Below are 144,179 nucleotides of genomic sequence, written 5' to 3' on the forward strand. Positions count from 1 at the left end.
TTAGCAAGACATTCGGTGGCGTTTATCCCTCGGATTTATTACCTCAAACAATCGGAAAGAAGAGAAGCTTTATCGTTAATACGGAGAACAGCAAAAATCCCGGACGACACTGGATAGCTCTTTTTTTCCGAAATTCGACTTGTTATTATTTTGACTCATACGGACTACCACCAAAAATCCCGAACATTATAAAGTTCATAAGACAGAATTCCAAGGAGTTGCGCTGGAATCGAAAAACGCTCCAAGGTCCGTATAGCTCTACGTGCGGATACTTTTGCTTATTTTTTCTCTACAAAATATCGAGAAACCAAGACTTAAAAATTCTTCAGCCTAATACTAAATATTTTAATGATAACTATGTATTCGCTTTTGTACGCAATAATTTTCGTTTTGGTAAAATACCACCAAATATATTCATTAAATGTAACCAATGTAGCGTTAGTTTACTCAAATAAAATTTTTTTTAAAACTTAAAAAATGCGTTTTTTAATTGAAACTATAAAACATTAGTCGCTTTGTGTGGGAATCGGGTCACCTCGAATTCTTGACTTTGAATTAGGAGGCCTATCTTTGACCTAGAATGTAAAAAAGATAGAGAGGGACAGATAAGACGCGACTTTTGATGCCGTAGGCTAAGATGGGGGACTAGCGAAAGTGAACGCGCATATTAATAAACCTAGAGTATAAACACTTTCGCTTTTTATCCGATTTTTTTTAACCCTCTTCGAATTCTTGACATTGAATTAGGAGGCCTATCTTTGACCTAGAATGTAAAAAAGATAGAGAGGGACAGATAAGGCGCGACTTTGATGCCGTAGGCTAAGATGAGGACTAGCGAAAGTGAACGCATATATTAATAAACCTAGAGTATAAATACTTTCGCTTTTATCCGATTTTTTAACCCTCTCCAAGATGAGATCTCTGCCGAATGCGACGATTTTAGAAACAAAATATTTTACTAAATATAGTCTAAACTTTGAAGAGCGCACTTACACTGGCAATCATATTGCAAATGAAAGATGGGATTCAGTTCAAATATTACAAAATTTCGACGAAGAAAATCAAATATGTTTCTTCAACAAAGGAGCATGGAGAATTTTGGACAGAAATGGTAATTATCTTTTTTTATATTTTAGTAAAAATTTTTTTTACTTGTATTTTTTTTAAAAAGTATTTTTGCTAATTTTCAGAAACAACAATATTGGACCATAATATTTATTTTGTTAAACCTATAATTAGTATCCCCTTAAATATCTCATCAGAAATAATAATAACCGTGCATAAAAAAGAAACTATTTATTATAAGGGAAAAACATATTCAAAAATAACCAACTTAAACACAACCTTTAAAAAAAACGTAGTTATTTTCCAAGAATCCTATAAAAAAATAATAATAAAAATGGGCTGCCAAAAAATAATTTTATTTGAAGACAACGAATAAAAGGTAAGTTTTTTTCAAAAAACTTTATATAAATTTTAAATAATAGATGTAAGAATATTCTGCAAGATTTTTTCGAGCCAAACAAAAGATAAATGTCTAGACATTAGGTCAATTTAAATTCTTTTAGTTTTTTAATATTTGAAATAAATTTAAGCTTTCTACGACTAACTTTTTTTATAACTTTTTAATACGCTTTTTTTTATAATTTCAATCTTAAACTTCTTACCTTCGCGGTTGTTGGCAATACATCGGTTAATCCTATCGATCGTCTCTTATATTTAAAAAACAATTGTAAGTCTAAAAGCAACAGTTGCATTTTAGACACAATGACTAGACATCTTTCTTTGTTTGACAATCTTCTTTGTTTCGAAAAAGAAGAACGACTAACGCCCTCTGCTTTTTTTTTCTTGCAGATTTTCCTTACAATCTACTTTTAATTTTTAATTTAAACTATTTATAATAAAATTTTTTTTAAAAATAAATATACAACATAATATTTATTGTTTTTTTTAGACGCATTCGGCGGAGATCTCAACAATTTTTTTTATGTAACTTTTTTTTGTATATATTTTGTTTTTTAATATAGCTTAAACTTTTTTGTATAATATTATCATTTTTTTTATTTTAACTTTTTTTATTATAACTTTTTTGGTTTTATTTATAATAAAAAGAACAAGAAAGAGAAAATTGTGTCGTTTATTTAATCGTCGTCGCGACACATATTTGTCGACAGATGGCGCCCAACCAAAACAAAAACTTACAAAAATAAAAAAATATATAAAAAATAAAAAAATAAAAATATAAAAATAAATAAAAGAAAGTTCTCTTATATAAAAAATAAAAAAATATATAAAAATAAAAAAATAAAAGTATAAAAATAAATAAAAGAAAGAGGAGGAAAAAAATATATATATCGTAAAAGTATCGATAAAAACCAAATAGCAAACGGCGCGATCCGATTAGCGACGGACGGTTCGCGCTGTTTGTTATTTTTTTAATCGGTTTCGAAATTTCGAAGGAAAAAAATAATTTAAAAAGAAAATGAAGTTTAATATTTTGCCAACAGATGGCACCTTCGAGACTTAACAATTTAATATTTTGCCAACAGATGGCATTGGCTTAACGAAAAAAATATCTTAAAGTTATATATATATAATATTAATTTTCTTAAATAAAGAAAATAATATTGATTCTCTTAAAAGAGAGAGATCGTCGTATTGTAGAAGAAATCTTAAATACATAACGAAAAGAAAAATATATTAAAGTATATATATATATATATATATAATAATATTAATTTTCTTAAATAAAGAAAATAATATTGATTCTCTTAAAGAGAGAAGAGATCGTAAAGAGAGAAACATCTTAAGACTCGTCGTATTGTAAAAAAATCTCTTAATAAAAATATCGTTTCAGACTCGGCGTATTCTAAAAACGCTCGCTCAAATTTCGCGGTGAAGTATATCCGAAGGGGCAGCAAAAATGGGCGTGGTTTTAATGTCTACGAGAGCTTTTGGAATGCAAATATTGTAGAAACGCTCGAACGATTCAACGGTTTTTGCCATTTTTAGCCCCTGGTGGACGTCTTTCCCTCGGGAGGTTGAGCGATACTACAATAAAAGTTATAAAGTCTTAAAAGTTTAACAAATTATCTCAGAGTCTCTCTCCCTAATACTACTTTCGCGTATTAATGCCTCAAGCTTTACTAAATTGTTCGTGGTACTCCTGATCCTACGAAATCTACTCTGATCTGATAAAAAGTAGTTCTTTTCCTCTAGGAGGAACATCGAACGTCCGTTTACCATTCTCTCAAAAAGTTTACAGAGACAACTCGTAAGAGAGATTGGTCTGTAATTAGAGAGATTCTTGCAGTCTTTACCTGGCTTGGGAATGGGAATAATGATTGATAGCCTCCAAGAGTCAGGGAAAATATGTTCTGTCCATATTCTGTTAAACAGATTCAAAAGATTACAAAGGGAATTGTCTGACAAGTTTTTAATCATGCTGTAGTGGATTTTATCCGGGCCTACAGCGGTATTCCCCGAGCGAGACATCGCTCTATGTAATTCGATTCTGGTGAATGGCACATTATATTCCTCATTAGATGAGGAGTGAAAGTTTAAGTACTGTTTTTCACTTTGGGCTTTATAAACCTGAAAATTCCTTGCATACATCATATTGCTGGATGAAGCCGAAAACGTCTCACCCAACAAATCAGCAATACCTTGTATATCACTGATTATTGTGCCATTATTTTCCAACATGGACAGGGAATGAGAAGCATATTTCCCATTAATTTTATGGATTTTATCCCAGACTGCTTTTGAGCTGGTGGAAGATGTTATGCTAGATACATACTTCCTCCAAGAATCCCTTTGGCTTTGCCTCCTTATTTTCCTGGCATTTGCCTTTGCTTTTTTAAAAGCAATCAAATTCTCAGCAGTGGGGTATCTTCTTAAAATCCCCCATGCTTTCTTTTGCTTTTTAAATGCTGCCTCGCAGTTCTGATCCCACCATGGTTTCGGATGCTTTGGATATCTGGTTGATGTTATCCCCATTGTTTTTTCAGCTGCCTGAATAATAGTCGATGTGACGGCTTCAACTGCATCATTGATATCAGCAGTATTGACCATTTCCTCAGTGATTTTAGCCAAAGAAGAAAATGCAGGCCAATCTGCTGTTTCAAGTTTCCAGCGTGGTGGACGGGCTGTTTCACAGCTTTCTCTGCCTCGGTATTTTAGAAATATTGGGAAGTGGTCACTAGAGAGTGGATTAGATCCAACCCCCCATGTAAATGCTGAAAACAAGTTCGGACTGGCTAATGATAAATCAATGGCAGTGAATGTTCTTGTTGGGGCATGGAAGTATGTCACTTCTCCGGTATTAAATATATACAGTTGGTGATTGCCTATAAATCTCTCAATGGCCCTGCCACGACGATTGATGTCGGGACTGCCCCACATTGGATTGTGACCATTGAAATCACCGAGTAAAAGGAATGGAGTTGGCAGCTGTTCAACCAAGGCATCCAATTCATCATCATTGACTCTGACATCTGGTGGCAAGTATATGGAACAAACTGTGACAGTAACGCCGATTGAAATTCTGACTGCCACGGCTTGCAGCTCTGTTGTTATTTGTACCGGTAAAGACGGGATGCGGTTTGAAACCAGTACAGCCACACCTCCACTGGCGCGGGTGTGGCTGTCATCATCCTTACGGTAGAGATCAAATCCTTTTAAAGAAATTCTTTTCTCCAGGTTTTAAATGTGTTTCCTGGAGTGCCACGCAGAGAGATGAGGTAGATGATGTCAGGTGTTTAATGTCAGAGAAGTTATTGCAGAAACCACGACAGTTCCATTGGATTATTTTGTAATCTAGTATGGGTTTGAGGCAGCATTCTTAGTAAAAGTATCCCTCTTTAGTTTTACAGCTGATTTTCCTTTTGGAGGTGTGGTTGGTGGTGTCACCTCCTTATTAGTTTCTTCATCAGAGAAGTCAGAAAGCTCACTCATGGACTGAGTCTCTGATCTCTTTGATTTAGAGAGGGCTGCTTTCAATTTTTGTTTATTAAGTGGGTTCTTATTTGCCTTTTTGGTTAGTTAGTTAGTTAGTTCTAGTTTTTTGGCACAAGAGCCAAACAGGCTATGCTGCGCCATGACAAATGGTAAAATTAAACAAAGCTAAATATATATATCACAAGGCGTCAATACAACACAAAAACACAAAACAAACAGAACAACACAAATATAAATATATAATAAATAAATAAATAAATAAATAAATTAGTTAACTTAAATCTCTCTATTAATATTTATAACTTTCAAAAAGTTCAGTATCTTATCAAGATTTGGCCTCTGGCCCAAAATCTCTCTCAAAGTTGCATTTCCAAAATGCTGTCTGCGACTCTGGTCAAAAGCAACACAGTTGCAAAGTATATGTTTAACACTTAAAGTACAAATGCAATACTGGCATACTGGCTGGTCATCACCCTTCAAAAGGTATTGATGAGTAAGCCGAGTATGTCCAATTCTCAGGCGAGTAAGAATGACTTCAGATCTCCTATCATACTGTTTCTTGTGTGTCCAATTTTCTATTATAGGTTTGATCTCGTAAAGTTTATTGTGGACTTGTTCGTTCCACACATTTTGCCATCTCTCTGCTAGTCGTTTTTTAACAACCAGCTTCAAGTCACCTCCTTCAATGAACATTGTATGCTGAGAAGGACTTGCTGACTTTGCAGCTGCATCAGCTGCTTCATTCCCTTTTATACCTACATGGCCTGGGACCCAACGAAATTTTACAAAAATATTACTTGCAATAAGATGGCAAAACAGTTTGTGAATTTTAATCACTATAGAGTGAGAACTAGGTTCATGTGAGATCAAAGCCTGAAGTGCACTAACTGAGTCAGTGTAAATAACACAGCGACGATGACCTTTACTAATTATATATTTTAAGGCTAGATAAATAGCCTGACACTCTGCAGTAAAAATGGAAGAATTTGATGCAATTTGTTCTGCCACGATCTCATCCTGGCAGACAAAGGCTGAGCCAACGTAATCAACCGATTTCGATCCATCAGTATAAATAGGAATTAAATTCCTGTCGTAGTGTTGAATTTCTGCAAAGTGCTGCCTATAGATGTAGTCCGGGGTGGAATCCTTAGGAAACTGCTTTAAGCTAAAGTCAACATTAATCACAGGAGTTGACCAAGGTGATATATTATCGACCTCGACCTGTGAAATGTTGCTTGTGTCCAGGTCAATCGTGCTGCTTACATTCTCCATTCTAATGTCAAATGTAGGGACACAACTTGGGCGAGCTGTAAATAATCTTTTCAGCTGAGTATCTGATACTCTACAATAAACTGAAGGTTTAGCCAGAAATTTCTGTTTAATGTAATAAAACAAAGACAACTGCTCTCTCCTGAGAGATAGTGGAGGCTCATAAGCATCCACGTACAAACTTTGAACAGGAGAAGTTCGAAATGCACCAGTGCACAAACGCAATGCTTGATGGTGGATTGGATCCAGCATCCGAAGAGTAGATTCTCGCGCAGAGCCATAAACAACACATCCATAATCCAGCTTAGAGCGAACGAGGGCTCTATATATCCTGAGCATCGAACATTTGTCTGCTCCCCAGGATGAGCAGCATAATACCTTTAAAAGGTTCAGAGATTTTAAACATCTACTCTTCAAATTGCGCAAGTGTGGCAAGAACGTCAATTTATGGTCGAACACAACACCCAAAAATTTTGCTTCATTGACCATTGGGATTTTAACCCCATTTAGGTGAATTTCAGGTTCCAGGTGCAAACCACGCCTTCGGCAAAAGTGGATGCACGAGGTCTTCTCTGCATTAAAAGTAAAACCATTGATCTTGGACCAACTGTCTATGCGATTTAGGGAGGTTTGCAGTTGTCTTTCAATAAAACTCATGTTAGTAGACTGACAGGAGATCTGAAAGTCATCCACATACAAAGAGTGTTTCACACTGGAAGGAAGACACTTAGCTATGCTATTAATTTTGATTAGGAACAGAGTCACACTCAGAATAGAACCTTGAGGAACACCCTCTTCTTGTGTGAAAGGCCTAGACAAAGTGTTGCCCATCCTGACTTGAAATCTTCGATTTTGCAAGAAGTTTTTTATAAAAATTGGCAGATTACCCCGCAGTCCAAATTCTTGCAGATCACGGAGTATTCCATATCGCCAGCAGCGATCATAAGCCTTCTCTATATCGAAAAACACAGACACTAAGTGCTGTCGTCTTACAAACGCTTCGCGTATAGATGTTTCAAGGTTTACTAGATTGTCTGTGGTACTTCTGTTCCTACGAAATCCACTCTGATGTGGTGAAAAGTAGTTCTTTTCCTCTAGGAGGAACATCAGGCGTCTGTTTACCATTCTCTCGAAAAGTTTGCAGAGACAACTAGTCAGAGAAATTGGTCTATAATTAGAGGGATTCTTGCAGTCTTTACCTGGCTTGGGAATGGGAATTATGATAGATAGCCTCCAAGAGTCTGGAAAAGTATGTTCTGTCCATATTCTGTTGAACAGATTCAGAAGGTTACTAAGGGAATTGTCTGACAGATTTTTAATCATGCTGTAATGGATTTTATCCGGACCTACAGCAGTATTCCCCGAGCGAGAGATTGCTGTACATAGTTCTATTCTGCTAAATGGCACATTATATTCCTCATTAGATGGAGAGTGGAAGTTTAGATATTGTTTTTCACTTTGGACTTTATAAGCCTGGAAATTTGTTGTATACATAATATTGCTGGATGAAGACGAAAATGTTTCACCCAACAAATCAGCAATACCTTTAATGTCACTGATTATTGTGCCATTATTTTCCAGCATGGACAGAGAGTGAGAAGCATATTTCCCATTAATTTTATGGATTTTATCCCAGACTGCTTTTGAGCTGGTGGAAGATGTTATGCTAGAAACATACTTCCTCCAGGAATCCCTTTGGCTTTGCCTCCTTATTTTTCTGGCATTTGCCTTTGCTTTTTTAAAAGCTATCAAATTCTCAGCAGTGGGGTATCTTCTGAAAATCCCCCATGCTTTCTTTTGTTTTTTAAATGCTGCCTCACAATTCTGATCCCACCATGGTTTCGGATGTTTTGGATATCTGGTTGACGTTTTCCCCATTGTTTTTTCGGCTGCCTGAATAATACTGGAAGTGACAACTTCTACTGCATCATTGATATCGGCAGTATTGACCATTTCCTCAGTGATGTTAGCCAAAGAGGAAAATGCAGGCCAATCTGCCGTTTCAAATTTCCAGCGTGGTGGACGGGCTGTTTCACAGCTTCCTCTGCCCCTATATTTTAAAAATATTGGAAAGTGGTCACTGGAAAGTGGATTAGATCCAACCTCCCATGTAAACGCTGAAAACAGATTTGGACTAGCTAATGTCAAATCAATGGCAGTAAATGTTCTTGTTGGGGCGTGGAAGTATGTCACTTCTCCAGTATTAAATAAATACAGTTGGTGATTACCTATGAATCTTTCAATGGCTCTGCCTCGACAATTGATGTCGTGACTGCCCCACATTGGATTGTGGCCATTGAGATCACCAAGTAGAATAAACGGAGTTGGCAGTTGTTCAACCAAGTCATCCAATTCATCCTCATTGACTCTGACATCTGGTGGCAAGTATATGGAACAAACTGTGACAGTTACTCCAATTGAAATTCTGACTGCCACAGCTTGCAGCTCTGTTCTTATTTGTACCGGTAAGGAAGGGATGCAATTTGAAACCAGTACAGCCACACCTCCACTGGCGCGAGTGTGGCTATCATCATCCTTACGGTAAAGATTAAATCCTTTTAAAGTAATTTTTTCTCCAGGTTTTAGATGTGTTTCCTGGAGTGCCACGCAGAGAGATGTGGTAGATGATGTCAAATGTTTAATGTCAGAGAAGTTGTTGCGGAAACCACGACAGTTCCATTGGATTATTTTATAATCCATTATGTGGTTGAGGCAGCATTCTTTGCGAGGGTATCCCTCTTTAATTTAACAGGCGGTCTCTCTTTTGGAGGTGACATTGGTTTTTTTACCTCCACATTATTCTCTTCATCAGAGATATCAGAGAACTCGCTCACAGACTGAGTCTCTGATTTTTTAGCTTTAGAGAGAGCTGCTTTCACTCTCTGTTTGTTTAATGGGTTCTTACTAGCCTTTTTTGAACCCAGGTTTCTTGTTATCACCCCTGTTTTAGGTAGGGGTGTTTTTTGTTTTTTATTGTCATTTTCTGCTGTTTCTTTTGAAGGGATCAGTAAACATTTTGCATGGCGAGTGAAAGATTCCTTTGGGGAAACAGAAATGTCTGTCTGAACTTCACATGTCTTTGTGAATTTCAGAGCAGCAGCAAATGTTTTTTGTTTCAGTGGTGCACTTGAAGTGACCATGCGACGTGCCTCTGGGTAGGGTAAGTTGTTGACTGTTTTTACACGCTGTATTTCTTTTTCTCTCTGCCATGCAGGGCATTTCCGGGAGTAAGCAGGATGGGCATCTTTACAGTTCACACAGCATGGGGTACTTTTACATTCTGTACTGTCGTGACCCTCAGTCCCACACTGTGCACATGCGCTTTTTCCTCGGCAGGATGTTTGCGAGTGTCCAAACCGCTGGCATTTGAAACAACGCAGCGGATTTGGGATATATGGACGGACTGAGCAACGTAGGTATCCTGCTGTTATAAAGGATGGCAATGTTGGTTTGTTGAAAGTAAGAATCAGGTGTTTGGTTGGTATCAACTTTCCATCTCGACGAATTGAAATGCGCCGGACAGCAACGACACCTTGATCTGAAAGACCAATCTGAATATCTGATTCGTCTTCAGACATCAGATCAATTTCAGATATCACACCACGTGATGAGTTTAAACTTCCGTGTGGTGTGACAGTGATTTCCATTTCTCCCAGGGTCTTTGTTTCTAGAAGTTTTGCAGATTGTTGTGGGGAGGATGTTTCCACCAGTAAATCACCTGATCTTAATTTCTGAATTTTTTTCAAATCTCCAATAGTCGACTGGAACAATTTTTGAATCAGAAAAGGAGAAGCTTTAGATAATGGTTTGTCACCAGTTGCGTGTACTATTAAGTACGCTGGGGTACTGGACATTTTTAAATTTTTCCGCTCTTTCGGATCTTTTATTTTTGGGGAATCCATGATTAAAAGTAAAACATTCAGCTTCTGGTGACCCCACCCACCATGGGGCCCAACAAGGGGATGCCGTCACATGGGAGACTCCCATAGACCGTCGCACCAGGGTTTCCCAGGAGCTATACCCTCACAATGCAGTCGAGAAAAGCACACCTTGTCTGACGTGTCTGCCCGGTCTGCATCGATCGGTTGACTCCAAGCCGAGGTCAACAATGACTCAACGACCAGCCGATTGACTCAAACGGAGCCTGATTTGAGCCTCCCGTTTATCCGAAGCAGGGGCCAAAGCAGTGTGTTGGGGACGGTATGTTGCCCCTCAACTACCAGGATCCCCCTTTCCGGCATACGGGCCACCACGCACGGCAAACACGTGGGTGGGCGTTCAGATCCCAGGGATGGTAAAGAAGAAATACTAAACCATCTCTGGGAGGTCCCCTCACCACGGACAGGAACCCACATCGAGGGGTTATTTGCCTTTTTAGTACCCACATTTCCAGTTATTACTCCTGTTTTGGGAATGGTTGATTTTGTCTTTACGATCTCCTTTTCTTCTGTTTTTTTAGACTGAATTAGCAAACATTTAGTGTGGCGAGTGAGAGATTCATTTGGTGAAACAGAGATATCTGTTTGAACTCCACACGAGTTTGTGGATTTCCAAACTGCAGCAAATGTCTTGTGTTTAAGCGGTGCACTTGAAGTGACCATGCGACGAGCGTCTACGTAAGATAAATTGTTGACAGTTTTCACCCGCTGAACCTCTTTCTCTCTCTGCCATGCAGGGCATTTCCGGGAGTAGGCAGGATGGGCATCTTTGCAATTCACACAGCATGGATTATTGGTACACTCGGCACTCTGGTGACCTTCAGTTCCACACTGCACATATGCTCTTTCCTCGGCAGGATGTTTGAGAATGTCCAAACCGCTGGCATTTAAAGCAGCGCAGCGAGTTTGGAACGTATGGTCGAACTGGGCAGCGCAGATATCCTGCAGTAACAAATGATGGTAATGTTGGCTTTCCAAAAGTGAGAATGAGATGTTTAGTTGGTATCAACTTGCCATCACGACGAATGGAAATGCGTCGGACAGCAGTGACACCTTGATCTGAAAGACCGATCTGGATATCTGATTCATCTTCAGACATCAGATCGATCTCAGATATCACACCACGTGACGAGTTCAAACTTGTGTGTGGTGTGATAGTGACATTTATGTCTCCTAGAGATTTAGTCTTTAAAAGCTTTGCTAATTGTTGAGGAGAGGCTGCCTCAACGAGTAAATCTCCTGACCTCAATTTTTGGATTTTTTAAGATGCCCAATGGTTGATTCAAATAATTTTTGAATCAAAAAGGGGGAACATTTAGACAGAGATGTTTCTCCCGTAGCATGAACAATAAGGTAGGCTGGTTGGTTAACGGAAGTAAAATCACTTGGTGGTGATGCTTTGGTACCTAATGTTTTAGATTGTAGTGAATCCATATTGAAAAATTAATATTCAGCTCACGGTGACCCCACCCACCATGGGGCCCAACAAGGGGATGCCGTCAACTAAGAGATTCCCATAGACCGTCACACCAGGGTTTCCCAAGAGCTATACCCTCACAATGCAGTCGAGAAGAGCACACCTTGTCTGATGTGTCCGCCCAGTCTGCATCGATCGGTTGACTCCAAGCCGAGGTCAACAATGACTCACGACCAGCCGATTGACTCAAACAGAGCCTGATTTGAGCCTCCCGTTTATCCGAAGCAGGGGCCAAAGCAGTGTGTTGGGGACGGTATGTTGCCCCTCAACTACCAGGATCCCCCTTTCCGGCATACGGGTCACAACGCACGGCAAACACGTGGGTGGGCATTCAGATCCCAGGGATGGTAAAGAAGAGTTACTAGACCATCTCTGGGAGGTCCCCTCACCACGGACAGGAACCCACAACGAGAGGCACTCCGCGATATACAAATTCAACTTCCTGACAATTACGCAATGATCGAAGCCATCCAACCGGATACGCTATTTAAATATTATCAAGGGATTACAACAATCGCGATAGCCCTTCCCGGCAAATTACGAATTTTCACTAATATTCCGCTGATTACTCCGAGCGGATCCTTTGATATGTACGAAATCGCACAGTTCCCTACTTACCCATTTCTACCCTAAACACTTTCGTGCAATTTAAGACCGTCCATCCGGTCATCGTGCTCTCGACGGACCGACAGTCTTACATGCTGTTGCAACGTCACGACCTGACCACCTGTAAAGCCGCCCACCTTCCCATGTGCTCCTTAGATAGCCCTATTCAACGCGATCCATCACAAAGCTGCAAATATGCTTTATTTAGTGGCATTGAAAATAAGATCAAAGATCTCTGCATGCGACAAATTGTCCCTCAATTCTCACCAATTTTTAAAAGAATAGATCAACGAGGTACCTGGATTTATTCCACGCCTAAGCCTCTCCTCCTCACAATTCGATGTCCAACACAACGTCACAATTTCCCTCTTATACCATCCACAAAGAAATTAAATAATACCGAAACTATTAATCTCCCGAATGCTTGTACAGGATACCTGCCTGGGATTATCCTCACGAAACACTTCCAAAGACAATCAACCCTTCAATTGGACATAGCCCAACAATTAGTTGTTCCCCAAACCAAACAAATCCTAAATCAAATCAAAATACGGTTACTTCAAACCCGTCTAAAAATCCTCAGACTCTACCCTTCAAGGTGATCACCTCCGCCGATATTAGAGAGGCCGATCGTTCCTTGACAAATGTCCGGTATGACCTCGAACATTTATTACGTATGTCAACATCTCCTCCATCAACTACCTCGGCCCCCTCGTTACTTACCATCCTGATGAGTTGCCTACTGATTGCTCTTCTTCCCATTGGCATTATATATGGTTGTCACTATTATCTACCGCACCGCCGTTGCTGTTTATCCAACTCCCGCGAACGAAATCCTAATCTGACAAATCACTTCCTCCGAGAAGTACACCTAAACAATCTAGCTGCAAACCTAGACCAAGAGCAAATTCCGCCCGCTGAAAGACCTAACGCCTCAAATTCCGCTCCGCGAAAACCCACACCTGTCGCTTTCTCCTATTAACTATTCGTATAGTCCAGTGAGTGTATACCTATGGGACCGGTTAGAGTAACCCCACACTTCCCTTTATCCATTGTTTCTCAGTAGTTCTACACTATATATACTACCCCTCACTCAACTGTCGGATATCTCACATATCCTCTTTCCCTTTCAGACCAATGGCCAGCGAACACGAAGACACCGTCACGTCCCTTGTGACCTGCTCGATTTGTTATGACCTGACCCAACCACCAGTCTATCAATGCACGAATGGGCACATAATATGCTCCAGCTGTCAACCTCGAATCAACCACTCACACCTGTCGAGAGCCATTAGGACGTATCAGGAGCCTTGTTGTGGAACAACTGGCTTCCACGTTACTATTTCCATGTTCCAATCAGTCTTACGGTTGTCCCTTTCGCACCCCCCTCTATCAGAGGGAGGAGCACCAAAAATCTTGCCATTTCAAGCCTGTGACATGTCCCTTCCCAAAATCTCGCTGCTCCTGGGAAGGAAATCGTACTACTCTTCTTCCTCACCTGCAACAACGCCACCCCCTCGCCCGTCTGTACTCGCGATCTACACTCCTTTTTATGGGAATCACCTCAAGCCAACCCGAACCTACAATGTGAACATCCATTCTCGCCTGTTATGACAATCATTTTTTAATTCGCGTCATTAGACGTCCGACGGAGATCCCTCTTTATCGAATCGAGGTTCTCCGCCTCCCCTCCCATCCTCCCGACTCTGCCTCCACTACTTCCTTTTCCTATTTTCTTGCATTCAGGCAGGGACAATATTATTTACAATAGTCCGTCCCTTCGATGCCCACCTTAAGCAATATTCCCCTTTCTACCTCCCTTTCTCCTCTCAAACTCCCCGTCGCAGTTGTCCATTCCTTCTGCAACCGCGAAAATTTTAAATTCTTCCTCCAAATTAACGCTGACTGACTAACACCTTTCAGATGGCCTCCACCGACTGGAGCGAGCCCAAGGAAATGTCTTCCCAGACCGCAGAGACAGAACGACCTAAAGTCGATTCGGCAGCCATTCGAGCTGCCCTAAACTTCGCAAAATCCCAGCGAAAAAAGAACGCAACCCCGGTCACCATCGTGTTGCCGCTGAAGCACCAATGTCGCGCAGATCTGCGGCTCGCCCTAACCGACAAGGACACTTTCACAAACATCTATTATCGAACAACTCAATCATCAGCGCCGAACCCACCAACGCACGCGACGCGAGTCCCCCTTTTCCAGGACTCCGGCTCGACTTCCAGAGTCCAAACTTGACCTCGCCGATCCCGACACAATCGCCGGACACAATCTTAACCGAATGTATTTAATTATATTTAACCAAATGTATTTAACCGAACGAATTTATATATATATTCTTATATATATTCTCGAATATTATAATAACCATTTATATGTACCATTTAAGTAGCCGTTTATGTAGCCATTCAAATCCACTGTTATTTTCATCGTATTTTATTGTTAATTTTAATAAATTACCTTTTGATATTTTATTCAAGCCTTAATTATTATATATATTCGCGATACATTCACCCGATCCCTATTAACTAGATATCGACACTCTTCCCAATCCGCGCATATCCCTCTTTTCGGGTTAGACCCAGTTTTCTGAGAAAGAGTAATAAACTCCACTTTACCTATATGTTATCATACCTCTACCTATAACAATGAACTTATTGCCATTACATATATTTTAATCTTTATTTTTGGATACCAAGACAGTATCAGCTATCAGCCACGCCAACCGAATGTCGACTTATCCAACGTTACCACCATTTGCCATTCAACCCACCAAAATCCAGCCATCTACTCCTCAATCAAAAACCAGTTATTCCTTCCTCTTAACACTTTACCAAAATTCTATCAAATATTTACCTACGATTTTTGTCAACCATCACCATCTAATATCCAGTAGTATCCCATCAACGTACAGACCCACAAACAGCCGAACAAAGGAAATAACGCACCCACGTGTTTCCTCGAACTACAACCTTTGTCTTCAACCTCCAGACAATCAACGATGTTCGTTACTACTCATCAACAGGCATCTGTCCACAGACGTCGACGAATTACCATTGTATCAATCCGATACTACCAGACAACAGAACGACCCGTTTTAACTCAGCCTATATTTTGAATATCTCATCCTATTACTGTATCGCGATCAACTCTGTACCGCTTAATAATAATGTATCTATAAATAATTACGAATTATTTCTCAGCTATCCGAGAGAAAGTAACCCTCCATAAAAGCGAACGCCCAAACAGTAAATACAATCAAACTGGTCCCGTTTAGAACCAAGTTCGATTTCGAAAGTCCGACGCAGTGTAAAAACCGAATTGAGCCGGTCTGATTTTAAATTGTCATTATTTCAAATCCCCTCGGGAGATAACGATCGAAATTTGCGATAACGATCAAGCTTTGAAGGATGTACAGTCTTCCACCGTCAAACCCGCTTCCATCCTTCTCCGGATCCCACCTGAGTCATAGAACTCAAGTCACCACCCTCCATCGCGATTGGTGATCGTTACGGAAGAGACCGAAGGTATATAAAGGGGGAGGTTATCTAAGAAAAAAAAGCTGAGGTCCAAGGGAGCGGAACGACCCGCTGACCCGAGTCCTATACAAAGGCCCTTCCAGGACGCCAGAGCCTCTGTCCACAAGCCGATCCTGCCGCCCATCGCCAGGAAAGACGCCAAAGAAACTTCAGCCCGAGCCGAAGAACATTCTCGATCATAATCAGTAACTGAGAAATATAAATCCCCTAACAATTGTAAGCTCTCTCTCTCCCGCGATTAGTAACAGAATGCGTCGCTTCGATGTAATCAATTCTCTATTCTAATAAATTTAATCTGTGTTGTCCTGTTACTATGGATATTGCCTTTTTCTTATCGACGACCCCACACTTCCTCAACTCGACCTGACAATTAATTGACCGATCCCGACAAGTTGCGATGTCGCGCAAAATTAGCCATCCTTGACAGTGGGGCGGGTCTTACCGACCTGAACGCCAAGAAAAATAAAAGGAAATACGCCTTCGTCTCCCCCTGGCGTTCCCACAATTGATTAGAATATTCCGAAGAAGAATTTACAGAAACTTATCCCTTAGAATTAAACGCCAAAATAAAAAAATATTTGTATATTCTAATTTAATATAATCGCATCACGCAGGCAATACTTCGGCTCCACTATTTCAAGTAATTCCAGTTATGAGAGAAAAAGATCAACAAATCGTTAAAATTTATAATACTCCATTATTTTTCCCTCTTCGATCGAATTATATCGAGACTATAACCGTAGATATATACACTTCAACAAGTGAAAACGTCATATTTACTTCAAGGAAAACGCTTTTAGTATTGTGTTTTCGTCAAAAAAGTATATAAAAACCGGATTCATTAAAGAATCAGTTATTTGATAAAATGAAGCTTGAACCAGAAAACTGTATTAGTTATTATCGTTCGCAGACAAGAGGATATCCCGATTCTATATTTCCGCACACCCCTTATGCTACTCTCAATGGAAAAGATAACCATACTTTAAAAGTTGGCCGATTCAACGTGGTTATGGATTTTTTTCTAATATTTTTCGCGAAGCAATACCAATATTATAACATGCTGGTCGATATATTGGAAAAAAGTGTTAAATACAGCGAAAGATATCAAATCAAATATACTCACGAAAAAATCGTAAAAAGTCTCGACTCTATCGAGAATTAATCAAGCAGGTCGAAAAATAAAAAATGACGTCATTCAAAAAATTCAAAGCGAATCGGGTAAAAAACGAAAACGCCTAAGAAAAAGCGTGAAACGAAAAAATACTAAGAAGAGGAAAGTAGTACATATTTTCTCCTAAAAAAAATAGATCCTTTCTCCTGCTTGTGTTTAAAATCCGAACTAGATTTTTTTAAAACTATTCCGACCCAGTTGGCGATTTTAAATACTACCGAGGCTATTCTACATCCCATCGCTTCGATAACCGATCAGAAATCTCCTATAGAATTTCTAATCCCGGGCTCTGGAGAAAACTTAATAGATTTGAGCAGTATTTCGATTAATGCGCAAGTTACTGTTACTAAACAAAATGGAACTTCTACTCTCGATATCGATTTAGTAACACCCGTGAATAATTTTTTGCATTCGATGTTCTCTCAATGTACTACGATATTTAACGATAAAACTGTATCTACGCACGTCAATTACCCATACCGAGCGATAATAGAAAATCTATTATTTTCCTCCGAAGAAGCGCAAAAAACCTATTTAACCAGCTCTTTCTTCTACAAAGACACCGCCGGATTTTTAAACGAAACCAACCCGATTAAAGACCCCAAGAATGAAGGATTAGTCACCAGGTTTAAGAAAAGCAGCAGAAGCCAAGTATTAGATTTATACGGACGACTTCATTTCGATTTTATTAATCAACCTAAATTATTGATAAACGGCGTAGACGTTCGAATAAAATTGGAACGTTCGAAAGACGCTTTCGCTCTAATGGCGACGGCCGATAATTATCAGATTCGATTAAAGAATATTACGTTAAAAGTAAATAGAATAGAAGTAAGTCCTAGCATCTTAATTGGAATGGAAAAAACATTAGAAAATTCTGTAATTAAAATGCCTTATCGACGAGTTAATATTAAAGTATTTACATTAAGTAAAGGGATTTTAAGTTCAAATATATCGAATGCGATAATCGGTCAAATCCCGAAAAGAATTATAATCGGATTGGTGCGAAATAACGCTTTTAATGGACAGTTCGATTTAAATCCTTTCAATTTTGAAAATTTCGACTTAAACTATATTTCTGTTATAAAAGATTCGATTTTAATCCCACCCAACCCGTTCTGTCCAGACTTTGACGCAAAATCTTACGCTCGAAGTTACGCAACATTATTCGAAGAAATAGGGGGAATTCCCTACGGAAAATTCGCTAATATATCGTACTCCGACTACGCTCAAGGATACATGTTCCACGTATTCGACCTAACTCCCGACCGCGCAGCCTCCGAAAACCATACCTCTGTGTTGACCTATGGAAATGTTAGTTTCGATTTAAAGTTCAAAAGACCTTTGCCAGAAACAGTTAACGTCATATGCTTCTTAGAATATCGTAATACAATAGAAATCGATCGATCGCGAAACATTTACGTCGACTACTAAACAACTAATGGATACGATTATGCTCTGGAAACTGGCGTTAGGTGATTCCGAAATTAGCAAGACATTCGGTGGCGTTTATCCCTCGGATTTATTACCTCAAACAATCGGAAAGAAGAGAAGCTTTATCGTTAATACGGAGAACAGCAAGAATCCCGGACGACACTGGATAGCTCTTTTTTTCCGAAATTCGACTTGTTATTATTTTGACTCATACGGACTACCGCCAAAAATCCCGAACATTATAAAGTTCATAAGACAGAATTCCAAGGAGTTGCGCTGGAATCGAAAAACGCTCCAAGGTCCGTATAGTTCTACGTGCGGATACTTTTGCTTATTTTTTCTCTACAAAATATCGAGAAACCAAGACTTAAAAATTCTTCAGCCTAATACTAAATATTTTAATGATAACTATGTATTCGCTTTTGTACGCAATAATTTTCGTTTTGGTAAAATACCACCAAATATATTCATTAAATGTAACCAATGTAGCGTTAGTTTACTCAAATAAAATTTTTTTTAAAACTTAAAAAATGCGTTTTTTAATTGAAACTATAAAACATTAGTCGCTTTGTGTGGGAATCGGGTCACCTCGAATTCTTGACTTTGAATTAGGAGGCCTATCTTTGACCTAGAATGTAAAAAGATAGAGAGGGACAGATAAGGCGCGACTTTGATGCCGTAGGCGAAGATGGGGACTAGCAAAAGTGAACGCATATATTAATAAACTTAAAGTATAAATACTTTCGCTTTTAGCCCATTTTTTAACCCTCTCCAAGATGAGATCTCCGTCGAATGTGACGATTTTAGAAACAAAATATTATACTAAATATAGCCTAAATTTTGAAGATCGTTTATATAGTGGCAACCATGTTGTAAATGAAAGATGGGATTCGATACAGATATTACAAAATTTCGACGAAGAAAATCAAGTATGTTTCTTCAACAAAGGAGCGTGGAAAATTTTAGACAGAAATGGTAATTATCTTTTTATATTTTAGTAAAATTTTTTTACTTGTATTTTTTTTAAAAAGTATTTGCTAATTTTCAGAAACAACAATATTGCACCATAATATTTATTTTGTTAAACCTATAATTAGTATTCCGTTAAATATCTCATCAGAAATAATAATAACCGTGCATAAAAAAGAAATTATTTATTATAAGGGGAAAACATATTCCAAAATAGTAAACTTAAACACAACCTTTAAAAAAAACGTAGTTATTTTCCAAGAATCCTATAAAAGAATAATAATAAAAATGGGTTGCCAAAAAGTAATTTTATTTGAAGACAACCAATAAAAGGTAAGTTCTTTTCAAAAAAACTTTATATAAATTTTAAATAATAGATGTAAGAATATTCCGCAAGATTTTTCGAGGCAAAGAAAGATGAATGTCTAGGCATTAGCTCAATTTAAATTCTTTTAGTTTTTTAATATTTGAAATAAATTTAAGCTTTCTACGACTAACTTTTTTTATAATTTTTTTAATACGCTTTTTTATAATTTCAATCTTAAACTTCTTACCTTCGCGGTTGTTGGCGATACATCGGTTAATCCTATCGATCGTCTCTTATATTTAAAAAACAATTGTAAGTCTAAAAGCAACAGTTGCATTTTAGACACAATGACTAGACATCTTTCTTTGTTTCGAAAAAGGAGAACGACTAACGCCCTCTGCTTTTTTTTTCTTGTAGATTTTCCTTACAATCTACTTTTAATTTTTAATTTAAACTATTTATAATATAAATTTTTTTAAAAATAAATATACAACATAATATTTATTGTTTTTTTTTAGGCACATTCGGCGAAGATCTCTTCATTTTTTTTACATCATTTTTGTTAATATTTTATTAATCCATTTTGTTAATCATCATTTTGTTAATATCACTGGTAGTTAATAGCTAATAAAAACAAAAGAAATTGATGTCATCGTAGTTATCGTCGTTTATTTAATCGTAGTCGCAACACATTTATTGACAGATGGCGCCAGCTTAACAAAAAAAAAACTTATAAAAATAAAAAATATATAAAAATAAAAAAAATATATAAATATAAAAATAAATAAAAGAAAGAGGAGAAAAAAATATATATATCGTAAAAGTATCGATAAAAACCAAATAGCAAATGGCGCGATCCGAATAGCGACGAACGGTTCGCGCTATTTGTTATTTTTTTAATCGGTTTCGAAATTTCGAAGGAAAATAATTTAAAGAAAAAATGAAGTTTAATATTTTGCCAACAGATGGAACCTTCGACTTAACAATTTAATATTTTGCCAGCAGATGGCAATGGCTTAACGAAAAAAATATCTTAAATATTAAAGTTATATATATAATAATATTAATTCTCTTAAATAAAACAAATATTGATTCTCTTAATAGTGATCTAAGACTCGTCGTATTGTAAAGAGAAAAAAAATCTCTTAATAAACATATCGTTTCTCTTAAGACTCAACAAGATAACAAAAATATCGGCGGCGTATTCTAAAAACGCTCGCTCACATTTTGCGGTTAAGTATATCCGAAGGGGCAACAAAAATAAGCGTGGTTTTAATGTCTACGAGAGCTTTTGGAATGCTAATATCGTAGAATTGCTCAAACGATTCAACGATTTTTGCCATTTTTAGCCCTTGGTGGACGTCTTTCCCTCGGGAGGTTGAGCGTTACTACGATAAAAGTTATGAAGTCTTAAAAGTTTAACAAATTATACAAGAGTCTCTCTCCCGAATACTACTCTTATTAGCTTTTTTTGAACTCACATTTCTGGTTACTATCCCTGCTTTAGGTAGGGGTGTTCTTTTCTTTATATTCTCCTTTACTTCTGTATCTGTAGATTGAGTTAACAAGCATCTAGCATGGCGAGTGAAAGATTCATTTGGTGAAACGGAAATTTCTGTCTGAACCGCACATGTCTTTGTGGACTTCAAAACAGAAGCAAATGTCTTTTGTTGTAATGATGCACTTTGAGTGACCATGCGCCGAGCCTCTGGGTAAGGTATGTTGTTAACTGTTTTTAGGCGTTGAATTTCTTTTTCTCTTTGCCATGCAGGGCATTTCCGAGAATAGGCAGGATGGGCATCCTGGCAGTTCACACAGTGTGGAGTACTTTTACATTCAGTACTGTTGTGGCCTTCAGTTCCACACTGTGCACATAAGCTTTTGCCTCGGCAGGAGGTCTGGGAATGTCCAAATCGCTGGCATTTGAAACAACGCAGCGGATTTGGAACATATGGTCGAACTGGGCATCGAAGATATCCCGCAGTCACGAATGATGGCAATGTCGGCTTTCCGAAAGTGAGAATAAGATGTTTAGTCGGTATCAACTTGCCATCACGACGAATGGAGATGCGTCGGACAGCAATGACACCTTGATCTGCAAGACCGATCTGGATATCTGATTCATCTTCAGACATCAGATCGATCTCCGATATCACACCACGTGATGAGTTCAAACTTGCGTGTGGTGTGATGGTGACTGTTATGTCTCCTAGATGATGTCATTTTCTAAAAGCTTTGCTGACTGTTGAGAGAAGGCTGCTTCTATCAGTAAGTCCCCTGACCTCAACTTTTGTAGTTTCTTTAAATTCCCGATAGTTGATTCAAACAACTTTTGAATTAGGAAAAGGGAACACTTGGACATAGGTTTTTCAGTAGTACTATGTACTATTAGGTAGGTTGGTTGGTTAGATGAACTGACCTCCTTTGCTGGTAATACATCAGTCCTTGTAATTTTTGATTTTGTTGAATCCATGTTTAAAAATAACTATTCAGCTCCTAGTGACCCCACCCACCATGGGGCCCAACAAGGGGATGCCGTCACATGGGAAACTCCCATAGACCGTCACACCAGGGTTTCCCAGGAGCTATACCCTCACAATGCAGTCAGAAAGAGCACATCTTGCCTGACGTGTCCGCCCGGTCTGCATCGATCGGTTGACTCCAAGCCGAGGTCAACAATGACTCAACGACCAGCTGATTGACTCAAACAGAGCCTGATTTGAGCCTCCCGTTTATCCGAAGCAGAAGCCAAAGCAGTGTGTTGGGGACGTTATTTTGCCCCTCAACTATCAGGATCCCCCTTTCCGGCATACGGGACACCACGCACGGCAAACACGTGGGTGGGCGTTCAGATCCCAGGTATGGTAAAGAAGGGTTACTAAACCATCTCTGCGAGGTCCCCTCACCACGGACAGGAACCCACACCGAGGGGGGGTAACTTTTTCAAACCATTTGTAACAAGATATTGCACAGTTCAGGGAAACCAATTTTTATAATTAGTCTATTTATTATTTCTTTAAACATTTAACAGTTAGACATAAAAATCGGTAAGATTTGACAATTATTTGCATGGTTTATATCTCATATGAGAAACAAACTTTTAGAGAGTTATAGAGTTTTCGAAATGCTATATAATTTATTTCTGAATTACGAATAATTTACTTAAAGTCAGCAAAAGTTTATTACTTCACTTACTTGCAGAAATATGTCATGTTTTAGATATATACTGATAAGTTCACCATATATATATATATACTGAAAAGTTCATTTATATAATGAATCTATCATTTTCTAAATTTTAACAGTTAGACAAAATATATTCTGGTACTATAAAATTATCCTGTAGTAAGTATTAAAATAATTTATAATAAATATCGTTTTTTCTATGTATGACTATATTTAATTGAAATACTTTTATATAAATTAGATTTCAACTCTCAAAAATTCCCAAATGGCATGCATTAAAATTAAAACGGCGTATTATAATATAGTTTTGATATAGACATTATCTTCGTTTACAATTTTCGGTAATAAACGAGGACATACCTAGAAATATAGAAAATCACGAGTTGAAATAGCAAAAGTTTGGCTTAAACATTTTTCTAGATAAAAGTAAATCTTTCGAAAATTCACAAGTTTAACATCAGTTTATGAAGGTAGTAGAATTTTAAACTATATTGACGAGTTTATAACATATGAAACTCGGATGAACCATGTTAATCCAAAAACAATTTTATAAATTTTATCAGCTATATTCTATAACTATTGTAGTAAAAAACCTGTCAATATCCTTTGAATTTAAGTATAAATAGAGCCGTAATTTTTTGTTACAATCAACAAAACTTTAATGCTATATTATTTTAAATTATTTAATTTCATAATTGAACTAAATATATTAAACTTTGCCTTAATTAAAATAATTTTATTTTAACAATAAGATTTATGATTAGTATAGCTAAAGAAATTTTGGTATTATATTATTTGAAATTGTCATGTTTTAATTTACTCTGACATTAGAATAAATTTGATAGCTAAACACAATATATTAAACTTATTGTTATAATAAATTTTATTTTAACAATAAGTTTAATATATTGTGTTTAGCTATCAAATTTATTCTAATGTCAGAGTAAATTAAAACATGACAATTTCAAATAATATAATACCAAAATTTCTTTAGCTATACTAATCATAAATCTTATTGTTAAAATAAAATTTATTATAAACTGTTCAAATAACTTACAATTCCTTCTTTTCATCTATAGAAAAATGGCCAAAGGATTCAGCGAAAAAATGCGTCGCCGACTGTACGAAGAATATGGGATAGGAGCTGATGGCTCCGACAACAAGATAACACTCCAGGTTTCTTGGATAGAGTCCGATAATGGCAAATTACAAAGAGGGTGGACATGGAGTCAGGGAAGAAAATATAGAATTATGTCAAACAACCAGTTGACAAGTGTGGCTGCATTACCACGAGCTCGAACTCATTTGAATAAATTTTTATATTATTAATCTGTATGTAGCGAATTAATACCATATTATGAATAAAATGAAACTACCATCCAATGAGTATAATCAGGGATTTATTTTCCAGAGTTTATCAGTTAAATAATTATTATTTCAAAGAAATTGTGGTTTAGTTTAAACCGCATAGTAATTCAAAGTTCAATAAGTTGGATCACACAGTATAAATTTGATTTGAAGAAAGACCATTTTGTAATATTATTATCATTATTGCTACTGTACAATTTGAGTAAAATTCTTGTAATATATCTTTTACTTTCATTTTATTATAGTAACTAAATTTTGTAAATTTTAAAAACAAGTTTCATTTCAATTCTGTTATAATATAAATTTTAAAAATCATATTTTTATAGATTTCACATTAACAATTTGGTATATTAATTAATATTCTATATGGTTAGTAAAAAAACATTTATGTATGAAATCTTTTCGTTATTTTCTTATTAAATATAAAATAATATTAATCCTAATTTTTATTTATATAAATTATAGAATGCGATGCTGATAGATTTTGAAGCAATTCAACTTATCGATTGTTGACCATTTTTGGTATCACATTTTGAAATATCAAAAATTAAATCAAGAATTAAATAATTTGTAATCTTACTGGAAAAATTAATTTTATAAACTGAAAAAATTCTATTCGACAAATTTTTATTTTAAAAATTATTTGTAATCTTAATTTAATTGACAAATTTTAATTAAATTATCGCTGCAACTTAATTTTATATTAAATCTTCCTAAAAATGTTAAAATAAAATTAATTTAATTCAAATTTGTAATTAGAAAATTAATTTTGTGATCAAAGCTTCCCAAACCACTACTACTAACCAGCTCTTTCTTCTACAAAGATACTGCAGGATTTTTAAACGAAACCAATTCGATTAAGGACGGCAAGAATGAAGGATTAGTCGCCAGGTTTAGGAAAAGCAGCAAAAGTCAAGTATTAGATTTATATGGACGACTTCATTTCGATTTTATTAATCAACCTAAATTATTGATAAACAGCATAGACGTTCAAATAAAATTGGAACATTCAAAAAACGCTTTCGCTCTAATGGCGATAGCCGATAATTATAAATTCGATTAAAGAATATTACGTCAAAAGTAAATAGAATAGAAATAAGGATTAATTTTTGGAATCTTAATTGCAATGAAAAAAACATTAAAAATTTCTGTAATTAAAATGCCTCATCGACAAGTTAATATTAAAGTATTTACATTAATTAAAGGAATTTTAAATTCAAATATTTCGAATGCAATAATCGGTTGGTTAGTTCTAGTTTTTTGGCACAAGAGCCATACAGGCTATACTGCGCCATGACAAATAATAAAATCAAACAAAGCCAAACATATATATCACAAAACGTAAATACAACACAAAAACACAAACAAGTGCAAACACAAATATAAATATATACTAAATAAACAAGTAAATAAATAAATTAGTTAAATCTCTTTATTAATATTTATAACTTTCAAAAAGTTCAGTATTTTATCAAGATTTGGCCTCTGGCCCAAAATCTCTCTAAAATTTGCATTTCCGAAATGCTGTCTGCGACTCTGGTCAAAAGCAACACAGTTGCAAAGTATATGTTTAACACAAAGTACAAATGCAATGCTGGCATACTGGCTGGTAATCACCCTTTAAAAGGTGTTGATGAGTAAGCCGAGTATGTCCAATCCTCAGACGAGTAAGAATGACGTCAGATCTCCTATCATACTGTTTGTTGTGTGTCCAATTTTCTATTATAGGCTTGATCTCGTGAAGTTTATTGTGGACTTGTTCGTTCCACACATTTTGCCATCTCTCTGCTGTTCGTTTTTTAACAACCTGCTTCAAGTCACCTCCTTCAATAAACATTCTATGCTGAGAAGGACTTGCTGACTTTGCAGCTGCGTCAGCTTCTTCATTCCCTCTTATACCTACATGGCCTGGGACCCAACAAAATTTTACAAGAATATTACTCGCAATAAGATGGCAAAACAGTTTGTGAATTTTAATCACTATAGAGTGAGAACTCGGTTCATGTGAGATCAAAGCCTGAAGTGCACTAACTGAGTCAGTGTAAATAACGCAGCAACGATGACCTTTACTAATTAGATATTTTAAGGCTAGGTAAATAGCCTGCAACTCTGCAGTAAAGATGGAAAAATTCAATGCAATCTGTTCTGCCACGATCTCATCCTGGCAGACAAAGGCTGAGCCAACGTAATCAACCGATTTCGATCCATCAGTATAAATAGAAATTAAATTCCTGTCGTGGTGTTGAATTTCTGCAAAGTGCTGCCTATAAATGTAGTCCAGGGTGGATTCCTTAGAAAACTGCTTTAAGCTAAAGTCAACATTAATCACAGGAGTTGTCCAAGGTGATAATCAATCAAATCTCAAAAAGAATTATAATCCGATTGGTATGAAATAAAGCTTTTAATAAACAGATCGATTTAAATCCTTTCAATTTTAAAAATTAACTTAAACTATATTTCTGTTATAACAGATTCGATTTTAATCCGACCTAATCCATATACCCCGGACTTTGATGCTAAAACCTACGCTCGAAGTTACACAACATTATTCGAAGAAATACGGAGAATTCCCTACGGAAAATTCGCTAATATATCGTATTCCAATTACGCTCAAGGATACATGTTCTACGTGTTCGATTTAACTCCCGACCACGCCGCATCCAAAAATCATACCTCTGTGTTGACGCATGGAAATGTTTGTTTCGATTTAAAGTTCAAAAGACCTTTGCCAAAAACAGTTAACGTCATATGCTTCTTGAAATATCGTAATACAATAGAAATCAATCGATCGCGAAACATTTACTTCGACTACTAAACAAATAATAAATACGATTACGCTCTGGAAACTGGCATTAGGTGATTCTGAAATTAGCAAGACATTCAAAGGCATCTATCCGTCGGATTTATTACCTCAAACAATCGGAAAGAAGAGAAGCTTTATCGTTAATACGGAAAACAGCAAGAATCCCGGACAACACTGGATAGCTCGTTTTTTTTCGAAATTCAATTTGTTATTATTTTGACTCATACAACCTACCTCCAAAAATCCCGAAAATTATAAAGTTCATAAGACAGAATTCCAAGGAGTTACGCTGAAATCGAAGAACCCTCCAAGGCCCATATAGCCCTACGTGCAGATACTTTTGCCTATTTTTTCTCTACAAAATATCAAGAAAAACCAAGACTTAAAAATTCTTCAGCCAAATACTAAATATTTTAATGATAACTATGTAATTGCTTTTGTACGCAATCATTTTCGTTTTGGTAAAATACCACCAAATATATTCATTAAATGTAATCAATGTAGCGTTAGTTTACTCAAATAAAATTTTTTTAAAACTTAAAAAAATGTGTTTTTTAATTGAAACTATAAAACATTAATCACTTTGTGTGGGAATCGGGTCACCTCGAATTTTTCACTTTGAATTAGGAGGCCTAACTTTGACCTAGAATGTAAAAAAGATAGAGGAAGACAGATAAGACGCGACTTTGATGTCGTAGGCTATCATAGGGAGTAGCGAAAACAATCGCATATATTAATAAACCTAGAGTATAAATACTTTCATTTTTAGCCAGTTTTTTACCAACAAGATGAGATCTCCTTCGAATGTGACAATTTTAGAAACGAAATACCTTACGAAATATTCGCTAAATTTCGAAAATCACATCTACACAGGAAATCATGTAGTAAATGAATCGTGGGATACGATCCAAATATTAAAGAACTTTGAAGAGGAAGATCGTCAAATATGTTTTTTTCATAAAAAAACATGGAAAATTATAAGGCGCAATAGTAATTATCTTTTTTATATTTTAGTAAAAAATTTTTATTTAATTACATTTTTTTTTAAAAAGTATTTTGTAATTTTTCAGAATCGTCAGATATTCCAATAGACAATATTTATTTCGTTAAATCACCAAAAACAGGAACTCTTAACATTGAATCTGAAATTAAAATTAACATATGCAAAAAAGAAACAATTTATTATAACGGAAACACCTATTGTAATTTAATTAATTTAAATACCCAATTTAAAAAAACTATTAATATTCTTTATGTAGGCCTCAAATCTATAATATTAAAAATGGGCAGTTCTATTGTACAACTTCACAGTTGAAGTTGAAGTTTATTGGCACAAGGGCCACATAGGCCAAGCTGCGCCACAACTTACGGTATATATATGTACATAAATAACAATAAAAATGAACAAAACAAAAAACAAAAAACCAATAACAAAAATATACAACAGTTAAACTGTGTATAACAACAACATGTATATGGATATAAATAAATAAATAAATAATTAAATTTCTTTATAAATATTTGTAACTTTTAGAAAGTTCAATAATTTATCAACATTTGGCCTCTGGCCCAAAATCTCTTTAAAACTTGCATTTCCAAAATGCTGCCTACGAATCCGTTCAGAGGCGATGCAATTGCTCAGTATGTGCTTAACACTTACATTACAGTTGCAATATTGACATACAGGCTGGTCATCACCCTTCAAAAGGTATTGATGAGTCAGTCGAGTATGTACACATATATTAATAAACCTAGAGTATAAATACTTTCGCTTTTACCTGATTTTTTTAACCCTCTCCAAGATGAGATCTCCGTCGAATGTGACGATTTTAGAAAGCAAATATTACACTAAATATATTTGTCCTTCAAAATTTAAACTGTATGAAGGAACTCACATGATCTCCGAATCATGGGATTCAGTCCAAATATTGCAGAATTTCAATGAAGAAAATCAAGTGTGTTTCTTCCACAAAGGAGCGTGGAGAATTTTAGACCATAATGGTAATTATCTTTTTTATATTTTAGAAAAAATTTTTTATGTAATTGGATTTTTTTTAAATGTATTTCGTAATTTTTTCAGAAACAATAATCCCCACCCATAATATCTATCACGTTAACCCGGTCATATCTATTCCGATAAATGTATCACCAGAAATTTCAATAGCAGTATTTAAAACCCAATCCATTTACCATAATGGAAAAATTTATTCACAAACAACAAATTTAAACGTTGGTTTTAAAAAAAATATAATTATACTTTTTGAAGCATACAAACGCATAATAATAAAAATGGGTCGGCGGATGATAGTACTATTTGAAGATCAATAAAAAGTAAGTTTTTTCAAAAACTTTATATAAATTTTAAGTAATAGATGTAAGAATATTCCGCAAAATTTTTCGAGGCAAAGAAAGATGAATGTCTAGGCATTAGCTCAATTTAAATTCTTTTAGTTTTTTAATATTTGAAATAAATTTAAGCTTTCTACGACTAACTTTTTTTATAATTTTTTTAATACGCTTTTTTATAATTTCAATCTTAAACTTCTTACCTTCGCGGTTGATGGCGATACATCGGTTAATCCTATCGATCGTCTCTTATATTTAAAAAACAATTGTAAGTCTAAAAGCAACAGTTGCATTTAGACACAATGACTAGGCATCTTTCTTTGTTTGACAATCTTCTTTGTTTCAAAAAAGAAGAACTACTAGCGCCCTCTGCTTTTTTTTCTTGCGGATTTTCCTTACAATCTACTTTTAACTTCTAATTTATAAACTATTTATTATGTATATTTATTTTTTAAAAATTTCTAACATAATATTTATTGATTTTTTAGGCACATTCGACGGAGATCACCATTTTTTTTATTGTTAATATCATTGTTGGTTATAATAAAAAAAGTTAACACTTTTTTTTGTTTTATTCCTACTAATAAAAAGAATTTTTTATTGTTAAAAAATGTTACACTAACAATGATATTATTATAGCCTTTTTTTTTGTTTTATTCCTACTAATAAAAAGAAAAGAAATTGATGTCATCGTGGTTGTCGTCGTTTATTTAATCGTAGTCGCGACACATATTTATCGACAGATGGCGCCGGCTTAACAAAAAAAAAACTTATAAAAAAATATATAAATATAAAAAAAATAAAAAATATATATAAAAATATGAAAATAAATAAAAGAAAGAGGAAAAAAATATATATATGTCGTAAAAGAATCGATAAAAACCAAATAGCAAATGGCACGATCCGAATAGCGACGGACGGTTTGCGCTGTTTGTTATTTTTTTAATCGCCTTTGAAATTTCAAAGGATCCAAAAAATAATTTAAAAAAAATGAAGTTTAATATTTTGCCAACAGATGGCATTGGCTTAACGAAAAGAAAAAAATATCTTAAATATTAAAGTTATATATAATATATATTATATATATATATAAAATAATATTAATTCTCTTAAATAAAGAAAAAAATTGATTCTCTTGAGAGAGATCTATATATATAGACAAAAAAAAATCTTAAAAAAAATATATAACAAAAATATCAGCTAATTATTCTACAATCGCTCGCTATTGTAAAAACGCTCGCTTACATTTCGCGGTGAAGTATATCCGAAGGGGCAACAAAAATGGGCGTGGTTTTAATGTCTACGAGAGCTTTTGGAATGCAAATATCGTAGAAACGCTCGAACGATTCAACGGTTTTTGCCATTTTTAGCCCCTGGTCGACGTCTTTCCCTCGAAATGTTGAGCGTTACTGCGATAAAAGTTATAGTCTTAAAAGTTTAACAAATTATCCCAGAGTCTCTCTCCCTTATACTACTACCATACCATAGATATTTAATACGACAAATGGGATATATAGGTTTTAATTCGGAGGATTTTGAAGTTATTAATTTTTTCCACCCTAAAATAGTGAGATAAATTAACTTTATCTGATAAAAAAACTGTTAAATATAATTTATGTAATCTATTGCAGAATCCATCGTATAAGCCTAAAAATGATGAATGAATTCAGCAAGGTCCGTATACCCCTACGTGCGGATACTTTTGCCTATTTTTTCTCTACAAAATATCGAGAAACCAAGATACTTAAAAAATACTTCAGCCTAATACTAAATATTTTAATGATAACTATGTAATAGCTTTTGTACGCAATCATTTTCGTTTTGGTAAAATACCACCAAATATATTCATTAAATGTAACCAATGTAGCGTTAGTTTACTCAATAAAATTTTTTTTAAAACTTTAAAACAAAAATGTGTTTTTTAATTGAAACTATGAAACAGTCGCTTTGTGTGGGAATCAGGTCACCTCGAATTCTTGACTTTGAATTAGGAGGCCTAACTTTAACCTAGAATGTAAAAAGACAGAGGGGGACAGATAAGACGTGACTTTTGTTGCCGTAGGCTAACATAAAGAGTGGCGAAAGCGAACGCATATATTAATATAATCTAGAGTATGAATACTTTCATTTTTAACCAATTTTTTACCAACAAGATGAGATCTCCATCAAATGAATCGACATTAGAAACAAAATATTATACGAAATATTTGTTAAATTTCGAAGATCATCTATATACCGGCAATCATGTCGTAAATGAAACGTGGGATACAACCCAAATTTTAAAATATTTTGAGGATGAAGAAAGAAGAATTTGTTTTTTCCACAAAGGAGTGTGGAGAATTTTAGATAGAGATGGTAATTATCTTTTTATATTTTAGTAAAATTTTTTTACTTGTATTTTTTTTAAAAGTATTTCCTAATTTTTCAGAAACAGTAATTCCAATCCATAACATATACCACGTGCGTCCCAGAATTTCTATAGCAATAAACATCCAATCAAAATTAACAATACAAGTTTTTAAAAAAGAATCTATTTATTTTGCTGGAAAAACATATTCAAAAATTTCGGATTTAAATGCATCGTTTCAAAAAGAAGTAATCATATTCCAAGAATGCTTTAAAAAAATAATTATTATAATGGGAGAAAGAAAAATAATTTTATTTGAAGAATAGATGGTAAGTTTTTTTCAAAAACTTTATATAAATTTTAAATAATAGATGTAAGAATATTCCGCAAAATTTTTCGAGGCGAAGAAAGATGAATGTCTAAGCATTAGCTCAATTTAAATTCTTTTAGTTATTAAATATTCAGAATAAATTTAAGCTTTCCTACGACTAACTTTTTTATAACTTTTTAATTCGCTTTTTTATAATTTCAATCTTAAATTTATTACCTTCGCGGTTCTTATAGACGCAACTGATAGCGATGCATCAAATAATCCTATCGATTGCCTCTTATATTTAAAACAATTCTAAGTCAAAAAGCAAGAGTTACATTTAGACACAATGACTAGGCATCTTTCTTTGTTTGGCAATCTTCTTTGTTTCGAAAAAAAAGAACAACTAACACCCTCTGCTTTTTTTTCTTGCGGATTTTCCTTACAATCTACTTTTAATTTCTAATTTAAACTATTTATAATAAAAATTTTTTAAAAATAAATAAAAAACAATAAATATTATGTTGTATTTTTAGATACATTTGAATGGAGATCTCATCTATTTTTTTTATTGTTAATATAGCCCTTTTTTATATAACTTTTTTGTATTTATTTTGTTTTTTAATTATTTTAATATAATCCAAACTTTTTTGTATACTATTATCATTTTTTTATTTTAACTTATTTTGTTTTCTAATTCATTATTCATAATAAACAGAACAAAAGAGAGAAAATTGTGTCGTTTATTTAATCGTCGTCGCGACACATATTTGTCAAAAGATGGCGCCGGCTTAACAAAGAAACTTATAAAATATAAAAATAAAAATATATAAATATAAAAAATAAAAATATATTAAAAATATCTAAAAATATATAAATATAAAATAAAAAAAAAATTGATTCTCTTAAGATGACTTAACAAAAAAAAATATATAGTATACTAATAAAAGAAAGATATGTATATATATATATCGTAAAAGAATTGATAAAAAGCAAATAGCAAATGGCGCGATCCGATTAGCGATGGACAGTTTGCGCTGTTTGTTATTTTTTAAAATCGCCTTCGTAATTTCGAAGGATCCAAAAAAATGTTTAATATTTTGCCAACAGATGGCACTGGCTTAACAAAAAAAATATCTTAAATATTAAAGTTATATATATATATATATATATATATTATAATATTAATTCTCTTTAATAAAGAAAAAAATTGATTCTCTTAAGAGATCTATCTATATATAAACAAAAAATCTCTTAAAAATTATATATTTAAAAAAATATCGTTTCTCTTAAGACTCGGCGAATTATTCTACAATCGCTCGTTCATCGTATTGTAAAAAATGCTCGCTCACATTTCGTGGTGAAGTATATCCGAAGGGGCAACAAAAATGGGCGTGGTTTTAATGTCTACGAGAGCTTTTGGAATGCTAATATCGTAGAATCGCTCGAACGATTCAACAGTTATTGCCATTTTTAGCCCCTGGTCGACGTCTTTCCCTCGGGATGTTGAGCGTTACTATGATAAAAGTTTAAAGTTTTAGAGATTCTGGGATAATTTGTTAAACTTTTCTCTCTAATACTACTCATAAATCATTTTACCGCTTCTTATTTCTTATTGTTATTGTGACTTAATTTAAATTTCCAGCATAGTTAAATTTGTGCACTGTCACCGTGACATTATTTGCCATCTGTATTTTCTGGAAACTTAAAGGTATCAACATGCATGGGAACACGTGGCTTAAATCAGAGTCAGATTCACTAACTTCTACATTGAGAGTATGCACTTCTACCTGGTAGTTTGCAGAGTCCTATTGGTCCTGGCCTTTGTGCCCCTTTTTTTCGACAAATGTCCCAGTTGAATAAAAATCAGCAAACTTTAAATTGCAATAATTCCAATAAATAATAAACTTCAAATTGCAAATAATAAAAACCTATTTAATAGCTTTATTAATTTGCCAAATTTTAGATGAAATTTAAACAACACTGAATTTCCTATTTTTCAAAATAAATTTTCTTGAAAAATGTGGTTGTTTTAAAATTAGACAACTATTGTGTGTGTGTATAAAGCAAAGTAAATACCCATTCTTAAAAATTAAATTTCATTTTTATTACTATATACACTACATATAATTTTAAAATATACTTATGTGAGGTGTAGTCTAAGAGACAAGGTAATTAATAAATTAATTTAAAATTAATATTAAGACCCGATTCTAAAATACCCTCCACTTGGACAGGGGATGAAAAGGCAAAAAACTGCTGATGAGTCAACTGAAGCCAGATTAAATATAAACAATTGTTACACAAGGTGTGAGACAAAAACCTAATTTTCCAACCCCTCAAACGTTGGTTGTGAGTAATAAACCTCCTAACATTCCTAAAAAGGTAATACATCCAAAAAAACGTTCAATTTGTGTTGAGTTAAGACAATCATTAGTCACAAATCGAACTTATAACACCTTACAGCACCCGATGTATTAGTCAGCTTCCGTTAAATCGAATATAGAAACGGCTGAATGTAGTTCTCAAGGCATGGACATTGATGGCAGACCCCGTACCCGTCCCTTCATATTCCTCAACAGAGAATTGTAATGAATATAAAACAATGGAAATAAGTTTAAATTATAGCAACCCCCTGTAACAAGGAAAATAATTCCCAATTGATAATAAATGATGATGATGGTGATAATAATACAAAACTAATCTTTTGCTTAATTTATCTCTAAATTTGATTCTGTTAAAAAGTATATTAATTAAAAAAATATCCATGTTCCACGAAAATAATATTTTGAGTTTGAATACTCGTCATCAAAATACACAGTGCCATCTTTCTGTTAAAATAAATAATTATATAAAATAGAAATGACTATCGATATTTATAATGTCCCACCATCTATCGCAAATATTTTGAATTATTTAAACGTATTTCGAAACTTAATAAAAATGTATTTTACTTACGAAAAAATTTGCTAACATTCTTACAAAATAACAATAAAACAATTATAATTAATTGTTTAAACATAAAATTGGCTCTATAAAGTATCTATATTAAAAACAACATTTGCATCAAAATTAATATAAATAAAAAAGGTTTTGGATATACTTTAATACAAACATATTATAATTTATTCGCTTGTTAAAAAACAAATCATTTGAAACATTTATAAAAGAATATAAAAGCTTTATAAACAAAGCAAGACAGTATCCCAGTCACGTGACACCAAACTTCCGCTACATCATCCTAGTCTGATGTCACAGTTTAAATATCCAGTTTAAAAGGACAAAAGAAAATCCAAACAAATAAATATAACTTTAAAACAAACTTAATAATACTCTAAAATGAAAAATTCATTTGTATATTTTAATTATGTTAATACAAGTAAATTTTTTAAAAAAGTTCTAATATTGCTAATAACCTGAATTTTACATTTAATTGGTAGATATTTATATTAACTAATGAACATTATATAACAAACCAAACGTATATGAAAGAACATACCTACCTATAGAATATACATACATATAAAAACGTACTTAAAATGGCTTCACTGTCAAGTCATTGTTGGATAAACAAAGAACCATTGGAAAATTTACGAAAATTAAAAGTAACATAATTTACAATAATTGTAATAAACTAATACTTTAATATAACAGAATTACTATACTATCGAATCGTACATTAATCAGACTTAAAATTTAATTAAATAAAATTGCAATTAATTAACAAATCATTAACAAGAATACGATTTTTTTAGAAATAACACGAAATATAAGCAGATAAATAATATACCAAATGAAAAGTACACATTCTTCCATATTAGAATTATTTGTTTTCATATTTTTAATACAAACATTGGATTTTATACAAATTTTTTATATAAGTACATTTCGACCAATGACCTTGAAATTCCCCCGAGCATGGCTACACAGGCTAGTGTCGGCATTGCATGAGGCGGTAAGAGTTAAAGAGTATTTTGAGACAGAGATAACATTTTCGATTTGAAAGACTATGAATTTCATACAAAGTTTCTTTGAACAAAAGAATCTATTTGATTGTGCAACGAATTAAAGGTTGACTTAAACCAGAAAAACTCAAGAACCTTAATTCCACCAGAAATTCAGTTGAAAACTTAATGATTTTTTGCCTCAGATAAATTTAGGTGAGTTTCCCAGTCAACAGTTTCCTGAATTGTGTGTAAAAACTTGGAAATCATCTAACATGTCCCACATTTAAAAGAGATTGCTTTAAACATTACCTTGAAATTAAAGTAAATCATTTAAAGAATGTTCACTTTTGCAATTTAGTTAAAAAGGGAAGACAATCTTCCTGTCTGTTCTGCTACGTTTATTGTAATCGAGAAAAGTGACCCAATTATCTAAAAGAAATGTTGACAGCTTGTGATGCAAATTCACCTCTGATTCTTGTCACATAATGGGTCTTCATTCAAGGAGACTCTTTAGATTCAACATCCTGGAAAAAAATTCTCAGTGATACTCCAAGTTCCCTTAAATTCTTCTTGCATCTCTCAAGTCGTGAATATCCTTCAGATCACTAAAAATTTATAAGACCTAAAACTCTCAATCATTCATATTCTCATCACGAATAAATAATTTATTTTAACCACACACAAAGACTCTGCCTTACTTTTTGTAGATGTTAAATGTCTTCCCGCTGCATATTCAAAAACAGGTTTTAACCTTTGATTCTGTTGACAAAGAAGTGCATGGCAAACCAACAGTTTTGATGTTACGTATTCAAGATGGAGAAATTGCAAAAAAAAATTATTACATGAGTGAAATCTGTTAACATTCTACTTGAGGCAACTGGTTAGAAAGTTAAATGTTTGGAAAGTGCTGTACTGATGGCTTGAGCACAGCATTGTGCTGTCTTGTATTGTCATCACAATTTGTCTTATTTGATCTGTGTATTATCTATAATGTTCTCCTTGCCATCGTCAAAAAATTCAACACCCACGTGTTTACCGTGTGAATACCCATATGCCAAAAATAAAAAAAAAGTTTCGGCAATTGAGAGCCAACATACCAATCACCAACACACTGCTTTAGTGAATGGAGTCTGGTTCGAGCATCCTGTTTAAGTCAATTGGCTGGTGCTTGAGTGTAAGCCAACATCACAAACGATTTAACTGATAAGTCTGACATGCACACTGTACAGAATTCTGTAAAATCCAGAATTCTCCTATAAAAATTTTTAATTAATTTCCTTTCCATTATATAATCAGTTAGCAGAAAAATCTTTAGCTGAAAAAACTTAAAACCCTCTTCGAATAACAATCAAAATACTATTGTTCCCACACAGCATGCAGCTCGACTTGCATGATACTTTATAGTTAGCACCCAAATTTCGTCACTTGTTTTGGTTTCGGGAATACCTATAACCTTTATTGCCTATAACAATCGATCACATGGCCGATTTTTCCATCACAAACCTATAAGAGATGCTTCCTTTCCCCCCCTCAGAAAGTCTATCATCACCCGTCAATGAGTCACTTTGGATTGATTTTTATCTTTGCGACTAACTTCCAATTGTATATAATTTCGATATCCAGGCACACTATCAAAGAGGTATGAAACCAACTTCTGTAAACTCTCTCTCAGCCCCTATGCAGTTTTCCACATCAATATGAATTCCAACCTGACTTCTCAACCTGCAGGGCACTACATCAGTTAATTAATTAATTGGTTGGTTGGTAATAGTTTTTTGGTACAAAAACAACACAAACCAAGCTGTGCCACAACACATGGTATAAATAAATACATAAATAAATAACAATAATAAATAAAATAAAATAGAACAAAATAAAACAAAAAAAAAAACAACATATAACCGATAACAAAAATAAGTAACAATTAAAATGTATATAGTAAAGAGGTGTTAATATAAAATAAACAAACAACTAAATCTGTTTATAAATATTCGTAACTTTTAAAAAGTTCAGTAATTTATCAACATTTGGCCTTTGGCCCAAAATCTCTTTAAAACTTGCATTTCCAAAATGCTGCCAACGAATCCTTTCAGAAGCAGTGCAATTGCTCAGTATGTGCTTAACGCTTACAGTACAATTGCAATACTGACACACAGGCTGGTCATCACCCGTCAGAAGGTATCGATAAGTCAGTCGACTGTGTCCAATTCTCAAACGAGTAAGAATGACCTCGAATCTCCTGTCATACTGTTTGTTATGTGTCCAATTTTCTATTATAGGCTTGATCTCGTGAAGTTTATTGTGGACTTGTGCGTTCCACACATTTTGCCATCTCTCTGCTACTCGTTTTTTAACAACTAGTTTCAAGTCACCTCCTTCAATAAACATTGTATGCTGAAAAGGACTTGCTGACTTTGCAGCTGCGTCAGCTTCTTCATTCCTCTTATACCTACATGGCCTGGGACCCAACTAAATTTTACAAAAATATTACTCGCAATAACATGGCAAAACAGTTTGCGAATTTTAATCACTATAGTGAGAACTAGGTTCATGTGAAATCAAAGCCTGAAGTGCACTGACGAGTCAGTGTAAATAACACAGCGATGATGACCTTTCCTAATTACATATTTTAAGGCTAGATAAATAGCCTGCAACTCTGCAGTGAAGATAAAAGAATTCAATAAAATTTGTTCTGCCACAATCTCATCCTGGCAGACAAAAGCTGAGCCAACGTAATCAACCGATTTCGATCCATCAGTATAAATATAAATTAAATTCCTGTGCTGGTGTTGAATTTCTGCAAAGTGCTGCATATAGATGCAGTCCGGGGTAAATTCCTTAAAAAACTGCTGTAAGCTAATGTCAACAGTTATCACAGGAGTTGACCAAGGTGATATATTATCGACCTCAACCAGTGAAATGTTGCTTGTGTCCAGGTCAATCGTGCTGCTTACATTCTCCATTCTAATGTCAAATGTAGGGACACAACTTAGGCGAGCTGTAAATAATCTTTTCAGCTGAGTATCTGATACTCTACAATAAACTGAAGGTTTAGCCAGAGATTTCTGTTTAATGTAATAGAACAAAGACAACTGCTCTCTCCTAAGAGATAGTGGAGGCTCATTAGCATCCACGTACAAACTTTGAACAGGAGAAGTTCGAAATGCACCAGTGCACAAACGCAATGCTTGATGGTGGATTGGATCCAGCATCCGAAGTGTAGATTCTCGCGCAGAGCCATACACGATAAATCCATAATCAAGCTTAGAGCGAATAATGGCTTTATACATTCTAAGCATTGAACATTTGTCTGCTCCCCAGAATAAGCAGCATAATACCTTTAAAAGGTTCAGAGATTAAACATCTACTCTTCAAATTGCGCAAGTGTGGCAAGAACGTCAATTTATTGTCGAACACGACACCCAAAAATTTTCCTTCGTTGACCATTAAAATTTTAACCCCATTTAAGTTAATTTCAGGGTCCAGGTGCAAACCACGCCTTCGGCAAAAGTGAATGCACGAGGTCTTCTCTGCATTAAAAGTAAAACCATTGATCTTGGACCAATTGTCTATCCGATTTAAAGAGGTTTGCAGTTGTCTCTCAATAAAACTCATATTACTAGACTGACAGGAGATCTGAAAGTCATCCACATACAAGGAGTGTTTCACACTAAAAGAAAGACACTTAGCTATGCTATTAATTTTGATTAGGAACAGAGTCACACTCAAAATAGTACCTTGAGGAACACCTTCTTCTTGTGTGTAAAGCCTAGATAAAGTGTTGCCAATCCTGACTTGGAATCTTCGATTCCGTAAAAAGTTTCTTATAAAAATTGGCAAATTACCCCGCAATCCGAATTTGTGCATATCACGGAGTATCCCGTATCGCCACCAGCAATCAGAAACCTTCTCTATATCGAAAAACACAGACACTAAGTGCTGTCGTCTAATAAACGCTTCGCGTATAGATGTTTCAAAATTTACTAAATTGTCTGTGGTACTTCTGTTCCTACGAAATCCACTCTGATGTGGTGAAAAGTAATTCTTTTCCTCTAGGAGGAACATCAGGCGTCTGTTCACCATTCTCTCGAAAAGTTTGCAGAGACAACTAGTCAGAGAAATTGGTCTATAATTAGAGGGATTCTTGCAGTCTTTACCTGGCTTGGGAATAGGAATAATAATTGATAGCCTCCAAGTGTCAGGGAAAATACATTCTGTCCATATTCTGTTAAACAGATTCAGAAGGTTACTAAGGGAATTGTCTGACAGATTTTTAATCATGCTGTAATGGATTTTATCCAAACCTACAGCAGTATTCCCCGAGCGAGAGATTGCTGTACATAGTTCTATTCTGCTGAATGGCACATTATATGCCTCATTAGATGGAGAGTGAAAGTTTAGATATTGTTTTTCAGTTTGCACTTCATAAGCCTGAAAATCCTTTGTATACATAATATTGCTAGATGAAGACGAAAATGTTTCACCCAACAAATCAGCAATACCTTTTATGTCACTGATTATTATGCCATTATTTTCCAGCATGGACAAAGAACGAGAAGCATATTTCCCGTTAATTTTATAGATATTATCCCAGACTGCTTTTGTGCTGGTGGAAGATGTTATGCTAGATACATACTTCCTCCAAGAATCCCTTTGGCTTTGCCTTCTTATTTTTCTGGCATATGCCTTTGCTTTTTTAAAAGCTATCAAATTCTCGGCAGTGGGATATCTACTGAAAATCCCCCATGCTTTCTTTTGTTTTTTAAATGCTTCCTCACAATTCTGATCCCACCATGGTTTCGGATGTTTTAAATATTTGGTTGACGTTTTCCCCATTGTTTTTTCGGCTGCCTGAATAATACTGGAAGTGACAACTTCTACTGCATCATTGATATCAGCAGTATTGACCATTTCCTCAGTGATGTTAGCCAAAGAGGAAAATGCAGGCCAATCTGCCATTTCAAATTTCCAGCGTGGTGGACGGGCTGTTTCACACCTTCCTCTGCCTCTATATTTTAAAAATATTGGAAAGAGGTCACTGGAAAGTGGATTAGATCCAACCTCCCATGTAAACGCTGAAAACAGATTTGGACTAGCTAATGTCAAATCAATGGCAGTACATGTTCTTGTTGGGGCGTGGAAGTATGTCACTTCTCCAGTATTAAATAAATATACTTGGTGATTACCTATGAATCTTTCAATGGCTCTGCCTCGACAATTGATGTCGTGACTGCCCCACATTGGATTGTGGCCATTGAAATCACCGAGTAGAATAAACGGAGTCGGCAGTTGTTCAACCAAGTCATCCAATTCATCCTCATTGACTCTGACATCTGGTGGCAAGTATATGGAACAAACTGTGACAGTTACTCCAATTCAAATTCTGACTGCCACAGCTTGCAGCTCTGTTGTTATTTGTACCGGTAAGGTAGGGATGCAGTTTAAAACCAGTACAGCCACACCTCAACTGGCGCGGGTGTGGCTATCATCATCCTTACGGTAAAGATCAAATCCTTTTAAAAAAATTTTTTCTCCAGGTTTTAGATGTGTTTCCTGGAGTGCCACGCAGAGAGATGTGGTAGGTGATGTCAAGTGTTTAACGTCAAAAAAGTTGTTGCGGAAACCACGACAGTTCCATTGGAGTATTTTATAATCCATTATGTGGTTGAGGCAGCATTCTTTGCGAGGGTATCCCTCTTTAATTTAACAGGCGGTCTCTCTTTTGGAGGTGACATTGGTTTTGTTACCTCCAAGTTATTCTCTTCATCAGAGATATCAGAGAACTCGCTCACAGACTGAGTCTCTGATTTTTTAGATTTAGAGAGAGCTGCTTTCACTGTTTAATGGGTTCTTACTAGCCTTTTTTGAACCCAGGTTTCTTGTTATGACCCCTGTTTTAGGTAGGGGTGTTTTTTGTTTTGTATTGTCATTTTCTGCTGTTTCTTTTGAAGAAATCAGTAAACATTTTGCATGGCGAGTGAGAGATTCCTTTGGGGAAACAAAAATGTCTGTCTGAACTTCACGTCCTTGTGGATTTCAGAGCAGCAGCAAATGTTTTTTGTTTCAGTGGGGCACTTGAAGTGACCATGTGACGTGCCTCTGGGTAGGGTAAGTTGACTGTTTTTACACACTGTATTTCTTTTTCTCTCTGCCATGCAGGGCATTTCCGGGAGTAAGCAGGATGGGCATCTTTACAGTTCACACAGCATGGGGTACTTTTACATTCTGTACTGTCGTGACCCTCAGTCCCACACTGTGCACATGCGCTTTTTCCTCGGCAGGATGTTTGCGAGTGTCCAAACCGCTGGCATTTGAAACAACGCAGCGGATTTGGGATATATGGACGGACTGAGCAACGTAGGTATCCTGCTGTTATAAAGGATGGCAATGTTGGTTTGCTGAAAGTAAGAATCAGGTGTTTTGTTGGTATCAACTTGCCATCTCGACGAATTGAAATGCGCCGGAGAGCAACGACTCCTTGATCTGAAAGACCAATCTGAATATCTGATTCGTCTTCAGACATCAGATCAATTTCAGATATCACACCACGTGATCAGTTTAAACTTCCGTGTGGTGTGACAGTGATTTCCATTTCTCCCAGGGTCTTTGTTTCTAGAAGTTTTGCAGATTGTTGTGAAGAGGATGTTTCCACCAGTAAATCACCTGATCTTAATTTCTGAATTTTTTTCAAATCTCCAATAGTCGACTGGAACAATTTTTGAATGAGAAAAGGAGAAGCTTTAGACAAGGGTTTGTCACCAGTTGCGTGTACTATTAAATACGCTGGGGTACTGAAAATTTTTAAATTTTTTCGCTCTTTCAAATCTTTTATTTTTGAGGAATCCATGATTAAAACTAAAACAAACATTCAGCTTCTGGTGACCCCACCCACCATGGGGCCCAACAAGAGGACGCCGTCACATGGGAGACTCCCATACACCGTTGCACCAGGGTTTCCCAGGAGCTATACCCACACAATGCAGTCAGGAAAAGCACACCTTGTCTGACGTGTCTGCCTCGATCGGTTGACTTCAAGCCGAGGTCAACAATGACTCAACAACCAGCCGATGGACTCAGAGCCTGATTTGAGCCTCCCGTTTATCCGAAGCATGGGCCAAAGCAGTGTGTTGGGGACAGTATGTTGCCCCTCAACTACCAGGATCTCCCTTTCCAGCATACGGGCCACCACGCACGGCAAACACGTGGGTGGGCGTTCAGATCCCAGGGATGGTAAAGAAGAGATACTAAACCATCTCTGGGAGGTCCCCTCACCACAGACAGGAACCCACATCGAGGGGGGCACTACATTGGGAAGTTAACCTGGTTTACCAGAACCGCCAGCAGGGCATCCACACGTCGCTCAACACGTAGATGAAATAATCGAATATAATCGTGATATATCAAAAATAGAAAGACGAGACAACATTTGGTACATCTATGAACATTCTCTATGGTCAGTAAGAAATGTTTATGTATGAAATATTTTCGTTATTTTCTTACTTAATATAAAATAATAGTAACCCTAATTTTTATTTATGTAAAATTACAGAATGCGATGTTAATATATTTTCAAGCATTTCAACTTATCGACTGTTGGCCATAAAAATATTAGACACTCCTATAGGAGCTGTAATAGACCTTTATATGAATTCTGTTAAAAAGTATCAATTATCAGCAAAAGATCAATGGCAAGTTAATTTTACTACCAAAAAAAAGCATTCATGGAGTAATAGTTTCTGATATAAGAGTTATCCATGACTTCGAAGCTTTCACAATTTGCAACGAAAATCTTGCAACACCTCACGTAGACAAATAGTATTTGTGTCTTGCTACAAACCCTTTTGAAAAGATAAAAAAAATGTAATAAATTTATTACAAAAATCTATCAAATTAAATTGGAAAGAATAATGCTTATTATATATATACCGTTGTATTACTTTTATTTTAATATTAAAAGTGAATTGTAATTTAACATATTGTTAAATACAAAGTAAAACTAAAATGTAATTAATTATAAAACAACCATTACAACTATTGTTCTGTTAAATTTAATACATTTATACATTATCAGAATACAAATTATGTCCACTCGCCATCAGAAAATTTTACTACTGTTAATCAATTCATTACTTTTGATAATTTATCACTACAAAATAAAAAAATCTGTTAAATACATCTCTTGTAAAAAATTTCCAAATTTATCATATAAAAATCATAATTTTGAGTGTTAGGAATTCATAGTAGAATATATAAAATTTTATTTATTTTATATAAAGAAGTACGATATAATTTATTACAAGGGAGGGCGAATTGAATTTAATTTTTTAAACTTAACCGAAGCAATATATAACAAAAATTCCATAATTTGACATTGAAAAGTTGGGAGTACCTAGATCCTCAAAAATTGGACAAATAAAAATTTTTATTTTATTAATGGAACTACAATTATTTAGACTTCGCACTTTTTAGGTGTCTAAGATTGGATATTTAAAAAATTATTACTACCACAAATATTTTTAAAAGAAATGTTCTTTTTGTGATATTCTATCATATGAACAATTCTTAAACAAAAAATAGCTATTTTCAAAATAAATACATTGTATAGGTATTTAATAAATAAGTAAGAAATATAATTTAGATAATTATTATATTGAACTATTTCTGTATTTTAATTTCTCTTATTGTTAAAATGTCATTTAAAGTTGTCGTGTTTTAATTTACTTTCTATATTAAAACAAATTAATTTGCATTAATAATGTTTACAATTTTATAATAAATTTAATAATACGAATAATATATTAATTAAACTTTGCTTTACTGTTACGAGAAGTTTTCTAAATATAAAAACTGAAGCAATGAATTCAATTGATCTATTCGACAAATTTTTATTTGTAACCTTAATTCAATATACTCGATAAATATTTATAATAAATATCAATTGAGAAAATAATTTAAAAACGTAATTTGAAAAAATTATTTCCATGAGTTAAAAAATCTGTTAAATATAGCTCATGTAAGAAATTTTCAAATTTATCATAAAAAAACATGATTTTGATGTCAGAATGTCATAGTAAGGGATATGAAATTTTATTTGATTAATATAAAAAGTATGATATAATTTATTACAAGGGCAAATTCAATTTAATTTTTTAAATTTAACTGAAGCAATATATAACATAAAAATTCCATCATTTAACATTGAAAAGTAGGGGGTACCTAAATCTTCGAAAATTGGCAACCCATGCCAATACCATGCCAATTTTGTTGCTCAGTGTTGTCTATGTGAAGTGTTCATTTATGTTAGTTAGTTAGTTAGTTCTAGTTTTTTGGCAAAAGAGCCATACAGGCTATGCTGCGCCATGACAAATGGTAAAATTAAACAAAGCTAAATATATATATCACAAGGCGTCAATACAACACAAAAACACAAACAAACAGAACAACACAAATATAAATATATAATAGATAAATAAATAAATAAATAAATTAGTTAACTTAAATATCTCTATTAATATTTATAACTTTCAAAAAGTTCAGTATCTTATCAAGATTTGGCCTCTGGCCCAAAATCTCTCTCAAAGTTGCATTTCCAAAATGCTGTCTGCGACTCTGGTCAAAAGCAACACAGTTGCAAAGTATATGTTTAACACTTAAAGTACAAATGCAATACTGGCATACTGGCTGGTCATCACCCTTCAAAAGGTATTTATGAGTAAGCCGAGTATGTCCAATCCTCAGACGAGTAAGAATGACTTCAGATCTCCTATCATACTGTTTCTTGTGTGTCCAATTTTCTATTATAGGTTTGATCTCGTAAAGTTTATTGTGGACTTGTTCGTTCCACACATTTTGCCATCTCTCTGCTAGTCGTTTTTTAACAACCAGCTTCAAGTCACCTCCTTCAATGAACATTGTACGCTGAGAAGGACTTGCTGACTTTGCAGCTGCATCAGCTGCTTCATTCCCTTTTATACCTACATGGCCTGGGACCCAACAAAATTTTACAAAAATATTACTTGCAATAAGATGGCAAAACAGTTTGCGAATTTTAATCACTATAGAGTGAGAACTAGGTTCATGTGAGATCAAAGCCTGAAGTGCACTAACTGAGTCAGTGTAAATAACACAGCGACGATGACCTTTACTAATTATATATTTTAAGGCTAGGTAAATAGCCTGCAACTCTGCAGTAAAGATGGAAGAATTCGATGCGATTTGTTCTGCCACGATCTCATCCTGGCAGACAAAGGCTGAGCCAACGTAATCAACCGATTTCGATCCATCAGTATAAATAGGAATTAAATTCCTGTCACAATGTTGAATTTCTGCAAAGTGCTGCCTATAGATGTAGTCTGGGGTGGATTCCTTAGGAAACTGCTTTAAGCTAAAGTCAACATTAATCACAGGAGTTGACCAAGGTGATATATTATCGACCTCGACCTGTGAAATGTTGCTTGTGTCCAGGTCAATCGTGCTGCTTACATTCTCCATTCTAATGTCAAATGTAGGGACACAACTTGGGCGAGCTGTAAATAATCTTTTCAGCTGAGTATCTGATACTCTACAATAAACTGAAGGCTTAGCCAGAGATTTCTGTTTAATGTAATAGAACAAAGACAACTGCTCTCTCCTGAGAGATAGTGGAGGCTCATAAGCATCCACGTACAAACTTTGAATAGGGGAAGTTCGAAATGCACCAGTGCACAAACGCAATGCTTGATGGTGGATTGGATCCAGCATCCGAAGAGTAGATTCTCGCGCAGAGCCATAAACAACACATCCATAATCCAGCTTAGAGCGAACGAGGGCTCTATATATCCTGAGCATCGAACATTTGTCTGCTCCCCAGGATGAGCAGCATAATACCTTTAAAAGGTTGAGAGATTTTAAACATCTACTCTTCAAATTGCGCAAGTGTGGCAAGAACGTCAATTTATGGTCGAACACAACACCCAAAAATTTTGCTTCATTGACCATTGGGATTTTAACCCCATTTAGGTGAATTTCAGGTTCCAGGTGCAAACCACGCCTTCGGCAAAAGTGGATGCACGAGGTCTTCTCTGCATTAAAAGTAAAACCATTGATCTTCGACCAATTGTCTATGCGATTTAGGGAGGTTTGCAGTTGTCTTTCAATAAAACTCATGTTAGTAGACTGACAGGAGATCTGAAAGTCATCCACATACAATGAGTGTTTAACACTGGAAGGAAGACACTTAGCTATGCTATTAATTTTGATTAGGAACAGAGTCACACTCAGAATAGAACCTTGAGGAACACCCTCTTCTTGTGTGAAAGGCCTAGACAAAGTGTTGCCCATCCTAACTTGAAATCTTCGATTTTGCAAGAAGTTTTTTATAAAAATTGGCAGATTACCCCGCAGTCCAAATTCATGCAGATCACGAAGTATTCCATATCGCCAGCAGCGATCATAAGCCTTCTCTATATCGAAAAACACAGACACTAAGTGCTGTCGTCTTACAAACGCTTCGCGTATAGACGTTTCAAGGTTTACTAGATTGTCTGTGGTACTTCTGTTCCTACGAAATCCACTCTGATGTGGTGAAAAGTAGTTCTTTTCCTCTAGGAGGAACATCAGGCGTCTGTTTACCATTCTCTCGAAAAGTTTGCACAGACAACTAGTCAAAGAAATTGGTCTGTAATTAGAGGGATTCTTGCGGTCTTTACCTGGTTTGGGTATGGGAATAATAATTGATAGCCTCCAAGAGTCAGGAAAAATATGTTCTGTCCATATTCTGTTAAATAGATTCAGAAGGTTACTAAGGGAATTGTTTGACAGATTTTTTATCATGCTGTAGTGGATTTTATCCGGACCTACAGCAGTATTCCCCGAGCGAGAGATTGCTGTACATAGTTCTATTCTGCTGAATGGCACATTATATTCCTCATTAGATGGGGAGTGGAAGTTTAGATATTGTTTTTCAGTTTGGACTTTATAAGCCTGAAAATCCCTTGTATACATAATATTGCTGGATGAAGACGAAAATGTTTCACCCAACAAATCAGCAATACCTTTTATGTCACTGATTATTGTGCCATTACTTTCCAGCATGGACAGAGAGTGAGAAGCATATTTTCCATTGATTTTATGGATTTTATCCCAGACTGCTTTTGAGCTGGTGGAAGATGTTATGCTAGAAACATACTTCCTCCAAGAATCCCTTTGGCTTTGCCTTCTTATTTTTCTGGCATTAGCCTTTGCTTTCTTAAAAGCAACCAAATTGTTAGCAGTGGGGTATCTTCTAAAAATCCCCCATGCTTTCTTTTGCTTTTTAAATGCTGCCTCGCAATTCTCATCCCACCATGGTTTCGGATGTTTTGGATATCTGGTTGACGTTTTCCCCATTGTTTTTTCAGCTGCCTGAATAATACTGGAAGTGACAACTTCTACTGCATCATTGATATCAGCAGTATTGACCATTTCCTCAGTGACGTTAGCCAAAGAGGAAAATGCAGGCCAATCTGCCGTTTCAAGTTTCCAGCGTGGTGGACGGGCTGTTTCACAGCTTTCTCTGCCTCTATATTTTAAAAATATTGGGAAGTGGTCACTGGAGAGTGGATTAGATCCAACCTCCCATGTAAACGCTGAAAACAGATTCGGGGTTGCTAATGATAGATCAATGGCAGTGAATGTTCTTGTTGGGGCGTGGAAGTATGTCACTTCTCCAGTATTAAATAAATATAGTTGGTGATTGCCTATGAATCTTTCAATGGCTCTGCCTCGACGGTTGATATCGTGACTGCCCCACATTAGATTGTGACCATTGAAATCACCAAGTAAAAGGAAAGGAGTTGGCAGCTGTTCAACCAATGAATCCAATTCATCGTCATTGACTCTGACATCTGGTGGCAAGTATATGGAACAAACTGTGACAGTGACGCCCATAGATATTCTGACTGCCACAGCTTGCAGCTCTGTTGTTATTTGTACCGGAAAAGACGAAATGCGGTTTGAAACCAGTACAGCCACACCTCCACTGGCGCGGGTGTGGCTGTCGTCATCTTTTCGGTAAAGATCGAATCCTTTTAAAGAAATTCTTTCTCCAGGTTTTAGATGTGTTTCCTGGAGTGCCACGCAGAGAGATGAGGTAGAGTATGTCAGGTGTTTAACGTCAGAGAAGTTGTTGCGGAAACCACGACAGTTCCATTGGATTATTTTATAATCCATTATGTGTTTGAGGTAGCATTCTTTGCGAGGGTATCCCTCTTTAATTTAACAGGGGGTCTCTCTTTTGGAGGTGACTTTGGTTTTGTAACCTCCGAATTAGTCTCTTCATCAGAAAAGTCAGAGAACTCACTCATAGACTGAGTCTCCGACTTTTTAGCTGATTTAGAGAGGGCAACTTTTACTTTTTGCTTGTTAAGTGGGTTTTTATTGGCCTTTTTTGAACCCACATTTCTTGTTATTACCCCTGTTTTAGGTAGGGGTGTCTTGGTCTTCTTGCTCTCCTTTTCTGGTGTTTGGGTAGATGGCAGTATTAAACATTTCGCATGGCGGGTAAAGGATTCACTTGGAGAGACAGAGATATCTGTTTGAACCGCACAAGTGTTTGTGGATTTCAAGACAGCAGCATAGGTCTTCTGCTTCAGTGGTGCACTAGAAGTGACCATGCGGCGAGCCTCTGGGTATGGTAGGTTGTTAACTGTTTTCACTCGCTGGATCTCTTTCTCTCTCTGCCATGCAGGGCATTTTCGGGAGTAGGCAGGATGCGCATCCTTGCAGTTTACACAGCATGGGGTAGTTTTACATTCGGTACTCTCGTGACCTTCAGTCCCACACTGTGCACATACGCTTTTCCCGCGACAGGATGTTTGTGAGTGTCCAAACCGCTGGCATTTGAAACAACGCAGCGGGTTTGGGATATATGGACGAACTGAGCAACGTAGGTATCCTGCTGTAATGAAGGATGGCAATGTTGGCTTGTTGAAAGTAAGTATCAAGTGTTTGGTTGGTATCAACTTGCCATCTCTACGAATGGAAATGCGCCGAACAGCAACGACACCTTGATCTGAAAGACCGATCTGAATGTCTGATTCATCTTCAGACATCAGATCAATTTCAGATATCACACCACGTGATGAGTTTAGGCTTCCGTGTGGTGTGACAGTGACTTCCATTTCTCCCAGAGTCTTTGTTTGCAAAAGTTTTGCCGATTGTTGTGGGGAAGCTGTTTCCACCAGTAAATCTCCCGATCTTAATTTTTGTATTTTTTTCAATTGTCCAATAGTTGATTCAAACAATTTTTGAATCAAGAATGGAGATGCTTTAGATAGAGGTTTTTCTCCAGTCGCATGCACTATTAAGTAAGCAGGGTGGCTGGAGGTCTGGTCTTTGGTCACTTGTTTTGTGATTTTATGATCCATATTTAAAAATATATATTCAGCTCCTAGTGACCCCACCCACCATGGGGCCCAACAAGGGGATGCCGTCACATGAGAGGATCCCATAGACCGTCACACCAGGGTTTCCCAGGAGCTATACCCTCACAATGCAGTCAAGTAGAGCACATCTTGTCTGACATGTCCGCCCAATCTGCATCGATCAGTTGACTCCAAGCCGAGGTCAACAATGACTCAACGACCAGCCGATTGACTCAAACGGAGCCTGATTTGAGCCTCCCGTTTATCCGAAGCAGGGGCCAAAGCAGTGTGTTGGGGACGTTATGTTGCCCCTCAACTACCAGGATCCCCCTTTCCGGCATACGGGACACCACGCACGGCAAACACGTGGGTGGGCGTTCAGATCCCAGGGATGGTAAAGAAGAGATACTAAACCATCTCTGGGAGGTCCCCTCACCACGGACAGGAACCCACATCGAGGGGCCGAGTATGTCCAATTCTCAGACGAGTAAGAATGACTTCAGATCTCCTATCATACTGTTTCTTGTGTGTCCAATTTTCTATTATAGGTTTGATCTCGTAAAGTTTATTGTGGACTTGTTCGTTCCACACATTTTGCCATCTCTCTGCTAGTCGTTTTTTAACAACCAGCTTCAAGTCACCTCCTTCAATAAACATTGTATGCTGAGAAGGACTTGCTGACTTTGCAGCTGCATCAGCTTCTTCATTCCCTTTTATAGCTACATGACCTAAGACCCAACAAAATTTTACAAGAATATTACTCGCAATAATATGGATAAACAGTTTGCGAATTTTAATCACTATAGAGTGAGAACTAGGTTCATGTGAGATCAAAGCCTGAAGTGCACTAACTGAGTCAGTGTAAATAACACAGCAACGATGACCTTTCCTAATTACATATTTTAAGGCTAGGTAAATAGCCTGCACCTCTGCAGTAAAGATGGAAGAATTCGATGCAATTTGTTCTGCCACGATCTCATCCTGGCAGACAAAAGGTGAGCTAACGTAATCAACCGATTTCGATCCATCAGTATAAATAGGAATTAAATTCCTGTCGTGATGTTGAATTTCTGAAAAGTGCTGCCTATAGATGTAGTCTGGGGTGGATTCCTTAGGAAACTGCTTTGAGCTAATGTCAACATTTATCGCAGGAGTTGACCAAAATGATATATTATCGACCTCGGCCTGTGAAATGTTGCTTGTGTCCAGGTCAATCGTGCTGCTTACATTCTCCATTCTAATGTCAAATGTAGGGACACAACTTGGGCGAGCTGTAAATAATCTTTTCAGCTGAGTATCTAATACTCTACAATAAACTAAAGGTTTAGCCAAAGATTTCTGTTTAATGTAATAGAACAGAGACAACTGCTCTCGCCTGAAAAATAGTTGGAGCTCATAAACATCTACGTACAAACTTAGGACAGGAGAAGTTCGAAACACACCAGTGCACAACTGCAATGCTTGATGGTGGATTGGATCCAGCATCCGAAGAGTAGATTCTCGCGCAAAGCCATACACAATACATCCATAATCAAGCTTAGAGCGAACAAGAGCTCTATATATTCTGAGCATTAAACATTTGTCTGCTCCCCAGAATGAGCAGCATAATACCTTTAAAAGGTTCAGAGATTTTAAACATCTACTCTTCAAATTGCGCAAGTGTGGTAAGAACGTCAATTTATGGTCAAACACGACACCCAAAAATTTTGCTTCGTTGACCATTGGGATTTTCACCCCATTTAGGTAAATTTCAGGGTCCAGGTGCAAACCACGCCTTTGGCAAAAGTGAATACACAAGGTCTTCTCTGCATTAAAAGTAAAACCATTGATCTTGGACCAATTGTCTATCCGATTTAAAGAGGTTTGCAGTTGTCTCTCAATAAAACTCATATTACTAGACTGACAGGAGATCTGAAAGTCTTCCACATACAAGGAGTGTTTCACACTAAAAGAAAGACACTTAGCTATGCTATTAATTTTAATTAGGAACAGAGTCACACTCAAAATAGTACCTTGAGGAACACCTTCTTCTTGTGTGTAATGCCTATATAAAGTGTTGCCAATCCTGACTTAAAATCTTCGATTCCGTAAAAAGTTTTTTATAAAAGTTGGCAAATTACCCCGCAATCCGAATTGGTGCAGATCACGAAGTATTCCATATCGCCAGCAGCGATCATAGACCTTCTCTATATCGAAAAACACAAACACTAAGTGCTGTCGTCTAACAAACGCTTCGCGTATAAATGCCTCAAGCTTTACTAAATTCTCCGTGGTACTTCTGTTCCTACGAAATCCACTCTGATGTGGTGAAAAGTAGTTCTTTTCCTCTAGGAAGAACATCAAACGTCCGTTTACCATTCTCTCAAAAAGTTTACACAGACAACTCGTAAGAGAAATTGGTCTGTAATTAGAGGGATTCTTGCAGTCTTTACCTGGCTTGGGAATGGGAATAATGATTGATAGCCTCCAAGAGTCAGGGAAAATATGTTCTGTCCATATTCTGTTAAACAGATTCAAAAGATTACAAAGGAGAATTGTCTGACAAGTTTTTAATCATGCTGTAATGGATTTTATCCAAGCCTACAGCGGTATTTCCCGAGCGAGACATCGCTCTATGTAATTCGATTCTGGTGAATGGCACATTATATTCCTCATTAGATGAGGAGTGAAAGTTTAAGTACTGTTTTTCACTTTGGGCTTTATAAACCTGAAAATTCCTTGCTTACATCCGATTGCTGGATGAAGCCGAAAACGTCTCACCCAACAAATCAGCAATACCTTGTATATCACTGATTATTGTGCCATTATTTTCCAGCATGGACAGGGAATGAAAAGCATATTTCCCATTAATTTTATGGATTTTATCCCAGACTGCTTTTGAGCTAGTGGAAGATGTTATGCTAGATACATACTTCCTCCAAGAATCCCTTTGGCTTTGCCTTCTGATTCTTCTGGCATTTGCCTTTGCTTTTTTAGAAGCAATCAAATTCTCAGCAGTGGGGTATCTTCTTAAAATCCCCCATGCTTTCTTTTGCTTTTTAAATGCTGCCTCGCAGTTCTGATCCCACCATGGTTTCGGATGCTTTGGATATCTGGTTGATGTTATCCCCATTGTTTTTTCAGCTGCCTGAATAATAGTCGATGTGACGGCTTCAACTGCATCATTGATATCAGCAGTATTGACCATTTCCTCAGTGATTTTAGCCAAAGAAGAAAATGCAGGCCAATCTGCTGTTTCAAGTTTCCAGTGTGGTGGACGGGCTGTTTCACAGCTTTCTCTGCCTCGGTATTTTAGAAATATTGGGAAATGGTAACTAGAGAGTGGATTAGATCCAACCCCCCATGTAAATGCTGAAAACAAGTTCGGACTGGCTAATGATAAATCAATGGCAGTGAATGTTCTTGTTGGGGCATGGAAGTATGTCACTTCTCCGGTATTAAATATATACAGTTGGTGATTGCCTATAAATCTCTCAATGGCCCTGCCACGATGATTGACTGCCCCACATTAGATTGTGACCATTGAAATCACCCAGTAAAAGGAATGGAGTTGGCAGCTGTTCAACCAAGGCATCCAATTCATCATCATTGACTCTGACATCTGGTGGCAAGTATATGGAACAAACTGTGACAGTAACGCCGATTGAAATTCTGACTGCCACGGCTTGCAGCTCTGTTGTTATTTGTACCGGTAAAAACGGGATGCGGTTTGAAACCAGTACAGCCACACCTCCACTGGCGCGAGTGTGGCTGTCATCATCTTTACGGTAGAGATCGAATCCTTTTAAAGAAATTCTTTCTCCAGATTTCAAATGTGTTTCCTGAAGTGCCACGCAGAGCGATAAAGTAGACGATGTCAGGTGTTTAATGTCAGAGAAGTTGTTGCGAAAACCACGACAGTTCCATTGGATTATTTTATAATCCATTATGTGTTTGAGGCAACATTCTTTGCAAAGGTATCCCTCTGTAATTTTACAGCCGATTTGCCTTTTGGAGGTGAGGCTGGTGGTGTAACCACCTTATTAGTCTTCTCATCTGAGAAGTCGAGGAACTCACTCATAGACTGAGTCTCTGATCTTTTAGATTTAGAGAGGGCCGATTTTAATTTTTGTTTGTTGAGTCGGTTCTTATTAGCTTTTTTTGAACCCACATTTCTGGTTACTATCCCTGCTTTAAGTAGGGGTGTTCTTTTCTTTATACTCTCCTTTTCTTCTGTTTCTTTGGATTGAGTTAATAAACATCTAGCATGGCAAGTGAGAGATTCATTTGGTGAAACGGAAATGTCTGTCTGAACCCCACGTGTGTTTGTGGACTTCAAAACAGCAGCAAATGTTTTCTGTTTCACTAATGCACTTACAGTGACCATGCGCCGAGCCTCTGGGTAAGGTATGTTGTTCACTGTTTTTAGGCGTTAAATTTCTTTTTCTCTTTGCCATGCAGGGCATTTCCAGGAATAGGCAGGATGGGCATCCTGGCAGTTCACACAGTGTGGAGTACTTTTACATTCAGTACTGTTGTGGCCTTCAGTTTCACACTGTGCACATAAGCTTTTGCCTCGGCAAGAGGTCTGGGAAAGTCCAAATCGCTGGCATTTGAAACAACGCAGCGGATTTGGAACGTATGGTCGAACTGGGCATCGAAGGTATCTCGCAGTAACGAATGATGGCTATGTTGGCTTTCCGAAAGTGAGAATCAGATGTTTAGTCGGTATCAGCTTGCCATCACGACGGATGGAGATGCGTCAGACAGCAGTAACACCTTGATCTGCAAGACCGATCTGGATGTCTGATTCATCTTCAGATCGACCTCAGATATCACACCACGTGACGAGTTCAAACTTGTGTGTGGTGTGATAATGACAGTTATGTCTCCTAGAGATTTAGTTTTGAAAAGCTTTGCTGACTGTTGAGGAGAGGCTGCCTCTACAAGTAAATCTCCTGACCTCAATTTTTGGATTTTTTTAAGATGCCCAATGGTTGATTCAAATAATTTTTGGATCAAAAAGGGGGAACATTTGGACAGAGATGTTTCTCCTGTAGCATGAACAATAAGGTAAGCTGGTTGGTTGGTAGAAGTAAAATCCCTTGGTGGTGATGCATTGGTGTATGGTGTTTTAGATTTTATTGAATCCATATTGAAAAATTATTATTCAGCTCCCGGTGACCCCACCCACCATGGGGCCCAACAAGGGGATGCCGTCACGTAAGAGATTCCCATAGACCGTCACACCAGGGTTTCCCAAGAGCTATACCCTCACAATGCAGTCAAGAAGAGCACATCTTGTCTGACGTGTCCGCCCAGTCTGCATTGATCAATTGATTCCAAGCCGAGGTCAACAATGACTCAACGACCAGCCGATTGACTCAAACAGAGCCTGATTTGAGCCTCCCGTTTATCCGAAGCAGGGGCCAAAGCAGTGTGTTGGGGACGGTATGTTGCCCCTCAACTACCAGGATCCCCGTTTCCGGCATACGGGTCACCACGCACGGAAAACACGTGGGTGGGCGTTCAGATCCCAGGGATGGTAAAGAAGAGTTACTAGACCATCTCTGGGAGGTCCCCTCACCACGGACAGGAACCCACATCGAGGGGATAAACTAGTTGAAAAATCATATTTAAAGAATAGACTTTGTTAAGTTGGAAGCTGTAACCAGTTTATTTACATCAAACAATGCAAAAGATTTAGTATTATAATATATCAACTTCAAAACTTTTTTCATTTGAGAAACTCCTTTTGTGTAGTTTTTCCCCCATTGTTAAACTATTTTCAGAGAAAGTGAAGAAAAAATGTCTTCAGGACTAAACTGATATAACTCAATATTGCGGATTTTCCGCACATTTCTGGTAAAGTAAACTAACTTTTGTTACCAATCCACTCTTTTAAAGAAAAACATTCCTAACCTTCCCAAAATTCATTAATGCAAACTGTAACTAATAACTAAAGCTAATTAAAACTAACTAAACACCTACTCAAACCTTTAAATAGTGCAATCAAACTTCAACATTTCGAACATTTTGATTAGATTGTTGATTGTAGGTTGAGTAGGTGTTTAGTTATATTATGCAGTCTCAGAAGAATAACTGGAACTAATAAAAATTCTTAACCTTCCCAAATTCATTAAAGCCAACTGGAACTTTCTTTGAATGGAATAACCGAAGATGATCACTAAAAGTGATCGAAAACGTTTTATGATATTAAATGTTCTGCTGAACCGTTAAAAGGTGTTGATTTATTTTAGAACTAATACTTAATGCGAAACAGAAAATCAGCATGAAATTAAGTCCGACATGTGAATTCATAAAACCTTTATTGTTCTTTTCTCTATAAACTTCATTGTATCTCCTGCACAATGACATTTTAAAATGTGCATTTGAGCAATTATTTATACAATGAAATTCTATGCAGACAGTTGGGTATGCAGCAGTTCAGAAAATTTGGCATAATTAATTTTTATGATTTTCGTATGTTTAATGGTGAATAAATCATTAAACTTGTGTTGACAATGACAATGGTTGATCATGATGATGATATGTGTAACCATTTTACACTACTTCTGCTGGAAGAAGCCGATGTATCAACTACCTGAAGTTGGCCTTTCCAGCTTCCAGACAGATGTAGATGGATTAGAACGTACTATTCACTGATTACATAGTAAAGTACAATAAAGCATCGATTATCTGAACACCAATCAACCGAAACATCAGTTAACCAAAAGCATTCCAGTGAAACTATGTTGGGACGTGTGTCATGCTGAATCGAATTGACCAACTTCAAAAATCTTCATACAATAACTGTCCCATGCTTTTCATCATGTGATATTTGTGAAAATTCTTAATGTACCAAAAGTTTCCAAACCCACTCTCTCCATCATGATAGGGTGTGTAACCACAAATACTATGTCTTACTAAACTGTGTGATGTATTGTATAGACTTTCATGCCATCTAATGTTTTAGTGTACTAAACTGCGTAGATAGAATTCAGTTGGCAAGGAGTCAGTCATTTTCTACTTCATGTTCTTAACCCTAGTCTCACATACAAAACCATATTACTGCCATCCAAAAACAGCTCAAAAACTTGTGAAGTAGGCATATCCTACTTGGTGTCACAATAAAACACCTAAAATAGTGGTGCCTGGATGTCACCTTGCAACCTTCACAGATTAATGGTAAAATAAACCATTAAACTTAAGTTCATAATGACAATGATTGATCAAGATGATACATGTAACCATTTTAAGCTACTTCTGCTGGAAGAAGCTGATGTATCAACTACCTGAAGTTGGCCTTTCCAGCTTCCAGACAGATGTAGATGAATTCAGATATAGTAGTCAATGATTACATAGTGAAGTACTGGCTCAAATGCAAAGGTGCTAAATAGTTTGTTCAAGATTTCAGAAAGTATGTATACACTGAAGGATTTAGTCCTCAACAAGTTTTTAATTGTGATGAGACAAGCCCAAAAGTACCTTCATCACAAGAGGAAAATGAGCTGCATGGACACAAGCCAATGAATGACAGGTTAACACTTATGCTATGTAGTAATGACTGCAAATCAAACCACTACTGGAGTACCATTCAGAAAACCCAAAGTTTTTAAGAAAAATAATGTCAAAAAATAATCTAAATGTGATGGTAGAGATAAAACAGTAAGGCTTGGGTTACAAGAGTTTTTCTTGGAGTGGATCCATGCAGTATTTGCCCCAAGGGTGAAAGCTTATTTAGAAAGCCTTAATTTACCTGTGAAGATCCTCTTGGTTTTGATCAATGCTCCTCCTCATCCTCCAAATTTGCAGGACCTTTTGAAGGAGAAGGATCTTAACTTTATTCACATTAAATATCTAACAACCCCTCTAATCCAGCCAACAGATCAGCAGGTCAATGCCTACTTTAAAAAACTGTACACTAAAGGTCTGTTTCAAAGGTACTTTGAAGTAATGTCAGGTAGCAAACTTATATTAAGAGAATTTTGGAAAGATCATTTCAATATTCTCTATTGTGTGAGAATTATTGATAAGATATGGAAAAAAGTGTTATCCAAGGTAATGATCTTGGCCTGGAAAAAACTATGGCCAGAATGTGTGCCACAAACAGACATTCAAGGTTTTGAATCAAAACCTGTTGTTGAAGAAATTGTGTGTGAGAAGGTCAATGACTTTGAATGTTGATTGTGAGAATGTTGAAGAATTGGTTACGGAGCATGCAAGGAAACTCACCATAGAAGAACTGTTGGAGCTTCATGAAGACCGAGAAACTGAAATGATGGAGATGATTTCATCCGGAGAGGAAGAGTCAAGAGTCAAGAGATTTCATCTTTCCACTATTTTGAGTAATTCTAGAAACTGCGCAGTAACCAATATTTTGAGCATACAGGACGTGCCTCCCTATCTATAATAAACTACTCTAATAAAATCATTAAAATATTACTGACGTTAGTGCTTCTTCTCTTTTCAATCTTATGTATCTTTCCTGACTTTGTAGATTCTTCTGCACTTGTTGCAGTTCTTTTCCTCGACTTTGTCGATTCTACTATGGTTGTGGACGTTTTTTTCTTTGTCTTTGTAGTCAAATTTGTTGTTGTCTTTTCCTTTTTATTCTCTGTTTTCTTTCTTTTAATATTAGAAACAGGTGCAGAGGGAACACTCAGGTTCCAGGCATTTTTGTGTTTTTCCAGTCCCTGGATATATCAAGTGTTTTACAAAAATTTGAAACCTTTCTCCAGGTTTTTTAGCAGGCCAATTCATGAATTTTTTTACATAAACAAATACACGTATGAGTCAGATAGATCATTCATGTAATGCTTTGACAGGTCTTTTTTATTTTTTAAATATCCCCATAACCATTCAATGTTCCGAGTACGATTGCCTGTTTTGAAATTTACAAAATTTTTTGATTGGTTAACTGTTCTATGTTCAATATTTAATCCTTCAATGTTATCTATGTGATTACATCCCTTCCATTCATCGGTTATTATTATACTACGAGAATTTACAAATTTAGATACTACCCAATTTAAGGTAGATTCAGATCTATCATTCACTTGACAAACCAAGCAATTTTTGTCCTCCCTGCACATTTCTCCTACGACCCATTTCGTAGATTTCAATATACAACCTTTTTTGTACTTGCGTTTGCATATTACTGTTTCATCTACTTCAACGGTTTTGTTAGGACCGCCCATTTTAAATGGTGTCGTGTTATTCAAGACTATAAGCATCACTAAACGTATCTGATTTGACTAATCGATGCAAGCCTTTCTAGATATACCTGCCACAATTGCCAAATTTGTTGCTGTACATTCCGGACAAAGACAGTGCCAAATGAACAACAGAAGTCCACACCAAGAATTTTTACCGAGTTTGTGTTAAAATGTTCCATCGTTAGCAGAATACTTAGTTCTACAATTGGTACATCTTAGAAAAGAAGATGTTACTTCGATAGTATAATTTACATGTTTTCGCACATAAAATGCATACTGATTCAATTTGTTGTATTCCTAACTTTACAGTAAATTTAAAGGCATTATCAATATCTGGTTCCAAACCCAATTCCAAATATTCGGATTCCATTAACTGATAGAATTTGTGAGTGGTACAACCTGACCAAAATTTGTCGGAATTTAGGTCTAAAGAACTCATTATCACAATATAATAAACAAGCTAAAAATATTAAAAAGTAACAACAATTATAATATTTAAAAAATAAAAAAAAAATAAATTTAGTTTTAAGTAAAATATATTTACCTAAATATCTTTTTAGCATAAAAATATTATAGAAATAGCTAACACAGATTGCACTACACATGGAACGACATGAAGTTACAACTGTTAATTTACATAATTCCACGATAAACATCCATCTACTACGTTATATCTAATGATTTGCATATTCATGCACAATCAGATTTTATGTCATCTTCAACAAATTTACATATTTTGTCACATTTATTATCAGATAGCTCCTTCTATCAACATTTCCACATAACACTCTTATTCGAGATTGCCGGAAGTTCCGCTATTTTGGAACCATAAGTAACATTAACCCTAAATTTAAATAAATTACATATGATTGATCAGGAATCCCCAAGTTAAAACTGCTAGTTGTGAGTAAGTCCAAAAAACCTTGTGCCCTCAAGTGTTAAAATATTGACGCTACCAGTTATGTACATGTACCAAAGCCGTGCCTGGGTGACAAGTTTTTCTGGATTGGTACAAGAAGAGCTTTGTCCCGCAAGTTAAAGATGAGCTAAGAAAAAAAAACTGCCAGTGAAAGATCTCCTCTTGTTAGACAATGCTCCAGGACATCCTCATAAGGACAAATTAAAAATCAAAACTGCCAATGGATATATTGAGGCAATGTATGTACTTACCGAAAAATACTACGGCATTGATTTAGCCCATGGATCAAAACATTATCAAAACACACAACAAAAAGCAATTCCTTATGGATATTGTCAGTCAACCGAATGCTGACATCACATCAATTTTGAAAAAGTTTAATATTAAAGATGCAATTATCAATGCTGTGTTTGCCTGGCAGCAAAACAAACCTACTACATTGATTAAATCATGGAAAAATATTTGGCCCGGTAACCCACTCTTTCCAATAGAAGTTGACAAAAAATCCGACGTCCAATCTATGCAAAGTGTACTAGATGCTGCCCTTCAAATTTGCAACGAAGTGAATAATTCATCAGAATCAAGTAAAACTTTACGAAGGTGGATATTAGATGACAATCTCAATGCTGACTTAACAGATGAAGAAATAGTTCAGGAAATGACAGAATCTGATAAAGACCTGACCCAGGAAGCACAGGAGGAAAATCTTTCACCGTCAACTGTAAATGATGCTGTGTTGGCTGCAAACACTTTGATGTGTTGGTGCGAGGAGAGAGCATATGGCTGAGAAAATTTTGATGTTAAAGCAGATACAAGAACAAGCAATGACAGACTGTCTAAACAAGAAAAAGCAAAGACAATCGAAGATTTCTTCAAAGTGTGAGTACGGTATGTACATATTTATATATGTACAAAATTAATATACCTACGTTGTGGCATTTACTTATAATGTTTATAATAGGTACTGTATTGTTTATGCCTATACATACTGTATGTACTGTACATTTATTGGCTTCCATATTTCTTTTAATAAACATGTTTTAGTTAAACAAAATGGGTTTTTCATTTCCATATTAACCTAAGCAGCATTTTACTCATAAAATGTAGGAATATTGTAGGCTACTGTTAGCAAAACAATGCCAAATATGTAATCACTTTCAGTAATCCGGACACTTTTGGTAATCCAACACCCGTTTGGTCCCATACCTGTCGGATTATCAAGGGACAACTGTAGTTTGTAGTTACAGTAGTTCAGCAAGTCTCCATATTCGTATTTCCAGTGACCTCTTGGCCTCTTCAGTATTTGGAATAGAAAAAATTGTGTTACACTCATCACTTTCTTTTACTTCCTTCTCTTCATCTTCCTCCATTGTTTTTCTTCTAAAGCAATTACAAAAATCACAAAATTTCTTCATCTGTAAGGACTACCTTTGTAGCAAGATCATTGTCAAAGCTGCAAATGCAACAAAGTAAAAAAGGGAGAAGAACTCTAGGTTAATCAGGAATGTGAGTCATTGGATATGTTAATGTCAGTAACTAATACAGCACTGTACTTCCTATCAACAAGTTTTCTAGGAAAAAAAGCAGCACATGGTTTACTAGGTGTTTTGGAGTTCACTGGAGACAGTTCACTGTAATCAAGGTCTCTCAGAGGTGCAGAATAATTTGGTTCAATGTAACCAATTTTCTATTATAACTGTATTCAGTTTATCCAATAAAAAGTTATTTCTACACAGGTTCTACTCAAATGTGTTTTAAATTTCATGATTTTTCCAGACTTCCTCTGAACAACTTTTGACAAATTCCCTGACCCTCACATCCTTCACAGCAGAGTTTCTCAACATCTAACAAATCGTCGCCTCCTTCAATAAAATAGTTACATCATATCGCCCCCTTCACTTCAAAAAAAATTTTGTTGAGTTTATTAGTTTATTTGATAATTATATACTTTGTAAACAAACATTTATTTACTCAGAATATGTATTAGATTTTAATATAATTAACAAATCAAAAAACATAAGTGTTAACAAATTTCACAAATATAATAAAATCTAACTTTTTATTGAATATAAAATGTTCAAGTATACAGAAAAATTTAATTATTATACCTTTGTGTCCTTTTTTAACTTAATTGAAAATTTATTTTGTATACTAGTACTTTCTATATATTAACAGGACTTCTTATACTGGAAAATATGGATGCAGATATTTTCCAGTATAATAAGTCCTGTTAATATATAGAAAGTACTAGTATACAAAATAAATTTTAAATTAAAATACAGTCAAATCTGTTTTTATGCAGTGGATAGGGACCGCATAAAAAAGTCTCACATAGAAAATAACTCAAAACCGTACGAAATAAAATTTATTGACAACAGATGTCAGCACTTGACTGCATCGTCTGGTCTATCGCCTGTTTTACATATTTTTGTCCAGGTGGTGTTTTGTTGACTTAAAAAGTAAATTATTTCATTTTTCGCATATTCGTGCAATAATATTACTATAATAAGTTCATTTATGCTATAATAAGTTTATTTAGCTATAATAAGTCAACGTGAGACATGACAAATCGCATGAGACTAGTCGCCAACTATACCGCACAAATAAAAAAAAAATCGCATTAAAAAAAATCGCACAAAAAAGACCGCATACAAACAGGTTTGACTGTACAGAAAAATTATTGTAGTGTGAACCTTCAGGCTGACCAAGTTGAGCCAATTTGTTTATCTTTGGTTCAAAATTTGTCAAAAGTAATCGCAAATTACCTTTTTGTATTAATTGTAACTAATTTCTTTGTTTGGACGGTACAAAGAGGGTTAAAAGTGGAAGGAAGAAGGATCATAGGAATGCTATTTGTTTAATTATTGTACAATAAAATGAATAAAACATCTAATTATTCTTAATATAATGTTTTACTATATCGTACCCAGAAAATTGTTTTTTGTCCCCAAAATATAAATTGTTACTAATCGCCCCCAACATAGAAAAATTTCCCACTTGGGGGCGTTATCGCCCCCATTGAGAGAAACTGTCTTACAGTATGGTCAGTACAGTCTTACAAAAAACATTTGACTTACTATGCACATACACTATTGATTCTCCTACTTTTTAGTTAATTACTTTTTCCTAGTTAACAGTTATATTTTTTATAAATCACTGAATTATTAAAGTAGTTTAACCTGTTATTACTCCATAACCATAAATTTTCATGACTGAAAAAAGAAAAATGCCATTTTTTATTATTCACTAACAAATCCTATATAATCCATGATCAAAAATAGATACTTACTAAATTTATTCATTAATATATTTCTTTAACTTCATAAAATGTTAATAAACTAAAAAAGAAAATTGTTTTGTTATGCAATCAAAATTATTAAAATTAAAAATAATAATTTTAATTGAAATGGTATACAGTAGAGCGTCGGTAAGTGGAACCAATTGGGGACTGGGGTCCTTCCAGTTAATGATTTGTTCCAGTTTCCGACTTTGTACAAAAAAATACATTAACCTGTCCGATGTTCAAATTTTTCTCCGTTGCGTATCGCTTCCTGTTGAATTTTTCTCCGTCGCGTGTCACTTCGTGTTGAATTTTCGTCGTTTTTAAGCCTAACGAAAATTTTTATAATAATCATCGAGGCTATCGTATCGTTAACAATTATTTCTGCATTTTGTACAAACAAAATAAATATATTAAAGAATATAAAAAACATGAAAATTATACTTTAGAAGTAAATTTAGTATCAAAAACATTCGATTCAGCACGACACAGTCCGACTGTAAATGGTTCCACTTTCCGGCCATTCCACTTACCAACGTTCCACTTAACAACGCTCTACTGTATTTATTTTTTTTCTTTATCAGTTCATTAACACCTGCCCCCATAGATTGTGTCTGTAAATGATAATTGTGAAGGACTTGGAAGGTTAACATTGATAAAAATTTATTGAATTTTTATTATTAACAGTATTACAGAATTCTCTCTCATATTCATAAACACTGCATAATTAATAAAGCTATTTTAAAATCTGAAAGTGTTTCAAACTTTAAAAATGACAATCGACATTGCTGTATGTTATATTTGGAACTTAGTTTGATACCTTGGAGTTTTGCAATGCTCTTCCAGTCGCATTTTACAATAATTTCTCACAATCAATATTAGATTTTAAATTAATCTCCACTATCAGTAAAAGAAACAACTGTCTATAATAGTCGCCTAAACATTAAACAAAATAAAAAATACACAGTGATCAGAATTTGTGTATTATAGTGGAACTTCGTTAACTTGAACTAAAATAACTCAAAGTCAGATTTATTCTAAATCATTTTCTTTTCCCCCGTTGTCTAGCACGAGGATTTACTTGTTAAATCTGGTTAACTCAACCTTGCGCAACTGTTTAACTCAAGAGGGGTTTTGACACAGTATTTTCGTAAACTTTACAGAATTTTAATTTAAATAAAATAATTGATGTTTGTCTATCAAACTAATCAGAAACATTCTGTAAAGCACAGAAAATAAACATTGTGTCATGTAAGGCAGAATGGGAATGGCAACTTCAGTTATCAGTTACGTTTACACATCAGTGTCAGCTCTCCCATAAAGTTTAGAAATTTTTGTTTTATTTGATTGCTGGTGGATTTCTCTGATTAGCTGCCATATTACACAGGAAAATTTCTGATTAATTAATCTTTTGAAATTATTATAGTATTTGTAAGATATGTGTAGAGCAGTAAATGAAAATATACGACCACCTATTTTACCCTGGGTCAAAAGACATTAGAAAACAAAAGGGTTGTCATCATGAGAAACTGACTTATGAAGAAAGGAGTTTTCACAATCACACCAAATATTTATATATTATTTGATTAAACGAGAAAGAAAAAAATCTTGGTCCAGTGACAGAGGCAGACAAACAGCCAACTCTAACATTGAAATTGAAAAAATTGAATAATTTACACACACTGCCATACGTACGTACATGTCTGTATACATATACATACACACACATTTTTACAATTGTTATACAATATATACACTTGATTCCATGTAATTTGGCCACCGGTTAATTGGGACAGTCATTTTTTCAGCCAAATCTCAAAAAACAGAAACCAAACTAATAAATTAATACATAATTTGAACACTTAATTTGGACAATAGGAGAAAACAAATTTGGCAATTTTTTATATATTTTAGGAATTTTTCAAAAATATGTCAACGCAACATACGCTAATATTTGGCAACATTAGCATGATGTGAATCAGTAATCTATCATCCTGAGTCTGGCAAGTATCTGCTTAAGAGTCTAAAGTTACTGTAGTATTGTACCCAGCAATATTAACCCCTTTCTGTCCGCAATCGAACTCAGTTCGATCGGCTTACATAGCGTTACACCGAAAATGGGTTTTTGGACCCTCGGGAGAAAAAAAAATTTTTTTTTGATTTTTCGGATGTTTTTTCAGTCCCCAAATTTTTTGAAAAATTTTTACCCGCGCGAAAAAATTTTATTGCGATTTTAATTAACCCTTAATGAGGGGCAATTAACACTTAATTGTTTTTTTATGGGATTTTTTTATGAACTTTATTCATCCTTCTAAAGTTCTAGCGCACCGATTTTACTTCGGTAAAGTTATTTAAAGCTATTTTCTGATGTAAAAAACAACATCCAATAGTTTTTTAATTTTTTTAATTAATAGATTTTTTTATAATTACGTGTAATTAAGTCGGGGGGGTCGGAAATTTCAATTAAAATCGTAATTAAAAAAAAAAATTTTGAAATATCCCTCCATCTAGTATTCACCCTACTTTTTACCCTTCTCCACCCGAGAGTTTCATGAGAATGTCCCGCGAAACACGACACCAGCTGTTCTCAAGGTCATCCAGCTGTGTAAACAATGACTCATCAGTGTCAAGTTTCGCGCTAAGGCGAGAAAAAGGAAATTGTACTTCGAAGCTTTTTCTTCAAAATTAACACATTTCTTTCGTTTTTTTTTCATTTTTATTATTTTTAATATAATTAATTATGTTTAATTACATAATTTAAAAAAAAAGTAGGAAAGAAGGGTATTAATTTACAGCAGGAATGGCCAACAGAAGGCCTATGGGACACTTGCGGCCCACGGAGCTAGATCAAAAATATTCATAAATCTTAACTTTATTGTAAATATCACCAAAAGAACATCACATCATGAGTAGTTCATATCATATATTTTTAAATTATAGCTAAGAGAAATTTGAAATAGTTTGGCTTTGGAAAAATTCATTGGTTTTGAGCTATTTTAAATATCCTGCATTTTCGGAAAAATTCATAAATTTTAGCTATTTTAAATATCCTAATATTTGACACTCAAGATTACTTAGTTTTTTTCTGACACTAGGTGGTGATACAATTTAATATGAGACTTCAACTTCCAATATACATGTTCTGTGGTCTTCTGTGTCTTCGGGAAGTTTGCAATGCTATCAGGCTCATACTCTTAACTACTTTGTCAAGCTGGACTGAAAGTTCTGTGTTATTCTGTAGTTTCATTCTATATTGCCACTGTGTCTGGAGAGATTTTGTGATCAACATTAAAATACATATTTATCATATTTATAGTAAGAGTTCAAACTATACTTTAACCAAGTATCCTGTCTACCATATCAATTCTATAGGTAAATAAATCCTGAAATGTTTTATTTATGAAATTTAAATTAATAAATTATTATTAATTAGTATTACCTGTGGTGTTTTATTTTTTTTGGTTAAAAAAGATGACCTACCATGGCATCAACTAGTAAAGACATTGGATGGTTGGTTGGTTGCTGTTTTTTGGCACAAAGGCCAACCTGCACCACAACATATCATGAATTTCTATATATAAATTAAGCAAGACATATATATCTATATTATAAAATAACAACAAAAAATATACAGCAATAAAAATGAACAAACAATAATATATATAAAACAAACATAAATAAATAGTTAAATCTCTTTGTACGTATTAATGACTTCCTGAGAAGTCCAGTAAGTTCTCAAGATTTGCCCTTTGGCCCAACACCACTGTCAGACTTGAATTTCCAAAATACTGTCTACGCCTCACCTCGAAGACAGAGCAATCACACAGTATGTGTTTTACACTTAGAAAACAGTTGCAATACTCACATACTTGCTTGTCATCACCCTTCAGAAGGTATTGATGAGTCAATTGAGTATGTCCAATTCTCAAACAGGTAAGGATCTCCTATCATACTGTTTATTGTGTCAAATTTTCTATCATAGGTTTGATCTCGTGTAGTTTATTGTGAATTTGCTCATTCCATTCATTTTACCATCTCTCTGCTAGTCGTTTTATGACAACTAGCTTCAAATTGCCTCCTTCAATACACATTGTATGCTGTGAAGGACTAGCTGCCTTTGCAGCTGCATCAGCTTCTTCATTCCCTCTGATACCAACATAGCCTGGGACCCAACAAAATTTTACAGAGAAATTACTCACACGAAGATGGCACAGCAGTTTATGGATTTTAATCACTATAGAGTGAGATATTGGACCAAAGAGAAGAATCACAGAGGAATTAAGTTTTCAAGGTAGGTGGTCTATAAACTGGACTATAAACTATTTTTTTTGTGGAAATTAAAACAAAGCCCATAAACTTGATGTGTGTCGAATCTGTTTCTGTTTTGGAAGAGTATAACATCAAACAACACTACAAGACTAAACATGCAAATAAGTTTGATAAGTACAAAGGGCAATTATGACAAGACCAAGTAAATGACTTAATAAAAATGTCTGCACAACAAAAGATATTTAGTAGAGCTGGTTCAGAGTCAACATGCTATGTAAAAGCTACTTATGCAGTAGCCATGGATACTAGCAAAAAAATTGAAGCCATATTCAGATGGTGAAATAGTTAAGGAATGCCAAATTTATTTATAATCTTTAATCGTTTATAGCCTGATTATTTACGGCAGTTGATGATGTAATGAGTTAAGGAATGCTTGAAGAGTATTGTTGAAATTCTGTGTCCAGAAAAGAAGAAGGATTTTTCAAAAATAAGTCTGTCTCGTCAAACTATTACTAGGCGTGTGGACAACATTGGAATGCATATTGAAGATAATTTGAAAAGTCGAGCATCCGAGTTTATCTTTTATGCTCTAGCATTGGATGAAAGCACAGATATGGCAGATACTACCCAACTGGCAATTTTTATCAGGGGTGTTAATATCCATTTTAAAAAAAACAGAAGAATCAGTAGCAATGTATCCACTTAAGGACACTACTAAGTGACGAGATTTGTTAGAGGCAGGTACATCAACATGGAATCACTTTTTGTCACAACTTAACTTATCAGGCTTAACAACTGATCGTGCTCCAGAAATGATTGGGAAACACAAAGGTTTAGTAAAATCAATTGAAAATGAGGCCTCCAAAGTCAGTAATACTTCAATGCTATATTTTCATTGCACTATTTATCAGGAAAATTTATGTTCAAAGTCCCTCAAAATGGACCATGTCATGAAAGGGGTCATCAAAATAGTGAGCTTCATTAAGTCGAACAGGTTGAATCACCGTCAGTTTCAAAAATTTCTATAGTCTTTGGACTCAGATTATAATGACGCATGACATTACACTTTATGCAGAAGTAAGATGGCCGACCTGTGCCAAAATGTTGAAAAGTGTTTGATTTGCAGCAAGAAATACAATCATTCTTTACATGCAAGTCAAAAAGTATCCCAGAGTTTGAAGACAGAGTGGGTTTGGGTTTGCAACTTTGCATTTCTGGTCGATATAACTAGCCACCTAAATGACATTAACATGTTAACTGCGACCTGTAATATGATATTTTCCGTTTTTTCAGGCCACAATAAAAAATTTTATATTTAATATTTCTATTATCTATTTCTTCCTTCAAAATTTCTCATTTGTTGGCAAAACAAAAACCATTTTTAGAAAGTGAACTAATTCAGGAAGCATTTCTTCGAGAAAATTTATTTGTAGGATTTTCTAATAATGAAAAAATTATTTCAGCAATACAAAATTTACTGTTATCAAACAATACTAGTACAAGAAGAATTCAAGAGATTTCAAGAGATTTACAAAGTCAGTTGAGAAATGATTTGAAGAATGTGATGAGTCAACAGATATATCATATACACACCAACTGGCAGTAATAAGAATGGTATTCAGTAATTTTAGTGTGAAATAACTATTAAAGTTACTAACAATAAACGTACTACACCTTTTAAGTATCCAGTAGGAAGTTTTTATTAGATCAAAAACATTTTCGGCTGCGTTAATCAGCCTTCGTCAGTTAACGAATATCAAAACGAACAAAATTCGAAATTACAAAAAAAATGGCGTTCGAAATTTACAAAAAACCACGCTTGCACATTGACGGGTTTAAGCCCCGTTTTCCGTATCAAAACGTGATGCTATTCGACAAGAGACTTCCAGGCCGATGATAGGCCGTCTGCATCCCGGTGGTTGATGCAAAGCGTAGATAAGTGCGCCTTATGTATTTCCATTATCTACGCTTTGCATCAACCACCGGGATGCAGACGGCCTATCATCGGCCTGGAAGTCTCTTGTCGAATAGCATCACGTTTTGATACGGAAAACGGGGCTTAAACCCGTCAATGTGCAAGCGTGGTTTTTTGTAAATTTCGAACGCCATTTTTTTTGTAATTTCGAATTTTGTTCGTTTTGATATTCGTTAACTGACGAAGGCTGATTAACGCAGCCAAAAACGTTTTTGATCTAATAAAAACTTCCTACTGGATACTTAAAAGGTGTAGTACGTTTGTTTTACAGTCCAGTAAACAAACATCCCTGCAAACCCTCCCAATTTAATTCAAGATGGCACCTAATGCTTCCTTCTAGTGCCAAATTCATTTGTAATTTAGAATTATTTATTCCAAATTTAGCCAGATGACACACCGGCAACTGCTGTAAGTTATTTATTTATAATATCTTTAAAAATTACTTAACAGAAATTAATATGCCTTTACATAAGTTATCAGCAATAATTACTGATCGTGCACCAGTAATGGTGGGCTGCAATAATGGATTCATTTCCCATTGCAAGAAAGATGAATCTTTTCCAAACTTTCATTATTATCACTGCATCATACATCAAGAATCATTGTGAGCCAAAATATCCTTTGAACATGTTAGGAATGTTATTGTTAAAATAATTAACATAATTCAAGTAAATCCTTTATTACACAGATTGTTTAATGCCCTTGTAGAAAAGGACAAATCTTCCCAAGCTGACTTTATCAGCTTGGGAAGATTCAGATATAAGATGGTTAAGTAAAGCACTTGGTTGATTTTCTGATTTTTTGGGAGGGAAAAAATTATTTTAAAAAGTCAAATGTTTGGACAATTACATAACCTACAATGGTCGATGGACTTGGCTTTTTTTTAACTGACATACGTCAAAAATTGAACAGTTTAAACCTGGATCTCCAGGGAAAAAATAAACATTTAGCTGAAATGATTAACTCTATAATAGCATTCAAGGCCAAAATACAGTTTTGGATAGTCAAAAAAATTCTCTTGTATACTTTCCAAGCACGAAAAAAGTAACTGGTGAAAATTTTGACCTAACATTATTACTCATCTTCAAAAATTTTTTGGAACAGTTTGAAAGTAGATTCCAGCAATTTACCATTATCAAACCCGTGGCTACAATTTTTGTGAATCCTTTTACTACACAAGTAGAAATTACTGAAACTGCTAAATCCGTAATAGAACTTCAAGAAGAAACATTGATAATCAAAGAAGAGATTTTAGATTTTCAAAATGACATCATATTAAAATCTAATGATACAAAAACCTTTGGAATTCAGTTGATCATTAAAAGTATAACATTTTGAAAAAAAAAAGTGCTTTGGTTTCACATATTTGTGCAATCTTCATTTTGCACCAAGAATATTATAAAATCAAAAACCAGATCTCAACTTACTAATATATAATGTGTTATAGTACATATATGTTGCAAAATGCATGTTATAATAAACAGAAATGCACATACGGCCCCCTTTCAACGTTTATGCAGCCCTCTGAAGGTTCAGGCCAAATCCCTTCTTTCAGGTGTGTCTATAGATTACTCGCTCCGTTGCGATATGGGTTGTTACCTTAACATAGGAATGGTTTGTTTCGCTGCATTAAGTGTATGGAGAACCTTTTCCACTTCATTGGACATCAAAATTATTACTTACGCTCCTTTTAAGCTGATATTGGCACTTTTGGGCTTGAAAGACTTGGCTTTAACCAATAAAAGTAACCAAGAATCTGACGCCTGGGAAAATTGCTGCCAAAACCATGCCAACTCGAGCTCTTTCATCGAAGTGAGCTGGTAAACAAATGAACTAAGTTCTAATTTTTATGTTGATTGACTATTTAATGAAACCATTAATGTTTTATCTGAAACATTTAGCCATAAAATTTTTCCTGCAAAACTCACTTCACTAGGTACTAGGCAAAAAAAATTGTATCAAATTGGACCAATTTTTTTTATCTGTTAGCTAGATAAGTTTTTCCTCTCCCAAAAAGTTCAAAGTTTCAAGTATAGAACTTTTTCTCTTTCACAAAGCCATTAGTAGCCAACTGTTTTATGACTTCCCGAGGTGAGAAACGAGAGCAGTTGAAGTTCGTCTATTTCTAGCCAGCACACTTTCTGGTTTAGATATCGAATATTTTAAGTCTAATACATAATATTATAACGATTGTTAAAAGAATCAAATTGAATACATGATGTTAGAATGTCATTGTCAGTGTTATCAGGAAGTTTCTATTTTGGCAGGAAATTTTCAATTTTATGCTTCATAAAACTTGCTTATTCGTCTAAATAGCATCAAATAACAAAAGTAAGTGAAAATAGTGCTGTAAAACCATGAAAATAACAATATTTTAGCATTTGTTTACATTCTAGATTCTAATTGGTATAGTCGAAGAGGGTCGTGGAGTCAGAGTCATGGTGGAACAATATATCAACTCTAACTCCCACATTTTAAATTTAGTTTATTTTTTTATTTAGATGAAAATTTATTATATATTTATTAAATTTTTAAAATCTTTTTGTATTTTTATACAAAAGGCATCAATTCAATTTATTAAATAGGTAGTGTTCTTTGTAGTATTTGTATTTAGTAGTTAAATTATTTTGACCCAATTGAATTTGAATATTTTTGAATCATTCCATCATCCCTGCTCTAAATAAGCTCTATTTTTCTGAATGAGCCAGACTAATTGATTAGAGTATATATTTTATATATTTTCATATAAAATATATACTATAATTGATCAGAGTATATACTTTCTGAACAAGGGGCTAAAGTAACTAGATCTCACACTTTTTACTTGGATCACCTCTTCTGAAAGGGTGAAATTGAAGTGCAAATGCTGTCAATATAATATAATATAATTATATATATATATATAATATGTGGTATGATTTAAAAGTTCGGGGAATGCAGTAATCTATGACAACAAAAGCATGTATTTGAAGTTACAGTGTATAAAATGGATTCTACCAAACCATCTCTACGTGTTCAGATTAATTTCACTCATGTCATGTGATTAAACCGCAAGCGCTGCTGTTTTTTCCGGAGATAGTTACCTTTGTTCCGCGACGTAATCAAAGTGGAGTTTCAAGAAAAACCTCCAACATTAAATTTTGTCAGCATTTAAGTGAAACACCTACGGAGACTTTAAAATTGCTAAGAAAGGTGTACAGTGATTCTACCATGGCAAAGTCAAAATATGTTGGAGGTTGTTCTTGAAACGCCACTTTTATTACGTCGCAGAACAAAGGTAACCATCTCCGGAAAAAACAGCAGCACTTGCGGTTTAATCACATGACATGAGTGAAATTAATCTGAACACGTAGAGATGGTTTGGTAGAATCCATTTCATACGCTGTAACTTCAAATACATGCTTTTGTTGTCATAAATTACTGCAGTCCCCAAACTTTTAAATTGTACCACGTGTATATTTGTAGAATTTTATTGCCCCCTTTCTCTTAATAAATTTGTTAAAAATTAAATTTTTTATACAAATAAATAGTAATGTAAGTTAAATATTAAAATACTAACTATAAAAGTATTTGGGTAAATGCCCCAGACTCGTTTCAGAATAGGGTACCCCCTCCCGATGAGCACCTCTGTCCGCCATATAATGACTAGGTATTTAATTTTGCAGGAGTCCAAGTCTAGTTTTTTTTTTACTGACTCTGCAGCCCTGGATACTTCATGAGAAATTTAAATCAATCTTTTCTGAAAAGACACTAATTCATCAACCTAATGTCATTCAAACTAGAAAAAAAACCAATCAGAGTTCAAAAAGGAATGTACAAAAGCTATAACAACCAATTATGGACAACAATGTCTCTCCATAGACTAAAATTAGAAAATTTTTTCATGGCAAGATTTTTAATTATTACATTGGACCAATAAAATTAATAGTTGGAATAGAACCATACAACTAATAGGAAGTTGACTGCACTAAAACGTTTTTGATTTAATAATTACAGTAGAGAGTCGATTATCCGAATCAATCGGGAACTGGAGTTGTTCGGAAAATCGATTTTTCGGATAACCGATCATGTACGAAAAAATACATTATTAATATAGTATATTAGTATATCCCAATAATAATATATTAATATAGCCCATGTTGAAAGTTTTCTCCATTACATGTCACTACACGTTGAATTTTCGTCGATGTTAAGCCTAACAAAAATTTTTATAATAATAATCATGGCTATTGTATCGTTAAAAATTATTTCTTTATTTTTGTACAAACAATATAAATATATTGAAAAATCTAAAGTATAATTTTTTTGTTTTTATAAGTTAATCTAGTATCAAAAATGTTCAAATTCAGCACGACACACGTCCCGACACAGTTGACTGGAAAGCTTTCGGTTAACCGACGTTTCGATCGATCGGCATTCGGATAATCTACACTCTACTGTATTTCAAACCACGTCAAACCATATTCTTCCCCTGATTGTCAACACTGCCTGTGACTAAAGTAATTAGACTCCTTATGTCAACAGAGGATTGTGAAATGGTATGGCCCCTGGTCAGTAAACTTAATCCTAACCTGGCCCTTCTTCAAAAATGGTTGTGCTTCCCTGTAATAAAAGACAATGTTTAATTTCTTCTTTCTAAATCCAATTTGCTCCCACCACTATTTTTTGCAGTCTCAAATGCACCTGCACAACAAAAAGTTTGGAAACCCCTGCTTTAGACGGTCAGCATAAGATTCTTAACTTTACAGAACACCACATCTTAAAATAAAGACTAAAAAAAACACAAAGTGGAAGAAAAATGCCATCCACTGGTAGATTTTAAGAACTTCATTTTATGTAATTTGGAAATATTTATGAAGGTTAAATTGCAAAATATATATGATTCTAATTTTGCAATTAAAAACTGATGAATTGATAAGTAGAAGGTATAGTACATGATTTACACCAACATACAGAATTTTCAGTTTATATATAGTTTCGATATACCCTTCAGTAAAATGGAATAAAATAGAAAATAGTTTAAAGACTTTAGAAGTAAAAGTATGGTTGACAGATTTAATGTTTAGATAAAAACTGTACTTGTAGCAATACATTCTACAATATTTACTTAAATCTATATTCTAACAGAAATTTTTAAAATATTCTTTGTATAAATTTCTTTACTTTTCATTTTGTGGAGTTAATTTACCAAATGAGCGAGTCATTTGTATTTCGAAAATTACTTTATGACAAAGGTAGACAGTTTATCACTATCTTTAATGCAACAATATAAATTGTTGCATTAAAAACTTACTTAACTAAACATAAGTATTTGAACTGCATTATTGCAATACTTTACTCATGAGTTTGAGTTAGACATTGGCTTTTGAAAAAGTTAATTCATTCTTCCATAACAAAAAGAAATTTGTCATTTAGTGGTGTTATGCCTAATTCTTAATAAAATTTACTCTAACTATAAAACAATTAACTATAAATCACATGCTTTAGCACTAAAATTTAAATATTCAAAAACTGGAGTTAATCAATCTGGCCTGCAAACAGCTCAAATAACCTTTTGCAAATATCACCAGCCACAATTACTCACAAAAGCTGAATCAATCATTCATATACACATACATTAATGTTAATGTATTCATGTTGCTTTACTAGACAATGTGCCCCATCTCGTGCATAGGGAACTTAATAGCCATTCCATACATTCACTAATTGTAATAAGATATAATACACAAAATTTCAAATATAAATAAATTATGTCTATTTAAAGTTTCTTTACTACATAAAAGAAATATTTGGAAGAAATATTAAACATTTCACATGTTATATTCATTAAATTCTTAACCTTTTTAATTAAAATTCAAACTTGAAACATGATATCAATACTTTCAATTTTTTATTGCAGTTTATGAATTAAAAACCTATAAATTTAATTATTATTATGAAAAAAAAATGGTTAGACAGAAGCAAATCTATTCAGTGTAAAAAAAATTTAAGTACAACCAACCATTTAGAAGTTATAAACAGTTTTGTACTTGCATATATTTGTTCCAATTAACAAAAAATACATTTACTTTTGTTTGTATTAACAAAATAAGTTACTTTGATTCACCATATGTTCCATCTATGATAAACATTTACAAATGATACCCTTAATGCAAAGAAAAACAAGCGCACAGGAACAAATGATTCAGGAAAACACTCCCAAACTGTTTACTGGTGGGAGCATTCAACAAAAATCACTTAAAATTCCCTAAATCATTTAAATAGTGACATACAACCCATGGCCCACTGCATCCTAAATTTTTTTAGGTATATTTTCAATTATTTGTAAAAAGGGACTGGCGGAAATTACAATTTAATAAAGCAAAAATTGCATTACAAATACTAGTTGTATCTTCCTTCCTCGCCATGTCCAATCACCTGGAAAAATCATTCTCCACTGCAAAGATGACCTTTCTTCGTAGGCTAAAACTCTGCACAAATATGTAAAACAATCTAAAATGTCCACAGGTGACAATCCCAACACAATTAAATGTTATATTTTTAATTGTGTTGGGACTGAACTTTTTAAAAGCATTTTGAACTTTTGAAAAGCGTATATTTACATAAAGTACCTTTGAGGCCTGTTGAATATACCTAAATTTCTAATTTGGCCCATTAGGAAAAAAGGTTGGACAACCCTGATTTAAACAGTAAAAACAATATTCAGTACAGAAATATAATTATTATATATTGTAAAATTTTAACAATTATAAAGCATCATAATTGAAATAATAAAAATTTACTGAAAAATGTAGTTCTCCCTGTGCTTGCATTGATATCAACTTAAATAATAAAGCCAACCACTGCTGTATACATTGAACTATATAACAGCTATACTAATAATAAATTACCAAACAATTTGACTCTAGAGGAAGATGATAGACGCCATCTCGTAATAAATTTATTAATTACAATTTTAATTAAATAATTTAGATTAAACTGGAAGAAAAGAATCAGCCCAGGGTGGGACTCGAACGGCAACTGCCACTTTCTGTGCGGATGCATCGCCAATTACACTACCCGGACCATCTCGTCTTCCAATATATATAAGATCAATTTAAATATTTCTCCCTAAATATTGGCTGTCCTGTACTATAATCGAAACTAAAGTGGTAGTTGAAACATAAAACTAGCATTAAGTAATTTATGGAAATTCCGTATTAATGATTTATATAATTCATAAAATTTACTTAACATTTCAAGCAAGAATTATTTTTTCTTAAAAAACTAAGAATTGTAAAGAGAAAATATCATTTCATATTCAATATGCAACTTTATAATAGAATTAATGCATCATGAAGATTCCCATTCAAATAATTATACCTATAAACACTCATTAAGCCCGACAATATTTACCGTATTTTACGGACTATAAGATGCACCCGAATTTTGGAGGCAATTTTTCGAAGAAAAAAGTGTGTCTTATAGTCCGTAAAATACGGTAATCCATTACATCACCGACTGCCGTAAATAATCGAGCTATAAACAATTAAAGATTATACCTCAAGTGCAAATTTCATTTATAATCTTTAATCGTTTATAGCCCGATTATTTACAGCAGTTGGTGATGTAATGGATTAATTATATCTAGCTTTATTGCAGAACATTTAGAAGACATATTTCAACATTTTAGTTTTATACTATAAATATACACACTCCTCTACTCAAATCTGACTGTAAATCTAAAACAGTGGTCCTCGACCGAGGTCCACAGAAAACAAAACACCGAATTGGGAGTTCACAGTGATATTTTAGTGGTCTATAGGGTAATTCTACTTCAAAACAATTGTTTTATGGTTAATGTTACCCTTGGCGGCAAGATGGCGACGGGGAAATTTTTCCCTACATTCTAGATGGCGACGGGAAAAATTATTTTTCCCTGCGTTCGACGTAGCGGCCGCGTTTCCTGTAACCTCAAAACGACGTTCGCGTTTGTGACGTGAGAGAGAGGGAGCTCTTTGGAAATGTTGTGACGTAATGTGTTGATGCCGAGATCGTCAAATTATGCAAATTTCGTTTGCAGGGAGTGTAGAAGACAGTGGTGTGTTGCATGTTCAGTGTTGGCCTCGATTTTTTTTTCACAATATCTGTTCTTTCCGAATTGCTAAAAAGGTAATTTATTTTTTACGAGTAAAAACAAAAAAAAATTGCATTCTTTTCGCGCGTGTTTTGTTAGAATTGTTTTTTAATTTTTAGTAAATTCAGTAATATATTTTTTTCTAGGCGGTTACTAATTTCGTGCACATCGTGGGCGACGTCGATTTGAGTTCGAAGGAATTCTGGACCAAATGTACTACCAGGAAGTTTTATAAAATGATGAAAACAGATTATTCAGAATTGGGATTGAACCCGGCAATCGATAATGCATTCAAATTTGCAGTCAAATTAGGTATACAACAGATAGAGTCGACGTGTTCTACATGCGATAAGACATGCAAATTATATTACAGAAGTGAAAGAAATGAATGTCTTCTTAGATGCAGTTCGTGTGCAGTTAAATATTCAGTGTACAAAGGGACTTTTAAAAGCAAATGTGGTCGTCTGTCCTGGGGATGTATCTTGTATCTGTTCATGTACAAGAAGTTCATGGACTGGCCTGAAAAAACTCCCGGAGAAAGATTTCACATTTTCATCAAACATCTGGCTATGATTTATCCCGGGACAGGAAAAAGTCCGAAATGGGTAGAACCCAAGACAGTTCCGTCTGCACCCGTTCAAAACGTCGACAAGAAGAAATCAAAGAAGGGTTGTGATAAGGAAACATCAACCTCCGCGAGTGATAAAAGAAGAAATAAGAAGTCATCGACAGTAGCAGCTGGCGCAAAACCAGGGGGGAAAAAAGATCTATAAGAAACGAAGATCAAAGTTCCAAAGTCGGGAAGAAATGTAAAAAAGGGAAATAACAGACAATCAATGTGAGTAAAAAAATTCTTTTTTCTATTAAAATAGGGTTTACAGTAGCTTATTATAGTATAGGAGTTGCTCGGTCACGTTATTACGAAACAGTGCGAAACGCGCACTGTCTCCATAGAAGACGAAGATGGCGACCGGAAACGCAACCGCCACATCGAACGCAGGGGAAAAAAAATTTTCCCCGTCGCCGTCTAGAATGTAGGGAAAATTTCCCCGTTGCCATCTTGCCACCAAGGGTAACATTAACCTGTTTTACTGAGAATTAAATTTCTACAGTATATATATTGTCAATTTCTTTACTCGTTTCTTGCATAAGGGTTAATATATTTTTGTTACAGAGCCCACACAAAATTAAAATTAAGTTAATTATTTCTTAAAAAATGCAAATATTAAATGTGTTTGTGACAATTGTATTAAATTATTGGCAAGCGCCAAATCCAACAGAAGGCGCTCAAAATGGCTGCCGAAACAGGTAAGGAGCCGACAGGAAACATTGTCTTGTAGAAGGTGAAGCCATTTTGGATGCTGGACACATTGTATTTTGTGGATTAAACTCTAACAACAACACTAAACATAGTTTTATTTATCATAATAGTTATGTTTTTATATTGAAACATGGTGTATACTGCTTAAAATATTTAAACACTTCTCACCTGTTACACATTAACAGGTGAGAAGTGTTTTAATTCTACACACGATAAGAATTATTATTTAAAAATAAAATAAAAGACTATCGTGTGTAGAATTAAAACACTTCTCACCTGTTAACGTGTAACAGGTGAGAAGTGTTTAAATATTTTAAGCAGTATACACAATGTTCCAATATAAAAACATAACTATTATGATAAATAAAACTATGTTCAGTGTTGTTGTTAGAGTTTAATCCACAAAATACAATGTGTCCAATATCCAAAACGGCTTCACCTTCTACAAGACAACGTTTCTTGTTGCCGATACAGTCTAGAATTTGACATAAATTCAATGTATTTAATAAATATATAAAAATATAAATACGACTATACAAAGATAAAACTTGCTTCTGTCTTTCAGAAGCAAGTTTTATCTTTGTATAGTCGTATTTATATTTTTATATATTTATTAAATGTAAATAACGCCGGCCATGTACTTTTTATTAATTATTTACTTTATAAATTCAATGATTTGTTCTCCATTTGGTCATCGCAGTAGTCGTCGCCGATGGAAACTGAATCTTGCTCAGGCATTGAACAAACACATGGTCGGTTCCTTACCTGTTCCGGCCACAGAGTAAAGAAATACATATATCCAGAGTGGTAGCTGGCGCTAGTGTCGTGAAGCTGATTTGGAACAGGAAAGGTGGCGCCATATTCGGGGCAGAAGCGAAAGTTCTCTACTTTCGAATAATTGTGTAAATTCTGTACGTATAATTTAGTTTCTACGATAAAATGGTTAATAGCTGTTGTGCGATTAATTGTACTAACCGCAATACTAGAGGATGTGGTCTTACTTTTCACCGGTAAGTGAATATATATATTTTTAATTACTATACGTGTACGATAGCCTATACATACCGTGTTCTGAAATTTTGTCTTACATTATTTTAAATTATGCTTCCTATGTAGATTTCCTTCTGAGCCGACATTAAAAAGAAAATGGATTCTTGCCACAAAAAGAGCTAAATGGCAACCAACTAGGTGGTCTGTTCTTTGTTCGGCTCATTTTAGCAGTGATTCTTATTATTTATCATCAACTACACACAAGATCCTAAAAAAGAATGCTGTTCCCTCAATATTTGAATTTCCAGATCATCTGAAAAAGGTAACATTTCTGTAAAAATACTGACTTATATTCAAGCATTAACTATAATGTTACAAAGTAAAAGACATCGATTATAAATGATATATCTTTGTCTATTGGACGTTAGAAAAATGAAAGCAGACCGGTCCTTATAACAGGTAGGCCTAATGACAATGAACAAAATACTTGTAACATAGTTATTGGACCGTCAAGTTCGCCCTCTTCAAACACTGCCGTCGATGCTACAAATCCAGGTTAGTCTAGTAACCAGTCTAAGTAACTTCTGTTCTCTAAACTGATTACTCATTTATCATACTTTATTTTTTTTATCAAAGTGTTAGTGGACCACACTTACACTATAACTGAATCTGCAAGAAAAATAAAAAAAACAATTGCTTCAACAAGTGGAAATAAATTTAGCACTTCGGAGAAAATTAAAAACACTACAACAATGCAAAAGACGAAAAAACAGTAAAATAGAATCCTTGAAGGAAGCCATACAAGGTGAATTGTTGCAAGCAATTTTCATTTTTAATTACTTTTTTATTGACTTTGACTTTCTCTTTTTGTTTTGTTGTAGAATTAAAGAAAAACAATTACATTGCCGAAGCAGGACTGGGGTTGCTGGAAGAATGTTCAGATGGCACTCCATTTCAATTAATGCATGCTGTGCAACTTCGGCTTACGAAAAATTCAGTAGGTGCATATCCAGCAGCTTTACGGAAGTTTGCACTTACGCTTAACTATTTATCACCCAGTGGTTACAACTATGTTAGAAGCAGCTTGGGCTTTGCTCTGCCTCATCCTCGTACAATTCGTTCGTGGTATTCAGGCATTTCTGCTTCACCTGGATTTACCGAGGAAGCTTTTGTTGCTCTACGCTCTGTCTGCAGATAAACCAAGTTTATGCTGTTTAATAATGGATGAAATGGCTATTAGACAGCATGAATATTTTGATGGTCATTGTTATCATGGTTATGTTGACATAGGAACTGGAATTTGTATGACAGGAGAACTTGCAAAAGATGTTTTAGTTTTCATGCTGGTTGCTTTGAATGGTTCTTGGAAGATTCCATGTGCATATTTTTTTATTGCTGGTTTATCAGCAGAAGAGCGTAAAGGCTTGCTGGTACAGTGCCTACAATTGCATGATGTCAATGTAAAGGTAGTGGGAATTACTTTTGATGGTACAAGCACAAATTTTTCCACTGCTAGAGTTCTGGGTGCAAAAATATCACCTGGTCATATTATAGAACCTTGGTTTCCTCACCCCACAGACAGCACTTTGATAAAAGTATTTCCTGATGCATGTCATATGATTAAACTTTTAAGAAATATGCTTGCAGAAAAAAAGGCATTGGTTTTAACTTCTGGCAAGGTATTCTGCACTTGTTTGTTTGTTGCACAGTTAAATAAATGTAAGAGCTACATTCAACTACATTGCATTTTTTAGGTTGTCAAATGGGAGTATATTGAGGCTCTTCAGCAGCTGCAAAGTTCTGAGAGTTTGCACTTGGGAAACAAGCTTACAAAGGCCCACATTAACTTCCAACAAATGAAAATGAAAGTTTATCTCGCAACTCAAATATTTAGTGCTTCAGTAGCAAATGCTTTGCAAACTTGCTTAGATTTGCAGTTGCCACAGTTTGCGAAATGTGAAGCGACTATCGAGTTTGTTCGTGATATAGATAGGTATATAAATTTGCTTGTTAATGTAAAAATCTTGTTGTGTATAAAAAGTTTTTAATTTAAAATTTTGTTTCAGGCTCTTTGATATCCTTAATAGTAAAAATCCATTTGCTAGGAACTTTAAGGCACCTTTGCGAGTTTCAAATCAGCATTTGTGGTGGCCCTTTCTGACCAAAATGGAAGATGGACTCCAGCAGCTCACATTTCAGACTGGACAGTTGATCATAAAGTCAGCACGACATACATCATTGACAGGTTTTATTTACCTAATCAAGGCTGTAAAAGCTATATTTAAAGAGCTAATAGCATCGCCTTTACCTTTGTTGAAGTATGAAACAGATATTCATTGTTTTTATTTATTATTACATAATTTTTGATCTGCATGTTTATTATTTTTTTCAGTTATCTTCTTACATACAAGTTGTCACAAGATCATATTGAATTGTTTTTTGGTATGATCAGAGCAAAAGGTGGATGGAACAACAATCCCACAACAATCCAGTTCACTGCAGCATACAAGCGTTTGCTTACCCAAATGCAATTTAAAACGAGTGAAAAGACAAATGCAACTCCTCAGGACAAAACAACAATTCTCACTGTGGCATCAACAAGTTCTGGGTCACAAACATTCTCACACCAACAAGATAGTTCTTGGGCATGATTTCAAAACATGGGAAATGGAAAAGCCTCTTGAAGATGCCATAGCAGTGGATGCAGCACTTCAAGATCATAGATACCATCTAAGTTCAGTAGGAGTGCATTTAACAGAATTCTCAATGAATGCTGTTGAATATATGGCTGGATTTGTGGTCAAGAGTCTTTTAAAGGGTATTTCTTGTATAAACTGCAAAAATGCCTTGTTTAGTCCTGCAAATACTGCATTAAGGCCTTTAGTGAAACTAAAAGATAATGGAGCTTTAATACATGCTAACAGTGATGTTATTGATGTTTGTAAACAAACAGAAAAGGAGATTCGTTATTTAATGCTAAGTAATGAAAACTGGAAACTCCAAAAAAATGTTTTGGCAAGTATTGTTCAATCAGTGATTATGCACTATACAAATGTAAATATATTTGAAAGTGTAAAAGATCATGCTACTGACATTTTGGACAATCATGTATACAAACTCATTGCGACTGTGGCTAAAACATATTCTAAAATCAAATTGCATCACGAAAATAAGAAGTTTATCGTGGATATGAGAAGTAGTAGTAGTCGTAAAACTTTGTCAAAGTTAATATTGTTTATGAATCAGTGAAAAACTGCTTCACGAACCAATACTAATTTTGACAGTAATGTCAGAAAAATGGAGAAGCATATCCAAATAGCTTAATATTTTTTATGTTGTAGCATATTTTTGTTTGTACAATAACTGAATCTCAAATATAGTAATAATAAATTAATGTTCTTTTGTGCTAGCATTTTGTGTTTTAAATGTTTTTGCAGCGTTGATCTTTAAATAAAAATATATTAAATTTACAATATTAACTGTTTTAAAACTTTATTTAAAATTTTAGAATGTATTCAAAAGGTTTAAAAAAAGAATAAAATTGATTTTAAGTAATTTGCCTAATAAAACATTAAAAGTCTCGTTGACTGCCGACTACCAAACACCGACTCCTCCTTTCTGCCCTGAACATGGCCGAACGCACTTCCATCTGGTGGACACACGTCGCGTAAGAGAAAGTAAGCCGCCGCTGCCGCCCTGTGGTTCCGGCAGACATCTTGAGCGCCCTCTGTCGGATTTGGCGCTTGCCAATTGGCAGATAAATATTTCAAAGTTCTTATTAAATCATGTGACAAAAAAAATAATGAATCATCTGAAAGTTTTCCCAGAACTAAAAATGCTAAATTAAAGATTTCACATATGTAATAACTATATTGCACGGCTACTTAAGGTAACATTAACCCATTTTTTATATATACCAATCGATTCTGCGTGCGAAATGACGTTAGAATACGCCTAAATATTCCCATTAATAAGACTAAGGCCGTTTTATGGGATGGGAAACGTTCGCTTCGGTCTAACCCAGAAGCCATTTTACAGACAACGACAAAGTCGTAAACAACAAAATGGCGACTGCAGTTTCTCTTTGATCTACTTTATACTGCAAAATTAATTTCGATATTTAAGTTTAATACTTACATTCAGGTCAAATCCTCTTCAGAAGACATTAATTGCTTAAGTAACCATTTAAGAAGTGTTTCTCCGACCGATTCGCGTCTTTTCTTAGACGATAAACAACACAGACTGTCACAAGAACACTACCACCTTTTCCTCTCTTGACTGCTCTTATGACGTGTTCTTCTGTAAATCCGGTCTCGACCAATCAGCGAGAACAAAATTGGACACGTCTACAAGTACGTTGGGAAGAAGTAGAAATGAATCATGGTAATTGGCTGCAGATGTCACGTGACTTTTATACTTTTATAATTGCATTTAATTGCATTGCAGTAGTTTACGCATATTTATTATGATCTCAAATGTACGTATCTAAGAAATTAACGTATTATTAACTATTAGAACCACGAGGAGACGACATGACATCGACGTCACCTATTCAGATCAAACTCTCGTCGTTCGTTGGGCAAGAGTTACGCTGATTGGTCAAACTCGATGAGGATAGTTTATAATTAGGGTTGCCAACTGGAGAAAACTTTGAACACTTGTAATTATTTCTGTAAATAAACTATTATTTGTTTTAAAATATATATTATATAAGGCTACCTCATACAGCAGGTTTAGCCACTTCCTGCCACATACCGGATATACGTCATCCGTGGTCGACGACTGCTTCGCAACAGTTAGCGAGGAAAGAAAATTTTAGAATTTCACTACTTTTTGTTACTTTGTTGAGAGTTTTTAGACTCTAAATCTAGACTATTAAACATAATGATGTCGATAATTATATTGATAAAAATTGTGCGGAGGTAACAAAAGTGTTCCTAGCAGTGGTATAGCGTGGGTGTCAGCCGCTCGGAGCAGAGGAAAATTCGACGCCCCTTTATTTAGGTATCTCAATTTAAAATACTAAAATATACAGTAATTCTAAAGAACTTTTCGGCAAGAACAATCATCATTATTGTATATTGTACAGGCGTATTGTGAAACTTTGCCGCTCCCTAAAAGTGCCTCCCGAAGCACTTTTGGCGGGCCACTCCTGCCGCCCAAGGTCTGTACAAGAAGGTCAAGACACGCGTGACCTACTTCTTGAGCCGGGGGTACCATTTTGGGGTATTTTGAGTCGCACGTTTTAAGCAAACTTGTACGAGCAGTCAGTTTTATACGACATTAATTAAAAGAAAATTGCATAAATCCAGTGATTTCCAGTCAAAATTATAATAATAATTTCGGATGATTACGCAACCCCAATTTTATGCAACTTTTCGATCAAATAGTTTAAAAGAAACAATCATCCGCATCATTCGCTGTCGTGAATGAAACTAATTAAATAGGTGCTAAAACTGATGCAATTACGTATATAAGCACTTCGTAAAGTAATGCAATAACATAAGTTATCCAAAATTTTATTTTAAAGCATTTACCAATACAATATTAATGCATTAAAAAATAAATACTGGACTAACGTTTAATTAATCAACATTTTTTACTTTACAAAGGCTTAAACGTCATATTTTCCTAATTATATAAAATTTAATCAAAAAGGATAATATTAAACACAATTTGATGATATTTTTAACAGAGCTTATCTGAGATATAACTTCTTTCTCTGTAAACACACAAGATACAAATATAATAAAACACCATTTTCGAAAGTCAGCAGAATTACGCATAAATGAGCTTTTGCTTTCATACAGTTTTTTTTACATTTAAAGTACTGTTCATATCTCTGGCAAAAATATGTAATCTCACTGACAGAAAAGTCGAAATTAACAGTTCAAACTGAGATTCTTCGAAATGAAGCTGAACAACAAATAATTTAATGTGAGCTCACGTATACATCTATAAAGCTATAAAGACAGTACCTATAGAAAAATACATAATATACACTATCCTCACATAGTTTAGAATGTTCAGTTGGCTGCCACTTATCCCGTCTGCAGTTCTGCACCCATTTCGCTTTCCTCTGCTTATCTGCAGGAAATCTAAACGATCGAAGGTCGGTAGACTTACTTTTACAATTAGGTGCCACCAAGGGCGTCGCCAGCCGATGGGCCAGGAGGGGGCAAGATGATATAAATTGATAGAGGATATGAATTGTATGTAGGTAAAATAAAAACGATTCATAAATTTTAAGAAGCTTAAGAAGATTATTTTAATTAAAACATAATCTTCTTGGGTTTTTGGTGAATTTTTCTACTACTTTATTATTAAAATCCTTTATGTTCTCATTGATTATCTTTCTATGGACACTCATCATTGCAAGACCATTGAGACCATATAAACATATATGTTAACTTTGTAAGCCTTAGTTAATTATTTATTAACATTTGAATGTATATGTTAAATTTTGGGGAAATTTTTATAAGTATCTGAAAAATTCTAACTATTTAAAAAAAAAATATGAAATAATTAGTGATGATAAAAGTTATTTTTATTATAGAAAAGATATGTCACTTCATGATTTAAAAAAATTATATTTATTACAAATGCATGGCATCGTTTTTACATTCAACATAAACACGCATAGGTGTGCGTTTCAGGTCGCATCGCGCGGGAATTATAAATCGGGCAATAAATGACTTAGCATTTAAATAATTTTTTTCGCATGTCTAGGGAGGGGCAACTGCCCCTCTGCCCCCCTCTGGCGACGCCCTTGGGTGCCACAGACTAACCCATTGTTTAACGTTTTAAGTATGTATATACGTAATAATAGTTTACTCACGCAGGAACCACGTGTGGTGATCTCTATCGATATGCCCCAACATGGCTGCTGCCGCACAGAATCACGGGAGCGTGTCCTGACCTTCTTATACAGACCTTGCTGCCGCCCCCACTACGCTACGCCACTGGTTCCTAGAACCGTTTTTGTTGTTGTCTTTACACTTCGTTCTGTAGAAATTACAGGATATGATTACAGATAAAACATATTTACTACTAAAATACTTTGAAATTTTGAGAATTGTTTTTACGTGTATAAAAATAGTATCTGTACGACGAAATGACGACTACAAATAATAAACTGGCCGATAACACTTTTAAAATAACTCGAGATGTAAAAAATAAGTATTGTTTATTATTAATTAATATAACTTTCTAAGAAATATGCATATTTACGTAAAATATATCGAAATGCAAAATATAAAAATGTTTATAGGCCTATATAGGCCTAGTGTAAATTTATTGTAGTGTTATTTATTTGTATAATAATTTTTATGTAAGAAATGTTAATACTACTTTGTTCTACTTCATAATATTATGTCTTGAATAGATTTATTTGGGGAAAAAAAAAAAAAAACATAGCTAAATTTTATTATTATCATTTTTAGATGCCAGGAACAATATGTGCCGTTAAAACTTGTAATAACAGCTATTATAAAACAAAATTGTTAAACAGGAAAGTTAGTTTAATAAAGTAAAATTACATTATAGATGGACACTAGCCCTGTCTTCACTGCTTGCCATGTCCAATCACCAGGAACAACTATTTCCATTGCCTTTCTATTCCATTCTAACCGAGAAATACAGTATTATATTTTTAATTGTGTTGGGATTGTCACCTGCGGACATTTTAACTGTTTTACATATTTGTGCAGAGGCATATCCTCTAAAGCAGTGGTTCTTAACCTGGGGTGCGTGCATCCTCAGGGGTGCGAGAGAGCATTTCCAGGGGTGCATGATAAATTTCAAAAATTAAAAAAAAAATAACTAATGCGTATGGAAATGGAATTTGAAAAACTAGACTTAGAACAGTTCTGGTGTAAACAGTTAGAAGCATATCCACAACTGGCAAAAGCAGCACTAGAGACACTTTTACCATTTGCCACCACCTACCATTGTGAAATGGGATTTTCAGCACTTTTTCACATCAGAACAAAAGCCAGAAATTGCTTAAATGCATTGATGACTTACGCGTGGTTCTTTCAAAAAAAAAAAAAACAAAGAGCCACGTTTTAATAGAATTATTATGAATAAACAACAACAACCTAGCCATTAAAATTTAAATATCGCTTTTTATGTCATATAGTAATATATATTGTAAATAAACACGGCATTTGTTTATGCAATAAATGTTTTTTCTTAAATAAAATATATACACACATTTTTTAAGGGGGTGCAAGTGCTTATTTTCAGATTCAAGGGGGGTGCTAACCACTGCTCTAAAGAAAGGTTGTCTCTACAACGGAATTAGTTGTCCCAGGTGATTGGACATGGCAAGCAGTGAAGATAGGGCTAATATCCATCTGTAATGTAATTTTACTTTATTAAATTGTAATTCTGCCAGTTCTTTTTACAAAGGAAAGTCAGTTATTACGCGTTTGAGTAAATAATATCGTTTACTGTAGATGAGTATTAAAAATTAAAAAATAGACCAATATAAAGACAAACTGTGCCTTACATCTTTTCTTGCCCCCTTCGCCACGTGGTGGGTCCGACTTGGTGGAGAGGAGTTGCGTAAATCTGAGTGTATAACCGAGGGTAGGAGATTTATTGAAGGGCGTGTTTCGGGGAGAAGTTAGAACGGAAGCGGACAGAAGGGATGCGTTCTTTAATAGCGGTCGCTCTGCGTCTCCGCTACTACGGGAGTGCGCTGCTGTTTGTAGGCATTTAGGAACGACGGTGAAAGAAAGATGGCAGAGCTCGCACTATCTATAGTATCGTGATGGAGGAACCTATAATTCTAAAATATGATGTTTTAAAGGCAAAAGAATGGTCCCAATTGTAAAATTTAACCATAAAATGGATTATTTGTTGAAAGAGCATTAAAAATAGTCACGAAAAAATTAGAATGCCTGCTACCATTCGAAAAAAATTCGTAAAGACACTTACATCACCGTGTGCACTAACTCGCGCTTTCACAATTTCTAAATTTTCATTCATAAAACCACATAATGGACCCGGAAACGAAACTATTTGAGCCATGGAGGACGCCATGTTGCTTTCCACCGTAAACTACTGCTACAAGCGGCCGTGCATGTGTCATTGTTATAATGCGCAAGTGCGAGTACGAACTCTTAACATAACAATAAAATTTTATTTATTTTGTATTTGTTTTACTTTTTTAAAAGCTTCTTTGCCTAAATTCTGGTCCACCGTAATGTTACGCGTGATCAAAGTGGCCCGCGAGACAATTTGGGTTGCCCAGGCCTGGTCTAGTCCCTATTGAGATAAATGGATTCTCTCTTCTAAGCATCTGCTCTATCAAGCACGCTTGTTATCAATTTATCCCATCGAAGAAATCGCTAAAGTTCTCCGTACTTTATATAATCTCACAAAACAATTGTTTTTAATAATTTATTAACTTTAACACTACATAAAGTGTGCTAGTGAAAAATAGTGTTTGAGATGAAATAGTTTTGTATTGTTGACATGACAAATTACATTTATGACACTCATATTGACTCTACATATTTTACATAATTGACATAATATTCTCACTATCAAAAATTAGAATATGAATGAATATTTACTTATGATCTAAGACACATCCCCTTTGTTTATATAGGACTAAAACATCGCTGACATGTGTCTTTTAAACTCCAATTCATCACTAATCACTGTCAATGTCAATATCTAATAATACCGTCTGAAACTCTTGTCATCCAACATATACCTATTTTATTTGTCAACTTCACTCATTATCCTCTAACTACCTCTAAATTATTATGTGTCTTTAAATATGGTAAATATGTTGTCTAAATACTTCGAATTTTCTCTTTTTACTTTAACAGCCTATATTTGAAATCCAAGAACTGAATCTACTGACTTTTAATCCCCCTTTCTAACCTGTTCCTAACTTTTATGGCTCAACTTTAAACTTTCTCTATTTCATTAATAAACACAATATAAATTGTGAATAACTTATATCATAGCTTTTTTCTCACTGCAAACTAGAACGATTCACCTAATATTAATACTGTAATAATAATAATAAAAAAATATAGACTTAACCTTGATAAAAGTCCAAAGCCACCCTAAATCCTAAATCTCTTTTTCGTAACACCTTAAATCTATCCTATCTTATCACGTGGTTTAACATTTTTATACATTTCCATAATTAAATGTATCTAATTCTCATCGACTCTTTTTATTCCTGATTCAAAGTTTCGGGAATCTCTAAGGCATCCCATATTAATAATAGCGAGGTTGAGGCCGAAGTTTTAAACGCGAAACGTGTACGTCGGACATCCTGTCGGCCCTTTCCTGTAAGCCTAGAAGTTTGACAATGGTGTTTGGAAAGTCGGTGGAATCGTGCTCGACATTCCAAACGCCATTGTCAAACTTCTAGGCTTACAGGAAAGGGCGCTGAACGTCCGACGTATACGTTTTCGCGTTTAAAACTTCGGCCTCAACCTCGCTAATGTCTATACAGGATTTACGTTTCCTTATCCTTGAGAAAGACGCCCAAAAATATTTTAAAATGAACATAAATTCTAGACTTTAATAAAAATATTAACGCCACTTACGAACAAATAATGTTCGAAACCGAATTAAAATAGTATTTATAAGCAGTCCTTTAAAAACAGACAAAAGCAATATATGTGTTAAAAACTAGAAAGTTTCATGTATTAAAAGATTTTCGAATGTTTACAGCTGACTTTCTCCCATATGCTCAAGCCAAACGTACACCGTAAAGCGATTGAACCGCTCGAAGTGGCGGAAATATTTATTACGCCACTATCGCAGCATTAGAGCTATTGGCAGCAGAAGGACCCGTAGATCAGTGGCGTGCCGTTATTGGAAGCGATAAAAGCGCCGCTTCCACCTTCCAATGACCTTCCCTTGTATTTTATAAAATATAAATTTTCATATTTTAACGTACTTTGAATTAATTAAAATTAATATTTTATTATAACTGCATTATGTATCTTTTACAAATTTCTATACTACATGTAAAAAAAACGATAAGATTGCTATTATATATTCGAATAATTCGGTGGCGGAAGGAATGTCGAAACCGGGTCAGTTTCTAATCAGCCAGATTATATAGGCATTGTCACATGCGGTTTACAGTGCACCAACCTCACCCGGTTTAGCTGGTAGAAGCGACACACGCATAAAAACTCCTACTTTATATCCCGGAGCGGTTGTGGGCTGTTAGCCACCTGCCTGTCAACTTCCAAGCAGCCAGATTATAGGAATTGGCACATTCGCATTACAGAGCACCAACGTCACGGTTAGCTGGTAGAAGCGACACACGCGTAAAGAGTCCGACTTTATATCCCGGAGCGGTTGTGGGCTGTTAGCCGCCTGCTAGATATTCGGCCACCCTCGCCCGATTATGTGAATCATGAGCAGACTAGATCAACGGCAGACAATCCCCGGCCCGCGGGCCAGCTACGGCTGGCGAAAAGTTTCTATCCGGCCCGCGAGATCTTTAATAGATTATTAAATTGGAAAAATAACAGTTATTTTTTCCAATTCTTTGTAATTTTCGAAAACGATAAGAGAAATAAATGTAGTAATTAACTTTTTATTTATTTATTTCATATTTGCAGACTAAAAGAATTACGAGTCACAAGAAAGCGTCAATTGACTACTACGGCCAGCGGAAAAAACGTAAAATTTATTCTGGCCCATGTTATAAAAACGGTTGCTCACCCTAGACTAGATTTATAACTTAACCCAACCGATAGGAGTTTACTGGCATGTTTTTAGAATAGTTCTGTATAGTTGACAGGAGTTTAAAAAAAAAAATCCATTAAAATATTTGATATATTTATTCTGCGTTTATTCTGCTCTCCCATCTTATATTACTTACGGATTTCGATGTTAAACCGGTGATATTACGATTTAGTATGTCCCATCTGTAAGGGGATGCAGAAAAAACGTGTACAATTCTAGTACAGTGTTAAAAATTAACTGTTACTTTGGCAGCATCATCTACAACCAAATATAATGAATGAGACGTACAATGGTACAAAAAAAGCTTTAGAATTTATTTTCCTTAAATTTACGATTTATGTATCGTTGTCATAAAAATTTGTCTTTCCACTTTTTCCCAAGACTACAGATATTCAGGTACAAAGTAACCGGTTTCAACTTATTTCTACTTAAGTAGTAGTTAAATAATTAAGCGATTAGGGAATTAGAAACATATATAAAACCCTGATGAAAGAGCCGAAATTTTACTTAAACAGAAGCTTAACCGAACCAATCTCTTGCCGAGTACAGTGGGGTCTGATCTCTTCGTAATATTAGATGTAATAAAGACAGAAATTTTTCCAGTTCAATGAGAGTGACCGAAAAGTTGTAAATTTTGGAAATTTCCGTGAACACTCGATCCTAAAACGAATTAGTTAGAAAACGAACGACGGACAATCTGTTAAGTTTAACATATTTAGATTTTTACGGCTACGGTGAGAAACGTTTAAAATCTACAACAACCCTGTCGCGTCCTTTGATATATACTAGTGACGCGACAAAAGAGGCATTTGACATTGACCGGTATCGCACCCTCGGGATTTGGCACGCACACACCTACCTGGACCGTCTCTGATTTCATTTATTAGCCACTCGTAGGGAGCTATTTCACTAACTTGTAAGTGGATTGTTTTAAGATTTAAAAAGTAAAGAATATTTTGTTATTTTTATGTACGTTTCTTCACAAAGTTATATTTAATTATAAGTTTCATTAAAAGTATATTCATACAATTGAAGAATTTTTTGTACTAGGTATGCATATTCATCACACATTTTGTTTTACCAAGTAAGTTTTTCTGATAATTTTAATTTTAGCCCTTATATCGTGGTTAGTGATTCAAAAATTTATTTTAAAAAAGTTTTGGCTGAAGACCATATAATGAAAAAGAAAACATTATTAAAAGAGAAAGACCAATGCCTAAATTAAATATAAGTACGTCAACAAAAAAATTTCGACATTTTGACGATAAAATTTATGACGAATGACGATTCTTTCGTAAAATTGGAGCAATTTGGAAATCAAAGCGGAATAGAATTTAACATTGGTAGACAATATAAAATAAATATTGAAAATTATAACGAGATAATCACGATTAATAGATATATCTAAATTAATAGATGTTATATGGTATTTCTCAAAGCGAGAATTGGCATTTAGAGGGCGTAGGGAATTTATTGAATCTAATAACGGAGGTAATTATATTGAACTTTTTTATTTATTAAGTACGTCGGATAATCTATTAAAAATGCGTTTAAAGAAGTATACGGGTTTTACTGGCTTATCGAACAAACGAATACGAACGGGCCCTGACCCGCAATTACTTGATTGCCCCTGTAAGTCGGCTTCTTACAGAAACACGGCTTCCCTATCATCAAATGTCACGGCACGCCACTGCCGTAGATCTATCGACTGTGGTCAGACTAGTAAAAATTGGGAGATTTTCAATGAAAATGTATACCTTTTATACAGAATAATTTATTTCTTAAACATATATTTACTTTGAGATCGTGTTTCGGAAAGCTTTTTTATCTTTTAGTACTGTTGTATACATCTACTGACAAGATCCTTTTGAATTTAATTAAATTATCAATTGACTATTTATTAATTTCACAGAATATCTGTTTTCTGTTTTACGTCCAGAACACGTTCATTAGAAATTAAACTCTTTTTATAAAAGCATTAGAACTTTGAATACTTGAGAAAAAGGATAATATTTAACTAAGTTTGGCAATGGTTTACTACAATTCAAAATGTTTACCCATTTTTCTGGAACACTTAAATTTTTCATTAAACTTGTTTTTTTTTTTTTTTTTTTTTTAACCATAACAATCTCGTTGTATAGATTATCCATATTAATGTTATATTGTAAATTCAAGGCTTTTACCTCGAATTTCTACATTTTTACCCATTTACGAAAGGTGCCATTTTAATTTTATCGTAATATACGGTAAGACTCCGCTTAACGCGGGGTGTGCGTTAGACCACAAAGCGCTAAACGAAACAGCGTCATTTTAACAGAGTAAATAGGGAACGGGGCACACGCGAGCAAAAATAACCAAATTTTACTTTAATTTTAAGTTATTTTTATATTAATTTACATAATCGTATATGTTAGATAACACATAAACATATGCAAACAGAAATGTAAAGTTCGTTTTTTGTGATGAAAGTCCTGGCCAGTGGCGTAGCGTGGGTGTCGGCCGCCCGGGGCGGAGGAAAATTTCGCCGCCCCCTTATTTAGGTATTTTTACAAGATATTATTATTTATTGTGAAATTTTGCCGCCCCCTATAAGTGCCGCCCGGGGCGGGCCGCTCCTGCCGCCCCCACTACGCTATGCCACTGGTCCTGGCTCTCCTGAAATTCTTGTTTTTTCGCGATAAAGTTGCATAGTTTAATTTTTCGTTCTTTTTTCTTTTCTGAAGAATATGTCGGTAGCTGAAGATCACATCTAAAACACCCCGTTTTACTTTTGCAGTCCTTTCAAAATCTGGATCACTCGCTGCAGTTTGATCAACGATTTCGGTTATCGTTACAGTAGACTCTTTTATAGCACGGATTCGTATAACACGGAACGTATCTACCGTGTTATAGGGGGGTCTTCTGTAACAAACTTTTACTAAGGAAATCTGTTGAAAAATCCTTTGGGTTTTTTGTTTTCAGAATCTCTATATTCCAATTCCACACGAATTTCTTGTTATGCCAGTTTTCGACGGTCGTCGTTGGTAAAGCTCTCACCAGGAACCTGCTGTAACTCCTTAATATCTGCTCGTCTAGTCATGCTGTATCGATTAGGTTGACAATTAGTCAATCTAACGATACAGCGATAGGTTCTTCTGGTTGAAAATTCTTGGATATCTTCAGCGATAACCTCTACCACAAGTGATGAATTTTTAGAATAAATATAAATGCATGAACATTTATCAGTTAATTCTTGCCAAGCGAAGTCGATATTGCCGTGATGTTATATTTTTTCCAAAGTTGCACCAAACAAACATAGATTTAAGGAAAGTACAGCGCTCCGACGAATTGACACCTTTTGCTGATTGGTTTGTGTTTCGGAATAATCAATGAAATGCCGCGATAATTTCTATCAGCGTCAATTTTGAACTTTTTTAGGTTTCGAGCAGACCGCGTTATATCAAATCAGCGTTAAGCGGGGTTTTACTGTATCAGGGAATTTATTTTAAAAATAAAATGTTTGCTCGTTGATTTATTACATATGTATGGTCCACACTAGAGCATCTAGATATCAGAGTAGCGACACACGAGTCATCGTGTTCTGTCAAATGTAATCACGTGGTCTATGGGTTTACATTAAAAAATGACAATTTTTTTAGTTTCAATCGTCATTTCTTAATGTAAACCCATAGACCACGTGATGACATTCGACAGAACATGGCGGCGATCACTCGTGTATCGCTACTCTGATATCTAGGTACTCTAGTCCACATTACACTTAGGCCTACGTATATTTTATTTTTAATAATTACGTTTTTACAAATTTTTAAAATAATATTTTAAATATTATTAAAAATATTTTGCGGGACTTTTACGTGTTTTCTCGTGTTGCAAGATTTTGTTGTAAGTTTCGAAAACGCATGGCAATCGTGCACAATGCGGGATAGTTGACAGATCTAGTTATAATGGTGCAATACTCAAAATTACAAGAAAAAAAATTGAATTTAAAATTGTAAATTTCTTAAAACCTATAGAATAAACAAAATTGCCATTATTCATGAACAATTTTTTAAATAAAAACGACATTTTTATTATTATTCTTTCCGTTTGCTCTTTGGAAGCACAACTTTGTGGATAATACTAAGTAATTGTCATAGAAGCATGCGAAACAGTAAACATTTCTACAGTGTGCGTATTAAATAAATGCAGCATTTTTATAATAAGAATATTTATACATATTTAAGTAACGTTTAACAACATTTCTCTCATCAACTGATTTGGAGGAAAATCACTCGTACCCTATCACATTTGAAAATATTGGACCGTAATGCTTTTTCGTACCGCCTTTGTGTTAGGGTTAATCATATTCGTCATTGTAAACCGCGCTTTAGTTAGGCGCTATCCGTCCATTTGTTTTGCACGCCCGACCATCGAAAGACCGTCTGTTTGTAACTTGAAACGTAACCTGGTCGGTCGTTTATACACGTATATACAAAAGGTAAATTGTTTACAAACTAAGTCTTTGTTCATTGTCTAATAATTGTACACCTTTCTTGTCGATTGTTCACGTTGGGTAGATGCTTTTTGTGTAAGATCCAAGTCGAACATACGTGAGATAATAAACGTTCTCGTTAATTTTATCCCGCCTTTTGATTCGTTCACGGTCAAAGAAATCACCACACTTTGCAACTTTCGAAATTGACAAACCCTTTGCTGCAATTAGATCTCGATTTTGATAAATGCTTTTACGATATGTAAAAGCATCTTTTGAATGTAATTCTACAACATTCTTTTGCAGTGATTCTTCTGTAGAACAAATTTCTATGTTAAGAGATATCAAAGCATCTTTCCATTCTTTAGCGAACGAAGATAAAATTATAGACGCATTTAGGTTAAAGAATGTTTTCGTTGGCAGAATGAGTACAGTACAAGAATATACAGAAAGTGTTTCGTTTTTAATTGGTTTAGACATTCAATTGTTAGAAGCTTAAGAAGACTTAACCTTTTTTCAAGTCTATTCTTTTTATCCTTTTCACAGTCCAACACATAAGTAACAACAAATTGTCTTGAAGATATAACAATCTTTATCAAAACAACAATAATAGATTATTAAAAAAATTTACACAAAGTTAAAAATGATCATACGCCGACCTTTTATTTTAGGATTCGGCGCTCTTACCGTAAAACAATGATAAAAATATTAACAATTTTTTAGTGTTTAGTACAAGTCGAATCCTACAATGAAAGGTCGACGTCGAGATCATTTTTAATAGCGTTTATTGGTCAATTCTATTGAAGTTGCTTTTTTTGCTTCAAGTCGCCTACTGTTTACAGTAGTGTAGCGGGAGGGTGCAAGGGGGTGTATCATGCACCGGACACCACTCGCAGAGGGGCGCCCAAATGGTCTCCAAGACAAACTATATGTGTTTCTGGAGGGGGAAGAGGGGCGCCAATAAAGTGTCGGACGCCAGTTATGCTCCGGGCGCCAGTTATGTTCGCTATGCCACTGACTGTTTAGTCACTGAATGAAATGAAAAAAATCGAAAGGACTTGAACATTGTTGGTATTGTCTTGATTTTCGAATTGTGGAAATATTTTTTCAATCGTGGGCTTGTGTATAAAAAACAGAATTCATAAAAAACTGTAAAAAAATTATAAGGTGTGAAATATGAATACGTGTAAGAATAAATCATTGAAAGTACGATATCAGAACGTATAGTTGAACTAAGAGTATAAATTTCCATATTCAAATAAATATAACAATATTTTTCGATAACTGATTGAATTAACGTGAAATAGTTATGAAGAAAATATTAAAATATAACATACCGGTATATAATAACAAAATGACGTCAGTGGTGTAACTGTATTGATTTAAGTACTTTGCATTATCTGACGTATTATCGATCTTTAAGAGAAATGTGCTGACGTCAACTATTTTATAATTTCCTCCTTAATATCACATCACCCAAATCTGCGGTTTGTTCTACGTGAAAATTATCATCTCTCGTGTACAAAAGATATCAAACAGATATTCCAGTCATTTATAAACAGTGGTTTTCTGTATTTCCATTTGTTTTTTGATAATATCTACGAATAATGGAAGAATTTTTTTATAAAATTAGTAGTTTACAAAAGCTATTAATTAAACCTTAAACAAAGTACAGAAAATAATCAACAAAAGTGAATACTAGCAGTGTGAGACTTGTTATTTAATTCGTAGAAATGCAATCATTTTCTAATACTTGTATAGCAAGAGATCTTCATCCTTTGCTGTCTGTCACGGAAGTTTACTGTTTGGATATATTGGAGCCTTGCAAATGTCGAAAAAACAGAACTGGTCGCACACAGAGATGTCTTACGTTTTATTCAAATTTACTCGAAATATTTTTGTGGTTGTCAGCAATTATGTATCCTTCAATGTTAGTTAGTTCTGAAGTTATTTGCATCCAGACATTTCTGGCATTCGGAAATGATGCGTTTTATTTTAAAATAATATCCTCGTGTACCGCTTTGTATACCGCATTACAATTCAGCGTTTTGAAAAGAAGAAAGATCAACATTCATCACTTAATGAGGAATTACAGTGCTGAAGAATTCTTCGATAAAAACAACCCTTATCTTATGCAATATTTTACGATGTTTGTCTTCACGATCATGTCTTTCTTTGCTTTACTTGTGTTCGAAGCACATTCTGCCTTCGAGATAAAAAAGTGCGATTATAGAATAAATCTGATCTGCTTTATCAGTAGGCAGACTTGGATAAACTTTGTTTTATTGCACATATTTTGCTTGCTGTCATTCCTCATTATATTTCTAATAATTATAGGGAAAAAGTTGATAACGGTCTCTCAACAATTACAATTTAGAAGTAATGCAACACAATGCATTGTACAAAACATGATGGAGGAACTTTTGAATATTTGGGAAATTTTTGAAATTATAAACGAAAGATGGAATATTCTTATTCCTCTAATATACACATTTTTCATATACGAAACTTGCTTCTTTATATATCTTGTCCTCTTCGTAAAGCTGGGTACAACTCTTCGTCTAGTTCTGACAGTGCCAGCAATAGTGTTATTAGCTAGTACTTTATCAGTGGCTTGGGCCATGTCGATTATCACATCAATTGTAAGTATTGTTTCAATGCTTAGTGTACAAACGATAACTTAATTAACTACTAGCAAAAATGTAAAATATTTTCAGCTGTACGACAATTTCATCAGTATTGGGATACATTCTCGTTCTTCCTTCACACCTGAATTTAAATTCAAAGTATTGTATTTGTTCTTTTTTTAATTTTATGATATATTCGAACTAAGTATATTGACAATTGTCTCATTGTAGATCATTTGCTTTATGAAGAGGTTTGGAGGAAGACCTTTTGGAATATCCGTGGCAGGATTTTTTTACATGAAGAAAACCTTCTTGATAAGGGTTATTATACAATAATTATTGTTGTAACAATCTTTTGTTTAGTGTATTGCATATTTAGGCATGACTAAATTAGAGTATAATTAAAATATATTCGAAATATATTGTTTTAACATTTTTCTTGTCATATTTCACTGCTTTGTAATTTTTTTCAGGCTTCGAGCTTCCTTTATTCAGTGTTTTCTTCTCTGATTCAACTGACGGGTGTTCTCAGCACCAAAAGATGCTCTTCAAAAGTTAATGAAGATTCTGCTGTTAGGAACCAAACGATTTTTTAAATATTTTGACAAGCCTAAACAGTTTCTGCTCTCAGTTGTGATTAAGTTTATGCTGTTGATATACTCATATATATATTACACAAAGTGAAAATTTATAATGAGAAACTAATCAAAACACACAATTAAATAATTATTTTCAATTATTTCTTTCATATTATTCAAAACAACAGGATCTGATTTGTTACATACGTGTCTGTTACAATACAATATTTGTAATGATGTATTAAGCACTGTAAGATAAGAAACAGAAAAGATCCAACGTGCATTATTTAAATTACTAATAAAGCAACGAGAATCTTAAATAGCAAATAGCAAAGCTAATGATACAGTAAAACCTGTTAAAAACGGAAATTTGCTTATATTGGAAGTGTTCTTTGTAACGCAGAGATTTTCTGTGTTTAAAAAATCTTGTCAAACATGAATAAATATTTGGGACATTGTGAGTTCCGTTTAAACAGGTTTATTGTAAATGAATCGTACGTTGTCGAGGGTTCTAAATAGTACTGTTTTGCTTGCTTAGACAGCGGCTTGTTTGAAAGATATTTTAAAAATTCTTATATGAAACTAACTTATTTCAGGAGCGTTTTAATAGGTTATACCAGTGTTTTTCAACCGGGGTGCCGTGGCGCCACGATTGGGGTGTCGCAAAGTTTAGGATCTTTAGCCATTTTCATGGAAATTTACCTAAGTATAGTTCAAGATTTGTCCTTCCTACTCATTGTCAGTATTTCGACAAAATTCAATGGACTTAAATTTTGAATTTAAACACGTAGAAACACTATTTTTGCATCAAAATGCTACTTCAAACTGTCAATTTTAAAAATTTTTTTTTCCCGGGGAGAAAGACCCCTCCCCGGACCCCTCCCCAGCGTTGTGCGTAATATTCGTTTTTGCAAAAATTCATCTACCCCCATTAGCCTCCCCTTATCCAGATTCTGGATCCGCCGCCGGTCAAGGGTGCCACTCAATGAAAATAATTGAAAAACACTGGGTTATACCCTTATATTTGGGTTTGAAAAAAATAACTTTAGATTATTTCCTAAGAAAAGTTATGTATAACGATACGTATATCATAACCTATTGTAGTAAAATATTAATTATATTTATTCCTTTTCTTAACAATAAAGAATACAAGATACTTAAGCTTCTCTTCCTACTTAAAACATTCCATTAAAATTTTATTATCAATTTAATTTTGAAATTCTGAGAGCTGATGGAATTATATAAGGCTTTTATCTGAGATTACACTTCGTTGCTTAGCAATTAATGTAAGATATCAATTATAAACACACGGTAGGCATTCACGGAAAGAATAACTCATGCATATTATACTTAATTAGTAATTTGAATACTTGTTTGATTTAAAAATGATATTTTTATGGCAAATTCTTGAGACTTACATATACAAGATATTTAAGTAATATTAATAACTGAAGTAGTGGAATCACGAAATTCCCTCTTGTAAAACAAAACATACCTTTAAAATATTTTTCGCTGATTTAAACATAAAATGTCAATTATGCGAAGTAAGGATTTTGAAATTAAGCAGTAACATACTTTCTACAAAGCTTGATCAAGCAATTATTATCGGTTATAGTAAATCAATGGTATACTAAAATACACTCTTCTCTAACTGCACTCAACTAATACCCATACCTCGACACATAAACCTGTAAACATGCAGCCTTTTTATTCACTTTTTTAACGTTTTTTGTTCCCGAGGAAGGCCATTCAAACTGGCCGAAAACGTTAAAAAAAAAGTGAATAAAAAGGCTGCATGTTTAAAAATTTTTGTGTCTAGGTGTGGGTGTACTAAAATAATAGAAAAGCACGTAAATTTGCTAACCTATTCTAGAGTAATTGCAACTAAAATCAATTTATTAATTTAATCTAATCTAATTTCGAAAGTTTGTATCTTTTTTTTTTTTAACTCTTTCCGCCCTGTGGGCACTAAGAGGGCCTCTTTTAGTAGGCCCATTATGGGTTCGGCCAGGCCCACAATGGGGCGACCGGGTGGTGAGGGACGGGGCCCGACATATCCGAACGGACCACCCCCCGAAAAATTCCTGGGGATTATTCGACCCGCTCGGATTCGATCCCGGGTCCCCCAGAGCGGTAGGCTGCCACCTTTACCGCTCGGCCATCCGGCCAAGTTTGTATCTTATTGATTGTTTAGTGAAGAGTTGTATTCAGCTACAAGAAAATAACAAGATATATTAAGAAACAAGTATTGGGAAATGAATACACGTAAACTAATAAAGAACAAGTCTCACTCCGCTAATTTTTATCTTTATTAATTATTTGATATAATTGGTCCAGGGTTTAATTAATAGGTGTTTTAAAAGCCTAATTTGCTAATATTAATTCCATTATCTATTGACGTTATGAGAAAATCAAACGGAAATACGGAAAACCATTGTTTATTAATTATTGAACTATCCATTTGAATTCTTTTTTCTATGTGCAATAGTAGATAATGATTTCGATATAGAAATTCGCAAAAATTAGGGTAGATGTGGCTGGAATAAGGAAAGATCAAAATGGTTCACGTCAGCACACTTTTGTTGAATATTCATAATTCTTCACTAATTCTTTTCCATGGGCTGACGAGACGTAGCCATAGCGCCTCTGTTGAGAAAATTCACAATATTACGCATTTTTAATTTCTTTCATATACTTTTCTTTGTTTCAAAATTCCCACCAACGGTCGAGTGAATAATATCACTGAACGCTGGTTATTGGTCACGGGTTCGATTCCTGCTAACAGGCTGGTTATGTGAAGTTTTCCGGGTTTTCTTCACCTTTGTAACACCTAAATACGGGCCAGTTTCCCATGAAACATCTAAGAAGTATTTCCTCCTGGCAGATCGTTGACATAATACAAATGATCAAGTTTGTTTCGAAATAGTACAAACACTAGAAGAGCGTAAAGAATATTTGGTACAAAGATCTTTAACGGTCCACCTAGCTTTATAACTGCTTATAATTTCGTTCTTACTTTCTAAAGTTACTGATTTACGTTGTTTTTTGTTTTTTACATTAACAACGGTCTCGTGTCTTCTTATATTGAAAGAAGACGAGATCGTTCTTATGTCTTCTGTTATGTTGGAAGAATACACGAAATACTCGAAAGCACAAAAATAATAAAAAGGAATTTATACACAGGTTACAAACAAATAATAAAGTATCTGCTCTTAACGATGACTCTTTAAGAGTACGGTAATTCACTATCTCACACCTATTGCAATGTTTAAGTAATACCATCTTCCCGAAGCGGCAATGAGTCATATCGCATAACTGAGAACTCGTGAGAAGAAAATAATTTATATTTCTAAATTTTAAAAAGTTGTTTTTTTTCTTTCGCTACTTTTTACAAATTACCGAGCATTTGCTACACGAACAGATATGTAATACGGAATTTCTCATCAATACAATCGAAAAATATTTACAGTTGCGAAGGTAATTTTTAACACTAACCGAAAACTCTTTATTAATTATCTAAAATCTGCCATTACCAACATTTTTTATTAAATTGATTCTCTTGAACCCTTTCAATTGCCTTCATTTATTACTATCTCAGCATATTTTGGAGGTTTCAATATTCGAGACAGAAAATTCTTCAATACGTGAATGAGTTGATGTGTAATATGGATTACCACACAAACACCAACTGCATAACACCAGTGCTTTGCCCTTCCTGTTCACCTAATTTTGCCCCTCAGGCATTTTTGTTCCCTAGGATGATAGAGACCTCCAAAAGAAAAGATTTTCCAATGTGCAGGAGACAGAAGCACTAGGAGATATCAAAATTGATGAATTCGAAAACTTTTCGGAGCCAGTGAGATAGTGTCATTGCATCAAAGATATTTCATAAATAAATTCGTGTTTTTTCGGTTCCACTCGTACAAATTATTACGGTTACGATTAATTTTATATAGTTGATTGCCCGTTAAATTTAGTAGAAAGAAATATTTTTGTGGTTCAGTTAAATTAATTATATGCAATTTTATTGTTTAGTAAATTAAATAAATCGAATTTTAATATCTTCCATCTCAGATTTATTTCAACCACTTGTGATATTGTATGTCTAGACGAAGATATTGATGGATTTTATGTTTAATATACCTAAAGGAATATTACAATAATATGAAGAATGAGATTGCAATAAAACTGAAATGTTTGCTACGGAAATGGAATGTCTTTCATATATCTTATTATAATTTGGTATGTCCATTTGGTAATTGCTCTGAAATGTATATAGAATAACTACAAGGTACTTACTGTATATGACAATCAATAAATCGACTAATATTTGAAGCTGATTTCAAGAAACTAATTGTAAAACGTGAAGACATATGAACTCCGAAAACGTTTAATTTCGATTTCAAACCCTTTGGAAATGTAAATAATAATCGTAAAATCTGAATTTTAAACAACTAATTAATTATTATTATATCACATTAAATGCTACAACAATTTTTAGAATTGTAAGTGTCGGGATCCACAAAATTTCAATTATTTTGGTGACACCTTGGGTTATTCATGACGATAATAATTGTATATGAAATTACGTTAATTGGTTACAAAGAAATATTCTAGTAAACTTTCATGATTTTGTAAAATATGGAAAATAGAGGACGAAGCGGTTCTCCATCTCGGAACATACTTATCTGCATATCAATGCGTTATGCCGTGAATGCACCTGTAATCGATAGTATTAAGTGCAAAGTACTTTGTTCGTGCATTTATGGATCAGAAATCAAATTGTAGTCTTATACCCACTAGTGGCCGAGTGTACAAAACCACCGAACACTAAGTTCGCGCCTTGCAAACGGGTGGCCACTCGAGTTTTCCGGGTTTTCTTCACGTTTGTAACATCTAAATAGAAAACAATTTGTCATAGAAAGTCCTCCCGGAAGATCCTTCCTCGACACATCGCCCACGTGTCCCGTTGCGGTATACAAATAAACCAAATCATGGGTTTTTAATTATTCAAAACATATTTAACGTAACTGTACACATTTTTACTATTACTAGTTTATTATTTATTAAAGACGATTCAATCCTTAGAAAATCCAGATAAATTTGTAGTAAAACATTTAAGTTAAAATTTACTTAATTGCTACGAAAACAATTCAAATTTCATAAATTAAAAATATATATATTTAAACTGCACGTTTATTGTGTAACTCTACACACAAACATACCGTAATTTCGCGCAAATAATAGCGTGCGCTTACACGTGTCACCTTGTTTTCTCTTACAGTAACATGTTCTTATACAAAAATATTAATTATAATCAGGAATTAAATGACTGTTTTGGTTTCGTTTATCTCTCTGGTAAAGAATTTTACATTAAAATTATATATAACGTGTTTTTATTAATTCAGGTAAACTGCAATTATTGTTTCAAATATTTGATTTGTATGTCGCGTGTTTTGTATTGGCAAAGGGCACTTTCCATAATGAATTACGTGAAATTTATGAAAGTCATTTCATTTCTACTGCGGCTGATCGCCCATGCATTGCTTCGCTTTAGCCAAACAATACAACCCAATCCATTTCTAAAGACAACATTCAGTTATAATGAAATTTTATAATATAGATGAAGAGTAAATGAAATTATTTGAAGATTAACTACTTTCATTTACTTACTGTCTTATAAATATATCAAGTGTCGAAGCAATATGGTTACACTGATTGTTCTCTTATTGAGACTGCGCTATTTGTCCTATTGCTATTGGAAATGCAGTGTATCAGAAGCTAAAGTTCGATATAAAACATCAGACGCGCTTCAAAGTTATCCTCGAAAGAAGTAATTAATATTAAAATTATTATAAATGTTTAATAACTGCATGTGTTTTGCTTTTACTAAAATGCAATATTACGTGTTATGGAATACAATTGTAAGATATTGTTATTGTTTGGTACATTGTATAGCCTAAAATAACACTATACGATGTCATAGATTAATTAATCGTTTTCGGATAGAAGCTTAAATATTCGCTAAAAATAACTTATTTAAATTGGATGACGTCAGTGCTGATATTTATTAATTGAATTCGTTTTCCTCACCTTTGTAAATGATGATGCCTTCATTTGTGAAGAATATGTTTACGTCACTCAGTTTGAATGCCATTTAGCAAATTAACTCCACTCGATTCTCCACCTCCAGCTGTTCTATATCGACAAATTGAAAACTATTTTGTCCCATTGGTGAAGCTGCTGATAGAAAATTGCTTTCGATGTTAAGCAATTTTCTGGATTTATTCTCATATTTTAAACAGTTCGGGAAACTGGATAGATATTTGAAAAAAAGTATAAGACCTATAACTGTAATAATAATAAGTAAATATACCTAACTATCTTCTCCAAGAATATCTGGCAATTATTTAAGCATCATGCAACCGTTATCTGATTCTTGTTTAGCTAGAAAACTACAACCATTTCTTTCTATTCCGGAGGTTTTCGGTTTGAAGATTTTCGAAACATGCAAATGTACCAAGAAAATAATTGCTCGAACTGACAAATTGTTTTCCTTTTATGTAAATGTACTGGAAATGTTCTTGTGGGTGGCAGTTTCAATTGTTACAGGACTGTTACTGACTTCTGAATGTGTTTGTAATCAGTTGACTCTGTTCTTTGAACATAATGCATTTTACATCGAATTTACTTTATGGTCAACTTCCTTGTACATAGCTCTTCAGTTTAGCATTTTAAAAAAGAAACAGATTAGACATTCACTCAATGAAAGCATCGAAGAAAGAGGAAGAATTTTTTGATAGAACACGACCGTATGTGTTACTGTTTTTTTCTCTGTGTGCTATTATTGTTGCCTGTGTTTTATCAGTGCACCTTTTCATGAGTTATTACGCTTTCCGTAACAGAAAATATGATTACAGAATAACTTTAGTTTGCTTTGTCGCTCTGCAAACGTGGACTATTTACGCCCTTTCTCACTTGGTTTGCTTATTTGTATTGTCTGCATATTTATTCGTTATTATAAGTAAAAGATTGATAAATATTTCTCAAAGGTTACAATTTTCAAATTTTGCAACAAGCTCTTTTGCTCAAGAAATAATGATGAAAAATTTCAAAATTTGGAGAGTAATTGAAGAGGGAAACGATAAATTACAGATGCTGATCCCTCTTACTTATATCTTTTTTATGTACGAGACTTGCTTTTATACGTATATTGCTCTATTCGTGCAGATCGATAAAATATTTCGTATAACTTTCTCAGCAACTGCAATATTTCTACTGATTGCAACGTTACTAGGGTCTTGGGCATTGTCGTTTTGCACATCACTCGTAAGAACGTTTTTTTATTAACTGATATTGTAAGTGTCATTTTTAAAATTACAAATTGGTATCTTTCAGATCTATAATAATTTCATCTCAATTGGGAAATTTTACTCTTCTGCACTCTCGCCGAAATTTAAATTTAAAGTATTATTTATTATTATTCTTTTTAATTGTTTGATGTATTTTATGTAATGGATCTCATAAACGATTGATTTCAGATTATTTGTTTTATGAAGAGATTCGGAGGGAGACCTTTTGGTATATCCATGGCAGGATTTTTTTATATAAAGAAAGACTTTCTGATAAAGGTAAATGTATAGAAAAATATTTAAATAGTATATTGTGCAATTAGTTTATAGTATAGGCGATTATGGCATAAATGGAAGTTTGGCACACGAGAAGAGCGAGTGGGCCAATTTTCATAAATGCCATAATCGCTAATTATAAACGAATTGTCATACAGTATTTTGTGGTTAGACTATCCTATAACACTATACTTAGGAACTCAAAATCATGTATAAACATACTGTTATAAAGCCGTGCCACAAAAAATTTTATGGCACGGGTGCCAAAAACACTGTTTATACATGATTTTGAGCTCCATAAGTATAGCGTTATAGTTGTAGTCAACCAGAAACTTTATTATATATTAATATCCGTTATTTAAATATTTAGCCAAGTGTTATAAAATTGATATTGTGTCAAAAGTACTGTATCGATGTGTGAAAACAACGAGCTATTTCTTTGTTCGAAAATGCAAATATCCTGAAATTTGAAAGTAATAACATTTATAGTATTTAACAGGTTCTTGTCTGAATGAATGTTGATGAATGAATCTCAAACACTGTGTAGAAGAAATAACACAGACTTACTGAGAACATCAAAATGACGCTTCTATCACCTGAATGCAAGTTTATCACTGGTATGCATTTCGGTACAAAAGACTCTAATCACACAGACATGAGTACATAATTATCTCATATAGAACTACATTAAATGATAGACTTTTTATTATAAACTGCTTTGAGATAATTTATTATGAATTATTGCAGCCAATGTCTGATCACAATAAATTCTTAATTAATGTGCATTTCGTTTTGGTGAAGATTTATAACAGATAACTATATATTCATGTATGACTGACGAGGATCTTTTGTCCCGAAATGCATACCATTCTGATGATAGAAGTGTCATTTCGATGTCCTCAGTAGCATTCGGCAAGTCTCTGTTATCTCTACCACACAGTGTTTAAGATTCATTCATCAACATTTATTAACCTAAAATAAGATAAATAAAAAATAAAATCAATACAATATTTTCAAAATTACTTCGTCTTATATTTCGTTGTATTTACATTTCAATCTACTTACATTTGATCAGTTGTTTACTTCTTTTTTGTATTAAAATAAATTTTCGTGAAATATTTTAATGAATACACTTTATATTTTTCTTTCTTATTTGTGTATTTGAAAGCTTTTGAATTATTTGTAGATGGCGAGTGGCATTTACTCTGTTTTCTCATCACTGATTGAACTAACGGGAGTTCTAGACAAGAAGAGATGCTCTTCACAAAACAGTGACAATCTTGCAGTTACAAATGGAACAATTTTCTACAGCAGTGCCAGAAAGAACAGCAGTTTTCTGTAGCAAACGACGATCGAGGTGATGAGCGCAAAACAAAACGACAAACATACATTGGCAGTATCGATCGATTTTCAAGGGGCATTCAACCACGCGTGGTGTTCGGCTATCCTCTCGGCACTAAAAGACACAAATTGCCCTAAAAATATCTACAGGCTCTATAAGAGTTTTCTTATGGAAAGAAAGGCAAGCATAATGCTCGGCTCCAAAGTCATTACGAGAGATATAGACAGAGGGTGCCTACAGGGCTCTAGGTCTGGGCCAATACTGTGACTTGCACAATGTAATGATATTTTCAAACTCCAAGAAAACTCCTTAGTGGACACTACAATCGATATATTAGGATTTGCTGACGATACGATGATACTGATGTCACACAAAAACCAAGAAGTTTTACAGATTCAGATGAACAAACTTCTAATAATCGTAAACTTATGGGCAGAAAAGAAAAAAACTGATAATCAACCCAGCTAAATGCGCAAGTATACTTTTCATACGGCATCACCCTCTTAAAAAGAAACCAGCAATTGAACTGCCTGGGCATAGGATTAAACATAACTCAGACATCAAATACTTAAGTCTGAAGATTGACGAGACTTTAACATGGAAATCACACGTTAGCCACATCCACAACAAGGCAGTTACGATGGCTCACTCCCTATGCTGCGTCTCCCGGAACACGTGGGGAATAAATTCTAAGACTAGCCAGACAATCTATAAATGTGCAATCAAACCGGCCATTACTTATGGGGCGGAGATCTGGGGAGAAGCCGCCAACAAGCAAAACATTAAGAAACGCCTTAACTCTATCCAACGAATGAGTTTAATATCAATAGCTAAAGCATACAGAACAAGCCCAACGAACGCATTGCAAGTAATTTCAAACATTCTACCACTAGGCCTAAAAGTTTTAAAAATATATTGGAAATACCAACTTTTAGGTCAAAGGGCAAACAGCATTCAAACTCCCATTGTCCATGCTTCTATGGAGGAACCTATAAAAGACATCCAGAACTACGGCCTGGACGCATAGCAAAAGGCTAACATAATTCACCCTGCTGAACCAAACCCGGAAATTACCGAGGCACCAGCAATAAATGACAAAACGTACAATGTGTTTACTGACGGGTCGAAATTTGCCGAGAGCGTTGGGTGCACATTAGTAGTTAATAACACTTCTGGAAAACCAGGCCTGCTTCAAGCTAGGAATGCAATGCTCAAACAACCAAGCCGAAAGTTTGGCTATTTTGGAGGCGTTGCAATATATCAGAGACAAGCCGATGTTCAGAAATAAGACAATACGCATCAACAGCAATAACAAAACGGCCCTAGCCCAAATCAGGAAACTACGCACAAAGTTAACTATAGTTCAAGAAACTATCAACCTTCTGATGCTCCTTAGAGGAAAAGAGATAAAAATCCTCTTAAACTGGGTCAAAAGGCATTCTGGAATAACTGGAAACGAACGAGCCGACCTACTTGCAAAAAAGGCGGCTAAGGCGGACATAGCCATCTCTCTCAACACCCTTCCATCGAGCATGTTCAAGATCCAACTAGACAACATCATGGCTCGACTCTGGCAACAGATGTGGGAAGCAGAAAAAACAAGCAGACTTGCCTTCGAATTTTTTCCAAGCATCCAGGACAAGAGGCACATGTCTTTTTACCACCCAAACTTCATTACCACCAAAATCGTTACAGGGCACGGCAACTTCAAGGCATACCTGAAACATTTCCTGAACAGAGGGAATCAGAAATGCCCTTGTGCCCTAGCTTACGATCAGAAATGCCCTTGTGCCCTAGCTTACGATATCATCTTTTTGTGCACTAAATACAAACACGAAAGACGAATTTTAGCGAGCACTCTGTATGACCATGGTTTTCACTGGCCATGCCAGTTGAAAGCCTTTTTCACCAGTCAAAAGACCCTACAGGCTCTTGAAACTTTCATCAGAGCAACAGACACTCTAAGGTATAAGAGCTAGGTGGACTTTTCTGCGGTTCCCCTTTCGTTAGAGAGGGTTGTACAGTACATACACATTTGCTTTGGCCTCATGGCAAGACAGCTGTGGGGGCCTCTTCTCATATACTGGCTGTATTGTACACACGCTTTCTTTCTTTTTTTTTGTTACCTCCAAAGCCACAAAGGCCTTGTCTTTTGTACACACGCAACTGTTTTAATTTGTTTTGTTTTATTTTATTATGTTACCTCTTAAGCCATGGAGGGCTTTGTCTGTTTTCCCTCAAAGGGGTTGTTCATACGCGTTTTGTGTGTTAAGCACCAAGGCAAGCTAGCCGTTATGGGGCTCCTAATGCTTCAAGTTGTACAGGCAGTTATTCTGTACACAACTATATGTTTGTAATTTGTATTCATTAATGTTATACAATTGGCTCTCGGGTGGCACACTGTAGTCTCATATTTCACACTTTCCTGTCATTTTTTTCTTCATTCTTCTAACTTCTATAACTCTTCATATCTCTTTGTCCAAGGCTATTGGTGGAGGCCTTCTAATCCTTTGCTAAATGTAAAATGTAGCAAACGACGACAATAAACTGGCTATAGGATATTCTTTTAGTAATTTTACGACTGGAATATCCCTCCGAATGCAATGTAACAGCAGCATTTTTTTAAAATGGCGTCAGCTGTACTTATGTCTACATGATGACACAAAGTTTATTATTTCTCAGATGCATCTTGTTCGTTGCGACGTGTTATTTATAGCGAAATATGAATGATTCAATAGCTGTACTGTGGTTACATTATTGCAAGGAGCCTGTACGATGCGATCGTAAAGACACTTCGTTCTTTTAGTGCACTTAGTAGAATTTATTTTGAGAAGTGTCTAACCATTTATGTGAATGTAGGTTTTTCTAGCATCATTGTAGTTAATTAATTTCAGCAATTGTGTGGTGAAGTATTTGACGCGCGTTGTAAGAATTTCAAGAAGAACTTTGTATAACGATTGCAAAATTCTATTTTCAAGCACCCTTGATATTTAGGCCTACAATAAAATCTAATATATTTCTATTGTGTTAAATGTTTTAAATTATTGTCGTCTCAAAATGCATCTCGTGTCATTATTATACCTGCTTTTAAAAATCAGTTGTTATTGTAAAGAGATAAATAAATGTAAAACGAAAAGCTGGATGATTTTGTTTATTTTTATAGGTAAATCAATTTACAGATTGTTTAATGTATTCATCTTTTAAGAACATATTTGACATACGTGTGAAAGATGGTAAACTAATGTGCCGTTCACTGTTTCCTTTTATTCACTGTAGTAGTAAATTAATTGAAATTCTTACTATTTGTAAATTAAATAATAATTAAAATAAAGATTAATGTCATATTATTTTCTGTAATAATAATAATTAAACGATATTTAAAAAAACAGTTAAAATATGCATATAAACAGTCAGAATGTTAAGATATAAATTTTGGAAGTTTGTTCGAATAGAAAAAGAGGAAAGAGAATAACTGGATTCGCTCTTCTCCTGTTTGATAGCAAGCTTTCAACAGCCACGATTAGAAGAAAGAAAATACCTATTTAAAAACTGGGTTAATGTTACCTATGATTCCAAGATGGCGGCTTGTCTGATTCCAGCAAGGAAACAGTGGGGACGCACGTTCTAATTTAGCCTAACCTATTCTAATAAATTACCATAATTATTACCGACAAAATTATTAGAATAGGTTAGATTAGGTTAAAACGTGCGTCCCCACTGTTCCCTTGCTGGAATCAGACAGGCCGCCATCTTGGAACCATAGGTAACATTAACCAAAACCTGTCTTTATAAACCACAAAAAATTAACACATAATAGTAGGCGCTGTAAAAAATTACAATGTAACATTAGAATATGTAATTTGTTCTCAGGAACTACGTTCACTATACAGTAACAAATCGCTGTATAGTAAACGTTTAATAATACAAGTTATGACAATTTGCATTTGTTACGTACATGTACCGGTATGTGTTTCGATTATCTAACCTACTTCATGCATTCCAGTAATCCGAAGAATGCTCTGGTTTTCATAATTGCTGGATTTGATGGATCATACCTTCTTTTTATTTAAGATGGCCTTTAATCTTTACTTATGGATTTCTGACTTGTAAGCTTTAACAAATTTCATTCACAATATACAGCAAACTCCTGGTAATTCGTACTGATGAAGTATGAAGATTGCACAAGTTCACGAAAGTCTGAGTTGAATAGGTATTTCTCAGATGACGATAGAACCGAGAAGTTGGGGAAAAAATGCAGTAATTTATCACGATCTGGGATCTGACATATCCGGACAGACCAACCTGGAAAAATTCCTGATTTTATTATTTTAAAGAAAACAATTGTTAGTTTTTAGTTTCTATATGCAAGTACCTGTTGATTTACAACGGCCGGATGGCCAAGCAGTTAAGATGGCAACATACCGCTATGGGAAACCGTGATCGAATCCGGACGTATCAAAAAATCCCTAGGAATTTTTCGGGGGGTTGTCCGTTTGGATATGTCGGGCTCTGTCCTTCACCACCCGGCTGCTCCATTGTGGGCCTGGCCGAACTCATAATGGGCTTGCTGCAAAAAGGCCCTCTTAGTGCCGACAGGGTAGAAAGAGTTTTAAAAAACCAGGAATAATAAGTGATTTTGATCTTTGATGTTAAATTGTTAAAACTACAGGAAATATTTAAATGTAAGTAATAAAACAAATTTTATAGTTATGCAAGTAACTAATTGAAAGAATAAATATAAATTGAAAGTATTGGTAGGATAATTTATGGTTTGGTTAGAAACGATTTTCCTATTATTCAATACCGTTACGGCACCCCCCAAAAAAATACACACAATTATATTGCAAAACATGGGAGAAACTGGAAGAATTAAAAGGTAAGTAGTAATTTATATTTTATATTTATTTATGCTAATTTGAAAATTTTCATTTTCAGCTTTGTTAGCTCCTGATCCAACAAGAGACCCACTGAATGCTTATATTGTTTATTGTAAAATAGCTTTAACTTGAAACAAAGAAAGATTTGCTTGCACATGCCAACACAAGAAAGCATGAAGAAAAAATTTCATTAGAAAAAAGTGCCAAATCAAGTAAAAAATTGCTATTTAAGGCAGTAATAGAAAAAGAAATAAAATTGCAGAATTAAAATTGAGCGCCTTCATTACTGAGCATGGCAGTATTAAAATTGCAAATCATTGACAGATCTACTACCTATAATTGATAAGAATTCTAAAATTTTCGGAGAATTGAAACTTTACCTGAATGCTGTTAAAAATTGTTATTGGACCATTAGTCAAAGATGCATTGATTAAGGACATGTATAACAGTTTGTTTTCTGTAATAATAGATGAATCAACTGACATTTCTACAACCAGGATTTTGTGCATCATGGCGAGGGGTGTTGAAAATGAGGCGGCGATTATCACATCATTTTCAACGTTCCTCTCCATCGGGTGAATCCCGGGCCTTGCGGACATCCCAGTCAACGAAGCGGCCGACAAGGCCGCACGAACTGGCACACCTACCGGCACAATATGGCGCCCGCTACTGCCGAATGATCTCTGTCAGAGTATCAAAACATCAACCATCCAAAACCTCGTCGACGTATGGACGTGAAGCCTTCGCAGGAAGGGGCGTGACCACCTTCGCTCCTTCGCCAAGTGGCCTTATCAATATGTTTCGTCCCGCGAAACAGAAACTTTGCTGGCCCGCCTCCGCGTGTTCTTACTGCGGCACAGAGGAAACATGGTATCACTATTGGCTCAAATACCCCTTGTTACGATGGGCCCCGAAGTACCTTCAGTACGAATCTGTACCTCAGCCTTAACCAGATCCACTCATTAATTCCGATTTACTGGCCGTCTGCCGTTGTACCGCTGTGCCAGCATTGTTTATTCCAGTGTCACCATTCCTTGGTTTGAAACCTAGATCTGGATTTTTCGACCTTCTCTTGGTTTCTAGGTCGTTTTTTCTAATTTTAGTAAAATATTGGTTTTTTAAAAATATGATTACGTATACAGTAGAGTCGCGATTATCCGAACTAAACGGGCGGCCAAAATGTGAAATAAGCAAAAATGTCGGATAATAGGGAACAAGTAAGAAAAACTTTATTAAACATAAAACTACGTTATAATTTTCAAAATTGAGCACCTAAACATTGAATTTTACAACAAATCAACAGAAAAAAATCAATACACGGTAATGTTATACAGTTATTTCTAGTATGAACATTGGTTCTTTATACCATTTGGTGGTTCCATTTTTACATAGTAAATTACACAGAATCTGATGACAGATGATTCTGTGTTTGCCGGTAACTCTGCCATCCGCTTCACTATCATGGACTGATTGCATTCTGAGATGATCTGATTCGTAGTCACTGTCAGGAAGAAAAATGTCGTCATTGGAGAAATTGTCATCTTTCTCCAAAAGTTTTGAAGATAAATTCTTATAAGCAACAGGTTAATGATATAAGTTGAGTGTAATAAAATGAGTTAACTATTGAATCATCAAAGAACAGGTTGCTTGCTAAAGAAGAGATCAATAGGAAAAATCCCCAGGAATTTTTCGGGGGTGGTCCGTTCGGATATGTCGGGCCCCGTCCCTCACCACCCGGTCGCCCCATTGTGGGCCTGGCCGAACCCATAATGGGCCTACTAAAAGAGGCCCTCTTAGTGCCCACAGGGCGGAAAGAGTTAAAAAAAAAAAAAAAAAAAAAAAGAACCCGAACCTGAACTAATTAAAGATGCAGTACAAGGAGTTTTTCACCAAAGGTATAAGAAGCGACAAGAAGTGTATAAAGATTGTGCAGTACTGTTAAGGGAGAAAGTAGAACAGAGTAGCTGTGAAATACAATAAATACTGTGTAAATTATGTAATAAATGGTCTTTTAAATTTGTATTATAGTGTCTGTAATTGTAACAGCATGAATATACTATGATAAAGTATTTATAATTACGTTTAATCACTTTTATTATTTTAAAAATTTTGTAATTCATAAAAGAATAATAAAAGATTTTTTAAAGTATAATTTCAAAAAAATTAGGGTGTTTTAGGGTGGAAAAATATTTTTAAGGATTTTTTAGGGAGTTTTTCCACCAGACCTAGGGGGCGTAAGCATCTGGGAGTTGGCAACAATGCTGACATTTCCAGATAAACCCGGGAAGAAAGAAAGACGATGAGTCCATTTTAAATGTTGATTTTTCTCGTAGATGGCTATGACGAATTAAAGCAGTTAAGTCTACCAACTTTCTTCAGCCGGAGACGTTTTGCTTGAGTCTAAACGCGTTTTCTGTAAGTATTACGCTCTTTCTAAATTAATACGTTTGTAATATTTTAAAGTAATTTGAATAAAATTGATTTATATCGCGTCGTGAAGTTGTTGAAATAACGGAAAAATGTCCAATTCCTGGTAAGATCCTAGCATTGAATGCGGCGTTACTAAATAACGACACGGGAAGTCGTTAAAGAGATGTTGTGTCTACGTTCTTCCGTCGTTTCGACGCCAAGTTTGAGGCAAACGATACAAGACTTATTAAATTATCTTACGCCACAAAATATGCATATCCGCGGTTTAAAAAAAAAAGGGAGATTGTTAAACGCATTTGTTGAGGATTGTAGTAAGAGATAAAAACATAATCGGCAAGTGTGAACTGATATGAGCGGCAATACGTTTTCTACAGAGTAGTCATGGCGTCGAAATGATTGAGCGTGATGAAAACAGCGCAGTCTCATAAATTTTTGAGTGGTTATTACAATTTTAACTTTCAATTCCAAACACCAGTTCATATATAATAAACTATATCACTCATATAGATTTTGCAAGTATAGGTTAGACGGAAGTGATCGGATCCTGATATGTAAAGAGTGTATTAGACTGGGCAATTCAATGTTGCAAAGATTCATAAATTCCTTAAATTTATTCAAAATAAAACCCTAATCGTTTTAATAATCATTCAGTGATGCAAAAATACTTAATGCAAGTGCAGTATTAACTGCTTTAGCGTTCTAAGCCAGCTAAATTAATCATAAATTATTGTACATATGAGATACTAGCAAGGCTTGTTGGTATTTTTAAGCTGTCACGAGAGAACTAATAAACTTTAGTAACACAAATATAGTATATTTTGAAATAAATTGCAGTTTTAGCAACATCTTGTAAAAATAACAACAATATTCATTAGAACATTAGTTTTTTGTTTTTCAAGTTAAAGATAGATTTACTATTGGTGGCATAATTCAATTGTTACAGGCCGGGTGACTTAATAATGTGGGGATGTGCAACATGGTATTTCTGTTATCTGGAATAGTAGTAATATTAAGTTATTAATTAAAAATGAACTATGTCAAATCTAAAGTATTCTCGGCTTCGAGGAGGCTGGGTAACTTGGTAACGTCCCGCTCACCCTGGGAGTGATGCAAATGTTTACCATTTAAGTGTTAAGAGAACTTTATTCTTATATAGCATTTAAAATTACTTCAGTTAAAAAGCTTTTTATGTAGTTCCTTTATAAAACAAAACAGTCAAATAATTCTGTATTATCACCTATTTAAAAAAACCATAGAAAGTATCCTAAATGTTGTTTGCTTAAGTTATGGCAATGCAACACTTGGGCAGTCTGCCTAGGGGGATGCTTTCCGAGAAGTGTTTTAAGGGAAATTGGCCCATATTTAGGCTGCAGATGTGGAGAAAACCCAGAGAACTTCATGTGGCATCCTGTCCGAGTAAGACGCAAACCCACGACTGAACTCCCAGTGTTTAGGGTACAAAGACCACTTGGAGTATTCTAAATAAATCCTAGAAGTTGTCAGTCAACCCTAAATGTAATGTCAAAAACCCAATTTGGTAATGCTGAGACATTTTGACATAATGTCAGATGAATTGCATGATTAATTCCATTTTCCAATTGTTACTTTTCAATCTTTCTGGCATGTTAGTTGTTCGGAATATTGATGACAGATGTTCCGAACAACCAGTGATTATTTTACTTATCCACATACTTGTTATGAAATAATGGCCCACAGCTGTAGTGACAATAGTTAACTACAGTTCCTGGCATAGCTCTGTTCTCTTTAATGGCCATTCTATAATTTGGATAATTAGCAAAAACCATCAGCTTCCTCTTTATAACTTAACTGATCCACACAAGTGTGGTACTTGAACATGGTATGTGCTGTCTCAGATTCATTGCTCATGTTGTCATACCGAGCAATAAATCACCAGTTGATCTACTGTTTTTATAAATTGGGCATTAAAATTTTTAGTCTGTAATTTTTATGTGTTTTATTTTTGTCTTGCAATTTTTGCAGTGAATATTGGTTAATTTTTTAAATATAATTATGAAAATTCCAAAGTGGGACTATTTAGGACAGCATAAAAAGCAGGACTGTCCAGCCTAATTCAAAAGTCTGGTCACTTCTCAACCTATAAGTTTGAAAAACTAGTTTTTTCTAACCAAAACAAACTGACTGAAACATAATAAAAATCCAGTAATAATACTTTAAACAAATATCTTAATAATTTTCTATTACTATATTTATAAAACATGAAATTGTTAACTAAGGCTATATAGCAATATCTTTCAGTTTGCTGTAGATATCAGTAGTCTTCGAGCAATGGGAATAAGCCCTCGAGACTAGGGCCCAGAATGTTGCTACTTCTGCTGAGTTAGCAGGTGTGAAGAGAGGACTGTATGTTGGTTTGCGGTAAATAGTCTCAAGGGCTTACTCCCATTGCTTGGAGACTCCCGATATCTACAGTGAACTGAAACGCGTCAAATGTATAGCATCTGCACACGGGTACCACCAGTCTTTAATAGACAGACTTGCTGCCAACCAGCAATCTACAATAACTACCTCCAACACGAGGGTTAATGATGCACAGCACAATTGGCTTGTTATATCTTACGAACGCATCCCTTCAACAAATTTATAATAGAATTGCTAAGGATTTGAACTTGTGCTTAACATATAAGAGAGAACAGATATTTTCTGACTTTTATCTAATGCTAAAGACAAGTCCAATGCAAGTAAGTGCCAGGAGTTTACCGCATCCCATTGCAGGATGAATGTTTAAATTGTCGGGTAACATACATCAGATTCACATATAGATCCTTTGAGGCTAGAATACGGGACCACAAATATGATGTGTCCAAGCAGAAGTATAACACTGCACTAGCCCAGTATGCTACCGAACTCGGGGTTTCTCCATGCTGGGATGAAGCTACTCTTTTACACAGGGCCTTTGATTGACACGACTTACATTCGTTGGAGGCTCTTGAGATTTATATGGAAAGCATGAAGAGGAGGGTTGCATTAATTCCGATTACATTCCGGTTCCACAATCGTGGAAATATTATTTACAATGCCACAAAGCACAACAATAATTTTATGTGTAATTAAATATTCATCTTTCTGCTATGTAAAAGAAAGCAGTTTCCACATTGTTTACATCACACTAATTTTTACAATGCTATAATAATAATAAATTTATTTATAACTTTATTTTAAAAATAATTTTATGTTATAAACATAATGATTTTTGTATCGTACGGTACATTGTTTAAATATTTAAAAAATTGGAACACAGCTGTATTCGACGGTTAGAAATACGATAGAACTGTTTTTTTTGTACATTTTTGAGGAGGGCCTCTAAAAGACAGCCAAAAATGTTTGAGCATTAAAGTTTCTTGTTCATTTACTGCTGGAATTAGCATTTAGGCGTGAATTTTCTTAATTTAATACATTTAACATCACTTATCTATTTCTGTTTTTTGATCTTTTTAATACATTTTTTAAAAATTACTTTTAAGTAATTTTTTAATAAGAACACATTGACAATTGATTTTATTTCTTTTTCTTGTATACTTCTTGTCATTCTATGTTTAATTTTGTTAACATACATTTCAAAAACATTTCTTTTAATATACGTTGGAACATATAAATAATTACTTTTGGTTCAGCAACTGGCTTTCTGCGTGTTTTGAAATTCCAAAACATTATTATTTTTAATTATCTTAAGGTCTAAAAACACTAAACTTTTCTTATTTTTTTTTTCTATTAATGAAATAAATGATCATATAGATTTAAGTTTTTTCAAAAGTTGTTTTTTACATATTTGTTTATCAATCATTACAGTACAATTATCTACATACCTATTGAAGAATACTATGTCTTTTATTTAACAAATCTGATTGTCTATTCATTTCATTACCAATTCTGCCAATTTAGGACCAGTGCAACTGTCTATTGTTATACCTATTTTTGAGTATAAAAATTAGTATTATATTGAGAACAATTATTTTTAATTATAAAAAAACACAAATCAATCAACCACTGTTCAGTGTAAAGACTAACATTTTTTGTATATCTTCAATTGTTTACTTGAAAGTGATTTGTTTTTATACATAAAAACATTAAATTCATGGCAAATTCTTTGAAATAATTAAAAACAGCTAACAAATCACATGAAAGAGAAGCATTTCCTTGTAGGATTTCTTTTCAAAGAACTGCTTTTCTTTGATGTGCATTGTTAACTGCTTCTGATGTACTGTAGCATTGTAAATTATTGAGAGATGTTCCAAACATTCTCTTTTCCCAAGTTGGAAATTATTTGTAACTTATAATTTGTACCTCATAACTCTTGACCATATTTATATTTATATATATCTTACTAATATTTATGGAAAAGTAAAAAATATCCATCCGATTGTATGCTTGCTAAGCGTGTAAAAATTTTTAAGTTTCTGTTGGCCAGTTAATTGTCACCCACTTGACTATCACTCAGTTGTCATGTACTGTATGTACTTATATTTTTATATAGAAAACACATAAGTATCCTGATGTTAAATTTATTTAAATTCATTATTATTTTGTAATTTTAATACTTACTACCAATATTCCTATTGTATTTAATTTGTTTTTTTTTCTGAAAATTTTTTTAAACTGTATAAAACATAATAATTAATATCTATTAAAACTCTCTAATTCATTGGGGTCTTATGTTAGTTTAGTCTTTTGTAACCTTCTGCTGAAGGATGGTAGACTGAAATGCTGAATAACTTGCATACAGATTTCTGTTAACATTAACATCCGAAAAATGGTTTTCGTGTCTAGTTTTTTATATATGCTCTTTGTCTTGATATAAGCAATCCTTAAATAAAGTAATTGTTTAGTAAATGCTTTTCTACAACACTTACAATTCATTTTATTCGACTTTATTCGAATTGCATTCGATTAACGGTCGTCAGTTACCTGAGGAAGAACTTAATAGTTCGAAAACGTTCGTAACGGTTTTTAAGTGAAGCACACCGGTAACAGGCTTAAAGTAAGTTTTTTAGTTCAATCCGGTGTAGTAACATACAATACTTACAATTCATATATATACTTTTTTTTATTAATGCTGCTTGTCTTAAATTTGAAATAATCACTTGTAGGGTCTTCAGTAAGTCGTAGTGTTTACTCTCTAGTGCACATATGTACTCTGTGTAGTGCACGGCTAAGTTGAATTTAAATCAAATTAATTAATAAAAACAGCATTAATTGACATTCATGTCTTCATAAATGGAATTCAAGAACTTTTTTTAAAGGTGCTTAAGTGATCATTCGACATACTCTAGCCCAGGGATGGCAAACCTTTTTGAGAAGTGGGTCAAATTTTGTTCATTATTTTTTTTAGTACTAGCTCGTGGGTCACTAAATTAGTGACATCACATGGAAAGGAGGGAGGATGGTAAAAACTACTTTTTTTTTGTTCTCACTTTCAAATCCTCTAAAAAGTTTGTTTCCTTTTTGTTTTACAACTTTTACTTTTGCAAGTGAAGAGCAAAAAATAAAGGTTGACATCAAAAAATTGATATCAATGGGGTGATACCGTCAATTACTGCACCAGGTGACACTATGCCCAGTCGGCAGTTGCCCCTGCACCGAGTATTTGAATGAACAAGGAATAAAGAAAATCACATATACATTATGTAATATTTATTTATTAATAGATATGGTTACAGGTATGTGTATGTATAATAAAGTTGAATGTATATTTAATGAGAAATCTGTTGTTGTTTATTTTCAGATAGTGTCTTAACCACTCAGCAGTGAGGGACGTATATATACGTCGAGGGCGATCATGTGGCAGTGGTGAGGGACGTATATATACGTTAAATTCTTTTGGGGGTATCACCAAAATCTAGCCAAAAACTACCGCAAAAAAAAAATTCACATAAAAAATGAATTATGTAACAATAAAAAAAGACTTTTCTTTACTAGACATAACTGTTTACAAATACTTTTTCTAAAACGGAAATGAGAAAAATTGCGTGAAAAAATACTTTAAAAATTTTTCGGGTATATTCTCCACTACTAAGGGATAGAACCATACCTGACTCTCCCACTGCTAGAAAGGTCTTAATATTAGGTTTATATTCCGTATTCATCAGTTTAACGCATTTTCGCAGTCAATTCATTTCCAAGTTTACTTCTGTTGGTAGATTTTACAAAATTCATCGAAGAAAACAATTTTTCACATGAATATGTGGACCCAAACATCGTTAAAAGAGTTTAATTTCTTCTAATGAAATGACAAACCGATTAAGAACTTGACCGCAACTTAGCCATCGAACATTGTTATATGTCAAAATCCCTGAATACTGGCATCTCAATTTCCTCTAATAATTGGGCAAATTGTCGTTTATTAAGAGCTCTTGCATTTATAAAGTTGATGGCTTTTATTACAACTGGCATTACGATTGGAAAATGTTTTTAAACCTTGCTTCGCACATAGAACTTGCTGGTGTATTATACAATGAAATTCAATTAGAGAATGTGTAATATTTTGCTTAAGATACTGAATAAAACCAACGTTTTTCTCCACCATATTGGGTGCACCGTCTGTTGTTACAGAAACAATTTTCTGTAGGTCAATATTCATTTTTTTAAATGCAATATCAAATTCTTTAAAAATATCAAGATTCACATCGAGCAAACACTGCTAATTGTGCATAACCATTTACATCATTACTCTCATCTAAAGCAATTGAGTACATTTGTGCATAATTTAAGTCATTATGTATTTGCGAAAAAATATTTCTTTCTAATTCTATTACTCGATCTTTAATTGTATTGCGACTTATAGGTAACTCATTTATACGCTTTATAATTAAATCTTTTTCTTTAAAATCTGCAAACAAAGTAGCACTACATTCTAAAACCGCTTGTCTTACAAACTCTCCTTCTGAAAGAGGTTTCCCCTGGCGAGCAATGCAATGGGCAACCTAAAAACTAGCAGCTGTAATGTTATTGTTTGGAATCAAAAAAGTTTCTAAAACACTGGTTTGTGAATGATTCTCTTTTTTCTTTTGTAAAAAATATATTCTTCTTTCTTCATCTGTTGAAAGGCTGAGAATAGAATGCAACTTTTCAAAATGTCTTTTTACATTGTATGCTACGTGATGTAACTTTTTCGTTACAAATTAGACACAAAGTTGTTTTATTCTTTTCAATCACACCATATTTATCAGACCATTCTGTTTGATATGGTCTGGAACTTGTATCATTCGTTTTTATTTTTTTAACCACTGACATAGTACAGGGCTACAACTACAAATATTTATATTTAGTATACAATAATTTGAGAAAAAATTTCTTATTAACATACCTGATATACTTACATATGTAGATAAGAAACTTTAATAATAAAAAAGTGATAATTTTGAATTATTAAACACTTCTAGACGCATACGACAAGACTGCCGTTTAGTTTAACACTGGTATATCCCCAAGCTGGTACAGTACATGTACAGTCTAGAGCAATGAAGTTGTCGCCAGATAGATCGATCGCGCAGCTCAGGAAGTTGATCACGTAATACGCCAGGACGTCCTACCTGTTAGCAAAGGCGTTTCAGGTGGACTGGTCCGATTTGCGCCGTAATAGGGGTGAGGAAATCGAGCTGGAGGGACTAATTGTGCAGTCAAGCGTGATGCAGGTTGACAACACTAATCGCTCATCGCTTGCCTAATGCTGGGTTCGAAGCATCGGTCGTTTGTTTTTTTTAATTGTAAATTTCCGCCACTGATCATCAGAAATATAATTTTATCTGTTATTTTCATACTTTTCTTTCTTTATAACGTTTTATTTGCGTTTATTTTTCTGTAATTAGAGACGATACAGCTTTAAAATAAACAGATCAGGTCTCACTTGCCAATAGACTATCTCAACTTTCACCGATTGTCGTCGGTTCCTTTGTAATCGGAGAGAAAGAGATCGGATGTCAATGTCCAGTGTTAAGTGTTTATTGCTTTTGCCGTAATCTGAGTAGAGCGGGAGAGGTCACTTAATAAACCGCCAAGTGTTTTATTACCCTTTAAACAACTCCTCCCCACTTGTTATTCTTAGTAATCTGAGAAGGGTAGATCGTGGGTCAAGGTCAGTAAAAGTTTATTACTTTAGCAACAGGGTGTCATATGAGCTGCCACCCACTCCCCACCCTTAATGACAACAACGCGCTAAGTGCTTTATTACTATGTAAACAAAAACCTCTTTCTCTGTCAGAAATGGGTCAGTTGTCAAGGCTACTGTTTGATTGTATTGAACAGAATGCTGTCCTTGATATTTACGAATCATTTTGTCAAAACTGTTTACTTTTAATACCTTTCTTGTAATTTATTTCCGCCTCGGTTATAAAATTGCTTTTTATCATGTTTTAAATCTGCGCGTTTTATAATACGCTTGTATAAAGTAACGAATTAAAATTGAAATGCACATTTCGTTGTTTCATAAAATATTTATTGATTTTGATCAGAGTTCAAGTTTGCAAAAATGTTTCCATATCTCTACATCTTCGTTATTACATATATATGAATAAAATATATTGTCATTTTATAAACAGATCTTATTGAATTCAATTTGTTTTATTTTATTGTATTTATATTCATATTATATTCGAATTCACCTTTTTATAATTTGTAAATATGCACGTATCACATTATATTTCATTCGTTTAATTCTATACTACTTATGTAAAAACTATTTTTATATCATTTAATTTCCTTTTATATGTTTTTAATTAGTTTTTTAAGCTAATGCGACCTAATCTACGAATGGCAGCTTCCCCGCATCACATAGAATTCTACGGGAAAGCCATCATTGCAGGCGTAAAGTTGCCTCTGTAAAGTTGTTTATCCGGGAAACATGCCGTTCAGGAATCATTTTCGACATTTTAAAAGAATATAAATATACACACTTTTTTATATTTTTAATGAATATTTATTTCAATAATCAAAAGCTATACATTCTTCTGGGCATGATTTCGAAAGAAGCCTTCTAATGAATAAGGTTAAACTATTGTAAACAACCTGATGGTGTTTTGAAATATAATAAATATAAATATTTTACATGGCATAATTAAACGCGACACATTGCATTATCGCCATGTAATTCAGATGCAATGTATCGCTCTTGGCGATACATTGCATCTGAATTTGATTTCCCCTCCCTTTTTGCAATCTCACCACTTTATTGCTTACTGATTACGTTTTGTAAGTTCAGAAAAAAAACACGAAGTATATTGGTTTGTTATTATCCAATAAAACAATCGAAAATTTCTTTGAACATGATTTGTTAATGGGTATTAGCCACACCTTGTTCTACTTGCTTGATTGGGCATTTTTATTGGTCACACCCCGCATACAGCTATTGGCCGTGAATCGTTACCGAACTATGTCAGAATCGCGAATCATAGATAACAAATAAATCTAAGCAACCAATCTGCCAGCAATACACATTAATGACAAGTAACAGCTATAATAACGATAACGTTTAATTGTGCAATGTTTTTATCACTTCTTAAATAACCACACAGATTAGAAATGACTATTTACATTTATTAAACTTTAAAAATAAAAATGTCGTCTCGGCATATACACAGTTAAAATAAAAATGTCGTCTTGACATATACACAGTTAAAATAAAAATGTCGTCTTGACATATACACAGTTAAATAAAAATGTCGTCTTGACATATACACAGTTCAAATAAAAATGTCGTCTCGGCATATACACAGTTAAAATAAAAATGTCGCAGATGGAGGGGAGAGGGTCAGTATTTCGTCCACATGCCTACTCTGTCGACGACCTCATTCAGTCGTGAGGGCATACTTGCGACAAGTTTGTCACATAGTTTGCCCCCACGAAGGTCCTCCCAGCGACCTCTGACAAGTTCCCAGAGTGCGCTGGGAGTTGCCGGCTGAATGAGGCCGTCAGAGAGGCGAGCCCAAACATGCTCAATTGGGTTTAAATCTGCCCCTCTCCCCGGCCATCCCATGTCAATGACGTTTGGATGTTCTGTTAACCATGTTTTCACAATTCCGGCGGTGTGTACCGGGGAGCGGTCGTGGACAAAATAGAAAGGATGTTCTCCATAGACGGCCCTCACCGTCGGCAACAAGACTTCTTCGAGTATTTCTATATATTGGACGGCGGTGAGGTTACCGTCTATACGGACCAACTCCCCGGGACCTGCGGATGTCATCCATCCCCAAACGGCTGTAAACAGAATACGTCAATAAAGTTGGGATTTATGAAATGAACATGCCGATATGTTGTCATGTTCAAAGAGTTAAGGACATAAATACACGAAAACACTAAATTTAAAAACTCACCTAACGAGAAGCGACCACTTTTTTGGGTTCGCCACACATATTCTGGGTCATGGCGTGTGCCTGGTGGTCGGCGCACAAACTTGTTTCCACTGCAACCAGACGAGAAAACTTTTTCGTCTGAAAAGACTAAGGACGACCAGTCCGTTACTGACCACTTTTGGTATTGTTGGGCGAACCCAAGACGATCGAACTGGTTGTGGATAGTAAGGGCCTGTTTTTCGGCTGCCCGTCTTCCAAATAACTTTGCTTCTCGCAACCTATTAATGAAATATATATATATTATATTAACCTGTTTCTTACATTTCTGTATACGCAAGAACACGTTAATAAAGTTGTATTTCTGGCGGTTCATTATATCGATAGAAATATATTTCGAATGATGTTTGAGTATTATATTACAAATGTTACATACCTTCTTTTTATTGTATCTGTGGATACATCTAAACCCAATTCATTTCTCAATGTTCCTGCAGTCTTGAATGGATTTTCCTTGCTGCAAGACTGCAGTGCAGCATCCTGTTCTTCGGTAGTTTTTCTTTTTCTGCCTTTTGCCATGCCCGGGGACACGGGTTCCGTGTCCCGGTACAATTTTACAATGCGCTGTACAGAACGACTGGATATGTTAAACATTTGCGCAATTTCGTCCGAAGGTGTTCCTTCGTTATTGTGACGTAAGATTAGTGAGCGAATTTCTGGACTTATTGCTTTAGGCATTTTGCCTCGATTAATCCAGCAGGTCATCACGTTCTTTATATAATGTTGCTCCCCGTGGCAATTCAATTTAATTCCATGCTAACAGACATAAACAATATAGAAAAAAATCTGCCATTAATTTCTATCCATGTCTTTTTTTTAATTACTGCATGTGTTGATCCTTTGCGAACTCAAAGGGTCATTTCCCTACTGTTTTGCATATATCAGAATATTAGAGGTCAACAACACCTGTTCCAGTATCTCCAGGTATTGCCCAGCGGTGAGGTTACTGTCTATTCGAATTAACTCCCCGGGCCCTGCTGCAGTCATCCATCCCCAAACACCTGTAAACAGAAAAAAAGTCAATAAACTTGTGATTTATAAAGTGAACAAGCAAATTGTCATGTTCAAAAAAGTTAATGACATTAATACACAAAAACACAACATTAAAAACTCACCTATTGAAAAACGACCGCTTTTTTGGGTGCACCACATGTAAGCAGGGTCATACCTCGTAGAAGGTGGGGGACGCACCCACACGGTCCCATTATTTAAGGAACAAAAAATCTTTTCGTCGGTAAAAACGACATTTTCCCAGTCTTCTGTCGCCCACCGCTGGTAACATTGGGCGAAGCCCAGCCGATCCATCTGATTTGTGATTGTTAAGTTCTGTTTTTGGGCCGCTTTTCGTCCAAACAGTTTATTTTCTCGCAACCTATGAATAAAATAAAGATATATATTATTCTGCTACCTACATTTCTTTGTATGCGACAACACGTTTATAAAAGTTATATGTCCGGCAGTTCATCATATCTATAGAAATATATTTCGTTGGAATATTATATTACAAATGTTACACACCTCCGTTTTACCGTATCTACAGATACATTCAGGTTAAGCTCTGTCTTCAGCATCGAAGCCGTGGCAAAAGGCTTGGCCTCGCTTGTGGCCTTTAAACGAGCGTCCTCGGCTGCTGTTGTTTTCCTCTGCCGCCCCTTTGCCTTTCCCGGCGACACAGAACCTGTGTCCCGGTGTTGTTTCAGTATCCTGGATACCGCTCTTGTTGACACATTCAGCATGTTGGATATTTCTTCATGGGTTCTCCCGTCTTCATGGTGATGCAGGATAAGTAAACGAATATCTTTTGAGATTGCCTTCGGCATGTTGAATCGATTAATGAAGCACTTTAGCAACGGCTTTATATACTATTGCTTCCCTCAACACGTTATACAAATGAGCCCCTGATGTAAGATTACTGCAAGGGCTAATTTGCATTGTGAGTACAAATTTCAATGCATATAAAAATATAAAAAACTACTAAAAATGAGTAGCGGACGCTAATGTAAGCTCCATACTTTATTTTTTAAATATTTTTGATTGTCTGTTCTCTCTTTTATGGTATAAAAAATAAATTTATAAAAATCAACGCGTGGGTCATTTAAAAAGCCTGCGTGGGTCAGTGTCTGACCCACGTGTCATAGGTTCGCCATCCCTGCTCTAGCCAATTGGCACTCAGTTGCATGTGCGTATGCTGTTTAGTTCCAAATTTTAAATTTGATTAAAAAAACTCCACTTATTTCATTTAGAAATATTTATTTTTTGTGAATTATTTCAAAGTACTATTAACTGATATTCTTTCGGTAACTTAGAAGTAACTTTTATTTTTGACCCTCTCACTTTTTGTATCATTGACAAATATGCTGATTTTTGTAAAAATTTGATTGTTCTCACCTTTTTCTGCTATTAACTCGTTTAATCAGTTGTTGAAGAGATTATTCATATCACTTAATGATTCCTCTAGGATCGTTATTTTTGTCGAAGAAGAAAGATTAACTACTGATCACATAAATTTAAAATTCGGTACTAAATGCAATACTTATGCGCAACTAAGATGTAAGTTCTTGATTGGCTAGCATGTGTCGGATGATTACTCCTCAGCGTATTATCATCACTTTGCCTGACTAGATGATAACAGTATTCATGATGACTGGTCAATCTGATAAATTATTGAAATTTATTACAATGCCCAATTTTGTTGGTCATTTTTCATAATGCCTGTATTAATCACTTTGTCCATAACATATATATATATACATGTAATAATAATAATAATAATAAACTGAATACGTGCCACATTGTTAGGAAATTCCTGAATACTGACACTTGACACACTTATTTAATTTTAGTTCTGTTTTGGTTTCTATGCCTTGACTCTGGTCCGACATAGTATACAGCTACTGGTGTCAACCGAGTATATCTCACTTAATCCAACACAATAATAATATATTATGTATAATACTACATTGCATTTGTAGAAATTTCTATGTATGAAATACAGCTTTAAAAAAGGCTATATTTTGGTTGTCAGGAATGGATTAATTCATTTTATATTGTTTCTTATGGGAAAATTCATTTAATTCTTGAAACAAATGTGTTTTTGATCAACTTTTAGGAATGAATTAAGTTCAAAAATCAACTGTGTTTAACTGTGTTAATTTTTCATTAAATCAAATTGCTGCTTATTTAAGGAAACCAACATCATTTTATTAAAAGGAACTAGACACACAAAATTTCTTGATATTCTTTCAGCAAGTTAAATTTTAATACAACTAATGTTTTCAGCTTGATTAATAAGCCTTTATCAGGTTTTGGAACAGATTGTTTGGAACGATATTTGATATTGTTATTTTAGAAGAATATTACACTGTTATGTTTGAAAAAATGAGATTATTGATTAAGTTACAAATAAAAATAAAATATAAATAATGTACCGTGAGAACATATATCCGGTGTGTGACAAAACACAAAAGATAAAGTTCACCACAAACGTTCTTAAACTGCTCTGAGTTGTTCTTCAGATGTTAAATGGAATTTCTAATGGAACATAGAACGTACGGATTATGAAAATTTGAAAAAACATTTGGATCTGTTATGCAAGCTGTGCGTGTGTATTTGTAAGGCTGACAGATCTCCACATTTAAAGATGGGTGTCCGTCAATGCCTGCCAGGCTACCGACAAAACCAACTCATCTTTATAATGAAGAAGAAAGAATTCAGAGCAGTTTGAAAACGTTTGTGGTAACCTTTTTTTTTTCTTTTGTTACACAGTGGATATAGGTTCTCAGGGTACGTTATTTAATACACCCCAGTGTTATGTGTTGTTGTTTAAAATATAAATTTAAATAATAATAATAACACATTAAAATAGTGTACAATTAAGAATGAATGTAAATAAAACAAAATCATTTGAAGTGCTACAACATTGAGTTTTGCAGTGTTATAATTTTTTTGTCCCTCCTTCTATAACGGGGTTGTCGAATAATGATCTTCATGCATAGGATAGTGATACAGTCTCTGTTGTAATTGTACACTATTTTAGTGTGTTGTTATTTAAACTTATACTTTATTTTTCTTCGTAACTTAATTATCCCATTATTTTTTTAAAAACATAATTTAATATCATTCTAAAATAACTTAGATTGTTTGGAACAATATTTAAAAGTATGTTCAAAAACCTGATGTTTTACTAATCAAACTGAAAACATTAGTTGTATTAAAGTTAGTTGCTGGAAGAGTAGGTAAGATACTTTGTCTCTCTAGTTACTGTCTAGTTGCAGTTTATACTAGTATCAATTTATTAAAAGGAATAATCTTTATGAAAATCTAACCATTCTCAGCTTAGAACTAGTTAACAGTTTGGAATGATATGGGACAGGGGTATCAAATTGATATAGAGCTGTGGTTCTTAACCTTTCTATACTTATGGCTCACCAAATATTTCATAACTTTTTTGTGACCCCCAGGTTTTAATAATTCTTTGGCTATTTAAATTTTTTTATTTTTTTTGCTTTAGCAACATGAAGAGCTGCAATAAATGAAGCTTTTAACAATTCTTTACTTTTAGTAGTTGTCACATTTATGAACGCCTTTTAATTTTATAATTCAATTTATTTTCTTATAAAAAAATCCTGCATTTTGTTTTCATATTGTTTGTGCTTAGAATTTAAATGCTTCAACAATTTATTTGGTTTCATTGCTTTATTGTAGAGAACTACACCACAAATGACACATTGTGGTTTTGTAATTCCTTGAACTTCTATGCTTATGAACCCATATTTGATATAACCACGATTGTATTTTCTAATTTTAATGTTACTTAATTTTATACCTTTTAGTTTTAGGACTTAGTGTAATTATGCCTTTTATATAGAATTAGGCCAACACATCACAAAAGGACTTCCCAAGTGGTGGAAAGCCCATCAGCATCCCTATAATTGATGCAATGTGTGCTCTTCTGCTCCCTGTGGATTTCCAATTTTTTCAAAAACTTAATTGCATGTTTTGATGTAGTAGCCTTGATGGAGGCTTGGTCCCAAAAGACTGTGATGCCCTGTTGCTTGGCATAATTAGCATGGATTGTACTATCAACTGTTTTGTTCACTGACTGCTTATGTTCATTGATTTTTCTTTTTCAAATTTCCCAATGTTGCCCTATATACACCATGTTAGAGTTGAACCTATGGTCTCATAGCGGTGTTGAGTATATTCCTGTTAAGAAGTTACATTCATAAGAAATGACAAGAGAAATCTTGTCATTTCTTAATAGCTTGTATATAGTGAGATTGCATCAGTAAACGATTTGCAAGTTCCTGCTTTTGAAAATCTTCTTAACAAATAGCTTGAATGGGTATGTAATTGAGGACCACTTTTTTTTTTTTTTTTTTTTTTGTGGTTTCCATTCTTCCCACATGCAAGATTACGATCTTTCTTGATGAGAGCATCTATTTTTTCTCCTTTGTAGCCATGTTGTAATGCTGTTCTTTCACTATATTGAAGCTCCTTAACTGTATCACAAACGTCTGTACAATGCGTGTGTGCTCTCCTTATCCAAGAGCAAAATATTGCCATTTTGATATGCTCTGGATCCGCTGAATTCTTAGGGATAATGATGGGGAGAGATGTATGTTTACGATAAATATTGGTTCGGATTTTCCCTCCTAAGCAAGTTATAGTTAGATCCAAAAAATTAACACTGCTTCCACTCTGCTGCTCCAATTCCAGAGTTAAACCATAAGGGTTACGGTTTATTAGATCTATAAAATGCTTGGTGTTGCGATTATCTTTCCACACAATAAAGATATCATCCATGTATCTCGCGTATAATATATCATGTTGTAATAAAGGGAGGATACTGTTTTCCAGATTAACAGTCTTCTGGTTTGAAAATGTTCTTAATATTAAAGAATTTGTGCTGGATGATTGAATGGTTTTTTATTTTATTGATTCTTCACTATACAGTAGAGCATCGATTATCTGACATAATTGGGGACTGGGGTTGGTTGGATAACTGAAAAGTCAGATAACCGAAAAGTATGAAAAAATACATTATTAGTATAGTGTATTAGGCCTGGTTTAAATACTAGCCTCCCTTTCATGGTCGAGCCAGTACTGCCAGCTAAAACATGCAAAAATTTAACAAAAATAATATTAAAGTAGCCAAGACACAACCAAATATCGTAGCGCCACATCACTAGCGGACATTTGAATTTGCCGACTAGAACGCGGTCGGTTAACCGATAAGTCGGTTAATCGGGGGTCGGATAATTGATGCTCTACTGTGTTTTTTTTGTTTTTTTTTTTGAAGATCCTAGTCTATGATTACTTACATTAAAAAAATTTTCTAATATTCCCTTCTGTTTTTTGCTCATTTTTATTTGTTAATTATAAATAATTAAAACTAAACACACAATATAAGAAAGAAATGCACTATTATTCGATCCAAAGTTGATGCTAAAACTAAAACACCCACAACTTGTAAAGATTTTGAGTATCTTTTGCAAAAATATTTAAATTTTTAAAGCCTACTACTAAGCCTACTATTTTTCCTAATTATTTTTAAAATTCCGAGCATTAACAGTTTCTTAGAATTACTTAAGTAAACGCTGCGGTGTAAGTAGCATATTTGCATTTATTTCTTCTGTACTAACAAAGTTGTATGTAGGAAGAAATAAATAAATAAATAAAAACTAAATAGGAAAACTTTATCTTTCTTATTTCACTTTTCAATACGATATTCGGTTATACATCAATTTTCTTTCTTTTATATTCTGAAGGAAATATTGCATAATTTGGCATCCCCCTGGCAAACTTCTTATGGACCCCTAGGGGGTTGCGGCAACCTGTTAAGAATCACTGATGTAGAGGACTGCTTTTGGGTACACCAACTGCTTTTGTAGGCTGCAAATTCAAATAATAATAAAATGCTATTAATTATGTATGATTTTTCTCTAATAATAGATCTTTTTTATTAACCTTAGTTTGTTCTGACTATAATTTATTAATATGACTTATGCTGATTTAAAAGAATGTAAAAAAAAACCTGCTTCAATCCATTTCTGACTCCCAAAATAATATATTTTAATGTTTTTTGCTGCATTTCATGTATAAAAATGCCTACAAAAGCACTGTAATATTATTATATTAATAAATTTATGTTATTTAATTTGACTTCAGCATTTTTAAACATGTTCTGAGATGCCACTTACACTATGTGAATGACAATTAACATGGTTTTCATTAATTACTCTGATTTTAGATTTAACTGCAGCAGGCACTGAAAAAAATAGTATTTGCTTGTTTGGAAAGTTCATAGCGATTTTTTAAGAGAAATAAAAGAAACTGTTTTAAGACTAAAAATATATACTTTTATTCCATTATGTATGTGCCGTTGTTTTTAACGATGTCTTGCCATCTATGGGGGAGCTTCATGATACCCTCTTCGTAGAACTTTCCAGTTTTTCCCGTGAAAAACTGATCCATGTGGTTTTTGCAAGCTTTCAAAGTATGCAAGTTTTCATCATGAAGGGAATTTTTCTGAGAACAACAAATGGTAGTCTGATGGGGCAAGGTCGGGTGAGTAAGGGGGTGGGATAAAACATCCCAGCCTAGTTCCAATAATTTTTGGCATATTTGTGAAGATGTGTGGTCTGGCGTTATCTTCGTGAAACACAATGCCTTTTCTATTGGCCAGTTCTGGACATTTTTTTTAATTGCCATGTTCAGTTTATCCAATTGGGAACATTACTTATCAGAATCAATTGTTTGATTCTGTGGAAGTAGCTCATAGTACAGGATTCCTTTCTAGTCTCACCAGACGGTGAGCATGACCTTCTTTGGATGAAGACCGGCCTTTGGAATTTTTAATGGTGATTTCATTTTTCTTACCCCATGATTGTTTTTGGCTGATGATGATATAAACAATCCACTTTTCATCACCTGTCACTAAATGCTTCAGAAAAGGGTCATTTTTTCATTTTGTCTCTCAAGAGAATCACAAATGAAGATGCAATCTGGTAAGTTCTTTTCCGTTAAGTCGTGAGGTATCCAAATGTCGTAACAATTCACGTATCTGAGCTGCTTTAGATGTTGAAATATAGTACTGTTTGATGACTTCACTATGTATGCAATCTCCTGTTGTGTAATGAGGGCTTTCATCCAATAATGCGTTGATCTGGTCCTCTTCAATAATGGGCGATCTTTCTGAGTGGGAAGCATCTTTGGGGCTGAAATTAGCCACTTTAAATTTTGCAAACCACTTTCGAACAGTTTATTCTGCTACAGCACTTCCACCATAAACATCACATATTTCTATTTGCTGTTTGTACAGCATTTTTGCCTTTACGATAAAAAAAAGAAACCGCTGTCAATAATGCACGTTGCTTGCATCCATGTTTGCAATGAGACAAATTAAACGATACTTGAATAATCTTAACTGGTTGTTTTTTGTAATGGACGCATCTCAAGGTCATTTATAGTAACATTCATTGGTTTGTACTGTGAAAAGTATGACGCGAAAGAAAAACATGTACACGTGTTGATCAATTAAAATAAATTTAATTTTGTCTTGGAAATAAATGGTACAAATTTTTTATAGATTCCCGCTGTTCTTCGGTGTTTGTATCGTAACCGTAATCCGTGTAGTACAGTTCCGTTACAAATGCCGCTCGACAATACTACTTAACTAATGTGCGCGAATTTTAATCGGACTTAAACTAATAGAAAGGGATAGAAGAAAAAAGGGAAGTAAGAAGGATTATAGGATAGATGGGTACCCAATTTCTTGGCTGTTGATGGATGCAGATTCGTGTCTCAACTTATAATGTTCGTATGCTCTCTCTTAAAATGACGGTTTCTTAGCGTTTTCTTCCAGTGATCGGATTCTCTTTTCGATCTATTCTTTTTGGCCCTATTCCACAGTGCTTGCCAATTTCTCAATCTCAAGGTTCGCAGCCACACGTCTTTCTTCGTTTGTGTCCGGCCAAAGAATGTCCTCCGCACGCCTCCTGGGAATGTTCCTTTTCCCTCCAGGCTCGTCGTTGTCTATTGTTTTCCCCTACCTCCTGGTGGGCTACGGGTAAGTCCGAGTTCTCGGAAGTTCGAGACAATGTAACAAAGAAAATTGGAAAGAAGGATAGATTTATAGAAATAGAATATAAATTAAGCTAAAAACTATACATGAATAAAGGCATACAGCCACAGTACAATTTTAATCATTTTCGCATTAATCAGTGTCTCAACTGGTATTCTTGAAACCGTGTTTTCTTATATGTTGAGCATCAAACCCAAGACCGTGTTATTTATTAAACAGATTCTTGTCTCAAGTGGAAGTGATACAGTTAGAAGTGGAAAAGTGCCAAGTGTTTAATAAATAACACGGTCTTGTGTTTGATGCTCAAGTGTCTCAACTGTCAGCTATCAAAAATTGCTATGAACTTTCTGAACAACCCAATAGTATCTTTCCTGCATGTGCATTGAAATCTAATTTAAATAGCAACATCATCAATTTGTGTCATGATGTCTAATGACACAAGTCGATCTCAGTGCCACTAACTTCTGAATTGCTGCTACTGTTGTTGAATAGTCAGACTACAAACTTTCTTTAACAGGGAGTTGACTGTGTCTCTCTAATTTATGGCTGGCTCTTGATGTATAGCTTGTTTAGTAACAGATTTATTGCAATCAGTGCAATTAGCAGTTCAAAATTCTGTTTGTGAACTGAATTGTTTGAAAATAAATGTGTATGACTGTATTTTGAACTTTTGCATCTCTCATCACCAGGTGCTTAATCAGTTAGGCTGTGTTCACACTGCTGACGACAACAACAAAGACGGATGTTTTTATCATTTGTCTTTGTCTGTAAAACATTAACACTCATTGTTTATGATTGTTCTTTCATCATTCTAGGCTTTGATCTCGTATGAACCTAGTTCTCACTCCATAGTGATTAAAATTCGTAAGATGATTTGCCATCTTTTGGCGAGGAATTTCTCTATAAAATTTTGTTGGGTCCCAGGCCATGTAGGTATAAAAGGGAATGAAGAAGCTGACGTAGCTGCAAAGTCAGCAAGCCCTTCTCAGCATACAATGTTCGTCGAAGGAGGTGACTTGAAGCTAGTCGTTAAAAAACGACTAGCAGAGAGATGGCAAAATGTGTGGAATGCACAAGTCCACAATAAACTACACGAGATCAAACCTGTGATATATATTTGACACAGAAGAAACCCTATGACAGGAGATCCGAGGTCATTCTTAATCGTTTGAGAATTGGACACACTCGACTGACTCATCAATACCTTTTGAAGGGCGATAACCAGCCTGTATGTTAGTATTGCAACTGTACTGTAAGTGTCAAGCACATACTGAGCAATTGCATTGCCTCTGAGAGGATTCATAGACAGCATTTTGGAAATGCAAGTTTTAAGGAGATTTTGGGCCAGAGGCCAAATGTTGATAAATTATTGAACTTTCTAAAAGTCACAAATATTTATAAACAGATTTTATTGTTTATTTATTTATATTTACACCTTGTTGCTATAACATTTCAATTGTTATATATTTTTGTTATCAGTTCTTTGTTTCTTGTTACTTTTTGTTTTTTTTTATTTTATTCTATTTATTATTGTTATTTATTTATTTATTTATACCATGTGTTGTGGCACAGCTTGGCCTGTGTGGTCTTGTGCCAAAAACTTATACTAACCAATTAACCAGTTTGGATTGTTGGCAGTTTATGCATGAACGGGTCTAGTTTGCAATGTTCTTCTGCATCGAAGGTTACACAAAGCGTTCTTGGACTAGACGTCTCATGGCATGAATTCTTGGATGGGCCAAATTGTGCATGGAAGAGATGTGATGGCAAAATTGGAGAGGTATATATGGGCGAACCTTGCTGTTTTTTTATGACACAATATAGTTGTAGTGATTGGCTGATTTGAAGTGGCTGTAGTGTGAGTGATGTTTTTCTGTCTGTGAGGAGTGCAGTTAGTTCATCGTCGTTTGCTTGAGCTTTTGCTATGGCGGTGAAGTCTGTCACGGGAAGTCGAATCTTGTTGATCTGAGAAAGGGTGTCTGCCACAATGTTGTTTGAGCCAGTGACGTGCCTGATGTTGGTGCTGAACTGCATAATGTAATCGAGATGTCGCAGCTGACGTGGGGAGGAAGTTTCTGGTTTTTGGCAAAATGCAAAGGTGAGAGGACGATGGTTCGTAAGGATGACGAAGTTTCGACCTTTGATGGTATGGCGGAAGTGTTTGGTCGCAGAGTATATAGGTAGCATCTCCATGTCATAAGGTCTGTATTTTATTTCGGTAGGCATTAACTTCTGCGAAAAGAAGGCTAGTGGACGAGTTCCTTTATCAGTGTGTGTTTGGAGTACAGCGTCGATGGCGACATTAGATGCATCTACCATTAGAGAGAGATTGTCGTATGACGAATAGTATGCAAGAGTTGTTGCATTTGTGAGATCTGCTTTACTTTACCTGAAGGAGTTTAGAGCAGATTCGTTCCAGCAGATGATGCGTTTATCATTTTTCTTGGAATTCTTGAGAAATTTGAGTAGTGGGGCTTTAGTTTGAGCTGCATTTGGCAAAAAAGGTCTATAAAAAATTTAGCATGTCTAGGAAGCAACGAAGCTCAGCGACAGTTTTAGATTGAGGAAAATTGTTGATGGCAAAGGCTTTACTCCTGACGATGTGATCATGCAGCCGAGAAATGGAACTGCAGATTTTTTGAGGATGCACTTGGACGGGTTTTATTTTAGGTGGTGGTCTTGCAAGCGGAGGAACGTTTGGCGGAGATGGTCCCTGTGTTCATCTGCGTTTTTGGACTCCACCAATATATCATCGAAATAGGGGATGCAGAAGTCGAGGCCAAGTAGGACCTGGTGGATGTATCGCTGGAAGGTTTGGCCAGCGTTTTGTAGGCCAAAAGGCATATAGATGTATTCAAACAAGCCGAATCGGGTTGTTATGGCAGTTTTTGGAATGTCCTCGGGGAAGACTGGTATTTGATGATAGGCACGAGTTAGATCCAGTGGAAAAAATGATTTTGCCTTCAAGGAGTTGAGTACAGTACTGTATATGAGGAACAGGGTAGCAATCGGGAACAGTTATAGCATTGAGACAACGGTAGTCACTTCATGGTCACCTCTGGTCATTTGCCTTTTTAACCATGTGTAATGGGCTGGCCCATGCGCTTTTGGATGGCCTGATGATGCCTTGAGACATTAAGAATTGGAATTCTTTACGTGCTGCTTGGAGCGTATCTGGTGGTAACCAACTGGGTTTTGAGAAGACAGGTGGTCCTTTAGTCTCGATGTGATGGAAAGTGGTTGGTGTCCTTTTGGTTTCGGAGTTATCGACGGATTTGTAATAGTAGTGAACTAGGCCAAAATGCGGTGGTAGGGAGAGTCATTAGTCACAGCGGTGATGTTTTTTTTTTCTACGTGACAGTTTTGGAATAAGTGCTATGGGCCCTTTCCCTCTCAGGGAGCACTGAAGGACCCAGAAAAGGCGGTGTAAAGTATGTTTGTCCCAGAAGGGCTCATAATGTTTTATCTAGTCCCTTGTGAGGGCTTATAAATTTTAAGTATTGATGTAGTCTGTAAATAGTACACGATGTTAGTAATGTTAGTCAAGCAGCAGAGGCTGCCAGGTGCTAGAATGCACGGTACTCCCTTTTCCGCACAGGCCGGGTGAGAGGAGAGTAATTGCAGTTTATTGCATAGTGTTTAGGTGAGGCTGGGTAAAGGGTAAGAAATTAATTTAGAATTTACTTATTTGGTAATTATTTTGTAAGCAAAATTGGGCTAGCGTGACGAGACAATTTTAATAAAGTGAGTGGTGTGATACCCGGCCAGTGCGGTAAAAGGGGTAGATAAAGAAGATGATTAATGAAAGATTGATAAAAAAAGTTTACCAACATAACGTAACCTAACCAGCATTTCTGACTTGTCCAGAGCCACGGAGGAAAAGAAAGTGACAATGGCTAAGCTACAGATGGTCAAAAGAATTTGGAAGGGCGTCTGGCTTGAGCACGAAGCGACAAGCCAGGGGAGTGCCTACTGGGAGGACTTGACAAGGGTAGCTTGATCCCATTTGGGTATAAATGTGAAGAAACCCAGTAGACTTCACATGTCAAGCAATGCCCACGAGGGGCGAGGAAAAAACAAAAATGGAGCATTAAGTAAACATAATACAAGGTTCGGTATGACCACCGTGAAGAGAAAGGGTATGCAGTATAGTATTGAGGACAAGAGCACAGATTACTATGACAAAGGACCAGAAGAAGTTTCAAAGAAGTGTAGAAAGGAATAAGAGGTTCATGTAATAATGTGAATTTCGGAGGATAAAGTGTAGTATTGTGGTGACATTTAAAAGCAAAGGCCAAAGGAAATGGGGGAGTGGATTTATTTAGAACCACAGCATTGCAGATATAGTGTGTGTGGGTTAGATGTGAGTTGCAGGCCTAAAAGAAACTGACGAATGTCTGGCTGGTGTATTGTTGTCTTTACTTAACTCTAAGCAAGGGCCGTATTGAACAAACGAACAGACAACTGCACACCCCCACGCACAACCGCCCCCCGCCACCACACGAGCGCCCCCGGCCGCCGCCACAACCCCCCAAGGACGCCACAGCCGGATGCTGCCATGACCAAGAAAGACCACGACCGCACCCGACCACTTGAACCCCGGGAAGGCCAGCAGAATTGGCCGGGGACGCCCGACCGACGACAGAGTGCAACCGCCCACACGGGTGCACAGGAGTCCGTAAACAGAAAATGTTTTGTGGTTTGACAAGCGGCCAGAATAGAGTGTAGGGTTTGGAGCAGAATAGCACTGAGTATGGATATGTTTCGGTTAGTGGACTTTGAGTATGTGAGCAGGATAACAGGCAGGAATTAAATGCTTTAGCTGTAAGGAGCGAACCAGTTAGGGTAAAAGAGTTGATCTAGAGTGGAAGTTGTAGGGAAAGTGTAGAGGAATTGGGTATGAGAGGAAAAAGACAGGAAAGTTTCGATCTGTTCTGGAAACTTATGTTGTTGAGAAATGTATTGTTTAGGATGGTAATTTATTTTTGAATTTAATTTATTTATTAAACTAAGTCGATTGTAAGAGATTGCAAAACACTGAGAGGAGGAAGAGGGAGGAATGCAATATTTATTTAAAATGAATTATACCGACTCTAGAGACTAGAGGTAAGGCAGGGGAAAGACGATGTGGGAGGAACTAGCAAAATGGAAAGGGCGGAACCAGTGAAATAAGTAGGGCCTTGAGTGTTTGATTTATGATTGATTTCATTTAATTTACCTTAATGTTTGATTTGATTCAGTTTAATTTATTCTGACTTAATTTTTGTATTTGGTTCAATTTAGTTTAATTTATGTGATTATTTATTTTGGTTATTTCTAGCCGAAGGGGCTAACACAAATACTACATTACTCCAGAACACAGGACGCACCATTTTAGCCAATCGAGTATGTTTTTATTATAATTTAATTCAACTGAGATTAGTTTATTGATTTAGCATTTAGGTTACTTTAATTTGTTAGTATTTCTAATCAAATTGGTTTTGACGAGAATACAACGTGAATTGCTGAATGGGATGGATAAAAAACAGTTAAGGAGATAAAGCACAGCTCGTATTATTAGGTGTCGGTTTAAATTAGTTAATGTTTTTCTATTTTAATTGTACCTAATTTAATTTGGTTAAATATAACTAGTACCATGCATGATGTTTAACTCAATTCATTCCTTCAATATTTGTTTGCAGAAGCATATTAAGTCCAACTTTGGAAGGAGCAATTTAATTTAATTCTGATGTAATCTAGCTTAATTTTCATGGAATTAGATCTTTTTTGATTTAAGTTGTTAGTTTAAAATTTTTTATATTAGTTTTACTTTACGAGGGTCTATAATGTTTTATGAGATAAAAACAGATGCAAAAGTGAGGATCGCAATACGAGCTTTAAGCGCTAAGCTTAATTTCATTTTATTAGTTTAATTTATAACCGTTTAAAGAGTCTTCACACAATCCATAAACCCCAAGCTGCGACCCAATAAACTCCAGACCCAATCAAGTATAGTGCAGTTTAATTTTACTTTAAATTCTAGTTTATTGTGTTTTAATATTTTGGCGATTTTATTTAATTTAATAGTGATTGCGATTTAATTAGTTTTATTCTGCAAAAGATTCGAATTGGCGATTCTATGCTGGCCCAACAACAAGACTATGAGAATAGAGCAGAGGGTGTGAAGTACTACAAATGCTCAAGGGTTCTTAGTAGGGTCGGCCATGGTGATTCGGTCGATGTGGCGGTTGCGACTTCTGGTGATAAATGCCCGGCCAGTAGAAAGGAGCAAGGGGCTTTGCATTTTTTCGCCTGTGCCCCAAAGGTAGCGTGATAGTAACACATGCCGTTTTCAGTAGTGCTTTGCCGTTGATTATGACGAGATTTGCTGCGGTGCCTCATGTTGTTAGAAGGGTATTTTGGAGCGTCTAAAGGAGCGGCGCGGGTTGTTCATGGACATGGAGAGGTTCTTGACCTGTTTGGCTAATTCCGCAACTTGGTTTTTCAAGGTAGAAATGGCAACAGAGTCATGTTCTACTGTTTGGATGTGTGCAGGGGAGACTAATTCCATTATTTTGTCGGCTATGGTGGCTAATTGTTGGAGTTTCTCGTTTGATGCAGCTAAAATGGCCTGAATATTGTGAGATAACCACGACAGCCAGAGAGATTTCAAGAGATCTTCACTGAAATGGTTACTGGCCAAGTTGCGCATCTGTGTTAAGAGGAAGGATGGACGTTGATCTTCCAGTTCTAACCCTTGAAGAAGCGTTCTGATTTTTGAGGACTCGCTCTCAGCGTAGATGTCGATAAGGCAAGATTCTAGAGTGGTGAATTTATTCTGCTCAGGCGGATTGAGGATTAGATCATGCACCAAATTAAAAATTTCTGGCTAAACTGTTGCAACGACGTGTTTAAATTTCGCTGTCGTCAACGGTTATGTTGGTAATAGAAAATTGCGCTTCTGACTGTGGGAACTATAAGCTGGGGTTGCTCTTCCAGAAAGGTGGATGTCTGATTGCGATGCGTGCTATATGACGGTGATCGTCGTTATTTTTTGTCTCAGCCATGATTTTAGCGTAGTTGTAGCAGTGCGAAGGTGGTTATTTGTAAATGCTGTGTGCGCAGTTCAGCATGTGGCGAGAGGACAAGGAAAGATGGCACGTAAAGGCACGTGGAATGAGAACAAAGAAGGATTGTAATATTTTTCTGTTGAACTGTCGATGAAAAATATCCGTAGTTACACTTTTTGAAAGTCTAGATGAACGATTACACAGTTTCAAAAAAGATGAATGTTTGACGTTTGTGTCTGATGCAAACGGATTGAGTTTTCGTGTTGTACGGTAGAGTTCTTCTTTGGATAGTGGGCACCATAAATCATATATCACGCTTGGGTCACCAGTTTATAGCACTGCTTGTACTTAATTACTTACGATATGCAAAGCAAGGCTACATACAAAAACTTAAATTTATTACATTTACGATATATGGTGCGATTGTACAAGTCGGACATAGAATAGAAAACGTGTGTACACAGTGAAGTTTGAATCAAAAGTGAGGTCACAAGTCGAGAAAGGTCGAAGGTCAGGCTGCCAGTTTGTTGGGTTCAGTGTTCCACCTGGTGGTGACCTTTTGAATTATGACCAAAGCTATTGCCACAGTCGGTAACTTCCATTTTAACAAAAATAAACAACTGAAATGTTCACAATTTTGAACATTATTATATGAATGAGATCCAATTTAACACTTCAGTGTAAAAATTATCACATTAGACTGACATTTTTAACAGCAAAACAAGATTTTTCTCACAGTCATAAAAATGCGCATGGACTTATGGACTGACTTGATAATAAGAAGTTGAGTTTAGCCTTTACCCTCATCAGGGCTAGCACTAACCTTTGATATATCTTAGCTGGCATTGCTTACAGAGTACAGACTTTTTCTAAGCTGGTAATAGACTACTAAATAACTCAACTAAAACTTTTACACCATACCAGCAAAAATAATTTAATTTAAATACATTATGACAAATGAAAATGTTTGTTGTAACGTATTTAAATTATTTTTTGGTGGTATAGTTTAAAGGTTTTACAAGGGGACTTTACGGTCTCGGAAATCCAGTTTGGAATGAGAATTCGCAGGTTTGTAGTATACCTGAAGGGTGTCTACCTAGAAAAATTTTAAAGCGCAGAAGATTCCGACAAAAAGGGCTCTAAAGTTTCAAGCGCAGCTCATATACCGATCGATTTTACATTCTCGCAACACGGCGAAATGGCTGAGTCTGTAGCAAACTTTCTTGCCACGCGGGTGAGCTAGGTTCGTGCCTACGTTTGGCTAATTTTTTTTTTTTTTTAATTCTTTTAAAAATTATAACAACTTTTAAATAAAGTTAATAACTTAAAAGTATTATTAATTAAAACAAATAATTTTATTTCATTTATGAAATGACTGTTACAGCTAATTAAAATGTGAATTAAATATAATATTTTATTTTTAAAAAGTTGAATAATTTCAAATGCATTTTTTAATGGAGGTAAATTAAAACTTTAATTACCACTATAACAATTATTTTTGGGTAGGGTTTTATTTATATAATAATTTTTACAATATCGTC

General features: G+C 34.7%; 5 protein-coding genes and 1 long non-coding RNA gene across 8 annotated transcripts; 2 read left to right on the plus strand and 4 right to left on the minus strand.

The window, feature by feature from the left end:
• Window positions 1-4,818: 4,818 nt before the first annotated feature.
• Window positions 4,819-10,130, minus strand: LOC136972201 (uncharacterized). Its single transcript, XM_067266756.1, has 2 exons — window positions 9,168-10,130; window positions 4,819-5,031 (listed from the first exon to the last, which is right to left on the minus strand). The coding sequence occupies exons 1-2, from the start codon at window positions 10,128-10,130 to the stop codon at window positions 4,819-4,821; spliced, it is 1,176 nt and encodes a 391-aa protein (XP_067122857.1).
• A 222-nt stretch (window positions 10,131-10,352) lies between these two features.
• Window positions 10,353-54,031, minus strand: LOC136972199 (uncharacterized). The gene is made up of 2 exons (XR_010880296.1): window positions 53,887-54,031; window positions 10,353-10,598 (listed from the first exon to the last, which is right to left on the minus strand). It is a non-coding gene; the product is annotated as an uncharacterized lncRNA (long non-coding RNA).
• Window positions 38,186-47,442, minus strand: LOC136972198 (uncharacterized). The gene is made up of 2 exons (XM_067266754.1): window positions 45,991-47,442; window positions 38,186-38,434 (listed from the first exon to the last, which is right to left on the minus strand). Exons 1-2 carry the CDS (start codon window positions 47,302-47,304, stop codon window positions 38,429-38,431), a joined length of 1,320 nt encoding a protein of 439 aa, XP_067122855.1. The 5' UTR covers window positions 47,305-47,442; the 3' UTR covers window positions 38,186-38,428.
• Window positions 49,102-50,369, minus strand: LOC136972208 (uncharacterized). Its single transcript, XM_067266764.1, has one exon. It carries the CDS (start codon window positions 50,367-50,369, stop codon window positions 49,173-49,175), a length of 1,197 nt encoding a protein of 398 aa, XP_067122865.1. The 3' UTR covers window positions 49,102-49,172.
• Window positions 54,032-80,309: 26,278 nt separating the features above from the next.
• LOC136972205 (THAP domain-containing protein 6-like) lies at window positions 80,310-81,597 on the plus strand. 3 transcript variants are annotated; one of them, XM_067266763.1, is made up of 5 exons: window positions 80,310-80,453; window positions 80,560-80,755; window positions 80,862-80,988; window positions 81,070-81,238; window positions 81,493-81,597. In XM_067266763.1, exons 1-4 carry the CDS (start codon window positions 80,383-80,385, stop codon window positions 81,207-81,209), a joined length of 534 nt encoding a protein of 177 aa, XP_067122864.1. In that variant the 5' UTR covers window positions 80,310-80,382; the 3' UTR covers window positions 81,210-81,238; window positions 81,493-81,597. The 3 variants fall into 3 exon arrangements, with proteins under 3 accessions (XP_067122864.1, XP_067122863.1, XP_067122862.1); XM_067266762.1 differs by lacking the exon at window positions 81,493-81,597 and adding an exon at window positions 81,315-81,402; XM_067266761.1 differs by lacking the exon at window positions 81,493-81,597 and having other exon boundaries at window positions 81,070-81,402.
• Window positions 81,598-110,020: 28,423 nt separating this feature from the next.
• Window positions 110,021-110,797, plus strand: LOC136972202 (uncharacterized). Its single transcript, XM_067266757.1, has one exon. The coding sequence runs from the start codon at window positions 110,021-110,023 to the stop codon at window positions 110,795-110,797; it is 777 nt and encodes a 258-aa protein (XP_067122858.1).
• The last annotated feature ends 33,382 nt before the right edge of the window (window positions 110,798-144,179 follow it).

Source organism: Centruroides vittatus, unplaced genomic scaffold (genome assembly GCF_030686945.1).
Source record: "Centruroides vittatus isolate TY-2023 unplaced genomic scaffold, ASM3068694v2 contig_283, whole genome shotgun sequence".
NCBI classification, from domain to species: domain Eukaryota; kingdom Metazoa; phylum Arthropoda; class Arachnida; order Scorpiones; family Buthidae; genus Centruroides; species Centruroides vittatus.

Bases quoted from the DNA above. Each gene is read 5' to 3' on its own strand.
- LOC136972201 (XM_067266756.1), bottom strand. From the start codon at position 10,130: ATGGATTCCCCAAAAATAAAAGATCCGAAAGAGCGGAAAAATTTAAAA. The intron at 5,032-9,167 runs GTGATAACAAGA...CTAACCAAAAAG, and splicing joins CACCCCTACCTAAAACAGGG to GCAAATAAGAACCCACTTAA.
- LOC136972198 (XM_067266754.1), bottom strand. From the start codon at position 47,304: ATGGGCAACACTTTGTCTAGGCCTTTCACACAAGAAGAGGGTGTTCCT.
- LOC136972208 (XM_067266764.1), bottom strand. From the start codon at position 50,369: ATGGATCATAAAATCACAAAACAAGTGACCAAAGACCAGACCTCCAGC.
- LOC136972205 (XM_067266763.1), top strand. From the start codon at position 80,383: ATGGTTAATAGCTGTTGTGCGATTAATTGTACTAACCGCAATACTAGA. The intron at 80,454-80,559 runs GTAAGTGAATAT...CTTCCTATGTAG, and splicing joins TGTGGTCTTACTTTTCACCG to ATTTCCTTCTGAGCCGACAT. The intron at 80,989-81,069 runs GTTAGTCTAGTA...TTTTTATCAAAG, and splicing joins CGTCGATGCTACAAATCCAG to TGTTAGTGGACCACACTTAC.
- LOC136972202 (XM_067266757.1), top strand. From the start codon at position 110,021: ATGCAATGCTCAAACAACCAAGCCGAAAGTTTGGCTATTTTGGAGGCG.